The sequence below is a fragment of the Symphodus melops genome (genome assembly GCF_947650265.1).
Source record: "Symphodus melops genome assembly, chromosome: 22".
Classification (NCBI taxonomy): Eukaryota; Metazoa; Chordata; class Actinopteri; order Labriformes; family Labridae; genus Symphodus; species Symphodus melops.
Genome location: NC_136712.1, coordinates 4,997,611 through 5,139,069, shown reverse-complemented (window position 1 = coordinate 5,139,069; position 141,459 = coordinate 4,997,611). Strand labels below are relative to the sequence as shown.

General features: G+C 40.7%; 11 protein-coding genes across 19 annotated transcripts in view; 4 read left to right on the top strand and 7 right to left on the bottom strand.

Moving 5' to 3' along the window:
* The window catches only part of anks1b (ankyrin repeat and sterile alpha motif domain containing 1B), a 183,902-nt gene extending 170,916 nt beyond the window's left edge, over positions 1-12,986 (top strand). For 2 of the 4 annotated variants that reach the window (XM_079335792.1, XM_079335794.1), the window contains 5 exons: positions 1,503-1,589; positions 4,021-4,158; positions 4,248-4,415; positions 10,378-10,469; positions 11,639-12,986. In XM_079335792.1, coding sequence (XP_079191918.1) covers positions 1,503-1,589; positions 4,021-4,158; positions 4,248-4,415; positions 10,378-10,469; positions 11,639-11,687 — 534 coding nt within the window. In that variant the 3' untranslated portion in view covers positions 11,688-12,986. Of the gene's footprint in view, positions 1-1,502; positions 1,590-4,020; positions 4,159-4,247; positions 4,416-7,453; positions 7,577-10,377; positions 10,470-11,638 lie in introns of all 4 variants that reach the window. The other 2 variants (XM_079335795.1, XM_079335793.1) reach the window with 2 other exon arrangements.
* A 25,959-nt stretch (positions 12,987-38,945) lies between these two features.
* On the bottom strand, positions 38,946-76,833 carry apaf1 (apoptotic peptidase activating factor 1). The gene is made up of 27 exons (XM_079335796.1): positions 76,522-76,833; positions 75,442-75,615; positions 75,097-75,286; positions 74,773-74,970; positions 74,467-74,656; positions 73,951-74,063; positions 73,690-73,821; positions 73,356-73,594; positions 73,094-73,261; positions 72,667-72,798; positions 72,373-72,486; positions 72,025-72,209; positions 69,746-69,872; positions 69,312-69,437; positions 69,094-69,234; positions 68,763-68,888; positions 68,393-68,539; positions 67,467-67,595; positions 67,129-67,254; positions 66,656-66,775; positions 66,390-66,515; positions 62,054-62,179; positions 60,759-60,890; positions 60,513-60,638; positions 58,030-58,155; positions 56,499-56,645; positions 38,946-40,302 (listed from the first exon to the last, which is right to left on the bottom strand). Exons 2-27 carry the CDS (start codon positions 75,583-75,585, stop codon positions 40,156-40,158), a joined length of 3,777 nt encoding a protein of 1,258 aa, XP_079191922.1. The 5' UTR covers positions 75,586-75,615; positions 76,522-76,833; the 3' UTR covers positions 38,946-40,155.
* Positions 76,834-77,292: 459 nt separating this feature from the next.
* On the bottom strand, positions 77,293-84,635 carry tcp11l2 (t-complex 11, testis-specific-like 2). Of its 2 annotated transcripts, XM_079335799.1 has the most exons (11): positions 84,589-84,635; positions 84,270-84,397; positions 81,619-81,800; positions 81,333-81,465; positions 81,019-81,139; positions 80,472-80,695; positions 80,225-80,361; positions 79,470-79,645; positions 79,192-79,373; positions 78,909-79,081; positions 77,293-78,672 (listed from the first exon to the last, which is right to left on the bottom strand). In XM_079335799.1, exons 3-11 carry the CDS (start codon positions 81,785-81,787, stop codon positions 78,410-78,412), a joined length of 1,578 nt encoding a protein of 525 aa, XP_079191925.1. In that variant the 5' UTR covers positions 81,788-81,800; positions 84,270-84,397; positions 84,589-84,635; the 3' UTR covers positions 77,293-78,409. The 2 variants fall into 2 exon arrangements, with proteins under 2 accessions (XP_079191925.1, XP_079191924.1); XM_079335798.1 differs by lacking the exon at positions 84,589-84,635 and having other exon boundaries at positions 84,270-84,421.
* Positions 84,636-84,651: 16 nt separating this feature from the next.
* Positions 84,652-89,758, top strand: depdc4 (DEP domain containing 4). The gene is made up of 9 exons (XM_079335797.1): positions 84,652-84,829; positions 85,391-85,814; positions 86,047-86,198; positions 86,302-86,497; positions 86,648-86,898; positions 87,016-87,158; positions 87,344-87,469; positions 87,659-87,737; positions 88,252-89,758. The coding sequence occupies exons 1-9, from the start codon at positions 84,727-84,729 to the stop codon at positions 88,449-88,451; spliced, it is 1,674 nt and encodes a 557-aa protein (XP_079191923.1). The 5' UTR covers positions 84,652-84,726; the 3' UTR covers positions 88,452-89,758.
* Positions 89,759-90,207: 449 nt separating this feature from the next.
* scyl2 (SCY1 like pseudokinase 2) lies at positions 90,208-100,368 on the top strand. 3 transcript variants are annotated; one of them, XM_079335325.1, is made up of 19 exons: positions 90,208-90,395; positions 92,071-92,255; positions 92,364-92,521; positions 92,753-92,897; positions 93,370-93,519; positions 93,640-93,861; positions 94,409-94,525; positions 94,654-94,779; positions 94,983-95,159; positions 95,423-95,434; positions 95,648-95,770; positions 95,908-96,021; positions 96,226-96,358; positions 96,479-96,597; positions 96,686-96,786; positions 96,984-97,044; positions 97,175-97,252; positions 97,343-97,465; positions 97,589-100,368. In XM_079335325.1, exons 2-19 carry the CDS (start codon positions 92,079-92,081, stop codon positions 98,219-98,221), a joined length of 2,769 nt encoding a protein of 922 aa, XP_079191451.1. In that variant the 5' UTR covers positions 90,208-90,395; positions 92,071-92,078; the 3' UTR covers positions 98,222-100,368. The 3 variants fall into 3 exon arrangements, with proteins under 3 accessions (XP_079191451.1, XP_079191449.1, XP_079191450.1); XM_079335323.1 differs by lacking the exon at positions 90,208-90,395 and adding an exon at positions 90,406-90,833; XM_079335324.1 differs by lacking the exons at positions 90,208-90,395; positions 95,423-95,434 and adding an exon at positions 90,407-90,833.
* Positions 100,369-100,525: 157 nt separating this feature from the next.
* Positions 100,526-104,579, bottom strand: LOC306817940 (uncharacterized protein). Its single transcript, XM_079335213.1, has 11 exons — positions 104,429-104,579; positions 103,372-103,501; positions 103,088-103,232; positions 102,887-103,007; positions 102,719-102,797; positions 102,495-102,603; positions 102,189-102,294; positions 102,008-102,089; positions 101,525-101,588; positions 100,990-101,098; positions 100,526-100,887 (listed from the first exon to the last, which is right to left on the bottom strand). The coding sequence occupies exons 1-11, from the start codon at positions 104,466-104,468 to the stop codon at positions 100,826-100,828; spliced, it is 1,047 nt and encodes a 348-aa protein (XP_079191339.1). The 5' UTR covers positions 104,469-104,579; the 3' UTR covers positions 100,526-100,825.
* A 223-nt stretch (positions 104,580-104,802) lies between these two features.
* LOC306818277 (uncharacterized protein) lies at positions 104,803-109,835 on the bottom strand. Its single transcript, XM_079335769.1, has 10 exons — positions 109,786-109,835; positions 108,792-108,922; positions 108,437-108,623; positions 108,071-108,215; positions 107,839-107,971; positions 107,609-107,720; positions 107,425-107,506; positions 106,694-106,787; positions 106,490-106,610; positions 104,803-106,251 (listed from the first exon to the last, which is right to left on the bottom strand). The coding sequence occupies exons 1-10, from the start codon at positions 109,799-109,801 to the stop codon at positions 106,196-106,198; spliced, it is 1,077 nt and encodes a 358-aa protein (XP_079191895.1). The 5' UTR covers positions 109,802-109,835; the 3' UTR covers positions 104,803-106,195.
* A 453-nt stretch (positions 109,836-110,288) lies between these two features.
* On the top strand, positions 110,289-112,976 carry LOC306818294 (uncharacterized protein). Its single transcript, XM_079335803.1, has 4 exons — positions 110,289-110,492; positions 110,781-110,874; positions 111,441-111,528; positions 111,618-112,976. The coding sequence occupies exons 1-4, from the start codon at positions 110,420-110,422 to the stop codon at positions 112,332-112,334; spliced, it is 972 nt and encodes a 323-aa protein (XP_079191929.1). The 5' UTR covers positions 110,289-110,419; the 3' UTR covers positions 112,335-112,976.
* A 115-nt stretch (positions 112,977-113,091) lies between these two features.
* On the bottom strand, positions 113,092-125,327 carry epyc (epiphycan). 2 transcript variants are annotated; one of them, XM_079335800.1, is made up of 9 exons: positions 125,091-125,327; positions 121,810-122,008; positions 117,137-117,299; positions 115,831-116,028; positions 115,038-115,169; positions 114,251-114,409; positions 113,960-114,162; positions 113,694-113,789; positions 113,092-113,583 (listed from the first exon to the last, which is right to left on the bottom strand). In XM_079335800.1, exons 2-9 carry the CDS (start codon positions 121,999-122,001, stop codon positions 113,413-113,415), a joined length of 1,314 nt encoding a protein of 437 aa, XP_079191926.1. In that variant the 5' UTR covers positions 122,002-122,008; positions 125,091-125,327; the 3' UTR covers positions 113,092-113,412. The 2 variants fall into 2 exon arrangements, with proteins under 2 accessions (XP_079191926.1, XP_079191927.1); XM_079335801.1 differs by lacking the exon at positions 115,831-116,028.
* A 1,652-nt stretch (positions 125,328-126,979) lies between these two features.
* On the bottom strand, positions 126,980-132,838 carry kera (keratocan). Of its 2 annotated transcripts, none has more exons than XM_079335675.1 (3): positions 132,666-132,838; positions 128,075-128,947; positions 126,980-127,907 (listed from the first exon to the last, which is right to left on the bottom strand). In XM_079335675.1, exons 2-3 carry the CDS (start codon positions 128,931-128,933, stop codon positions 127,738-127,740), a joined length of 1,029 nt encoding a protein of 342 aa, XP_079191801.1. In that variant the 5' UTR covers positions 128,934-128,947; positions 132,666-132,838; the 3' UTR covers positions 126,980-127,737. The 2 variants fall into 2 exon arrangements, with proteins under 2 accessions (XP_079191801.1, XP_079191800.1); XM_079335674.1 differs by lacking the exon at positions 132,666-132,838 and adding an exon at positions 130,248-130,390.
* Positions 132,839-136,141: 3,303 nt separating this feature from the next.
* lum (lumican) lies at positions 136,142-140,867 on the bottom strand. Its single transcript, XM_079334824.1, has 4 exons — positions 140,519-140,867; positions 140,162-140,241; positions 138,202-139,090; positions 136,142-137,552 (listed from the first exon to the last, which is right to left on the bottom strand). Exons 3-4 carry the CDS (start codon positions 139,073-139,075, stop codon positions 137,398-137,400), a joined length of 1,029 nt encoding a protein of 342 aa, XP_079190950.1. The 5' UTR covers positions 139,076-139,090; positions 140,162-140,241; positions 140,519-140,867; the 3' UTR covers positions 136,142-137,397.
* Positions 140,868-141,459: the final 592 nt, after the last annotated feature.

Genomic DNA, 141,459 nt, shown 5'->3' with positions numbered 1-141,459 from the left:
CTCCATCTTTTCCTCTCTCTCCTTCTCTGTATTTATGTTTTCCATGTTAGAATGTATCATTCTTTTCTCGTCTTTCTCAGTATGAGAGACCTTTGGGGCGCACCAAGGTCATAATTATATCTCTGGTCGTATCAAACTTTTATTACCACGTGAACTGGTCTTCCTCCTTTACCCGCTCGCCCCTGTTCCCAGCATCCCCTCCTTTCATCTGTCCCTCCTTCTCTCCACTGTGGAGGTGGATGAGGATACTTAAATCCTCTCTGCACAGCTTCTAACTGCGTATCAGAGCTGCTTTTGTCAGCTTTTCTACACTACCTGGTCCTGACAAGGCCGAGCTGCAGCAGCAGCAGCACACGGCAACCGGAGAGGAAGGAAGCAGAACAAAGAAAAGAAAGCAGCGAATAGATTCGACAAATTCAACATGAGAGAGGCAGGAGGGATGGAGAGAGAGGTTTTGGATGGCAGGTGATAAAAGCTCAAAAAGTGAAGAAAAAAGAAAGCAGGGAAGGGACTCGTCTCTATTTATCTGAATGTATAAAAATCTTTGGCAGATTGTATGATAGCTCGGGGAGTGATGCCAGATTGGGTGTAAATCACACAGATTTTCGCAGCTCATCTCTGCATAATGACTTCATATATAGGTTATTGAGACACGTAAAGGTGCCTATATATATAATTGAAAGGAAGGAGGAAAAAATAGAAGTCCTCAGCACCAATATCGAGTGATGTCTCGTTGTTAACCAAGAAATGTATGCCAACTTCTGCACACAGTTTGTTTTCAGAAACGTTACAGTATCTGTGAAATCGCTCCTCCTCTGCTCTGCGTTTTGTTAGAGACACGAACATCACTTCTGCGTGTTTATCAGACGCCGACAGGACACGAGAAACATATTTACCAGAGTTTGATTTGAATCGACCACCAGCTGTGTCCTCTCTCTCTCTTTTCCTGCAGCAGCTTTTGATGTAAAGATGATGAAAATGAGAGTGAACATCTGAAGGTTTTTTTCGAGCGTCAGTGCAGATTAGATGCTGTTGCACATTAAAACAATAGAGACCGCATGATTTTAAAACACATGGTAAACAACATTTTGACAGCGTTAGTACCCGACTGAAATTCATTCCTCTGTGACTAGTTTTAGTTTTTCTTTTTTTCAATTATTTTATTTTTATTTTACCTGCGACGATAGTGACATTGCAGACGAGACAAAACCAGCAACAGCAATTTACATCTTTCAACCACACCATACTGACATTCACTGTCCCCCCCATCCCAAACCCAGTGTAAAGCAGCAACTGAATGTCGCAGCGTTCATGTAAAGACAAAATATAGGTACAATAAATATAAGAAACAAATAATGATAATAATAATACATAATACACTCGTTTCAGTTTTCCTACTGTTGGATGATAACGTTTACTGTTCTTCATTTCTTGTGTGCACTATTTCCCCACCTTAAAAGTCATCGCTGCCTCTCTCCTCTTTTCATTTCGTGCGCTCCAAGAAGTCGACGGAACAGATGAAGAAAGTGCCGACCATCGTGCTCTCCGTGTCCTACAAGGGAGTGAAGTTCATCGACGCCACGAATAAGGTAACACTCTCAGCTTCCTGCTGTAAATAACACAACAACGGTCAGCCTTTGGACAGGAGGGACAGTCACAGGTGTCAGGAATGGACGGCACAGCAGTGCTGATGTTTGCCTCTGCTGCAGACCGGTTTCAAACTGAAGAGTGTAAAAATCACTATGGTGTAAAAGAGGGCAAACACAAAGTCAGGCGATAATAATCTGTATGGAAGAGAGGAGCCGAAGTTAAGAAAATCACTAACAGCCTACTCAGTTCAATAGAATATTCATAAGGCTCTGATTGAAAAAACTACAACTTGAGGATTCAGTTTTTTAAACTCAAGTTATTCTGCAGTTTATCAGCTCTGGCCCAGACAGAGTGTGAGAGTTGATTGTGTCCTATTTGGACAGAAAGAAGTGTTTTTTTTTACGAGTGAATTTGTAACAAGTGTGAGAGCTGATCTGTGCCACACTGAGTGTGAAGACTCTTTGAAGGAAATGTTACCAGGGTAACAACTTCACACCAAGGTGTCAATTATTCCTCTCAGGTAGTGACTGACAGAAGTGATTTTAAAAGAAGTACACGATCACTCTACCTTTACCTCCACTTAGTAAGGAGTTACTTCTTTCCCTTCTCTTGGCTCAGCATTGTCACACGACACAAATGGGTGATAAAATGTGTTAGCGATTTTAATGAGTCCACCAGTCAATCCCAACTCGTCTTGCATTATCACTCTGCCTGCTCAGAGACATTTCTCAGTATGTCCAATAGAGGTGGGAAAAATCGATTCTGGGAAAAATCGCGATTCTTCTCTTCTGAGATTTAAAATTGACTCATAACTTTTGTTTGGTTAATCAGTCACTTCCTGCTAAGTGCTAAGCCTACCTCTTTAACTCAGTCGAAGGCCAGTAGAAATTGAGCCAGTCTCACAGATGACTGGAGTACATCTTGAAGTACCGTAAATTCCGGACTATAAACCGCTACTTTTTTCTCACACTTCGAGCACTGCGGCTTCTACTCCGGTGCGGCTAATGCATGGATTTTTTATGGGGGACAATGAGCTTCTGCCGCAAAAACATTTGACTTCGTCACGTCGGATCTTAATATCAGTCATTTTGCGCTTCATGCACGCACCCTCATGATGGAAAACACACGGAGAAATACAGATGATGCAGCTTTCAAGTTAAAGGCGATCGACCTGGCTGTCAAAGAAGCTAACAGAGCTGCTGCACGTTAAGATGACACTGACAGCGACAACAGAGACTGAGGAAGTGAGTAATGAAGTCATTCTGAGGCAGTGAATGGATGGACTTTTTCTTGTGAAATATTACGGTCATCTTTTTCATCAGCCGTGTTACAGACACCGTCGGCTAGGCTTCGTATTGTAACGGTTCATGTTGTAAAGTCAGTAGTTGATAATGTGTTCATAATTCCGATTGTGTGGAGAGTCAGTGAATGCACCAGCGAGAACGTGTTGAGTGGCTGTATGAGAGAACGCTGGGGGAGAGAGTTGGATTGTTACGGCAAGTTATGGTGTTGCTCTCTGCTGTAAACGGCGTGGTCACGGCCGACAGTGATCGGGTTATTAAAAGTTATTATTTGAACGCTCTCGTCGTCCTTTAACGTCCGTACGGACGCTACAGTATTTGCGGATGTTACCGGTAGCCTACGTCTGTGTAAATAGCTCTTGTCATAGCGTGGACACCTGCGGCTTATAATCAAGTGCGGCTTATATATGTACAAATACATTTATTTACTTATTTTTAGCCGGTGCGGCTTATATCCAGGTGCGCTCAATAGTACGGAATTTACGGTAGGTACTATTTCAAAAATAGATCCAGAATCACTTTGAATCAAAAGTAGACTCTGAATTGAATTGTGACATTTTGCCCATCTTTTGTCTTATTTAAGGTTTACCGTATATATAAATAACTTTCAGTTTTTTATGTAATCAGGTAAAATTTGGTGCCCAGGTTGGCTTTTTTTTTTTTTTTTTTTTTTCAGGACTGTTTTTGTAGTTTTCATTTTTGTTTTTGTCTTGTTCTGGTTTGTAAGGATATTTCAGTTGTTTATTTGTGTACACCCGTCTTTTATTTGTTTTCTTCTTGCAAATAACAGAAAATAAATAAATACTTTAGTGACCAAAAAAAAGAAGTTCTCCTGCTTTACAATTCACAGCACTGAGACGTGCTTTCATGAACACAACACAAAGTCTGAGTGCTCTGCAGTGACATTACCAGAGGACAGATTCAGTGCCTCCACAAAACTCTCAAACCAAAGAAGTGCTGCAGTGATTATGGCTTTGGGACATGTTAGAAACGAGATGAATAATAAATCACGTTTGTTTTTCCATGAAATGTCTCACTGGGGAGAATCAACAATCTCTCTCTCTGCCTCTCTTTATCTTTCCGCCTGTTTTTCTCTTTTCTTCCTCCCTTTCCTTTTCTCCTTCTGCAGAACATTATAGCAGAACATGAGATCCGGAACATCTCGTGTGCGGCTCAGGATCCAGAGGATCTGTCTACGTTTGCCTACATCACCAAAGACCTCAAGTCCAGTCACCACTACTGCCACGTCTTCACTGCTTTTGATGTGGTGAGAGCAGATATGTCTGTCTGTTACTAGAACTTCTATTCTGACTTTGTTTTCCAACTTTAATTTGCCTTTCTTCTCAAAAACATCAGAACCTGGCGTATGAGATCATCCTGACGCTGGGCCAGGCCTTCGAGGTCGCTTACCAGCTGGCCCTGCAGGCCAGGAAGAGCGGTCACGGATCGTCCACACTGCCGGAGAGCTTTGACAGCAAGCCCAGCAAACCCGTCCCCAAACCTCGAGTCAACATCCGCAAATCTGTAAGCATCACTGCCACATAGGCGAACTGCTGCTAAAGGGAAGATCCATCCTGAACAGACATTCACATTCAGGAACACCAGTTTGGGAAAATGTAAATTTTTGCCCCATACGTCCAAAATATTCAACAAACGTGAATAAAGTCAGTTCTTTACTTCTTACTGACCTTTTTTGTAATTACCTGAAGATTGAGATGATCACTCCCTTGTTTTCTTAAAAAAAAATAATTGTGTTTTAAGATGGATTCTCACTTTGACTAGTCATAGAAGCTGTTTGTGGTGAAACGGATCACACTTGATCAATGATCTGTTTGGAACATCCCTCCACCGATCGGGCCACACGTGATCCACGGATAAATGGAAAAATCGACATCAACGTGGTGTAAATGTGCTGCTGCTCGGCAGCTTTTCAGGAAGACAGCGTGCTTTTTAAGGATATTTCTACCTGAACATTGGGCACACTAAGTGCACGGCTTTGACTTTTCTTTCGTGCACCTTACCTGTGTACTACATGCAGGTATGAGCTGGAGGCCACATCAGTCAGACCTTTAACTTAGCAGTCTGCTGTATTCTGTAGCTGTAAACGTAGACAAACGGAAGCTGTAAGTCCTGTGTGAGTCATTGTCAGCTGATGAGTTTTGTTAGAAATGTCTTCTTTTTTTTTTTTTCTTTTTTTTTGTTGCCAATCTGAAAACCGATCTGAGTGTTGCGATCCGTTACACCACTAGTCGCCGTTCTGAATCATCTTCAAATCCCACTTAACCAACATCACATCACCTCTGTCCCATATTCACTGGAAGCTGTCCACCATTTTCCATCCCTCTGCTCTGATTCGCTCTGTTCTCGCATCCTCGATCAGTCACATCATTTTTCTGAGTTTGAGTTTGGCTCACTCGGATTATGGTGGGATGTTTGTGTTTAGAGAGTGTGGCAGAGGTGTCAGCGGATATTTGATCTTCTAAGCGTCCATTCGCTCTTGTTGTCCCTGCAGTCTCTTACACAGCCGGCTGATTGATGAGGCCTGTTTGCATTGGGCTCCAGGGAGGTTCGCTGGCTCGCCCCAATCTGTGTGTGTGTGTGCGCATGTGAGAGCGTGTGTGAAAGAAGATGAAGAATCCTCCATGCTGAGAACTCCTACGTTTAGCAGTCGTGCATGCAGAATAAATGTATTGACATTTCTGTCCATGAGACTCTCAATTAAAGTGTTGAAGTGAGCAGGTAACTCCAGCGTTTCTGAGCGGGTGCATCGAGAGTGAGAGAGAAACTCCCTTCACAAGGTTGGATTAGAGGATGAAACCGTATCCCACATTGAAATCAATGTGTTTGTTGTCATCATTAGTCAAATTGGGCACTGTTTATTTTTGTTTTATGAAGAGCTTCTTGCTCTGGAGTGCCTTCGTTCACAATTTTCCGCACAGTGAGTGTTACTGCCTCGTCGCGGTGATCAGCTAAAAACAGCGGGTAAAACTGGGGTAGATTTATCACACGGACAAAACAAGGCCTCACCAACAAGACCCGGCTTTCTGTCTTTAAACAGATTACTGAGTCCGACAAGGTATTGCTATCCACTCCTAGCTCAGTGATATTAGATCGTATTGTCCCACATGCCATTCTGATTTATTTTTTTACGCCTGTGTGTAAAGTCTGCGTCATGCCTCCTGCATCCACAGCGTCAGAAAGTCTGTCTGCAAACCCGTCAACCTCCCGTTAACCCCGACGCGGCTTCAAAATAGTCACGCTTACCCATTCTGCACACATTTCCCTCCTCCACAGCCACGCATCAGCTGGCAGTGCAACACGTGTGTCCGAAGCGTCCAGTGTAGAGTTACTGTAGGGGGGCTATATCAGTGTTCTCGGATCACTTTTAAGTGCGTTTACATGCCGGGGAGTCATTGAAGGAAGAGATGGTGATGGAGGAGAATCAGCAGCTCCAGAGGAATGGCCTCACTTTCTAAAGTTAGAGCGAGATGTGAGACAGTGAGGAAAGCTAGTGTGAGAAAAATATATGTTGTTTAAAGATGGTCCGGTGCCTCGAGAGATGATGGATGCAACATGCTCTCTGCTGAGTTAGTAACCATTGCATTAACCATTAATTGCCTTTTTCATCCGTGTGTGTGTTTGCAGGAGTGTGTGCATGTGTGTGTGTTGAGTTAATGGCTTGTGATGTGCAGCAGGGCAAAGATGCTGCAGGATTCACTTAATATTCCTGCCACCTGCAAGCCATAATCTCCATCCTGCAGCACCTCTCAAGCCCCTGTGCTTTAAAACAAACGGGAAAAAAACTGTTGCTTTGTTTCACTGCCCACTCGCATCTGTTTCTCCACAACCTGCTATTATCATGTTTATGCTGTGTGTGTGTGTGTGTGTGTGTGTGTGTGTGTGTGTGTTATGTGAGCACATCTGCTCCAACATCTCTGAAAAAAACGTAACCTGCCGTCATGAGCGTGAAGGTGTGTGGCGTGCGTCCTGTCTGCAATCAGCATCGACTGGTCACCGTCACCCGAGCGGAGCGTTGAAACGCATGACCACAAGTGTGTTGAATGAACTGATTGGTCCGTATGTTTGTTACAGGGAGGGGAAAAGACTTCCAGTGAAGTTGATGATAGCTTGTTCACAAGCAGCTGGTTCATTAATTTGTCAAGGAGCCTTGACCTCAACCAAAAGTTCTCTCCCCCTCATTTGCAAAAAGTTCATGAATTTGAACTCGCAGTATTTTGCACATTTTGATCTTGCTGGGGATGTTTGTGCCACGCAGGAGCTGCTGTATATAAATGTGGTGTAACACAGCCTTTTCTTGCTGTTCTGATGTTTTGCAGTAATGCTGCTGTCCCAGGCTGTTGCCAGGGCAATCATTTTTGCTGCCTTGTTGTTGCCATGGTTCTGCTTCAGTTTTGGAATGGTGTTGCCTATCCCTGTTGCCATGCAGCTAACTCTGTCGTTGCAGTGGTTTTGCCTTGCTGCTGTCTTGTTTTTTTGTTTTTTTGGTGTTAGTGTTGCTGACCAGGCCTTCTTTGACCTCTATATGACCTTTGCCCCTGTAGGTCATCATGCCCCCTGCCAGCCGCTGGTCACTGGGCCACATTTACACCCCTCACCGGCCTCCTCTCCACCCTCCTCTTCCTCCCCCTCGACTCTTCCATCTTCCTCACAAAGCTCAGTCACAGGTCCTCCCTGCTTTTCCTTCCTTTTTTCCCACATAATTTTCTTTTTGTCAAGAAGAAAGCGCCATTTGTAAGTGCTTCCATTTCTATCCTGTCGTTTTTTAACCTCCTCAGCATCCCGGTGCCGTGTGTTTGCAGTGTGACTGTATGTCTGATATTCACTAACTACCTCTACATCCATATCATCGACTACAAAACAGATGGTGACACTTCAGCTAGTCATAAAAAGCCAACCCAGTTCATGTCTTGGCCGCTAACAGAGACACGAGCTTCCATTCCCTTTTTTTAGTTTTCATGTGCCAGACTACGCTGAGTCCACTTTGGGTAGAGTTCTAGAAAACGAATGCCCTAAGAATTACACAGTTCTGCCTGGGTACTCCAAGAAATAGAAACATGAAGGAGGTGATTGGGTGGTATGACCTGCCTGATGTGAATCTAAAGGTGTTTCGATTTTGGTTATGTGTGCAAATCATAGCAAATGGCTACTCATAAATGCATGTGGGGACAGGATTATAGGATAGAATAAGACACATCACGATACCAAGGCTCAACACTATAAAATGAAGTGCTGGCCCTCGGACTCGGGCCAGTTTAAATAATGAGTTATCTTATTTGAACTTGTAGCCAAAAACCACCAGTTACTGGCCAAAAACTGGGCAAAGATCAGCATTTAATGAGAAGAAAATCACCAGAAGAGTCGAAGGAGAGCGACACAGAACATAAAAACAGAAGGGAGAGAAAGATCCAGCCAAACTGGCGTGACCTCTGAAGCTGGCTGGAACGATGCAGCTACAATTTTGGTCTTTTGCCAAATCCGCTGATCAATTCCAACATTTGCAGAACAGTAAGTTGAGTATGGAAAAGATAGGTAAATTTGCCTACAAATCCAAAGTTATGTCCAGTGGTTAGTGGAAAATGAACCTTTGTGTCAACCCCTGTATACGATACGGTGCAATAGAAAGATGAATGAAAACTTACCTTGACCTTAGAAAGCTGTAGACCGAACACCAATTGGAAATGAGTTGAGGATCAGATGGTATGGAAGTGCTTGTGGACCTGCATTCCTGAAGGAACATTGAGCACTTTGCCATCAGCCACTCGGTCCTCAAGTCACCAGAGAGAGTGCTGTGTGTGTTGCAGACACACTCTTTGTTGGTAGATTCCAAATTGCATCACTCCCCAGATGTGTTTCTGTTAGCTTCTTTTAAACTGGGACTTCCGGCACATACAGTACTTGGGCGGTTTGCGAGTCAAGGTGGGGAAGATGAGTCAGCACTTCTGAGTTTGAGAATAAACTTTTAGCTTGAGTTTGACTGGCAAAGAGTTGTGTCAGCAGTAATCTGGGTAGAGTATGTTGTACCTCACTCTTGTAGCTCAGAGGGAGTGAGCTGATCGTTTGCGTTGCCTTTGGTCGGGGGGTGGGCTGCCGCTATAGAAGCTAGAAAACGGGGGCTGGGGACAGGGATTTCTGCGCTAACTTGCTAAAGCTGTCTGCCAGTTGATCAAGGATAAGCAGAGGAAAATTGAAGGCTGGATGAACACTTGGAATTAGTTTTTACAGTTGGAGTGCTTTTCCCTCCAGTACGTGGTCTTTCCCCCATCCACATCTTCATCTAGTACTCAAGTAATTGATCATTAAAGGGTCATTGCCACTATGCCTCTTGCAACAGACTTCCATTACATAAAGCATGTTTCACATCCCCTGACGTCGCTTTCCTTTGGAGGTTTGCAGAGTCCCATCACACATCAAGGGTCCTTCAGGCGTTACACATGTTCCTCTTGTCCCTCTCTTTTGGAGAACACAAAAACATAGTGTCGTTGGCTTTATTTGGGGCTGATGAGTTTTCAGACTGAGGTGATGCTCTGAACAAGTTCTTGAGCTGTTGTGAGATGGGAAATGTGTTTGCTCCTAATCCCGTAACCTTCTAACAAGATTATAAGGTCTTGGCATGGCTGTGTGAGAGGGAGAGGATGGAGAACTGGATTAATAACTCTGTTTCTGTATTGTTGCTGTGGGAGTGTGTTGAGAGAAGATAAGAGCGGCCTTGCTCTTTCACTGTACTGTGGAACTCTGAGATTAACCCAGCGTACTTCAGAGGGAACATTTATCTTTTATTACAGTAGACAATTATTTTAGTGGTATTTTATACTTATAACTTTAGAGGGAATGTGAGGAAAGAAAGGAGTATTCTGCCATTAAAAATGCAGCCGTCACTGTCGTTCCCCCTTCCCCCAAGTCATCTGAAAATAAACCAATAGAAAGGAGGTAAAACCGCCCTCAGCAACAAACCCAAGCTGTTTGATTGGTTGCCGCCGGGTTATTTTTGAAAGCAATGTAGCTTGTTTGGATTGTTTCTCAGCTTTGATGGCACATTAGCTGCAGCATGAGACCGCAGTCAACAGCTGTGACAGTCGGAACGTACGGGAAAATGCGGGAGAGTTTTACAATTCTGCTCGGATTTTAGATCTTTATTTTGTACTTTCCATCCATGTTTCTCTGTTCCGCTTTCTCGTCTGTAATCTGTAGTAGCTCAGCTCCTTCACACATCTGAGTAATGGTTTAGTAAAACACATAGTAAATAGCTTTTCCTCCATCTCATTAATTCTTCTGTCCTGCTCCGCTGCACTCATCGTCTCACTAACATTGAGCAATACATTGTATCAGAAAAAACCTCCCACAGACTCAGCTGTTGAAGTGAAGACGTCTCACATTAACGTGTATTTTTCTCAAAGTTGAGAATAAAAAAAAAATGTAAAAAAAGTAGCTCCTTTCTCACCGCCCGCTCTGTCTTTTTCCCGTTCAGATGGAGCAGCCGTCCATGGACCAAAAGGGCCATGCCAACGTGCCGTGGATTGTGGAGCCGGGTCAGGAGGCCAAGAGAGGAGTCAACACCAAGTACGAGACCACTATTTTCTAACATACACCCGCCTTGTCCACTCCTGTGTGTGTGTGCCTTTCAGAGGTTGCCCTGTACTGGGGCCCCGCCCCGGAGTTGGGCACGAGTGACGCACGCCGCCGCGTCGCCTCACCGGCTGAAAAAAAAACAAAAAAACATCCCGCCCCGCCCTGTTAGCCGAGCCTGTCCACTGCATGATGACGTTTGGCACTGCGCTGTCTCTACTTTCTCCTTGTCTCTTTTCTTTATTTTGGCTCTCCCCCCTCTTTGGCCTGGGGCCCTTCTCCTGCCTGCAGGGCTGGCGCATGATCTTTAACCCCCGGCCTGTGGTGCACTTCTGTCTCCACCTGTAGGGGAAATGGTCAGCTAGGTTTTTCCAACTCTTTGTCGGTCAGTCAGCAGACAGCCAGGCGGTTGTTCTGCTTCTTGTTTCTTTTCCTTCTTGCTGATGGGTGCATTCGTTAGGCGTCCTTCTTTTTTTTCTCTCCTCCGACTGCCTCCATCCCTCGCTTTTCACCGCATTTCAGCCCCTTTGTACAACTCTCCCTGACAATTTGAATGAAGTTTTTAACCAGAGTACTGCTAGGCGCGGTGACAGTGTTCTAGCTGTCTGATGAGCCCGGTGTGGGAGCTGACAATGAAGGAGGGCTGTTGTCAAAACATGACAACTGGAGACAAGTTCAGACTAAATATACTTTTTTTAACCAAACAGGAGAGCTGAATTACAGGAGAAGCGATGTAGCACAGGCTAACTTTGACTAAACCTGGTTCATCCAGCAGGCTACTAGAATGTATTTCAACTTTTTTGATTCTTTCTATCAGATTATTTTTTTGAATATACTTAAAAAACGTGTGAATTTTTTTGACAAACAACTTTAAACTTGACCTTTAACACAGGAAGAAGTCGGTGTTTTTCTTTCTTTATAGCACCTTCTTCGGCACCTTTTATGTGTTAAGTGTTTAGAATTATTTTATCCACATGGATTTTTATTTTTTTCCCTGGCCGTAAACCGTATTTTATTTCAGGGTAACAAATCTCGTGTGTAAAAGGTTTAGCATGTGGCTTGTGAGACGCATGGTGGCCATTTTGGATTTGCTGAGCAGGGGGGCCGGTGGAGAGGCGGGGTGTGAGGGCTCTCTGGATAAGTGATGTCATCTCATTTTGCAGGGCAATGCCGGACGCTCATGTCTATTACTGTGGAATGCAAAGAATGTAGCCAGCCCTAAACACGGACCTTGTCACACATACAATGCAAAATGGACTACAAAGGACCCTCTTGCTCACTTTGCTAAGGACTACAAACATGGACGCTAATTCCACAGTGTTTAAGGTTGACTACAAAATGATAACATTCATCCACATGATGCTTGACACAGTTAATCACACACACACACACACACACACACACTAACCGGACTGCTTATTGACAGACAACAGTCTGCTCTGAATGTACACTTGTTTGAAAGCAGCCTCAACTTTCTTCAACTACAACAGGATGTGTTCGGTGTGCCCGAGTGGGAGGCGCGACCTGTGAACATTTGGGTGGGCACAGGGTCTCTATAGAGACCGAGTACGCTATCAGGGCGACTATTGGGCTCGCAAAGGCACCACTGGGCATGTGTCAGAGTTGGAATGGGCATGGGCTTGAGGAGTTCTGGCCGGCTTTTTTTTTTTTTTTTTTTTTTTTTTTTTAATTTTCTTTAAAGTCAGAAAATAATCCAGAGATATATGCACAAGCGTTTTAATGTGATTGGACTGCCTGCATCAGCCTCGAGATGCAACAGGTGTGTCTGTCAGGACGGATGATGATGAACCTATGTGAACAAAACTGCATCTGGCGTTAAAAAAAAGTGTTCTATTGGTATTGCCCGACATTTTAATGTTTAATATGAGAGTATTATATTACCATGATGATTATGATTATTCTTGTGCAATTCTTGTCTACTGTTGTCTTAATGTTACATTATTTTTCTATGATATGATGAGATACAAAAAAAAAATGTGGGCTTGAGAATGATGGCCATCCTTTTAAAGAAAAATCGAACTGTCGATGATCATACGTGTACGCGGAGAGAATGTTGAAGGTGGCTCGCTAACTCTCGTCAGGTCAAACCCTCCATCATTTCTCATGGGGCTCTACTCTTATCTAGCAGATGTACTATTTTAAACGCAGTATTACTGTATTATTTGGATGAGACATTATCCGATTATAAATGTACATAGATATTTTGCCAACTCATTGTTCATAGGTGTAATGTAAAAGAGAAGAGAATAAAGGACTTGCAGTACACGGCACTGGAAACAAGGTACCAAAATAAAAGTTGGAGATAAAAGAAGTGGTAGGTTGTATTTGAGAATGTATTTTGGGTGAAGACTGAAACGGATTATTTAGTGACATCACTGCTGACCAACTTATGTACATAGGCTTGGGCTTCCAGCACACTGATTTTTGTAATTTTGGCCATTATTTATATCCTTGTAAAGCACATGGAATAAACTATGACTTGTAAAACCATTATTTATCCAGAGGATACATTTGTCACGAGTCGTCTGTCATTGCTCACAAGCACTACACAAAATGTTTGTCTTTATTCTTTAAGGGAATGCAAGCACATTGGACATGATGATTCAATGATTTCTGTCTTCTTTATGGAGTCTGGGCAATCAGGTGAACAGGACAACCTCAGGGCGAACGGGACAAGAGCCAAACGCTCAGTCAAATATAATATACTTCCTCCGCATAAAGAGAGCTTCAGTTTCCTTTTATGTTGAAGATTTTATTTTTTATTTTTTTACTTTCTGATTCTTCAGTCACAGCTGATATTCAAGATGCTATCCCTCTAATCCACTCATCTGTTAAAGCCAATTTGTTCCAAATCAATAAAAAGGATTTTTGGCTTCTAATGAACTGATTTAAGATGACATTCAGGTTAGTGGTCTCGGTCCAGTCTGTGTCCTCGCCCAAATTCAAATCAGCATTTAGACAGCTGTTGAGTGCATTGACTCAAACACAGAGGTCTGAAGTGGGTTAGCAGTAAGCTGCCTTTTGATTATCTCAATCGGCTACCTCCATCCATCTTCAGAAAGCCCCACTGACACCTTTATTCTCCAGGAGTTAGTGATAAACAAGGTCTGGTGTTGCAGTGATGACCAAATGACAGTTTGACCTGTCAGCCTCTGGGTAATGTAGGAAAAGCACAAACATGCTGTGGTCGACACTGCCATGATAAATCATCAGTGTGCCATCACAGCAGACATTTATTGACCAGAGGGAGTTTGTAGTGCTGCAGCTTGAAGTAGGAAAAAAAACAGAAGAAGCAACAAACCTTCTGCCAATATAATCCATCAACTAAACAGTCTGTTTGCTTTAACATTTTTCTGGACTTCCAAAGAGTTAGGATTGTGACGATGATGCTGAGACCCTGTTTCAGATTGGAGCTATCTGTACGAAATTTCAGCCACCTAGAATCAAGTGTGTTGTTTATCAAGCTGCACTTCCACCATGAGCGCAAACTTAACATGTCATCTTACATTCAGCTGCCACCACATCTATTTCCTTCAAAGCAAGCAACAAGAGATTTCATTAAACAAACATGAAGAGGCGCTCTGACTGCGCTCACGACACGTCCCGCCTGGATTTGACTGACAGAACTCACAGCCAGCGAGTAAACACAACCCCGATTCCAGTCACTGCTTTGAAATCAACTGCTGGAGCAAAGGCGAGTGTTTCTCAGGTAAGCAGACGCAACACCTTTAAGAATGTGTTTTTAAATAGCTCCAGCATGCATTCTTGTCTCGTAATGTTTAGTAGTAAGAGAGTCGGGTCTTTCTAGATCCCGTTGGCAAAAATAAATCACGTTTGTTGAATGTGATCAATGTTCAGGAGGGGCGGAAAGTGATGAGTTAATTAGTCACACAGAAATGGGCTCTAAATCAGTCTGGTCAATCTAAGGACCCACCACCAACCCCTTGATGAAAATTAATTGTGATGCAAATTTTTTATATTTGGGTCACGATTTGGACCTCAAATGATACAAAAAATATGATGAAACATAGAGAAAGACCAAAACTAACATGCTCTATAGATTTTTTTACACTTTTTTTTGACCCACTAAAAACACCCCCCCCCCCGACCCACTTTTGGCCAGCCAGTTGAGAACCAACGCTCTAAATGTTGCTCATGCTTATGATGGATTAGTTGAGTCTTTGTAAGATAAAAGTGAGTAAGCTCTTTTACATGCTCTCTTTAAAGTGTCTTGAGACTGATTGGTTGACAACGTCTTTAAACTTTCAAACAATCCAAAATGTGAAAAGTTCTGTTTTACTGTTTTGTGACACAGACGCCTTCAGAAAAATATCATGTGAAAACAAAATACTAAAAGACAGACATAATTGTACGTTTCAGTCTAAAATGTGTTACATGAATATTTAATTCAGATTTCTAATACTCTCTCTGCCGCTAATGTCATTTTCTAGTCACAGCTACAGCTTGTGAATATGAATTAGTTTGACTGCTCGGCTCTATTGTGTTTCCGTTAAAAGAATCTGACTCTCTGGTTTCCTTTTTCACAGTTTAAGTAAAAATATTAAGTAGATTTTATGCTTAACTTGGTTAACTCTGTGAGGCAATTCATAAGAAAACCTGGACCAATATAAACTGCATAAAGAGGTTACACACTTCACTACAACCCGGGCTTTATAGCGACATTTACACCACTAGTAGCTTTTTTTACCCGCCCTCACCATCCTATAAAAAAGAATCCAGTGCGTGTGGCAGTGTGGATGAGTGCTTATGCTCGAGTGTCTATTAAACTACAGTGGACTGACATTTACAGTGAGCCTCTGAAAGGCTGAACAAGCATTTGTCATGAGCCATAAACCTCAGTATGAAGAGCCTCCAAATCTACAGCTGCAATCTACAGCCAATAGCAGCCACCTCCTGAGATTGGAGGAGGGAGAAAAAAGAAGAAGAAAAAAAACGCAAGGCTGCGGCACATTTTCTCTCTAGATTTACTGCCAAACTGCAATTTGGTGCATTCTGTAGAAAACCGACAAACATGTTATTGTTTATTGAGAGCAGACCACTGCAGGATGAGGTGTAGGAGGTAATTCAAGGCTTCTTTTTTTTGTGTGCAAAATGAGAGCAGAGGTGGATAGCGGTGTTGCAGTGGCTGCTGTATTTCGGTTTCAGAAAGCTCAAACAGCCCGATTTTTCTTTCCTGGCAGACATGGAGGCACAGGACTTAACGGAGCACAACGAGAGACAATGAGTAGGAATAATGAAGGGGGACAGGAACACATGGACGAGAACTGCAGGGGTGTTTTGGACCTTGAAAAGAAAAGATATTGGTTTAGTAAATGGCATACATTTCTGAGCTTACTTCCCTGTCTGCAGCGAAGTGGAAAACAGGAAGAGTACACGCTTTGTTTCAGTGTCTGTGTCAGACTGTGGGAGAGGGCCAGAGATCCAGATGGTAGTCACTGCCCACGGCTACCCGCTAACTATGTAAAAACTGCTCATGTAACAAACACAACAATATCTGGCTTCCTGTCAAATGGGACAGCTTAGATAGATCCAGATCCTCCATGTTTATCCTATGTGTGCACTCAAATCCACATTTACAAGCCTCTAATGCCCACACAGGGCCAGGAAATGGACAATCTGCAACCAGAAACTGTTTGACATTTCAAAGAATGGTTGCATTTGGTAAACTGGCTGAACACAAAGCATTTTTATTTCGCACCTGGCAGATGTGGTGCAACAGCTCTCACATTATTATCACGCTCTGAGCGAGTCCCACATGGAGCTGACTTGCTGGGGGGTGATGGAGGAATAAAGTGTCTCAGTGGAAGACTTTAACAAAAGGTAAGTAAACACACACACTGATACACACCCTGCCGGGCTTGGCTCATGATGTGCAACCTGATAAAGCTGGACACAGTGAGGAGAAGTTGGCCCAATAATAAAAGCTCTCTCTCTCTCTCTCTCTCTCTTTCTCTTGCTCTCTCTCTCTCTCTCTCTCTCTCTCTCTCTCTGAAACAACGGAGAACATTCACAGCAGACTCTGGCTCAGACTTCATCACTGCAGGGAACAAAGAAACTACTTGGCCAAAATAAACCTGCACTTCTCTCCAATAGCAACATTCACAAAAAACAGTGTTGTCATGAATAGTGAGGAAGACACATTTACATACCTGGGTATAAGAGCTGGTAATGATTCAAGCACCTGCTATAGTACTAAGTGAAGTCGTCATTTACGTCAGAAAATGAAGAAAATATTTATTGCAGCAGAACGTAGTTTGTGTTTGGCTCTCTATGCTCTGACCTCATCACTCCTCACAGTTTTCATTGACACGCAGACACTTGAGGAGTGATGGGATGGTATCTTAAATCCAACAGTCGGAGCATGCAGGTGGAAACTGGGGTGCTGGTGGTGTTGGAGGGGCTGAGAAAGAGTGCAGTACCGTTGCAGGTCGGCGAAAGAGAGACATATCAACATCTATTCCAGCTCTACTGTGGAGGACCCTGATTTAAAACCAACAACCTTCAAGAAGTGCCTCAGTCCCCCTTTGCTTCGGCTACAGCTGTGTGTTCAGCAGCATGACTCGAGGCCTTGAATAACAACAACTGGCACTTGTAGCCTGCGATCCAAAAGCCCAGGAGAAGCGTTGAAAAAAGGGAAAATTGGCCTGAGGTTGGTGCAGGGAAAGAAAATGACCTTAGCTGTTTGCATCCACTGAATTTGGGCACTTGTATAGAAAAAGCAAGCATCACACAGAATTTAAATCTGTTTGTGTGCTTGCTTGGAGTGTTGAATGTTCAGAGGATAAGCATGAAGATCTAAGTGCAGCAGCAAAATGAGACTTGACAGCGCAGCAAAGAGAGCTCAGAGGAAGGATTTTACATAACGTCGATTTGCTTCATTTTGTGCTGCTGAATGCAGAGCGGTAACACTTCTTGTAAGGAAGGTGATGTTGGAGCATGTTGGAGGGCTTGATCTACCCTGGGAAAACACATGAAAACTACAACTGGCATGACTGAGATAAGAGCTGACGCGCTCTCGCTAATGTCCTGGCTGCTTTTTTTTTTTTTTTTTTTGGAGCCAGGGTTCGACGTCTGCTCCCAAAACACCTAAAGCAGAGACGCCGCTGCGGGCTCATAGAAAGCTGTCTGCCAGCATGACAGCAGTGAAGCCGAGCAGTCACACAAAGCTGCTTATGTTACCTTTTCAGTAAGCAAGACTCAGCAAAGCAGACATCACAAATGTGTCTTTTATGTAATGCAGAATGAAGAAAAAGATAGTTTCAGGTGTTAAAACCAAGGAAAGAAGACGTTTTATTGTGAAATAATCACAAAGTAGAGCTGCAACACTAGACAGGAGTAGTATCCCTTTATTTGTTTATCAAGTCCATCTTTTCCACTAAAAGATTCAGGGTCTGCAAATTAGATCCAGCATCTGTGTCATTTTTGTCCCATGTAACTTTCTAACTGTAGGGCTTCATTATAGGTTTGATGTCAAACCATTGAACAAACTCGTCTTTTCTGAGTGATTGCTTTGACTATTAACAGAAATCAGTCAGTGTTCAGTAGTTTCTATCTAAAGCTCGGGGAGAACAGTCATATTTTCACAGCCATGCTTACACTATATCAAATTGTTGTGTTTCTTAAAATAAGCATCTTTCTTGAGTGTGCGTGCTTTATCAGGCAGAGAGAGATGCTCCTCACAGCAGGATCATTACGCCATATAAAGCCATCTGCTGTCAAAAATGATTCCATCTCTGAACCACAATTTTCCACACAAAAAAAAATTCACCGACTTTCCTTTCATCTCAATCGTCCAAGTCAAGTCGAGTGTACGCAGAGCTGTGTTTAGCAGTGCTGAATCGAATGAGTGAACAAATGTTTCCAGAAGAAGCACAACAGAGCGATAAGGAGATAAAGTGCACAAACACAGAAGCTTCCGGAGGCGAGACAGACTGCGAGTCCACACAGCCCCGTAGCCGGCTGCAGTCTCAGTGCTCCAGATCTGTCTGCCTGCATCAGCCCTCAGCGGAAGAAGCACTAATTGTCTCAGACAGCCAATGTTTAATGCTAAATGGTGCGAGAGCCCAGGCAAAAGTAAATACAATAATGGCTTCCTAACAGAACAATATTAGAATGCTTGGTTTGTCTGTTGGTCCCAATGGACTGGAGCAGAGACAGGTAGACTGGGAATGATCTTATAAAGGACTGGGGACACATTAAATAGCAGATAATGATTCACATTCTGTCCTAGCATAACTGTTTTCTGACATTATAGTTTTTACTTTACGTTTTGAATCATTTATGGTGTTAGCTGAGACTGAAGTCAGATGTCAGGTTCAGAGTCTGGTTTACTTATTCTTTGATCAGAGTGTCGCTTTCATTACAAGTCAACAATCGCGTGCAGTTGTTTGTCTTAAGAGCATTTTTCTGATTCCTTTATAATGTTACGACAACACTGTCCCCAGTTGTTTTGAATGGCTGTTGAGCTTCCTGTCTGGCTGTAACAAAGAAGTTAGATCTTGTCCCCAAACTTGTCAATTAAACTGAAGTACTGCAGATAATAATTACTATGCACTATGTATTTGCTAGTGTGGATAGAGAATAAAATCTACTTCAGTGGATAAACATGTCATCTTATTAGATTAACCTGTATGTCAAAAGTCTCCACAAGGATAAATAAATGAGAACGTGTGTGTGTGATATGAGTCCCCACATGGATAGATAAGCAACAATGTGTGTGTCTGTGTAATTTCCTTAAACCATAATACACTGGAAATATTTCACATTATTTTTAAAGTGACACTAAATAACATCAGTACTTGTTTATTACTGAATGCTTGATTGGCTTATTATTGGTGCTGTGGTTTACATAGCTAACAATTAAAACTGTACAAGCATATAGCTTATGTAAAAAATGTTTCTGTCAGTGAAAAACATTTTCGATAGTAAAATGATTGTTTGGCTCTCAGTTTAGACACTTAATTATTGTTTCAGCACAAAACTGTGAACACTACCCAGCCTTCGACGTGACTGATTAAAGACAGAAGTGTGATTCTGGAAAAGCTTCCACTCACTGATGTTGGCTCAAATAAATAGTAGAAAAAGTTCACTCAATAAATGAAGTGAGCAGCCTCACTTGAAACCTTCAAAACAAGATGTTTGTCAGTGTTATGAGGTGCGGAGTCTCTTTAGGCCCACAAAGGGATCACTTTGAAGACAACAGTGTAAATCTGCACCTTAACAAAACAAACAGAAGCTTCTTTAACTCTGTCAACTCAACAAACTTTGATCTACCAATCCAACAGGGGGCCAAAACTCAATTGGAAATTTGGAAAGTTTTCTTTGATTGATTCAGTGTTCTACCTTCACAATCCAAGCACAAAAACATATCAGAGTGAAGTTAGACCAGAATGTGTTTTTGCATCCCACAGAATGATCCTGAGAGCTGCCAGTGTGCCCACAGTCAGTGGAGTTACTCCAACACCAGTCTCTCATGGCACCATGAACACAAGCTTGGCTCAATCGAGTCGAGCTTTCTAAACAACAACAAGTATTCAGTGTCCCAAGACAATAAGTGCACTACATGAAAAATGCACCAAAATGAAAAACATCCATCATTTGTCCAAGCCAACTCCTGGTCAGTTTGAGAAGAGAGAACATTTCTTCCTCTTCTTCTTCTTCAACAAACTTGTTTTTTCTTCTGCAGAAAGTGAACGGTTTCAAGAAGAGTTTTGCTATGCAGGTAGAAGCTCTGCACCATGAACCACAATTTTATTTTATTATCGCAATATGATGTATTCAATTAAAGAATTGAGAAGCTTAATTTATTGCAATAAAATAAGAAAATATCCATGCAAACAATCACTGCTGTCAGCATAATACATTTTGTGTACATTTTTACATTTTCTTGCAGCCTGATGAAACTCAAGCTAGCTATCAGCTAACCTCAGAGTAACTGTTGCAAATATACTGATATAAAAAATGTGATTCATGAGAAATGCTGCAAACATATAGAGCTAAACCTAATATGGATTCTAATAAATTAGTTTATGTATCAACTTCAAGGGCAGTTGGTTTTTGCGGCAAGGCAGATCAAGACAGTAAATAGACAAAAGTACATCCAAGAAGCAGGACATGTTGGATATTTTCTCATTTGTCCATCATCATTTTCTCATCTATGATAACAAAACAATTATATAAAGAAAAGAGTATGTGCTTTTGGAGGGGGCAACATGGTAAAAACGTGTTCTTGGAGGTGAACCACACAGCTTTATAGACTTATAATTAAGTTCTTCATATTCCACCAAACATGCATTCAGGAGTTTCTAGATGGATGTTACATCTGATCTTTAACTCGTTGATCCTTTCATATCCTCCACATAGTAACCACAAGATGGAAACTTAAAGATCATCTGCTTTTCGTAAAGTAAGTTCAGCCTTCTCATGAACGCTCTGAACATAAAATAATGAATGATGGAGAAGTTTAAGAGCTCAGATTTGATATCTAAGTGCACTTCCGTTCAGCACTCTCTAAAAAGGCACATGTGCTGTGAAACATTAGGGTGTGCATCCTGGGACCTTTAAATCTGATAAGTACATAATATGCATATCTCAGGAAGTAAGATCAATCCGACTGTCAGTCCTCTCAGTCGTAAGAAGCTTTGAGAACTGCTGCTGAACTTTTGGTAGCCTGCACTTTTCCTCCTGCCATGAAAGCTCGTTCAGGGGTTGAAAACCAGATTAAAACATGAAGCGCTGTCTGGAGAAGCTTATGTGAACGTTGTGTGTGTGTTTACGTGTGTGTATTTAGGGTTTATCTGTTGGGAGCAGCACCTTGCGCTTTCCTGAAAACTGCTGACGAGTGGCTTTGCTTGATTCCTGCCGCGTAATTCTCATCTGAGCTGAAAAACAAGGCTGCGTGGCAGAGTCTGCAGAGGCTGCATGGCTACAAAGAGGACAAATGACTTAGCAAGCAACACTGGTTTGATGTTGTATAATGTGTGATCGCAGGGTGGCCAAGTGGCTCTGCAAGCAGATGCTCTTCTGCACAAACAGGCGGTTAATATGAACACATCATCAGCGGGCTGCTTGAAGTGCCATTGAGCAACACAATGAACCTACTGCTCTGAGTGAGTGGAGGCTGGACGTCTACTCACTCTGCTTTCATAACATCTCATCGAGCACTCACAGCAGACTGCAGGCTGTAATGGGACTGAAAACACCAAACACAATCAAATAAACACAATTATGACACGCAGGTGAGTCATGTTAGCGGCTCATGTTAATGCATACACAAAAAACTAATGATTTTATACTGATAGAAAAGAGAAGCTATTACCACAGAAAGCTGACATCATAATGAACACTGAATACCGCTGAAATGTTTTTCTATGATATAGAAGCAGTTAAGGTCGCCATCCTGAAAATATTTAACGCAACTGATGGATTTTAATTAATTGAGCTCGGCTAGAATGAAGACAAGAGACCCGATTAACTATTTATTAAACATGACCCTAAGAGTCAAGGTGAAGTCGTAAAATATATTCTTCTTCATTCCATCCCGTAAAAAACCTAAAGATTATTCATTTGTCATCCAGTTCAAAACAAAAAAATGCAAATTCTTTCAATTCAGACGTTATGATTCAAGAAAATTGGGCGTCCTGATTAAAAATAGTTAAATCAAAGAAGTTTTTTTATTTTTAAATTGACCCACAGATCTCTCAAAATCAGTCAAGTCAATTTGACTTATATAAAAGTGACTGTGAATAGTAATGAGGTCATCCATCTGTTACAATAGGGGGCTCTGGAGGCTTATCGGCAGCATTCGCCATTCTGGAAATGCTGTCTCAACCAGATGGCTCTTCCCATTATATTATCTATTTCTGATAGTATAAAAAAAAGACAATTTTCTTTTTTTGGTAATATTTAGTTACAACTTTGAAGAACATTTTAATTCCCTGCTGTTTAAAAACCCTGCAGTAACTATGAGCTGACACATTTTTGTACATTGATGCAGACTGTGTCTCTCATTCAGTGTGTCTTCCAGCTAGGCAGATGAAGACGAGGTAGGCCATCTGACCCTCCTGTGTTAGTGCTGCTCTGGCTTGGTGAGCGAGTGGACGAGGTGAGGCACAGGTGACCACAGCATCTGCTCCGCCTGGGCCCCATTCCATTTTTATTTCCACTTTAGTTCTCTATCTCTCATCCTGACTAGTTGGCATAAAGTAGAGTTCACATTTCTGACATTCCTCTGATGTGCTCTGTGTGATGAAGCCATGCCTGTGTCTCCTGAAAAAATAAACCATGTGGCCTGATGGGTAAAGGGCGGGGGAAGCTGCTATAGAGAAATGGGATTCGGCCCAATGGGGAACGAGTTCTGGCTCTCGGCCTTCTGGCTCGACAAGGGGAAGCAATAAAGGTGGAGCGCAGCTGAGCTAACAGCTGACAGGAACAGGAACCAATGTTTGGCCAAGGTCAGGAGAAAAAGACACACAACCCCCGACACACACACACACACATATACACACACACACGTGGGGCGAGGATGTACCAGCAAATCCGGGTCAAAAGACTAAGGGGAATGGTAAGGTGGTGACCCAGTACTCAACAGGGCGTCTGATGGTCACAGAAAGACAGCTTGTGTGTCTGTATATTTGTGTGTGAGACTTTATAATGAGTGTACCTCCTTCGGTTAGCAGGCATCACACACACATACACATACACTTTGACACACACAGATGGCAAATAACATTGTCAGTGTGACCAGTTCATTCATGTTATTATGCTGTCAGTGTTATTCTCATGTGGTAAGATTCCTTTAAATAAACAATCTGTATGACACACACGAGTGCATAAAAAAGATTAACTGAGGATCTTTGACCTTGTGTAGATTTATTGGCAAATATATGTTTATCTCAAATGTGTCTTTATAAGCCACAAGCTCAAGGAATTTAATGGATTTAAAACTAAAAATGATTTTTTTGTTCATAAACTCATCATACGTGACTCACTCAAATCACGTATTAAAAAAGACTCATTTGAAATTAACTAAAACATTCCCACTTTTGTCTAAAGATAAAAAGTGATGAGATTTTGTTGAGGTAAAGATGGGAAATGATAGTAGCCTGATTCTTATCACAGGTATTGGGCATGTATTCAAACTAAACGTGAAATGTGTACTGCATGGTTGCACTGACATGGTCCTGCATTATGATGAATGTAGGCCCACATCTCACTGCTGTATTAAACTGCAGCTGACCTCAACAAATGCACCACAAACTCCTGTTGAAAAGTCAATAAAGCAGAGCACAAACTGACAGACACACACACACACACACACACACACACACACACGCACTGTAGATCAAGAGGAGAGTGGTGTGATGTGTCTGTGTATGTGTATGTAAATGGCATGTTGCATAGCCACGAGCTTGAGACATAGCAAGCAGTGAAAAATTAATGAGATGAAAGAGAGAAAGAAGAGAAAGAAAAAGAGAGAGCAGCAAGAGAATAAAAACAAAATGAAAGTGTTAGACAGCACACGGAGAGCCGGAGGGGAGCTTCGTTCTTTTGAAATGTACAACCTTTTTTATATCTCTTGGGAGTCCATGTGTGACGTTACACCTTTCACTGGGAAACTAGGAACGTTTAAATATCAGCGTTGTATGAAGTTTCACCCCGAACAGATACTGCTGCTAACTCAGGCTAATTAGGCTAGTAGGCCTCTGAACTTTACCTTTTAAATGACTTTTTAAAGAAGATGCTGCTGTCCTCGTTGCCAGTTTAGTTTTTTTCTACTTGAACACTGACTTCAAGACAACACTGACTGAAGTCATACAGACAGAGGCTGAGCATGAACTCAATCACTATGAATAAGAGCCTAAATGACAGACATCAGAGACCCCAGGAAGGAAATCCTGACCCAGCTGCAGCAGAGAGGGAAAAGTGGTGTGTGCAGACACTTAGAGAGCTAGTTCGCTGTAATTACTTTGGCAGCAGACAAAGATTAATTAAGCAGGAGAGAGCTCAATAAACGAGGTTAGCGCACACCTCATGTAGACTTTAAAAAGTTCACACTGTTCCTGTGAAGACTGCAAAGGTGAGGGAGTGCATGCAGTGTCAGAAATGCTTTTGAAAAAGCCACAGGAGCGACGTTACCAGAATATACACTCCGATGAGGAGGAAGGTTTAATTTTTTGAGCTGACAAAGCCGGACAAATTTGCTGGTTCCTACCGAATATCTGATCCTTCCTTCCAAAGCTGAAAGTATCTGATCAGTTTGACTTGCATTTGAAGCTGATTATCTGTAATTTACAAAGTAGTTTGTGCAGGTGTGTTTGCAAAAATGATGACATCAGCAACTTCAAGATGCTGATTATCTCCTCGCGAATAGGTCCATGGCTGAGTGCATGCTAAAATCAGAATGCTAAGCTTTCTTCACTCTCAAGCAAATGTGTCGAATTGTAGCTGAAACCGACGAAAGCCTTTTTTCTATATCGAATCCAACCTAAAGACAACACCCTCAATTTGGCACACGTTTGTGTTTTACATCCTGGAAACGTTGAGCTCAGGTTTCACTGGGAATAAACTCAATAAACAGGCTTGTGTAGCAGAAAATCAGGGGGCCTTTACATCACCTAACGACAGCATATAAATAGAAAGCACGGAAGTCTAACTGACAGCTGGCAACGTTGCACTGGCATGTCATACGTCAGCTCCAAGTCTTGCTCCATGATTGGACCAGTTCCTGAATCTGACTGGCAGCCATGACGCTTCGCAGTGCCCAGAACGTCTAAAGAGCCCAAGACAAACGGTTTCAAGTTCCCTGTCAGGGGATAAGGAGGTGCTGTCGTCCTGGTTTGGCCAGATAACAAGGAGTCTTGTTGTGTGTTGAAGCTCATTGGTATTCTAAATTTAAATGAAGACAAATTTAACACAAGTGCGCAGAGCTGTTGGTTCTGAAGATGAAAAACAGGTGGTGAGGTCATGATAGCAGGAAATGATCTCAATACAAGGTTAGTAAAGGTTTACATTTTGTTAGTCTTATTTGTCAAAATGAATTTTACTTTGCCTTGTTTGCTATAAAATAAAGGTTTTTTTACAAACATGACACCAACATTGAGGCTACATTTAGCTTTCATCACAGCTATTTTCTTACATGCTCAGGAGCCTGCTAATTAGTTAAACTGAGCTAACAGTTGAATCAATAAATCCACCGTCACAAGATTTTAATGTTTAGTTTCTGTCTCCACTGTTTCTACAAGGTGTTGATTTCAATGCATAGGGATTTTAAAGAATGGCATTTTAAAAGCTGTGTTGCTGTAGCCAGATGTTAAAAGGTTAGTCGCTGAGAAAAGTGTGAGTAAAACACAGGAAAGTTCAACAGTGCCAGAAACTGAAAAAGAAAAAGAAAATTGTACCAAGACTTCTCTAAAAAAACAAAAATCAACTAAAGAAACACAGAGGAGTAGGGAATTCGATTGTAGACATTTCAAAAAGCATAAAAAACCGGCACATCCCTCAGTGGAGACTGGATCCTAAAAACACGAACAGGTGAGGAAAGCAAAAAAGATCCGCACACCAAGAAGCTGCCGTTTAAAGTGTTATTTTGAGCTGACCTGCTCTTTGCTCATACTTGAAGACTTGAATACAGAAATGGCATGACCTTAACTTGCAACATTGCAAGCACACCCGTCGCTACCCATGATGAAAAAAAACAGAAAACCAAAATACATACCTACAGTGGGGCAAAAAAGTATTTAGTCAGCTAGCGATTGTACAAGTTCGCCCACTTAAAATGATGATAGAGGTCTGTATTTTTCATCATAGGTACACTTCAACTTTGAGAGACAGAATGTGGGGAAAAAATCCAGGAAATCACATTGTAGGATTTTTTTAGAATATATTTGTAAATTATAGTGGAAAATAAGTATTTGGTCAATAACAAAAGTTCAACTCAATACTTTGTAATATAACCTTTGTTGGCAATGACAGAGGTCAAATGTTTATTGTTGGTCTTCACCAGGCTTGCACACATTGTAGATGGTATTTTGGTCTATTCCTCCATGCAGATCTCCTCTAGAGCAGTGACATTTTGGGGCTGTCGCCAGGCAACACTTTCAACTCCCTCCACTCTATGGGGTTAAGACTGGCTAGGCCACTCCAGGACTTTGAAATGCTTCTTACGGATCCACTCCTTTGTTGCCCGGGCAGTGTGTTTGGGATCATTGTCATGCTGGAAGACCCAGCCACGTTTCATCTTCAATGCTCTGACTGATGGAAGGAGGTTTTGGCTCAAAATGTCACGATACATGGCCCCATTCATTCTTTATTTAACACGGATCAGTCATCCTGTCCCCTTTGCAGAAAAACAGCCCCAAAGCATGATGTTCCCACCCCCATACTTCACAGTAGGTATGGTGTTCTTGGGCTGCAACTCAGCATTCTTCTTCCTCCAAACACGACGAGTTGAGTTTGTACCAAAAAGTTCTATCTTGGTTTCATCTGACCACATGACATTCTCCAAGTCCTCTTCTGGATCATCCATATGCTCTCTGGCAAACGGGCCTTGACATGTACTGGCTTAAGCAGGGGAACACGTCTGGCACTGCAGGATTTGATTCCCTGTCGATGTAGTGTGTTCCTGATGGTAACCTTTGTTACTTTGGTCCCAGCTCTTCGCAGGTCATTCATCAGCTCCCCCTGTGTAGTTCTGGGATTTTTGCTCACTGTTCTCATGATCATTTTGACCCCACAGGATGAGATCTTGCTTGGAGCCCCAGATCGAGGGAGATTATCAGTGGTCTTGTAGGTCTTCCATTTTCTAATAATTGCTCCCACAGTTGATTTTTTTCACACCAAGCTGCTTGCCTATTGTAGATTCACTCTTCCCAGCCTAGTGCAGGTCTACAATTATGTTTCTGATGTCCTTCGACATTTCTTTGGTCTTGGCCATGGTGCTGATTGGAGTCTGACTGTGTGACGACATACATACCCATGTCGAAAAATACAAAAAAACAACATATCTATGTCGAAAAAACTAAAAAAACAACATACATACCTATGTCGCAAAAAGTGAAAAAAATGACATACATACCTATGTCGAAAAATACAAAAAAACGACATACATACCTATGCCGAAAAAAGTTAAAAAACGACATACATACCTATGTGGAAAAATACAAAAAAAATGACATGCATACCTATGTCGAAAAAAATGAAAAAAACGACATACATACCTATGTCGAAAAATACAAAAAAATGACATACATACCTATGTCGAAAAATACAAAAAAACGACATACATACCTATGTCGAAAAATACAAAAAAACGACATACATACCTATGTCGCAAAAAGTGAAAAAAATGACATACATACCTATGTCGAAAAATACAAAAAAACGACATACATACCTATGCCGAAAAAAGTTAAAAAACGACATACATACCTATGTGGAAAAATACAAAAAAAATGACATGCATACCTATGTCGAAAAAAATGAAAAAAACGACATACATACCTATGTCGAAAAATACAAAAAAATGACATACATACCTATGTCGAAAAATACAAAAAAACGACATACATACCTATGTCGAAAAATACAAAAAAACGACATACATACCTATGTCGAAAAAAGTGAAAAAAACGACATTCATACCTGTCGAAAAATACAAAAAAACGACATACATACCTATGTCGAAAAAAGTGAAAAAACGACATACATACCTATGTGGAAAAATACAAAAAAAATGACATGCATACCTATGTCGAAAAAAATGAAAAAAACGACATACATACCTATGTCGAAAAATACAAAAAAATGACATACATACCTATGTCGAAAAATACAAAAAAACGACATACATACCTATGTCGAAAAATACAAAAAAACGACATACATACCTATGTCGAAAAAAGTGAAAAAAACGACATTCATACCTGTCGAAAAATACAAAAAAACGACATACATACCTATGTCGAAAAAAGTGAAAAAACGACATCCATACCTATGCTGAAAAAAGTGAAAAAAATGACATACATACCTATGTCGTAATAACAACATACATACCTATGTCGAAAAAAACGACATACATACCTATGTCGAAAAATACGAAAAAACGACATACATACCTATGTCGAAAAATACGAAAAAACGACATACATACCTATGTCGAAAAATACAAAAAAACGACATACATACCTATGCTGAAAAAAGTTAAAAAACGACATACATACCTATGTCGAAAAATACCAAAAAATGACATACATACCTATGTCGAAAAATACAAAAAAACGACATACATACCTATGTCGAAAAATACAAAAAAACGACATACATACCTATGTCGAAAAATACAAAAAAACAACATACCTACATACCTTTTTTGATGAATGTATGCATCTTTTTTTCAATTAATTTGTTTTTCCTTTTCAGTGGTGAATGCATCCATGTACGTTTCTTAATGCAGGAATGTTTAGTCATTGATCGAATACATGTAGGAACTTTATTGAATAAATGTAAGCAGGAACAACTGTGTTTGTTGCATGCATGCAGGACCTTTAATTGAACGTCTGTACATGTTATTAGATGAATGAATGTATTAATGTTCTTTGTAATGTATCTCTGCAGCAACTGTTTTGATTAATGAAGATGGGTTTGTAATCAATCAATAAATCAATCTTTTTTGTATTGTACTCATTTATGACATTTGTATGTTACTTCAGGAATGTTTATTAAATCAGTAAACAAATTCATAAAATACAAATTCACATAAATGTGTACATATCTTCACGAAAACAAATAAAACATCAGACAACTTTTCCTACATGCATGCATAAATAGTGACGAAAAAACGACAAACATGCATACATTTATAAAACACCTCATATATACGTACATCGAGGCAATAACATTATACATAGTATGCATGTCTGATGGATGATACATAGAATGAAAACACTTCATATACATAAATAATTTCATACTTATACATATTTAATGATAAGAAATCTATGCACGTAAATAAACGGAAAACATTTACACATAAATTAACAAACAGACATCATACATTTATCCAATAATTTTTTATACATCCTTTGAGAAAATTCAAAATGTACTGTACATTCAGAAAGAATTACAAACATACAGTACATAAAAACAAGAAATATTCTCATCCAGACATCGGAGAAAAAAAGATCTAGGCATCGGAGTAAAAGAGTTATCAAATACATTTTATACTTATATTCATAAATAAGTAAATTGTATGTAGCCAGAGATTGAGCTCATTGAGTGTAATGATGTTATGGTGACAGATGCAGCCCTTCACATTCACAGCTCCACGTTGGTCCAAAAAAAGAAAAAACGACATACGTCAAAAAATATTTAAAAAAACGACACACATACCCATGTCGAAAAAAGTGAAAAAAACAACATACATACCTATGTCGAAAAATACAAAAACACGACATACATACCTATGTCGAAAAAAGTGAAAGAAAACGACATACATACCTGTCGAAAAATACAAAAAAACGACAAACATACCTATGTCGAAAAATACAAAAAAACGACATACATACCTACGTCGAAAAATAGAAAAAAACGACATACAAACCTATGTTGAAAAATACAAAAAAACGACATACATACCTATGTCGAAAAATACAAAGACACAACATAAATACCTATGTCGAAAAAAGTGGAAAAAAACGACAAACATACCTTTGTCGAAAAATACAAAAAAACGACTACATACCTATGTCGAAAAATAGAAAAAAAGACATACATACCCCTGTCGAAATATCATAAAAAAACGACATACATACCTATGTCGAAAAATACAAAAAAACGACATACATACCTATGCCGAAAAAAGTGAAAAAAACGACATACATACCTATGTCGAAAAAAACAAAAAAACGACATACATACCTGTCCAAAAAAGTAAAAAAAAGACACACCTACATACCTTTTTTGATGAATGTATGCATCTTTTTTTCAATTAATTTGTTTTTCCTTTTCAGTGGCGAATGCATCCATGTATGTTTCTTAATGCAGGAATGTTTAGTCATTGATCGAATACATGTAGGAACTTTATTGAATAAATGTAAGCAGGAACAACTGTGTTTGTTGCATGCATGCAGGACCTTTAATTGAACGTCTGTACGTTATTAAATGAATGTATTAATGTTCTTTGTAATGTATCTCTGCAGCAACTGTTTTGATTAATGAAGATGGGTTTGTAATCAATCAATAAATCAATCTTTTTTGTATTGTACTCATTTATGACATTTGTATGTTACTTCAGGAATGTTTATTAAATCAGTAAACAAATTCATAAAATACAAATTCACATAAATGTATACATATCTTCACGAAAACAAATAAAACATCAGACAACTTTTCCTACATGCATGCATAAATAGTGACGAAAAAACGACAAACATGCATACATTTATAAAACACCTCATATATACGTACATCGAGGCAATAACATTATACATAGTATGCATGTCTGATGGATGATACATAGAATGAAAACACTTCATATACATAAATAATTTCATACTTATACATATTTAATGATAAGAAATCTATGCACGTAAATAAACGGAAAACATTTACACATAAATTAACAAACAGACATCATACATTTATCCAATAATTTTTTATACATCCTTTGAGAAAATTCAAAATGTACTGTACATTCAGAAAGAATTACAAACATACAGTACATAAAAACAAGAAATATTCTCATCCAGACATCGGAGAAAAAAAGATCTAGGCATCGGAGTAAAAGAGTTATCAAATACATTTTATACTTATATTCATAAATAAGTAAATTGTATGTAGCCAGAGATTGAGCTCATTGAGTGTAATGATGTTATGGTGACAGATGCAGCCCTTCACATTCACAGCTCCACGTTGGTCCAAAAAAAGAAAAAACGACATACGTCAAAAAATATTTAAAAAAACGACACACATACCCATGTCGAAAAAAGTGAAAAAAACAACATACATACCTATGTCGAAAAATACAAAAACACGACATACATACCTATGTCGAAAAAAGTGAAAGAAAACGACATACATACCTGTCGAAAAATACAAAAAAACGACAAACATACCTATGTCGAAAAATACAAAAAAACGACATACATACCTACGTCGAAAAATAGAAAAAAACGACATACAAACCTATGTTGAAAAATACAAAAAAACGACATACATACCTATGTCGAAAAATACAAAGACACAACATAAATACCTATGTCGAAAAAAGTGGAAAAAAACGACAAACATACCTTTGTCGAAAAATACAAAAAAACGACTACATACCTATGTCGAAAAATAGAAAAAAAGACATACATACCCCTGTCGAAATATCATAAAAAAACGACATACATACCTATGTCGAAAAATACAAAAAAACGACATACATACCTATGCCGAAAAAAGTGAAAAAAACGACATACATACCTATGTCGAAAAAAACAAAAAAACGACATACATACCTATGTCGAAAAATACAAAAAAACAACATACATACCTATGTCGAAAAATACAAAAAAACGACATACAAACCTATGTCGAAAAATAGAAAAAAAGACATACATACCCCTGTCGAAATATCATAAAAAAACGACATACATACCTATGTCGAAAAATACAAAAAAACGACATACATACCTATGTCGAAAAAAGTGAAAGAAATCGACATACATACCTATGTCGAAAAATACAAAGAAACGACATACATACCTATGTCGAAAAAAGTGAAAAAAACAACATACCTTTGTCGAAAAATACAAAAAAACGACAAACATACCTATGTCAAAAATACGAAAAAACGACATACATACCTATGTCGAAAAAAGTGAAAAAAACGACATACATAACTATGTCGAAAAAAGTGAAAAAAACGACAAACATACCTATGTCGAAAAATACAAAAAAACGACATACATACCTACGTCGAAAAATAGAAAAAAACGACATACAAACCTATGTTGAAAAATACAAAAAAACGACATACATACCTATGTCGAAAAATACAAAGACACAACATAAATACCTATGTCGAAAAAAGTGGAAAAAAACGACAAACATACCTTTGTCGAAAAATACAAAAAAACGACTACATACCTATGTCGAAAAATAGAAAAAAAGACATACATACCCCTGTCGAAATATCATAAAAAAACGACATACATACCTATGTCGAAAAATACAAAAAAACGACATACATACCTATGCCGAAAAAAGTGAAAAAAACGACATACATACCTATGTCGAAAAAAACAAAAAAACGACATACATACCTATGTCGAAAAATACAAAAAAACAACATACATACCTATGTCGAAAAATACAAAAAAACGACATACAAACCTATGTTGAAAAATACAAAAAAACGACATACATACCTATGTCGAAAAAAGTGAAAAAAACGACATACATACCTATGTCGAAAAAAATTACATACATACCTATGTCGAAAAAAACGACATACATACCTATGTAAAAAAAAATTGAAAGAAATGACATCCATTCCTATGTGGAAAAATACAAAAAAACGACATACATTCCTATGTGGAAAAATACAAAAAAACGACATACATACTTATGTCGAAAAAAATGAAAAAAACGACATACATACCTGTCGAAAAATACAAAAAAACGACATACATACCTATGTCGAAAAATACAAAAAAACGACATACATACCTATGTGGAAAAATACAAAAAAACGACATACATACCTATGTCGAAAAAAGTGAAAAAAACAACATACATACCTATGTCAAAAATACGAAAAAACGACATACATACCTATGTGGAAAAATACAAAAAAACCACATACATACCTATGTCGAAAAATACAAAAAAACGACAAACATACCTGTCAAAAATACGAAAAAACGACATACATGCCTATGTCGAAAAATACAAAAAAACGACATACATACCTATGTCGAAAAAAGTGAAAAAAACGACATACATACCTTTGTCGAAAAATACAAAGAAACGACATACATACCTATGTCGAAAAATGTTAAAAAACGACATACATACCTATGTCGAAAAATGTTAAAAAACGACATACATACCTATGTCAAAAATACGAAAAAACGACATACATACCTATGTCGAAAAATGTTAAAAAACGACATACATACCTATGTCAAAAATACGAAAAAACGACATACATACCTATGTCGAAAAATACAAAAAAACGACATACATACCTATGTCGAAAAATACAAAAAAACGACATACATACCTATGTCGAAAAAAGTGAAAAAAACGACATGCATACCTATGTTGAAAAATACAAAAAAACGACATACATACCTATGTCGAAAAAAACGACATACATACCATTGTCGAAAAAAACGACATACATACCTATGTCGAAAAAAACGACATACATACCTATGTAAAAAAAAAGTGAAAGAAATGACATACATTCCTATGTGGAAAAATACAAAAAAACGACATACATTCCTATGTGGAAAAATACAAAAAAACGACATACATACCTATGTCGAAAAAAATGAAAAAAACGACATACATACCTGTCGAAAAATACAAAGAAACGACATACATACCTATGTCGAAAAATGTTAAAAAACGACATACATACCTATGTCGAAAAATGTTAAAAAACGACATACATACCTATGTCAAAAATACGAAAAAACGACATACATACCTATGTCGAAAAATGTTAAAGAACGACATACATACCTATGTCAAAAATACGAAAAAACGACATACATACCTATGTCGAAAAATACAAAAAAACGACATACATACCTATGTCGAAAAATACAAAAAAACGACATACATACCTATGTCGAAAAAAGTGAAAAAAACGACATGCATACCTATGTTGAAAAATACAAAAAAACGACATACATACCTATGTCGAAAAAAACGACATACATACCATTGTCGAAAAAAACGACATACATACCTATGTCGAAAAATGTTAAAAAACGACATACATACCTATGTCAAAAATACGAAAAAACGACATACATACCTATGTCAAAAATACGAAAAAACGACATACATACCTATGTCGAAAAATACAAAAAAACGACATACATACCTATGTCGAAAAATACAAAAAAACGACATACATACCTATGTCGAAAAAAGTGAAAAAAACGACATGCATACCTATGTTGAAAAATAGAAAAAAACGACATACATACCTATGTCGAAAAAAACGACATACATACCTTTGTCGAAAAAAACGACATGCATACCTATGTCGAAAAAAACGACATACATACCTATGTAAAAAAAAAAGTGAAAGAAATGACATACATTCCTATGTGGAAAAATACAAAAAAACGACATACATACCTGTCGAAAAATACAAAAAAACGACATACATACCTATGTCGAAAAAAGTGAAAAAAACGACATACATACCTTTGTCGAAAAATACAAAGAAACGACATACATACCTATGTCGAAAAATGTTAAAAAACGACATACATACCTATGTCAAAAATACGAAAAAACGACATACATACCTATGTCAAAAATACGAAAAAACGACATACATACCTATGTCGAAAAATACAAAAAAACGACATACATACCTATGTCGAAAAATACAAAAAAACGACATACATACCTATGTCGAAAAAAGTGAAAAAAACGACATGCATACCTATGTTGAAAAATAGAAAAAAACGACATACATACCTATGTCGAAAAAAACGACATACATACCTTTGTCGAAAAAAACGACATACATACCTATGTCGAAAAAAACGACATACATACCTATGTAAAAAAAAAAGTGAAAGAAATGACATACATTCCTATGTGGAAAAATACAAAAAAACGACATACATACCTATGTCGAAAAAAATGAAAAAAACGACATACATACCTGTCGAAAAATACAAAAAAACGACATACATACCTATGTCGAAAAAAGTGAAAAAAACGACATACATACCTATGTAAAAAAAAGTGAAAAAAATGACATACATACCTATGTGGAAAAATACAAAAAAACGACATACATACCTATGTGGAAAAATACAAAGAAACAACATACATACCTATGTGGAAAAAAGTGAAAAAAACGACATACATACCTATGTCGAAAAATACAAAGAAACAACATAAATACCTATGTAAAAAAAAAGTGAAAAAAATGACATACATACCTATGTGGAAAAATACAAAAAAACGACATACATACCTGTCGAAAAAAGTGAAAAAAACGACATACATACCTATGTCGAAAAATACCAAAAAACGACATAAATACCTATGTCGAAAAAAGTGAAAAACGACATACATACCTATGTCGAAAATATAAAAAAACGACATACATACCCATGTCGAAAAAAGTGAAAAAACGACACACTTACCCATGTTAAAAAAAGTGAAAAACAACATACATACCTATGTCGAAAAAAGTAAAAAAAAGACATACCTACCTATGTCGTAAAAAAGTTAAAAAAAACCGACATATCTACCCATGTTGAAAAAAATGTTCTGAGTTAATATTAAGAAATAAAGTTGAGAGATTATAAAACACTGTAAAGAAAACACTGGTCACCCCCGAAACACTGGGTGTTTTTAAAAATATATTGAGTTATCAACTAAAATGTTAGGGTACTGATTGCTGAACTGTATGTTCCATCTCATAAATTGTTAACTCTGAAATCAATCTGATCAGTGTCATGCATTTTAGAAAGAAGATTGCACATTGGTTTTGAAGAATTGTATACATTGAAATGTGTTAAAAATGCATATATTGATTTAGTGAAAACCTTCAATAAAAAAATAATGTTAACACAGGGAAATTAAACATTAACATATTTGTTTCTAATAGTTTAATACTAGGTTTTGGTAGTGACAGATTTGGGGAGAGTCTGAAAATAAAATAACACAATTTGTTTCCATAGTCTGTGTGTCCACTGTGTGTTGAGCTTCCCCCGTACGCCATTCATTCGCGTAACACTGTCGAGACACAGGAGTAAGTTTTATGACAAAAATGGGGGTTTATCTTATCTAATAGTAGAAAACCAAATTTAAAAACCAAATTGCAAGAACTAGGCATATAAAAGATGTCCATTATTTTAATCCATAAAAGAAAAACAAAAATTCATAGATCTCCTACCGCTCTGGTAAGAGAGTTGGAGACGGTTGTTGTGAGCTCGCCACCCGCTCAAAGGGGAAAAAGCTGGCCTGAAGTCAACTGTCACACAATGCAACGTAAACGATATTTCTTCCCACTCTATGTTTAACAGAAGTTTGTAGAAGTTTTCGGTTTGAACTCTCCGCTTCACCCTTCCTCTATCTGTGGGCTTACAGTAAGTCATGCTGCTTCCTGTTTATGGCTCTAATGACGCTAATTGGGTGCTCCGATTGGTCAACAAAATCCCGTGAGATTTGGAACAAAATACCGCGGGATTTTAACTCCGCTGTCACTAAATGTACTTTTAAACTCAAATTATATTTAATTGATCTCACCGTATCACATTTAATTCATTTTCAAACAATAATTTTAACATTAGGCTTTTTTTTAATTTACATGTTCGGTGACCTGGGTTACAGTAGTCATTTAGTTCATGGCAATAAACAAGGCCTTTCAAAGTACATATTCTGCACAAATATAATATTTTGCTGTAGTTTGGAGAATTAATTAGAGATAAGCAATGATAGCTGCTGAATTCAAAAGCGGAGAAAAGGTGCAAAATAACAGGAAGTGCTTGTCATCTAAAAACTGGCTAATTCTATTGAATTGGATTCATTAAAAAAAATCTCTTAATTTAGAATTACATAAACATAAAGATTATATTTAATGCAACCAAAATAGTTTGAAAGTTACTTAAATAATTGCCACAAAATCAAGGACGCGTTTATATTGAATACATTTTATCAGATATATTAAGTTAAATGTACACGACTACAGAATCATTTATTACTGGATCGGGTCATATTGCTGTTGGTTATGTTTAACGTGATGTTTGCGTGCGCGAATACAGTATAGGATTATTAAAATATGCGTACTGACCGATAATAATTGTGCCCCTTATGCATTTCATATGCCCCCCCTAAGACTAAGGTCTGGCGACGGGTCTGATTGCAAGGAGGGTCAGCGGAAAAAGCAGAAATGAAAAATATGTGGAAACACGAGCTTACAAGTCAATGTATGACAATGTATGTCAATGTATGACAATTTAGTTTACAGTAATGTACAGTAATCATTAAAATATTTGGCATTATGTAGGGAGTAGCTCATTCAAGGACACTCTACTTAAAATGTTTTTTATGATTTAAAAAGGATTAATTAAATTTTTTTCAGAAAATATGGCTACAGTAACCTGAACCTCGATAAACACTCCACCAATAACCCCTAACACTTCACTATTCTTCTTCCTAACATAGAGTGACAGCAGTGGTCACCTCCCATGTCAGCCCGCCACACATATCTGTCATCACATGAGAATCTAATTAATTAGGCTCTGATGAATAACTCTACAGCTTTATCAATCACTGCTACAGCACATAATAATTCAGCTGAGAGTTGGAGCCCAGCCTTCACACCGTGCTACAAGTTCAGTCAAAGTCAAGGGATGACTGTGATGACAGGGAGGTGTTTCAAAAACACACATCATTGCCTCAGTGAATGTGAAAACCTTGTGTCCCAGACTCTCCTCCAGACTGGGTGTAAATCAGCTGTGTGATGTCAGTATGTCAGACATATATATATGTGAGATAAAAGCTGCACCTGTTGTGAGTCATTTCAAGAGGGAAGTTGAAGACTCTGCGACTATTAAACACCAGTGGGGCTTGCAGGATATTTTCATTGCTGTCTGTTGCTTAGCTATTCAGTATTTCTATAAGCCTAAACTTAACAATAGTGTACCATTCTACACATACTGTATATTTCTTAACCTTCCAAGGGTCTTCGGGTCAAAACAACCCAGCCAATGACAGTGTAGGATTAAAGGGGTCAGAGGGGAAATTTAGACCATTTCTGTCTTTCAAAAATTTTGATTAATTATACAGATTATGAGCCAATTTTAGTTCTGATCACGTGGGTTATTTAGAAAGAAGGATGGCTAGATTTTTGTACTTGCTGACCCTATCAACGTTCCATTGTAAATGTCTGGACAGGAGTGAGGGGGGTGAGACGAGTAGTCTCCAGGATGCAACCATATACCTGTGTCGTAAAATACACCAAATCATTCAAATAAAGTCAGGTGTTGTTAAATTGGATTCCTGAAAACTTTTTGGTTTTACATGGCACTTCAAAAAACCAATTCCTTTCGATAAAAATCATAATAGGCCTATTATGATTTTTATCAAAAGGAATACATTTATAGATTCTAAAATCAATAAGAGATCATATCATCATCAAATAAAATGATTAAAGAAAGACCCATGGCATTATTATAATTTATTTATTATTTATTTATAAATTACGCTCACATTGCACCACATCATATAAAACAACGTCATTATATCCTGAGCAGACATCAATCTTCTGCATCTTTCTTCAGACACAGACCTCAAAACTGGAAGGAATCAACTGAATTTCATGACGACGTTACAGCACCAATCAGAAAGAGCACGATGTGAAAAGCTTTATGAAAGATTGTAACTCCTGCTTCAAAGTGCTCAGAACAAGTAAAGGCTCAACATTTATGCAATAAGTAGATCAAATATGTGTAAAAAGTTGTAGAGAAAAGCATTTTACACATTTAAAGACATAAAAAAAAATTCACAAGTGGACAATTTTGTCATAAATGATATATCACATACTGCATTTTTTTGTTGTAAAAAAGACATTTACGTTTGATGTACGCTCAAAAGTAGAAAAAGTTCAAACGTACAAACAGACCCCAGGCTTTCAGACTGAAATTTTAAATTCTCAATCACTAAAACTTAATCCCACTATTATTATTTAAAGCTGATCAAAGTGCACCAAAAGTTCTGTCTATGCTGGTGGATTGAGACACAGAACACACAGACTAATAAAGCTTTAAATGAAAAGACACAGCAGATTAAACCTGAAAAACAGACGAAAGGATCACAGCGTTGACGAGTCAGATACTCTCCACGACATCCAGCGGATCATGCATCTTATCTTCCATAGACTATAAACAGTGGAGGGTAAAACCTCTCACATCACATGCAAGAACACTCAGCCCCAAGATATACACTAATGATTCACATTTTTAATGGTGCAAGATTCACATATCTTCAGCCTGATGATATGAGCCTCTTGTAAGGTTTGATTGACTCCAACGTTTGTGCTTTATATTAGCTACAAAACACACATAGTTGAATCAACTCTTCAGGTGTGTAAACAGAGAGATTTTTTTTCAAGGCGTACCAACACTCCCGATAGATTATTGTCACTGAAGTAGTTTCAATTTAAAGCTGGTGTACATTGTTAAAGGCAAGTTGTTTCACCCCACAATAGTGAAAGTAAAGGCTCTATTGTAAAGCTGCTGAGAGGAGTGCAAGGGTAGGGTACTGCAGCTATCAGTTCAGGCTGCTGCAAGAGTCTAACAAAACACATCTCTTTATTAAGTGGTTAACCCTGCTGGTTTTGCAAGAAAATTGTAGTGTTTGATTGTGTTGTGCCATTTTTTTCTCTCAGTCAAACGACCCTCTGCAGGACGTAGAGGATGCCCATGTTGTCGATGGTGACGAAAGTGGAGAAGTCCGCTGAGACGTGGATCCTCTTCAAGGCGGTTCCTGATGGATAGAAGGTCTGCAGGGCTTCACCTTTCTCCACGTCCCACCACTGGACAGAGCAAAACAAAAAAAAACAAACTGAGAGCTGATAGGGTAAAAGGTTCTCAGTGATAAAAAAGACCTGCTATAGGCTTTAGAAAATCAGCACTTGAGACAAACACAGATTGAGACACTGACTCAGAGTTTCAGAGTTGCATTTCATAGGGAACATAAACAGACTCTTGCTAATGCTCACTCTCTCTCACATGCACACACACAAACACTCAAGGCTCCCTCGATCACACACACCAGCTTTCCTGAGTTATTCCATTTAATCTCGGTTTAAAGTTGACATTTTCCAAGATCCATCACGCTGAGATGAATCATCAAAGGAACCTCAAGTCAATCATTCTCAGACTGCCATGTTGTGTTTGTGTGTGCGTGTGTGTGATCATATACAGGCGTGTACGTGTTTACATTTGAGTCTTTTATTCAGACTGTTATCATTGAATCAATAGCTTGAGTCTTTCGTTGGTGTAGTTTAGGTTTTTTAGACGCTCAAGCAGCTCTGCTAGTGTGTGTGTGTGTGTGTTTGTGTGTGTGTTGGGATTGTTCTGTAAACCAGACATCTGTTGCCGCCATCTCTTCTGTTGCAGTCTGTCTGTCTGTCCTTTGAGAGACTGAGGAGTTGGCCTGCTTTCTTTTAACACACACACACACACACACACACACACACACACACACACACACACACACACACACACACACACACACACACACACACACACACACACACACACACACACACACACACACACACACACACACACACACACACACACACACACACACACACACACACACACACACACACACACACACACACACACACACACACACACACACACACACACACACACACACACACACACACACACACACACACACACACACACACACACAGTAAGGTTTGGTTTTAGGGAGATTTAAAGAATGTCCAAGAGGGAGAACTAAAAAATGTCCCGCTTGTTGTCAGTCCCTTGTTGGTGAGTGTGAAACAAAATTGAGGTCCTCTGTTAGATAAAAAAAACAAGAACACAAACACACACGCACACACACAGCACATTAATCATGCAAACCAATCAACTGGTTTAAAGGGAGCTCATTTGCATAATTCCTTACATGTAGATTGCCATGCAACACGCCAAAAATAAACTACGCGTCATGTCTAAATCTGTGTGTGTGTGTGTGTGTGTGTGTGTGTGCGTGTGTGTGTGTGTGTGTGTGCGTGCTCACTGAAAAGTGGCCCAGTATATTTCTGTTGCTGCAGGGAGTTGGATAAAGTTCTGGTGATTGGACGGCAACCATCACAACACACACACACACACACACACACACACACACACACACACACACACACACACACACACACACACACACACACACACACACACACACACACACACACACACACACACACACACACACACACACACACACACACACACACACACACACACACACACACACACACACACACACACACACACACACACACACACACACACACACACACACACACACACACACACACACACACACACACACGCAAACACAGATTCATGTCTGCATGTCTTAAAGTGGAGCGAGTTTAGTGGAACTGGAAACGCCATCTTGTCACAACAAATAATAAGAAAGAAACATGTTACATGGTATTCAAAGGACAGAATAGTAAGTTGTGCTGATATACCGCCATCACACGAGCTGCCAAACCGTCCATCTGTGATGTCAACCCATTTGCTTCCTGTCTCACTATACTTGTTTTCAACACTAAGCTTCCATTGTTTTCCTCTTGTCACCTCAGGTAACTGCCAGACTTCTGCTTATGGCCACCATACTAATAAGAAACATCCGCAAAAAGAAAAACAAAACAGATCCAGTCAGACCCTGCTCAGGATGAAAACCTGAGGTCGTGAGCTGGCTCACATTTGAGTTATTCTATTCATATCTTTGGTCTTGTATAACTCTTAGAGTCAGACGCCTTCTGACCTGCAGGTATTAATAATTCACCGTGTAAAAATAAACCTTGTTTTCTCTCCTCCTACATGAGTCCTTCTCTGACCTTTCTACCTCAAATCACCCAGAGCAGAGTCAGACAGGAAAACATGCAACACATTACCCTAATTAAAGTGCTCATTATAAATCATTACAGGGAAACATGAAATCGGCGATGTTGTATGCTATGGATGTCTAACATAACATCTTAAATGTTAAACACACTGCTTCACTTGTTCTGTTTGTGCGACCATGTTGAATCTGTGTCGATGTAATCTACGTCAGCCCTCCAGGCGACATGTGACCTGAGAGTGAACTCCACCTTTAAACTAACTCATTCATTTCATGTTTCTGCATGTTCATAAATAAAAACGCATAGACTGAATCCCGGTAGGCGTAAACCACATTAATCTGTGTTTAGCATGTTATTTACCATAATCCTCTGCGTGTGACTCGACTGTGTGATGTCTTTGATACACAGGGAGAGAAACTGTACAGTAATCACTTGTGTTTTTTATTTTCCTTAAAGCTTAATAAGCCAACGCATCTAGGACCTACTATGTCGGTTCTTTTTTATTATTAGCAGCCTATTTTTACAAAACTGATCAAGACAAGAAAATGTAAAAAAAAGACTAATTGCCAAACAAAGTCCAAAGTAAAATTTTCAAAATTCAAAAGTCAGATAAAATAAAACATCTTTATTAATTATGATAAATGATAACTGAACTACAATGCTCTTGATTGAATAACTTATTATTGTGGTGATTCACTTTACTACCAAGTCAAACCTGATTACTCTTAAAAAATGTGGAAACCTGATAAAATGCACCATAGTGTTTAAGTACTCAAACTCCATCTTGGTCTCAGAACCGGTCTAGAGACCACTTTCTGAAGGTCTCGGTCTCATCTTGGACCCAAAGCATTTTGATTTGTTTCTGTCTCGGACAGGGCGGACATCCGTTTCGTTTTTTAAACCTACTTTGCCATGTCATTACTTTGATTAGACACGCCCCCGGCACACAAGATGAGGATTTTTGGTGATATTTATGGTCTTGTCTCGACTCTGCTTTGATCCCTAAATGTCTCAGTATTGTCTCAGTCTGTGAGCACTCGACTTGACTACAACACTACCATGAATGAGAGCTAAAATTAAGTACTTAAAAAGACGCAATGGGGACACCAGCAGCCTAGTGGTAAGTGTAAACGCATCCATTTAGTAAGACTACAGTCTTACGAAATGGATCCGACCTGTGGATGTCATTCCCTACTCTCTCCCTCTCCCTGGTTCCTGGCTCCATCCACTCTCATCTCTAAAATAAAAAAAGCCCGAACAATAAACTTTCAAAAAAGAGAAGAGTAACAATGAACTTTTCAAGGTCATTAAATGAACACTAAAGCCTCATTTGAAAGAATATTCCATAAACTGTATTGAAGCCATGACGAAGATAAACGGCTGGATGAAGAAATATAAACAAGATAAAGGTGAGATCGATAGAGAGATGGAGGTTAAATGAGGATTCACAATGTAGGAATCAGAGCAGGGAATGTGACAGCTGGTTAGAGTGCAATTGCATCAGAACGAGAAGGAAAGATGGCTGCCGGCTGCCAAAACACTGACAGCTTAAACAAAGAAATGATACTCAGACGCTTGCACACACACACTCACACGTATAAATACAGAAATAAACAGCTCAACAGACAGACTGAGGCCAAGGAGAGGACTAGTTGAGTCGAAAAACAACAAAACAGAATCCCACGACAGACGAATGATGAAACTCTGTGACGAAACAGAGAACGAGATTTGGGGGGGGGGAACGCTCCACAACTCCAACTGGTTATAAAAAAAGGATTAGCAGAGAGGCGGGATGCGTAGAGAGAGGAGAGCTGTCGCAGAATAAATGTTTAAAAGACAGTTGGCAGCGGGAGATGTGTGGACAGAATGTGTGAAAATGATGTTAGCTTCAGAGTGAGAGTGGATTTACTACGAAGGGGAGAAAAGCGAGAAAAATCACTACGCTGAATTTTTTAAACCTCAGTACAGGGACGAGACTAGACTATATGACATGCATATTTATGCTTTCTTTTTTTAGAGGGGGTTACAAATATGAATAAAGGGAGTTCGCTTTGGTTTCAAGTTAAGAAAAAGGGTGATAATATAAAGGTGCACGTGGGCGGGCAAATAAAAGATAAAAGGCACACAAACAAAGAAAGACGCAGCGAAACAAATTCAGATTAAAGATGAAAAGATACAAACACAAAAACCTATTTATCATGACAACAGTTACGGCTAAGATAAGTCCCCCTCCATGACGGTTTGCTCTCTGGTGGGATCACACAGCACACAGTGTGTTTGTGTGTGACACAGAATATCCCAAGAGCAGATGTGCTGATATGAACACCACCACTGTGGAGCCATTGATTTATAGGCGAGCTAGTGATGTGCTAAGATGCTACATAATGATACAGTGTGTGTGCGTGTGTGTGTGTGTGTGTGTGTGTGTGTGTGTGTTTCTGCACTGTAGTTATTGTTGAGAGGAGAATGCCCCTGGGTGTGTTCACTGTGTGCATCCTTGTACTCCGTCTTGGGTTTTTTTTGTGGATGTATATCTAAACATCCTCGCCTTATTGTGCTGCAGCTGCTGGAATTAAATCAGAAGGTTTATGACGACGTTCAGCTCCATGTTATGTGAATACTAATGCGGGGAAGACGCGCACCAATGGGACTTGGTGGGGGGGGATTATTTGGAGGATATTTGCATGACTATGGCGCACTTTTAATATAAGCATGTAGGTTACAATTTGCAATTTACATCAGGAGTGTAGGTAGAAATATAATGGAGATTTTTTAATGTAATATACAGTCTGTATTTATTGGCTTCTTATATTAAATTAGAAACTATCCCTGATGGGAAATAATGCAGAATAATCACTTATTGAACTTCTCCGTGGTGCAGCGTTATTGATGGAAAATGTAATTATAAAAAAGTCAGAGTCCGTTATTAAAGTTCTTCTCACATGGAGTCATTTTAGTCATATTTGCGTGTGGTTTAAAAACAAGGGGAAAAAAGAAAAATGCCATGATGAGATTCAGGGCACAGTACAACCAAACGTGTGTATACTGTATGACGATGAGAAAAAGAACATTTAAAACAGTCGACAAGGGACGAAGCCAGCAGAGGAAAGTAGAGATACTGAAACAGCAACATGAAGCTTGATGCTAAAATGGCAGATTGCTGAGCAAGTCATCAATCAGTAAGAGGAGAAGGTGACTCGTTAAAAATATCCTCCACGCAGAAATGTCACCATTTGAGCTGTCAAGTTAAACAAGTGTAATATTCATATCAGGTTTTAGTTTCCCAGTGTGCACATGGAAAATGATCTGCTTAGTGCTTTTAAAGCAGCAATAAGATATCTGCTGAATTAAATCCTAAAACCTCATTAAACATTAACACAGCAGCCAGTGTGTCCTCCTATTAAGTTCTGATTTAAATCAGGAATCTGTTTGTAATGTGACCAGAGAACGCCCCTTGGTTTGCCACACAAACATCAAACCAACAGGTGTTGTAGTGATGGTTAATCAGACTCATTCTACTACCCGACCTAAAAAGCCTCTGTATTTTTCTAAAAGCTCCATGAGCAGAAACGTGGTTAAACTCGGATAAATATTGGAGATGCTTTTGAAAAATCGTGGAGAGCCAACGCAGAAAGGTTTCAAGAGCGATGCAGAGCTGGCTAAACACTGAAGCTTCAGGGTCCTTAACTTCCCTTCCCGAGTGGCATCGTCCGTTATTTACAGATCTACGGAAAACAGTCATATACAGAAGTAGAAGCGAGTTCTTTAGTAGACAGGAGAGTCTGCAACCACACAGTTCGCAGGATGGCCTCAGATTGAATCAGATCCCACGAGGTGTCACTTTGAATCTCTATTTAGAAGAATTTAAGAAGTCACACTGAGGTTGGCATGTTGGTGACCACAGTCACATCTAACACTTTAAGTTACTCTAAAATAATAAACATACAGCAAACAGAATGCACCGTCAATGTCTCAGAGCGGAATCTGAACATCTGAGCCTCAATAAAGATAAAGGACCTCTGGAAGACTGAATCAGCTTTAGCCAGGATTAGCTACTAATAAACTAGAAGCTGAGTGCTATTTGATTTTTTTTTTTTAACATTATGATATTGATTTCTGGAACCTCGCTCAGCCATGTGGAGAGCAAATGAGTTCAAAAAGCTTAAAAAGAACGACGGTATTGATTTGGAAAGAAGAGCTGTAACTTGATCAGCGTTGTATAAAAGAGAGTTTATGTCCATCTGCTCGGGTTTCAACATGATGCCAGAAAACAAAACAAAACAAAAAAAAAGAGCCAGTGGACCCTTATCTATAAAGCCACACCACTCTGCACGCGCTGATAAGCCTCCTATCAGTGTCACGCCCTCATGAACGCCGGTCAAAATCACTTGAGGGGAAAGCCGGGAGTGCGAGTAACCCTGGTGCATTTCAGCGAACACAAGATGAGCCCTATTAGCCCTCCTGAAGCTAACTAGGTCTGCTTATTCAGGCTATCAGAGGGATTACATAACAGAAATACCTGTCTGCTGTGTTCTTGCGAGGGCTGTGGTGATGCACAATGACGCCTTTCAAAATGAGTTGAGGGAAGTAATTCATCTTCCTTTTACATAAATAGCTCCAATGCAGAGTCCAGGGGGAATGGGAAGAGTTCATAAGCGTTATAAAGACACGACAAAAGCAGCACACAATAAATGGAGGTAAAGGGAAGGAGAGGACGGTTGTAGAACGAGGTAAGAAAGAAAGGTGCAGGATTTGTGAGTGTGACCAGGCCAAGAGTCTCGCAGAGCGGGAAACAGCGTGACACCGAGGCTGAATTATTCATCCAAGGTTCCAACCGTTAAAATATTTATGCTCCGACAATCCTCGACACATCTCTCAGTCCGCCTCTCTTTCTTTCCTTCTTTCCTCATTTTCTCTTACCTGCATTTTTTTTTTTTTTATGACCAGGGAAAAAACGGGGAGGGCGGAAAGCAAGGAAAAGGAAATGAGAATTGATTTTAGAGAAACACAGAGGTATTATGTGGTTAGACGAGAGTGGTTGTTACTCTTTGAATGTTTTTCTTTATGGATCTTTTACTTACAAAGGATACAGAAACATGATGAGCTGAGAGGAGAAATTAAGCAAGGGAAGTAAGGAACAGAGATAGGTAAAGAAAAAAAGAGGTGAATTTAAGTAGAAACGATGAAGAGAAAAAAGAACACAAAGCACAGATTAGATTGTCAAACTGAGAATAACTTGTCTACAGAGACTGAGATGTATGAAAAAAAGTAGATTTTATGAACGCGTTTCTTTAACCCTGATAAGCAAAAGAAGCCCAAGAACGAGTATGAGTCCGTTTTCAGCAATTTCTTTTTTTTACACGACATTTCAAGAGAAATGTGCGACAGTATTACGTTTCATTTTTCGCAGTGACGGCGTAAAAAAAAACAACAACAAAAAAAACATAGTTCATGTTTAAATGACGTCTGGCGCATTATCACTGGTTGGGAAGGTCACGTTCACAGTGCAGTAGAGTTTTGAGCAAACCATGAAGTGAAACACTTTAAGGTGTTTTTTTTCTCACTTTTTTTGCAGAGAGATTGATAAGAAATTGATACATCCACTGCTGACACGTTTTTAAAGATGGTTGAACTTCTTATTTGTAAAAATGATGACGGTGCAGATCTGTGGACTGTGTGGGTAAAAGGCATTAAACTGTTAAAGAGCTTTGCATTTTCACACTTAGGCTGAAAAAGAGGACAAAATGGTAAAAGCTGATGGAAAAGATCAGCTGAGAAGAATTGAGTAAGAAACTCACTGTGTGCGTGTGTGTGTGTGTTCGCGTATTTAAAACGTGCACTTCACCCATTCCTTCCACCTCCACCTCCACCACCGATTTCCCATCTCCACTCTGCCCCATTTCATCTCGGTGTGTTTTGCGCACACAAAGGCTCTCCTTCTCCAGCCAGAGAGACAATTAACCCCGGCTTAATGAGCAACACTGGGGGAACAACTGCCTCCCAGAGACCGATAAATATTTCACCAGCCTGTGTTTATACCCGGAGCCTGACAACAAGAGCGCAGAAACCAGGCCACGGTCGTTCCAAGCTTCAACTCTTTCAAAGTTCTTTTTTTTTTTTTTTTTTCTTCACTCTGGCTTTGTCTCATGTGGGAGCTATGTGAGAGAAAAGCAGAAAGCTGTGGAGAAGCATAAGGAGCATAGATCTCCTCTGGATGCATTTTGATTACAGAGAAAGCGCGTGTGCTTTCTCAAATATTCTTTTTTAACGGAGACGAGAGAAAGCGATGACAACGACGACGAAAAATAGAACAAAGGCTCATGAGGAAAAGATAAATGCTCTTCCAGGAGCTGTTTTGCATCTTATGAGCGTTTGTAGGTATTTTTAGAGGCAGCGACACTGCAGGGTGCTTTACTTCAGAAACAGCATGACGGAAGGAGAGCGTAGAAAGAAAATCAGAACTGTGAACGCCGCTTGAGCCCGACGCTGTGGCCTGTTACAAGCGTCTCATTTACATACACATCCTGCGGTCATCAAAATGTGTTATTTCTGTCTCCGGGCCAACTTTAAAAAGAGCTATGGATGGAACAAAAAGTACAACGCAAGAGGGGCAAGGAGGCTTTTAGTCAAAATTATGTGAGCGACGTGGGGCTTCTTTTTCTTCATGGTGCAAAAAACAAAGAGATTCAGCTGACTTCCTGTTTCACAAAAAGACTGACAAAGTTTTTAATAAAGGCAAAAAAACTGAATATTAATAGATAAATAGCATTGTGTGTGTAACAGAAAGTGAAGAAGACACTTCCCGAATTTTTTTCCCTGCAAAAGCACCAGACACATGTCAAAACTCTCCTGCAGGCCTGTCCTGTACTGAACACTTAACATTTATACCCAACGACAACAAAAAAACCCAAAACAGAGTGAAGACGCTCCTCAACGTGAACCACGCTGTAAAACTGTGGGCTGAATGTGAGCGTGCTAGAGTAAAGGTTTGTTCCAGTGCTACGTATGGTTTCTTCCAGCTGGAGAGATGAAATATTGACTCTGTTCGTGCGGAGTCTTGAACTTGCTTTTTTTCTTTCCAAAAAAGGGCAACTGAGCTTATAAATTATTAGCCAATAAGATGTTGTATACGTGTAGGTTCTCTTTGCTGCTCGATCCTCTTGTGCATACAGACTTTCATTGCACGAGATTGAGTGGCTGAAAGTGGGGGGTTTTTTTGTTACAGGAAAAGACACCTCTAGTGCTTTTTGGCTGAATGTTCATTCTGTTGAGCTGCCAAACTGACAAATCTATAAGTAAGCACACATTAATGCTCCAACGCATGGCGTTGATTTTAAAGGTTATCAGCATTATTCGGGTATTCGGGTTTTGCAAGCTCCTTCATGTTGTTGGACGTTCTGCATACAACATATATCCAGTATTGTTAAGCTGTATTTCTGTGTATTAGTTTTAGTATATAGCTTTAAGATTCTGGCTGCATGGTGGTGCACTGGTTAGCGCCGTTGCCTCACAGCGCAGCTTCCCCTCACAGGAGCACAGGTAGGATAATTGGTGACTCTACATGTGTGAATGTGAGTGTGGCTCGCCCTGTGATTGGCTGGCGAACAGTCCAGGGTGTAACCCGCCTCTTGCTCAAAAACAGCTGGCATCCCAGAATATCCAAAATATTGAAATACTGATGAATGATTATGAAAAAAAGACAGATTAGTAGACGGATTTTCATCAACTTTATCAACATATTTTTGAGTTTATTTTAAACTGGAACTATCTGTGAAGGAGATTGGGTTCGTTTCCAGGAAGCAATCCTCATTACAAAAAGACAATAAAGACATTTCCTTTCTGTAACCTTTGTTCTGTGTGTTTGCATCAGCAGCCGTTCCCTCAAACTTCTGCTGACACACTCGGCATATTCAGCTAATTAGAACAAACTGCACTGCCTGACGTCTCCTCTGACTGTTCTTTGCTTTGACACATTGGTGATACTTTGTTACTAAAACAACACACATTTCATGTTTGGTTGTCTTTTTTCCCTCCCCAAAAAGAAGCTTGCAAAAAATCAAATGTGTGCAGAATAGTGCTCGGGAGGAGGCAGTTGTGTGGAAGCATAACTCTCGACTGACGGATGTTTGGCCATGAGAGAAATCACTGAGGTCTCTGCCAGCGAGGGGAGAATGGAGACACATTTACTTATGGCTTAGTCAATCTAATTATACGAGAATCTTGACTTGCTTTATACCCCATCAATCCCTCAGAGGGGTGATTGCATTTGCTTTCCGCCCTGTCCTTCTCCCTCGGTCCCTCGATTCTCGCTGCAATGCAACTGTGTTTTTTAATCTTTGACAGATTCTCCGTCCATCAAATGTCTCTGGAGGGAAGGTCAGGACAACCTTCACTCCTTCATCTCATCACATCTCCCTGCCCTCCTTCTCCCTCGCTTCGATTCGAGTCTTGCTTGGAGTGATGGCCCGGCTGTAACAGTTCATTAGCCGCCGAGGTCCTGTTAGGATGTGCTTAACGATGATAGCTGGGGTTGAGAGAGCGGAAAGGGAGGCGGACCGAGACCTGATGGCTGAGCTGCTTAAATCTAACCTACTGTTGAAGTAGGAAAGCCTCCCTTTAAGAGCAGCATCGAGGAGGGGGGAAAATAAGTGTTTAATAAAAATCCCTGGAGGGGAGGGTGGCTTTAGATAAAGGTCATCGTAGTGGACAAAGAAAATGACAGGCGAAAGAAAAACACACGATGAAGGAAGACGTGAAACAGATAGCAATAGAGGGGGACACAGAAAGAGCAGGTCTGAGGTTTGGGGAGGGGGGGGAATCACAGCAGACAGACAAGTGGAGAATAAAAGCGAGGGGAGTCTTGAGAGGTGAGATAAGGTGAAATTGTATTTCTCTCGTTCTCTTCCATCAGTGGCCGGGCTGATAAGTGATGTCTGACAACGCCGGTGGCAGGGGACGACTGTCATCTAAAACACTCCCATCCATCTGGGGGTACACTGTTTGATAACGCGTGTGTGTGTGCTGCAAATGTCAGTGTGTGAAAAACGCCAGTGTGGGATTCGTGTGTGAGGGAGGGGAAACCAAACAGGAAAAGGGACAGTCCAACAAGTCGTCAGGTCTGCAGTGGTTTGAAGCTTAATGACTGATCTACTTCTCAGGTATCAACATGGTACTTTTAATGTTTATAAATGAAATAAAAACATCGGTGTTGAATCATTAAAGTCACTATGGAGCAGAGTTTTCACATTTAGGGTCTTCCATTGTTGTAGTTTTTGCTCTCCAGCGTGCACGGGAGAACACACATGTAACGCTGCAAAGAGTCAAACGTAAGTATCTCTTGCAGTTTTTTTATTTTTTATTTTTTTATTTGTGGGGACATTTTTCCCTTTAATGATCGGACGGCTAAAGAGATACAGATGCATGCTGGGGGAAGACATGGAGCAGAGGTCAGACTCAAACCCACGACCGCTGCAACAAAGACTATGGCCTCTGTGCATGATCTTACTACTGAGCTAAACCATGTTTGTCCCCAATGTAATTTAGTTTTATTGTATCTGACAATACAGAATGTTATATATCAAACTGATACTGATAACGATTTCAAGCAGATTAGGAAAACAAAGTTTTCTTCATTCAGCTCCGAAAGTTTGCAAGTAACGACTTTCTTCTTTGAAACTGGTAGCCGTATGAGGGAACCATCAGAGAGAAAGTCGAAGTGAAATGTGCAGATTAACAGAATAGAACAGATTGGCTATCCCTGCTGGAGAGATGGCATCTCATTCTGGCTCTCTTGACAGGCGGATCAGTGAAAGAGACGAAGCTCCAGAGCCACACAGAGACATTGATTAAGGCTACATAAGGACAAGCCTTTCATGTCTTTGTGCTCTCAGTAAATACACTTCTGAATATGAGTTACTAATGACAACATGAAAAAAGGTTCATTTACTTGGCGACATTTAGAGGAAGAACTTTGCTTTTTTTTTTTTTTTTTTTGTTGCAGTGTGACGCCTCGGTGTGAATTATTCAGGGACGCTGGGCGTGTGTGCACGCTCGTGCAGTCAGGATGAGCCTTTTCACACCTGCCGCCCCCCTCTCGCATCAAGGCACTGTGACAATAGTGTCACTGGCGGGTTGGAGTGTGTGCTTATCCGTCTTTGTGTGGTGCGTGTGTGTGTGTGTGTGTCAAGGCCAGGTGTGAGACAGGTAAAGCACTTCCTGGCAGCACACCGGAGCAGAGAGAGGAAGGACTGATGGGAGTCAGTGTAGGATGTAACAGTCGCTCTCGGAGGTACTGGACTGCATCACTTCATTACACACACGCACACACAGAAACATCTCTGCACCGAGGCATGTTGACTTGACTTTTACAAGCTAATCCAACAATACAAGCCTATATGTTGTGTTTCATCATGTGAAGCGAGAGAAGCATATGAAAGGTTTAATTAAACACTCGACGCAGGTAGCTCCACGCAACAGGGGACTGGACAAGCACACAATAACCCGCTGCTTTTAATTACACTCACGCCATTCAGCTAAGCATACAGAGAGAGGAGGGAGGGGGGGTAAAACCGAACGAGAGCAAGAGGAGCACGGTCAACCATTAAAAAAAAAAAAAAAAAAAAAAAAAGAAAGAAAAAGAAAAACTCAGCAGCCTGACAGGTGATTAAAGCAGGAGTGCTGACAGAGATGAGTGCAAAAAAAAAAACCCACAGCAATAAACAAGACAACAAGACCCCGCACGCTACAGGCCTCACGTTGCATCATATCAACCCGTCAAGTAGACGAGGACAAGAGGAGACGTCACCCGCTGTCACTTCTTCTGCGCTCATTCCAACAACAACAACATCATCATCATCATCATCGTGTTCAGGCAGCCGCAGCAGCACACTGAGGCGTCCTGATAAAAGGCTTCTGATGTTTAGAGCGGCGATTAGAGCCCATCTGATGGCTGAAGAAAAAAAAAAAACCCTCAACTGACTTACTTCAGTAGAAGAAAGAACAAACTCTACTGCTCGCCTTCATCTATTTCCCAAATAATTCTCTTCCAGGAATTCTGTCACGGTGAAGCATAGCTGGCATTTTTGGACGACTTCTTCGAGATTTGGTTTGTAAACGTGTGTTTCAGGCATTACTTTATTACTCGATGTAGTAATACACAAATATATAAAGAAGTAAAACAAACAAAAATGATTAAAATGCTTTTCATGAAAAAAAAAAAAAGCCAGTTTTAAATTCACAAACTCACTTGAGTTTAGAGCGTTAGGATGTTGTTGATATGTGTGATGGGCTAGTCTAAGATCCAATATTAAACATTAACAGACACTAACCTTTAACATACAAACAAATTAAGGCAAAAAGCCCCCCAAAAAAGTGTCATAATAAAGATATATGGTAAATGTGAGTCTAAAAGCACACACACAACAACTGAGCTGGTTCTTAAAATGAGTCAAACAAGACAACAAACGTGTAGCGGTCTTTGTGCACTGGACTCCTGGAAGCTCTGTGCTTCCAATAATAATACTGTTTGTTTAGATCTTTGACATCTAAGACACTTTCATAACCTTTTTTTTTATTTTTTTAAATAATGTAGTTTCATTGTGAAGTCTTTACTTCCCTAATAAAGAAAAGTTTGTACGGCACAGAGGAGCTTTTGTTTTGTGGTATTCAAGTTAATCTTTAATATTAATCAGTTTTCATCTTTGATCCAAAAGCACATTTAACACAATCCCACTGATCCCTCGAAATGAAATCTCCCCCGAACGCCAGCTGAGGATAAATACAAAGCAAACTCCCTTCTGAGGATGGCCAAATGATTTTTCTTTTCTTTCTTTTTTTTTAACAAGACTGACAGAGAAATAATGAAAAGATTCCCTGATTGTATTTTTAGACGTGTGTCAATATTTAATGTGAGCACACTAGTGTCCTTCGCTCACACAGAAACATAATTCTCTTTATCTTTAGATGAGAAAAGGGACATTTAAAGCTTTTTTTAAATAACAATGTACTACAAAATTATTTAAATAGATGGATAGATTTTCTGGATCATACTTGCTCATTGTAAGTGACTGTAAGTGTGTCGTAAGAGACTCTGTCATTGTAATTATAGAGAAGGCCAGGATGGCCTCTCGGAGCTGTCAGAGGCGAACACACAGTACGATTAATCAATCAAAGCTCTTGTCTGAGGAGGGTTCACGAGTTTAATGATCCATCAGTGCTCCTCATAGTCACACACACTGAGCCGTCCAGTCAACACGTCTGGACAAAGACGAGGAAGGAAAGTCGAGAAGTAACGTGATCTGCAGGTCGTTAATGGAATCATCACGAGGGTCTCGATGATTTAACAGGAAACCAAGCTGGATGAACAGCCGGTTCACTGACGGGTTAAACTGATCAGAAGTTGTTTTTTAAGGAAAGAAAATAAAGGAGGTTTTATGATTGTAGCTCCCACAAAATTTTTTTTTGAATGAAGCTCTTCAGTGTAACAAAGGCTGAGTAGCACTGAGCTACAGGCAGCAGCAGTGAAAAAGAGCATGGGTGTTATGGGTCCCTCATGTAGCGAACAGTCTGGTTAGTGCACCTGTCATGAGCATCAGATCATGGATGTAAAGAACACAAGGTGAGTCACTGTTGTTAGATGAAAGCCTTCATTACTTAGAATTGAATTTTTTTGTTCTTCAAAAAAGTGCAGAAATGTAAAACTGAGGGTGCAATGCAACCCTTTTCAACATCGTAGAACCGGGCCAGAGCTCAAGTCCATTTACCGTCATCATTGTGATAATACCTTTCTCTACATAGCCACGTTATAGTTAAAAATACAAAATCTGGAAGTGTTCCCTATTATCTATGTCCTCGGCTCACAGTGATTCAACCTTACGCTCTTTTCTGTCAGAGAGGCCGTTAATTCAATCCTTTGGGTGACGACTCGCACATACGTATGATGTCATGCTACTTCGTCTGCTGCCCTTTTTAGCACCTCATCTGTCTTTTTAATAACCTTCCCGAGGAGCTTTCATTGTCACCTCTAAACTGCATAATGTGCAGTGTGGACATAAATGTGGAAATAATTCTAGGTCTCATAGCTTCAAGGTTTTTTTTTTTTTTTTGGGGGGGGGGGTGGGGAATCGTCGAATTCAAAATGAAAAGAAATGGTATGAACTTTGAGAAAATTAATCTGCGGCTCTCATCGTGTTTGAACTCATTTCCAGGTTTTAATGATCTTGTCAACAAATAAAAAAAACCCCGGCTGTAAACAAGATGATGATGTGTTTTTGGCCATCTGCCTATAAAAAGCCTGAACAGCAGCAACCATCGCGCTCGAGTCGGCCCACACACACACACACACACACACACGCACACACACACACACACCTAGTGTCAGGAGTAATCTGAGATATAAAGCCTCATCGATCAGATCTGCACTCCCTCGAGGATTACATCATTGCCCAGCAAATAGCCAATCAGAGCGCAGCGCAGACTGCCCGCTCTGTGACCCTACCTCTTGTAAAAGTAAAAGCAATAAGAAAGAGCCACACACACACACACACACACACACACACACACACACACACACACACACTATTCTGGTCACGTCACAAGGAGGCCCTGAATCGCTCTCTCAGGTATTGAGTGTTTTTATGTAAACCTGCACCACTGCTGTGCTTCTCTTATGGATGGAACAACAGTGCACGTTGAGTGCTCTTCTGCATTGTGTTCTCATACACATGGATCTGTTGTTGAAGTAAGGGCATTGAGGGGTGAAGGTATCGTGCTTCATAACTCTGCGGAGGTTAATTTATTGGCTTCAATGTATAAACTTAAGTTGAAAACGTGGGTAGAAAGAGGCAGGCGACGCATTCAGGCGCCAACTGCAAGACTGCGTTTCATTTGCTTTATAGAATGTTTAAAAGGTCATGAAAAAACTCAGCTGCAACTATCAAGAAAACTAATATTCAAAGTTTACATATTATGCAAAACGCACTTTATTAAGTTTTTCTCGTCACACCTCATCTATACCTTCGTCTTTTTCTGTTACCTCAATTGTTGACCTTCAGTAAATGTATCAAGATAAACGATTTCAGCTTGAACGCAGCATTTTTTCTTCGCATCAGATCGAACGTATAGAATAAACTCTAACGTACCTTGACGTAGCCTCCGGTAGAGACCAGGAGAGTGTTATCTGGGGAGAAGTGCAGGTCGGTCACCCAGCCTCCGTGCAGTGAGTCCATGGCGTCTTTACCGTCACGGGAACATATTTTCAGCAAAGAGCCGTCCTTGACGCTCCACAGCTGAAACAGAACAAAACCGTAGTTTAGATCACAGGCCATCAGAGGGTGGACGGCCACTGACAAACAAAGACGAGGATGAGTTCACAGATACAGATGGATAAATTCTGTTCAGATCAGAGTATGCACTTCTCATTGCCTTGACTTGTTTTCCTGTACATCTTACCCTCGTTCATGTTCACAAGTGCCACTGTGAGGAGTCAGTTCGTAAATATCTATATATGGCGTCAGGGATTTAATTCTTGTATTGCATTACACAGGATTGCGATATTGCCGGGTCGATATTTTGTCCCAACCTTGCTGATAATATTGCTCGTAGTGGAATCATGTCTTCTTTCAAGGTCGAGAGACACAGAAAGAGTCTGCACTCCTATACAGTGTGTGTGTGAATCTAAATGAGAAATTACCCATAATGCACCTCATATATAATGCAAAGATGCTTTATGGTGCAATCGTCACCAGTGAAGCACATCGTGCCGATTGCAGCTGTTACGCAACTGTTCACATGCCACGTCCATTTGACAATGACACATCACACGTACGGCTATATTTAACACTTGGCATGCTTTTGTGCAGGCTGACTCACATTTGTTTCCATAGAAACAGGCGTCGAGTTTTTCAGTGTGCTTTATGTAATTGGATCTGATGGATTCGCCCGTTTCTGGATAATGGAGCAGAGCAGCTCAGAGGCCACCAGAGGGCATTAACCCCGTGTTGACTGAGGCGACGCCGCGGGCTGAGCGGTGCTGTATGACTTCCTCCTTATTTTGTCCCCTCATAGTCAAACTTTTCATTTACTCTCCGCGTGTATTGGTGATTGTTTTTTTTTTTGTGTACGCTCGGTGCAGATTTCCAAAAGCCTCGGGGATCCAATTTGGCAGCCCGAGTCCTCTCCTTCACCTCCCACTGTCAGACGTCTCCTCCTCTTCCTGCTCTCTTCATCACGTCTCCTCACACATCCTGCAACTCCTACAGCTCCCGCTACACACATCTGAGAGGGAGCCCTGCCCACTTCCTTTCATGTCTCCCCCTCCTCTGTGCGCTGCAGCAATCATGATGTATTAGTAAGCACTTTATCTAAATGAGTGATGAGGCGTAATTAGGGGGTGATCTCTGGAATAAATGTTGACTGCTGCTATAATTGCATTTTTTTATGTTCCATGGCAAAACAGGCAGATTAACAATCACGCTTCTCATATGAGTAACACAATGCAATTTTGTGAACGCACACGCCCTCCAGTCTAGGCAAACAGCAAAACAACCTAAATTCGAATGAATTCCAGTAACTTATCTTACTGTTTGACGAAAGCAAAAAAGCAAAAAAAACCCAAAAAAAACATGGGACAATAAAAAAAAAAACTGATGCTAAAATGTTGCGTCCGCTCACCCTGATCTCGCCGTTGTCGTCTCCCGTTGCGATGCACCGGCTGTCCCAGGAGAACCTGCAGCTGCGGACACAGTCCTGGTGGCCACTCAGCGTGCCGACACACTGCCACGACTCACAGTGCCACAACTGGAAGAAGACAGAAAGTAGAACATTATACCAAGGGCCGAACTAATTTTTGGGACTGAAACTAAAGAAATCCGATACTGATTTAATAGCTAATTAAACGTCTCCCTAGTTGTTGCTTTATAATAAACGGAAAGATATCAAAATAAAGATAAAGATAAAGATCTTACCCCTCTTTTAAAAATTAAATTAGGGCTTTGATCACTTTTTGAGACTTTTGGAACATGCAGCATTATCTTCAAACTGTTTTTTATTTCTGAAAATATTTTAAATTCTTTCTCAAACTGTCTGACTTTATTTTAGCTCATTTTGAAGAAAGTGTTCCTGTAGAGGATAAATGGTGGATTAAATACAATTAGAAGAATCAATCCAGCAGTGTTCACCTGACAATAACATTCAATAATAACTGCAACGTTTTATTTGTCTGTTCACCGCTTGTTAATAGGTCTTATGAGGAGAAATAATCGTCTCAGATTCAGACATTGTTTTGTAATGATGCTGCATCTGAATAATGAAACTTTTAATGAGCTCCTTCCAACTCTCGTTCTCTCGCTGTGTTTGGATTTCCCTTCTTTGCTTTCTGTCTCTTATCCATTGTTCCCTTTTATTTTCCTCCCTCCCCGCGCTCCAGCCTCTCTCCCCGGTCACATCCTGCGCCGCACTGAAAATAACACGACTCATAATTAGACACTTCATTTGGCAGGCGGCTAACGATGTCTGCACACACGGCCCTATTCATGTGAAGGTCACGAGAGAGCAAGAACAAGATATATGTGAAGGGAATATATGAAGAAAAGAAAGTGTGCTTGGTTTGCTCCACAGGTACTCTCATCGTTCATCCTTATGCTTTGACCTTCTGGATGGAGGGAGACTGTGGACTTTGCGTTTGTGTGTGTTTTGAGTGTGTGTTTTCGGTCTGGAGAGCAACGACTACGAGTCTGGCTGCTAACCAGCACCACAACACACACACACACACACACACATCTCAATTATCCTCTCTGCCAAATCCCTAAAACACACATCCTCCCTCGCTAACATCTACCGATGGAAGCCCGGTTTGGCTGCCGACCCAGTCCCGGTTACTCCACTGTAAGTGTCAATCAAATGAGGATTCCTGTGGGAAACTTTGAGGCAGTGGCCGGAGAACAGTAAAAAGGCTGCACACTTTCTCCACACCAGAAAAGGTTGAGCGTTTGGAGCCGGCTCAGATCTTCGTGAGGTTGGAAAAACGGAGACAAATCCCCAAAATAAATCTCTTTGACAAAACCGGGTGTTTTTAAAATAAAAAACTTCTCAAGTTGATTAATATTCAAAATCAATTTATCATACATTATCTTATCAATACGGCAACATTTATTTCTAAACGCTTAACTTCTTCAGAATCATTTCTTTTGACATTATATAGAAATTCATATAGAGAATAACATCTGTTTCATACAGACATTTTTTATTTTTACTTCTTCTGGTTTCTCAGTGTGCTTGTGTTTAAATATTTACAGGGAGAGTCCTTTCTAATATTACTAACAGAATCCTGTTTACTAGAAGATATTTCATCTAAAAGTCTTGGTTAAGAACTGGAGTTGTGAGCGTCTTTGGAGTACACATTTTAAAAAGATATTCATGTCACTCCTTCTGCCCTTCCTTCCAAGAGAAGGTAAAAAAAAAGGACTCTTACCCCAAAGACAAAGGTGGCAGTTTTGGAGCTTAGCATATTGGTGTGCAGAAAGTTTAAACACAGGTGTGACTTCCTACTCAAACTCATGATATCTAAAGACGATCCAAGCAGGGATGAAGTGTTGTGTTTTTTTAAGATTCTTTACTGCCGAAAGTCACAGAGAGAAACCCAGAGTGCAATGTGTATGCAGTTTCCGTGCAGTTCAGGATGAACCGTGCAAGGTAAAGCAATGATTTTAAAGCTGGATGCTGAAAGGTCACAAACCGTGTCTCCAGCAGAGTGAGTCAAAGTCGGACCAAAGTCGAGCTCAGCGGTGTTGGTAAAAGTCGACCTGGCAAAAAAACTAAAACCAGACAGGGTGGAGGGTCGACTGCAGGCCAGTTGGTCAGACTGGACATGACTCAGGGAGGACAGAGTGACCCACAGCTAACTCAGCGGGCCTGGGGCCATCTGTCGCATGCTAATCTCTATAGTATTTAGCCTCCTTAACTAGCTAGCCTCAAACATGACGGTGTGAATGTGTTGGAAAAATATGCGTTCAGTTTATGTGTAATAGGTTGTGTTGTTACTGGCAACACTAACATATGTGTGTCATCTCATGAGTGTGTCTGTGTGTGTGTGTGTGTGTGTGTGTCTGTGTGTGTGTGTGTGTGTGTGTGTGTGTGTGTGTGTCAGTGTGCTGAACCTTAGCAGTCTTGTCAGCAGAGGTGGTGGCGAAGAGGCATCCGTCCGGCGAGACGTGACAGGACAAGATGGCTCCCCGATGAGCCTCGATGTCGCGCAGCTTCTCGCCGCTCTCTGTGTCCCACAACTTGTGGTGAGGGAGTCAAAGAAAGAGGTTATTTTCTATTCCATTTCATGCTGCTGGTGATTGCATATTCTGTGTGTGTGTGTGTGTGTGTGTGTGTGTGTGTGTGTGTGTGTGTGTTACCTTGGCTGTGCCATCATAGGACCAGGACAGCAGCCTGGTGTCAGCAGGTGAGTTAGAGAGCAGGGAGAAACATCGGACTTGTTCCTTGTGACCCTGCAGCACTTTACACTCCGCTGACTGCCACCTCCACACCTACAGGGGGCAGCAGACACACGAACAGGGACAGGAAATCTTTTAGCCATTTTACGTCGGCCAGTTTCCAGTGTGCTCACAGATTATAGCTTCGTCTCAATTTAGGGTAAAGTATTTCCGAAAACAGTTTGACAAAATTCAGTGGCTGTTAAAGAGTATTTTGTTAAAACGTGTTAAAATGTAGTGTTTTTTAAAATCTATGTCTTCCTGATAATATCCCTCCTCAGCCGTGATTCGTACAAGCAAATGCATCTTGACATTGTCTGCAAAGGGCTTCTTTTATGGTTTTGTGTTTGCAGGTAAGTGATCAGCTGCAGGAGTTTAACTGAGCTTAAAGTCGTCCCATCAATCATTCCCTGAGAGCAATTTGAGAAGGTTCTCCTATCTGAATGAAATCTGTCATTTCTTCAGCGGTTACAATCCATCACCCGCGAACACAAGTGCCATTAAATGTATTTTCATTCACTTTGCGTCTGCTTTAACATCTAAATACAAACTGCCGTTTTCCCAGCGAGCACATGTCAAACAGCATGAATCTGAATAGCTTCTGAGTAAGCGACAGACGGTTTGGGAATAGTGATAGCACAGGCAGCAGCCGCGTGAATACGGAACAAGGTACTGCGTCGTTGGAGAGAGGAAGAAGTGCTGCAGCGGACAGTTCTGTCGGCCAGAGGAGGAGATGGAGACGGAGGAGGAGACGGAGAGAGGGGAGGAGAGGAGAAGGGGGAATGGGCAACGGAGCATGAACGGAGGGGGGTTGACGGACCGTGACAATAGGAAATACACACACACACACACACACAAACACAGACAGCAGCATACAAGAGTGGGAGGGAGATGAAGAAGCATCTCAGGTGAAAAAAGAGGAGACGAAAGAGGGGGAAACGGGGGAAGAGGTCGACAGAGAGGCTGCGAGAGTGTAACAGGTAGAGAGAGGTGAAAGAGCAGAGCAGGCAGTTTTACTCGCGGTGAGACACGGGGACGGGGAGGAGGAGTAATCGATAAGAGGAATAGAGAAAAAAAAAAAGGTTGGGGAAGGAGGTGAAAGAGCATGCCATGAATTAGGCAAGAAGGATATAGGAGACAGTGATGAATGGGGAGCAGAACAAAGAGGAAGACTTGGCAGGAATAGAGAAATTTCTACTAAAAGTAGCTTAGTTCACCCTTATTGTGGTGTCCTCAGAGGAGGTGATGAGTGTCTGGCCATTTTGGATGAACTTGCAGTGTAGCACCGTCTTGGTGTGTCCCAGCAGGGTGGCCAGGAGCTTCCCTGAAGGCACCTCCAGCACCTGGATGGATGAGACGAAAAGGTTAGCGAGACGATTATCCGATACACAAAAACAAGCCAAAGAGGCGAGCAGACACTCCAACAACTCTGTGAGACTATCATTTCCAATGCTCACCACCTTGGTGTAGTGCGTTGGCATGCCAACATTTTGTGAATGGCACTAAATAAGAGTACAGCTGAGGATGGAGGGAATGTCAGTTTTGCTTTCGGTTAAGTGTTCGGACATGACAAAAATTGGACGAATTGATTTGCTTTATTGAAATGAAGTCCTGAAGGTAACGTGAAGATCAATTTCAGGCAATAAATCCAATCAATGCTGGAAAGTTTGACTCAAGATCACACATTTCAACTTCCTGCTCACACTGGAGAAAAAGTCAGGGGATCGCCAAACTTTATCACGTGCATGTTCTGAAAATAATGATTTATACTACATTTTGAGCCGATCCGTCTTGAATTAGTGGAAATATTTCAAGTGATCAGTGAAGGCCACCACTTGATCCTGGCACAAGACGAGGAGTCGTTGATAACCCAAGTCACTTTCATCTTGGCATCACGGATGTCTTTACCGAACTCCACCTAAATCGGCCCAATAGCCTTTGAGATCATCTGAAAAACAGCCACTGATTGAACCCTCATGCTGGCAGAAAAGTTTGTGGATCTCTAAAGATTTCACTTCTGGAGAACCATAAAAAAAAAAAATCTCACAAATTTTATACCAAGTAAATCTACATCTGAGGGGTTTATTTCAGTCTTGACCAGGAGTTTCTCCAACCAGATACCTGATGACATACCATAGACTGACCCTGTTAGGTAATGTTATGGGGTATAAGTATACATAACATATAAATATATGGAAATTCTGAAAATCTGTTGTACCAAGAAGTCAACTGAAGTACAAAACCCAGCGTCTAGAATATCTATCCATCCTCAAATGATTGTTCTGTTTGCCGAGGGCCACTCAGGGAGGAAAAGTGTCCCAGAAAGTTTAATAAGGAGCCCTGACGAGAAGTCACATTTTCGAGGGTGTAATTGAGAAGATGAGGTGAAGTGCTGCTGCTGCTGGCTAGATGGTGATAAGCATTTAAAAAAAAAAAGAGAGCGGAGCCTCTGAGCCAACCGCTCAGTCCGGTCAAGGCCGCCGAGGGGCTGCCGGGGGTCTATCAGCGCTGGAGATGTTACTGCAGAAGTCGGAGGACTAAACCGCTTTGATGCTCAAAGTCTCAGAGAGAGAAAAAACCCCCCAAAAAAACCCCCGTCATCATGAATTCTCACTTGGGATATCTGTTTCTGCATAAAAAACCTTTCATTATAAGCTTTTCAACTGGGGATAGTTCATGGAGTTCTCAAAGTTGATTTTCCAGAGACACATGAGATGTTTTGAAAGCCCTCAAAAGGTCAATGGATCATTGGAAATATTACAGCCAATAGAATTCCAGTAGCTCTTACTGAGTTTAAAAACGGCTTTTAGTCTTACTAGTGGGACGGCTAAAACCAGAGCTTCAACAAGTACTTGATGGGTTTCTGTAAAATTTGGTTCCAGATTTTTCTTTTTGTCACACCATCGCTTATCCCTAATCCTTCAATCAACCGGCAATAAGTACAGGATTTGTTGTTTTCTAATACTTTAAGGTAAAATGAGTGAATTTATGACATTCAACATCAATTGGGCACAAATTAGGAACTGTTAAAAATGCAGTGTCAGCTAAAATGCTGACACTGCAACAAACTTTTCAAACAGTAATTTAGTGAAAGTCACACAGTCCGTCGTTCATTAAACTTCCTTTTGAAACCAGGACGTCGAAGCACAGGAATCTCAGGTGACAACGCTTTGTTCACTGGAGGAGTAAAACAATCAAATACAGCACTGCACTGTCTTCAGCCCGACACGGCACCTGCACATTTTAAAGGATAAAAGAAGGGCCCGCGACGAGTGGGATTACAGCAGCCACTAAAATATTTACTTCTCAGCGGAGAGGGTTGAAAAGTCTGTGCAGAACGAGCCTCGGGGCACGCCGACCATGTTTGTCAAGCTCCGACGTACTGAGAGACGCTGAAAGTTTCAAAGCCTGTGAGAGAGTGCTTTGGAGGGGCTTAACACATCCGGATCAAGGATTTCTGTGATGGTGCATTCAGGGAAAAGCCTCGGGGTGTTTGGTAAACAAAATAAACACATTTAAAAGCGGGATAATGTAAAGGGGAGCGATGGGATTACATTCCTTTTGAACACTCTAACCTTGGGAGTAAACATGTAGATGAAGCGTTGCAGAATTTGTTTACAGAAATGACTCCATCCCGACCGTACCTGCACGCTGCATGTGCAAAGCCCTACCGCCGGCATCAGACCCCTGAAGGGGGTTCACAGTCGCCGGATCCTGCAGCCGACCCTCCTCAGCGCCTGACTGGCTGTTAGCCTTGCTGTCTGATACAGAACAAATACAAACACGCTCACTCACACTGATCAGGCTTCTTTAGATCAGCCGTGCAAAGCGGGTTTGTTTGACCAACACTGACGTAAATATATCACTACAAATATTATTCCTGCAGGATTCTGGTGGTCAATAACTTTACAAAAGGGGAGAAAAAAATGTTTTTAATGCAGTGGTTAATGGCATCAGTGATGCCTCAAACTTACACCTGGGCTCCCTCTGGTGTTAAGTTCAGGGAGCACGACAAGAGGTGACGTCTACGTCTGGTTAGATATAAACTGAATAATGTTCAGTTCTTTAGGTGAATGCATCACCATCAGGATAAACGACAAGTTTTAAGAAGTAACAGGACTTCTGATCAGTTGATGCTATCGTTGCTTTTAATGACAGAATCCTACAAAACGATGATGATTGTGTTTGGAGATGTGGGAACATCGTCCCTGTGGTTGCAGTCACAACTATCCAAATCGTATGTGACAAGTTCTGTTCCAAAAAACAAATGTGTCACAAAATCGCGGTCTCAACAAATGAAATGAGATGCTGTATGTAGTGATAATGAACACGTAAAAAAAAAAAAGAGAAAGAAAAGCAACACTCTTCAAAGATCCTGTCAGCCACCACAAACACAAAATAAACACTGCCAAATGAGTCCTCATTTTGCCAAATGTAATTCTCTATTTATTTATTTATTTATTAATTAAAGTCCAAATTAAAAAATCAACTTGGAGGAAACATGGTGACAGTCCTGTCCACTTTCAGAGAGTTATCTGCGTTTCTTTTTCCCCTCCAGCACAACTGGTTCAGGAAAGTTGACGCAGCAGATGGATCGAATCGGAGCAACTCCTGAGGGAACACATCTCATATTCTCCAAACTTTATTTGACACCTTTGCTTAGTTTAAAGACGACTGTGCTTCTTTAACTTCTCTTGTCCACTTATCCTTTCCTCGAGTTTCTCTGGAGTCAAGAGCAGAGCTGCAGTTTAGATCATTAACGTCTATATTCATTACAACTGCAGGAGCTTTCAATCAATGAAGAGATGCTCTCTGCGGTGAGGTGCAGGTCTGCTTCAGTATCAGTGGACTGTCTTTGTGTGTGTTCATATAGGACGGGAACTTTACCATCTTAATATGGATAAACACATACTGTCGATAAAGTGACGTTTTTCACAATGCAGAGGAGGACCACATTCTCAGAGGGGACAGATAGAACAAACAGAGGACGAGAGATAAACACGAGAAAAGCGGGATTAAAAAACGGGATGTGACGGTGACGAGATGGTAACGTACGAACATGTGGGGCTGGAGTGAAGTAGCAAATCACAGGTAAGAGCAGAGAGGAGATGAAAGAGGAGGTCTGAGCTGACAGGAAGGATTAAAGGACACTGCTCGTGTCAGACGTCAGGACTCAACATGGTTTGAAAAACACACACCTGCTACTGAACACACACACACACACACACACACACAATTACCCAAGAAAAAACATCATCAAGCCCCACATGGGCATAGATGAAATATTGTCCACTGATAAAACTTTAAGTTGAAAATGTGAGAATTTGCATGATTGCTTGACATGACTGCATTTGCAAATTGCCTGTAGTTCAAATTGAAAGGACACATTTTGGAAGCTTTCACTGACCCTTACGATGAGATGGGCGTTGAATGATTCACTCGGCTTTACATAAAGACAAACGAGCGAGGAGGAACGAGCTGCGTCCAAACGTCAAGTCGAAAAGCCTCCGGGGGAATGTGACCACATCTTTTCACATGTATTTATGTTCCTACCTGTACAGTTCCATCTTCCTGTCCGAAGACCACAGCAGAGGGCTGCCTGCACATACACGTACAGCGGATCCTGGATGACATCTCCTCAGACTGGAACAGAACTGATCCTGTCCTGCCCTCTCGCACCTGTCACACACACACACACACACACACACACACACACACATTGTATTTCTATGGCATCCTAATCGAGTCGCATCACGCTACAGTAAGACTTGTCAGACTTTGTTTATTCAGTCTTTGCTCTCGTTCTCTCTCCTGCCAACCTGTAGTCTGTTGCAGTTGTCTGCGGCCGACACGACGATTCCTTCATCGTTGAAGAGAACGTCTGAGTCTCTTTTCAGGCACACAGCCGACGAGGTGTGCACCTTCTTAGTCTCCCACAACTGTTTGAAACACGAAGACAGGAAACGAAAAAAACGAAGGATTTGAAAAGTGCCCGAAATGATATATAGCCTAAAACAAAACTCGCAAAGGCAAACTGCAGCCTACAGCTTCCTGCAGTAGCTTTGTGTTCTCTACACATATCATATCATCTGATTTTCTGACTGGAAAGCTGACACAGAATTCCTTTCACGTTTCGGCGTCTGACACATGACAGCTGCCGTGCTGCTTAGTCATCTCGTGACGCTAGGTGTTAGCGTGGCTTTATTTTTTCACCGCCACAGGAGCTCATTTCAACAACAACAGCGGCGGCGTCAGTGTAAGACGGTAACGCGTGCTGAGGAGTCTCTCTCACCCTGACAGTCTGATCGTCGGAGCAGGAGAGCAGCTGAGAGCCGTCGGGAGAGAACTGCACACGCTGGACCCAACTCAGGTGACCACTGCAGTCGGCCATCTTCTTACTGGACTCCAAATCCCACAGCTGGAAGAAACACACACACATGCAGAACTCTACTTTAGCATATTCATTTTAATTCAACAATATTATCGTGACATGGAAATAGTATTCATGGATACACTAACTGCAGCTTTAATTTAAACACGTGTAAACATCTGGATGTATTTTGAGTACATCTTGAATAAACTCCTCTGTACAGGTGAATGTTTTAAAAGAGAAGAGCCCATGTGTCGTACCTCTACAGCGTAGTTGGAGAAAGCGATAGCCAGCAGGTTACTGGTGGGGCAGGCGTGGCAGTACTGCACCGTGCTCAGACGATTGGTTCTGATCTCCAACAACATGTCCGATGTCTCCACGTCGAACACCTGAGGAAGCAGGGACGGGAATAAATGAACAGAAATGTGATGCGTCCACGAAGGCGCGATAGCTGGAAGTCATTTATTTGTAAAAGACAGACGGAGAGCTAATTTATGGCCTCTCCCTTTTTCCTTTATGCCCTTTATTTTTCTTTGGTTCTCCTGATGAAGCCAATTATGAATTCAAATAAAGAAGACGTTTTATAAATGAACATGGTGTTTGCAGTGCGACCAGGGTTTGGGGAAATTTAACAGGCCAACATATAACTCAGCAGTGCTCTCTGCTGGCCGATCATTTGGATGGTTTCACTGCGATTGATCATGACAACGTGAAGGTTGCATTATTTTTAATTTAAAATCAGTGTGTTACTTTGTGCTGTTCCAAACAACCGTTTTCTATAAAAGGCAAAGCACATTTGCAACAACATTTCTTCTCCTTAAAAAAACCAAAGACACCAGCTCAGACATCTCCGCTGCGTTTGGGCTGCTTCCCAGAAGAAGGGATGAAAAGAGACGTAGAGGACACAGAGAGACTGATTACAGGAGCAGACCGACTCAGTTGGGAAGCTCAGGAGAGAAGTGGAGGGAGGGGCGCTCACATATACAAGCAGGACACACACTCAGGAGACTCTCTGAAAGACAAACGGCCTCCCTTTGGTGTCCTCTTCAGTTAAACAAGACACCAACAACAAGGACAGCGAGGACTAAGTGGTGTTGGATCTTTAGCCCAAACATGCACCACACGAGCATTCGGCTCTTCATTGCAGCGAATGATTGCCGAATGCCACGTGATTAAAAACGCTCACCAAAGCCGCGTTCCTGGCCGCACATATGATGCGCTTGCCGTCAGCCGTCCAGGTGCTGCACTTGACGAGGACCTCTTCATCGCTCTCTGCAAACATGTCTCGCACGTTGATCGTCTTCCACTCGTTCGCAGACGACACCTGGAAAAGCTGCGCGTGTGCCCAACAAACAAACAAACAAACAAACAAACAACATCAGTGAACTCTGTGCAACTTCCCACAGATTTATTCCAAATCACAGCTTCCTCTGCACGCTTGCCGCTCACTCGCGATAAAAACCAAAAGAATGACTGATGTGTCACCGTGCATCCGAGTAGAATCCCTCAAGTGCAAAAAGAACAGATTCACAAGTGTCTGCTTTAATGGCGGTCACCTTTAGTGTGCCGTCGTTCGAAGAAGTAGACACAAAGGTGTCATCGGGGGAGAAACAGCAGTGGTTAACTGGCTCGAAGTGGCCAAACATGGTGTTCTGGGAGGACCGCTTGTTGAGGTTCCACAACTGCAGAAACAGAGAAAGGCAGTAAGAAAGAGAGCGATAAAGACAAACAAAGAGAAGGATAAAAGAAAGGGTGTGTTCTCTTTATAGTCTGTTTCTGGATATATCATTCTTTATGGGTAATGTGTGGCAGCATTGCATACGTTGATGGAAGGAGAACATGTTAAAATAACAGGCAATCAAAAATATGCACGTTGGACATCCACACCTTGGCATTCATGAACTTGTCATTGGAGCAGGTGGCCAGCAGGAGGTGTCGTGTTGTGTTTGTAAACTGACAATGGTTGACCTGCTCTTCGTGTTCCTCCTCAAAGACCCTCAACAACATGGCTCGCTCCACGTTCCACACCTGCACAAACACACACACACACACCGTAAAAATGATGACAGAGGAAAGACGGATTTCTGGGTGAGGTCTCGCTTTACTTTGACTTTTCTGTCACTCGAGCAGGTTGCCAGGAGACGGTCGTCGGGGGAGAAGGCGCAGCACAGCACCTCGTCGTCGTGGGCCTGGATCTCCGTGAGCTTCTCACCTGAGCTGCTTTTGAACACCTGAAAGAAGAGAAGCACACAGCGACATGTTCATCAGTTAAAGAAGAGAACATGCTGGAAACTACACGCAAGGAGTAATTAAAACAAAAACACATCATTAGGAGGATCACTTACAGAATATTTGCCGCAAATATTTCATTAAAGAACAAGAAGAACACTTTAAGTAGATTAGGTCAAGCAGACAGTCTCACAATACTAACATTTTCATGTTTTTTTTCTCAGTCAGCAGTAAAGTAGGTTGTCCTGAATATTTTGCAGTATTCATTAAAATGAAACATAAATACACTCAAACATGTTAGCTTAGATACCCGGAGTGTCTTGCTGGCTCCACACGAGGCGATCTTCGCTCCATCATGGGAGAAGCAGGCAGAGTAGATGGAGCCCTGGCGGGGATGGATCACCAGACGGGACAGACCCTCTACACTCTCCTTATTCCTGGATTCAAAAACATTTATAAATAAACAAATTGCACAGGTTAAGGTATGTAAGCAGCCTGTGATCACGATTTAGTGCCGTATTTCTGTACTAATGAATTGACAACGGCTTACATTTTTTTAAAGCTAATTATTGTTTTCTCTATGTGTACTATTTTACACCGGATAGATCAAATCCAAGTAGACCAAGTTTGGTGCATGCACTAAGTTGCTTTAAAAGAGATACTCTCTGGACATCATCTATAAACTACTAAGGAATTGAAGCTATTCGTTATTTTTTTTCCAATACATCAGTAGTGACCAGTCTTGAATTAAAATCTGGAGTCAACCGTGTCTGAGACCGAGACAAGATTGAGTAAAAATACTTTTGATTCCAAGATGAGGATGAGACCTTTAAATATCTGTCTCTGTGTATGGCCAACAGGAAAAGATGCACTGCAAAATAAATGGTCTTGACTTCAAATATATATATATATACACTCAACAAAAATATAAACGCAACACTTTTGTTTTTGCTCCCATTTGTCATGAGATGGACTCAAAGATCTAAAATTCATTCCAGATACACAATATTACCATTTCTCTCAAACATTGTTCACAAATCTGTCTAAATGTGTGATAGTGAGCACTTTTGCTTTGCTGAGATAATCCATCCCACCTCACAGGTGTGCCACATCAAGATGCTCATCAGACACCATGATTAGTGCACAGGTGTACCTTATACTGCCCACAATAAAAGGCCACTCTGAAATGTGCAGTTTTGTCTCACAGCAAAATGCCACAGATGGCGCAAGCATTGAGGGAGCGTGCAATTGGCATGCTGACAGCAGGAATGTCAACCAGATCTGTTGCTCGGGCATTGAATGTTCATTTCTCCACCATAAGCCGTCTCCAAAGGCGTTTCAGAGAATATGGCAGTACATCCAACCGGCCTCACAACCGCAGACCACGTGTAACCACACCAGCCCAGGACCTCCACATCCAGCAGGTTCACCTCCAAGATCGTCTGAGACCAGCTACTCAGACAGCTGCTGAAACAATTGGTTTGCATAACCAAAGAATTTCTGCACAAACTGTCAGAAACCGTCTCAGGGAAGCTCAACTGCATGCTCGTCGTCCTCATCGGGGTCTTAACCTGACTCCAGATCGTCGCCGTAACAGACTTGAGTGGGCAAATGCTCACATTCGATGGCGTCTGGCACGTTGGAGAGGTGTTCTCTTCACGGATGAATCTCGGTTTACATTGTTCAGGGCAGATGGCAGACAGCGTGTGTGGCGTCGTGTGGGTGAGCGCTTTGCTGATGTCAATGTTGTGGATCGAGTGGCCCATGGTGGTGGTGGGGTTATGGTATGGGCAGGCATCTGTTATGGACGAAGAACACAGGTGCATTTTATTGATGGCATTTTGAATGCACAGAGATACCGTGATGAGATCCTGAGGCCCATTGTTGTGCCATACATCCATGAACATCACCTCATGTTTCAGCAAGATAATGCACGGCCCCATGTTGCAAGGATCTGTACACAATTCTTGGAAGCTGAAAATGTCCCAGTTCTTGCATGGCCAGCATACTCACCGGACATGTCACCCATTGAGCATGTTTGGGATGTGCTTGACCGGCGTATACGACAGCGCGTACCAGTTCCCACTAATATCCAGCAACTTCGCACAGCCATTGAAGAGGAGTGGACCAACATTCCACAGGCCACAATTGACAATCTGATAAACTCTATGCGAAGAAGATGTGTTGCACTGCATGAGGCAAATGGTGGTCACACCAGATACTGACTGGTTCTGAGTCCCCAGACCCTCAATAAAGCAAAAACTGCACATTTCAGGGTGGCCTTTTATTGTGGACAGTCTAAGGTACACCTATGCACTAATCATGGTGTCTGATGAGCATCTTGATGTGGCACACCTGTGAGGTGGGATGGATTGTCTCAGCAAAGCAAAAGTGCTCACTATCACACATTTAGACAGATTTATGAACAATGTTTGAGAGAAATGGTAATATTGTGTATCTGGAATGAATTTTAGATCTTTGAGTCCATCTCATGACAAATGGGAGCAAAAACAAAAGTGTTGCGTTTATATTTTTGTTGAGTATATATATATATATATAAATAAGTCAAATCTTAGCTTGATAACGTACAGCCAGTCAATGTAGATTTTCCCCCTGCTGGCTCGACCCTGCGCCTGCAGCAGAGCCTGTCTGTAGACCTCGGAGGTTTGTGGCTGAGAGAGAGCGAGCTGCACCACGTCGGGGAAAGGCCGCTGCTCCAGCTGGTGGCCGCTGAGCGACAGAAACTCCTGGAACTGACTGCGCACTTCACTATTCTGTTTGGAAACAAACAGAAAGTGTGGAAAAAAAGGCCAGATGAACTTTGACTCATATCACCTCGAGGAGAGACTCACATCGGGACACTTTTCACATTTTATAATGGAGCGCTCTATATTCAAACACATGTTCCATACACAGGAAGTTACGCTGCTTGCTCACCTCTTTGTCCAAAATGGGTCCGTACTCTACATAGTCATTGATGAGGTGAGCTGGACCCATGATCCGGGCCTTGATGCTGACCCAGTCCAGAGAAAACATGAGCGAGTAGAGCTCCTGGATACAGAGACGGAGAGAGAGAGAGAGAGATGTTGGGAAAAACCTCAACACTTTCTTGTGAACTCTGTGCCACTTCATACATGCCAATGCAAACTCATTTGATTCCTTTTAAACACAATTATAACTCGTTTTGGATTTAACATGACATCAGTAAAATAAAGTGTTGGTGTGTAACACCTGGGAGAGGTTGGCTTTGGCCATGTGGTGTGTGAGGAATCTGATCCAGTAGAGGCATTCGTCGTCTCCTGATGTTGGAGGACCGTCGCTGTAGTGCTGCTGGTACTGATGCACCACCTTCGAGTGAAGGTTCTGAAAAAAACAGAGGCTGTCACAGTGAATGGAAAGTAACAAAGTGGTGGCTTTCTCCGATTTGTAACGAATAAATGACGAGGTTATAGTGATTTTTGGAGTTCCACGCGTTCCACTAACACATTTATCAACTCTTAACGATGACAACCAGCAACTTCTGAGCCTTATTAACCATCTAATGTAAGTCAACTGACACAACCTTTAAAAGGACGACTGGTTCATTTACAACGCTGCCCACTTAACAAAAATACAAAATTGTTTCAGGTCTCGCGTGTTGTTTGCTTAAAAAACTCACCTCAAGCTGAGTCCGATTCTGCTCCACCAGGAAGTCTAGCTGGAGGTCGTGGAGGTAATACAGACAGGGTTTATTGTGACTGTCTACAAACAGGAGAGACTTGTTGACAAACTCCTCGAGGATGTCTTCCACCTCCTCCGGCTCCAAGTCCCACAGCACAGACAGCACCTGGAAAAAAAAAAAAAAAAAAAGAAAGTTAAGGACAAATAGCTCTAATAAGCCATGCAGTGCAGATGTCGTTGTTTTGTTTGTGTAGCCAAACCTTTGCAGGGACTTTGATGTCCTTCTCCAGCACAGTTAGGTCCTTGTAGAGCTCTCGGTGCTCGTCAGGCAGGACTTCGATGCTGGCAGCCATAGCTTGGTCAAGAGCATCGTAGTCGTACGATGACGACTTCCTTATTCTCTTGAACTGTTTCTTCTGCAGCTGAGTGAGGTAGTAACGCCAACGGTTGGGTTTCTCTTTGAGAAGAGCACCGATCAAGGACACTACAAGAGGGGAACCTGGGGATAATAAGAGGAAACACGTAGACATTCTTTAGAGCTGAACATCCTTTTTAATTAAAGATAATGATTGCAGTGTTTTTCCTTGCACCAACCCTTGCATTCTCTGACGATGCTGCGAGCCTCTTCAGGAAGTCCCTGGAGTTTAGTTTGAGTGTACAGAGCCAGGATCTCCAGTCCTTTATTTTCATCCAGACCACGATCCACTTCAACCTTATGTTTCGCACCTACAACATAAAAAGCACAGCACACAAAACAAACATGTTTGACAGCACAACAGTCTTTTGCGATGTATATAAAATAATGACACTACGCTCATGTATATTGTTAAAAAAAACAAAAAAAAACACACATACCACTAACAGAATCAGCAAGGCTTCTGTTTCTGGTGGTGAAAATGACCCGACAGTGGATATCAAAAGCTTTCAATACGGTACTGTCCCAGATGTCATCGAGAATCAGCAGAGATCTGAGAGGTCAACGAAAACAGACGAGTGTTCAGAGACAAGAAAACAATGAACCAATGTTAACCACATCTTTTGACAAATGATTTTAAAAAAAAATGTGTCGTTCACTACATACATGTAAAAAAATCATTCATGGGCTGTGACTTGTTCTGATTCTTATGAAACATCTTATGAAACGCTGTGACTTCAGTCTTTGTTTCTTTTGTATGACTCATGTAGAACATCATTCAGTTTCATAGCGTTGCCTAACAGAGTACGATCCGTAAAAAGCATCAACAGTAACACCAACAAGCCCATTTGACCTACATAAGTGTGCTTTTGCATTTTAAGTCAACAAAAGACTTTGAACTATTCATACATCCAATGAACACGAAGCACATCATGTGAATATGAATATTGAGTAACCTTGGATATTTGCGCAGCATGAGGAAGCGCAGGCGCTCCTTGGCCTCATCCAGAGAGCTGGAGGAGCGGTGGAGAGACTGTGAATCCAGGCTCTGCTCCAGACGGAAACACAAGGACTGGATCTTCACAAGCAAATCTGGTTTGTCCAGCTGACCGATGGACAACCAGTGGATCCCTCCGGGGAAGCACTCTGCGGGGAAGGCAGGAGGAGAGACGGAGTTCGGGATTACTACAATTCTTAGAAGCGTATTCTTTGGCCTTTAACAGTTTGTATTAGGCAGTGAAAGCTGGTCAAAGATTATTCACCTTCGATGAGTCCTTGGTGTCTGACTGCCTCTGCAGCCAGAACAGATTTACCAGAACCTGCCATGCCATAGACAGTTACCCAGCCGGCCTCTTTCTGGAGCCGGTAGAGTTTCTCTCTGACCTGGTTCACAAGTTCTGGTCTGCTGACAAACACAACAGGCCTCTGTGGTACTCCACCTTCACTCAGAACGGTTTGGACTGTTGGCCAAACGGGAAAAGAAATGATCAGGCAGGACAGGACAGGAGACTGTAAAGCCCCAACATTCCTAAGCAAAACAGACCTACATAATAACCTATACAACCCACAGATTCCCCCTCTCTCACCATACGATGTGAAGCCATCAGAGGAGCCATTATGTACATTAGGTGATGTTTGTGGTAGGTCATTGTGAAGCAGATTAGCCAAATCATCATACGCCTCCTTGACCAGCGCGTTGTAGAATGAGATGTATGCACGGTTGTCCTTCATCAGCAGCAGCTCGAGCAGGGCAGCAGCCTGATCCTTCCTGTTAGGCTGCACATAAAGAGATCTTATAGAGGAGATTTGGTCTAACAATATGCACATCACATGTTCGCACAAGTGCTGGAAAAAAAAACACCTATGATTTGCCACATCGAAGGGAGAGCGCTTTTTAAAATTCTGCACAGATTCCAGCCGCAGACGTTTACCTTGTTCATGATCCTCTCCTCCTCATCCACGGTCAGCGTGTCATCACTGATCATGTGGTCCATCAGGTAGGAGGGCTTGATGTCCTGCTCCAGCCTGGGGCGACAGCGCAGCAAACAGCTCCGAGCCCTTTCCTCCAGCGCCATCTCTGCACAGAGTAGCAACCATGCAGCGTTCTGTTGCACCGCAAATAAAAGGACAAGATTTTAGAGCTCAGCAGGGAACATAAATAAGAGACGGCGGCTCATGCTGTACGGCCTTATAAAGAAAAATGTGCAGGTGCTCCTTTGTTTGGTTGTACAGAGAAGACAAACCCAAAGGAAATGACAAATCACAATGCAGCATGGTACATTTTCAGTGACAATGAAGTAGCACACATACAAAGAATATTAGCATAGTAAATAACTGAGAGAAATCCTGCTAGGTGGGACAATGATGACCTCAGGGTAGAAGGAGTTCAAAGTAGACATTTCTTTTCCCTCTTCACCTGTAATGGGTTTTTTTTTAAAAATGGACAGCTGACTGAATACTTAGATTCTTCTTTATGTCAAGACTATTGTAATTTTACGACATCACCATGAACATTTGAGGAATCTGTGTTGAATTATTTGAGTTACTTCTGTTTTGTTTTTTGCAGGTATGTGCCGTAAAACATGACATTGCAAAATGCAAAGAGGAACAGAAACTCCCCACAAGTGAAACTGTGAGAGTTGAACTTCTGTTCACAGAGGCCTTCGCCGAGTACAAAGTAAACAACATACAGACACAGATTATAACAAAAATCAGCACTTAAAGAAAACAGCTTACTGGCTTACTTATTTTAACAGCTTTTGATTCTTGTCTTCCCTACAGCTGCTGGAGTTATACCTAAAGGTGTGTGAGCACTCTTTGTAGATCACTTCATGTGAAAATGCTCGAAGTCAGAGACAAATTCAACTCTGCTCACATGGTCTACATTATCTAAAACCTCTAAAGTAACGTCTATCTGACACACTTTGCTCTTTTCAATACTTGTCTCGACAAGTTCACTATGTCCTGCTGGGAAATGAAACAAAGAAAACAAACCACACGTAGATACTTACACAAGTCTTCTTATTCTTAAAGGAGGACGGCACTTTATTGAAGAGTTGTAGGTTGGAAAGTGAAGTCCTGTTTTTTTTATAATTCCACTGGGTAAATCGTAAATTGATTGAGTCAACAGTGTTAACGTTACACCACACGCCCAATTTTGACAGTGAGCTTCCTGATACACAACAAAAACAAGCTCCCCGGTGCGAGGCAGCCAATGGCGTCGCGAGTTTTAAACCATGTGACCGGTGAAGTCATCCTTACAGCAAATGTGTAACTGGGCAAACTGATGCTGTTTACATGAGGTACTTATCTACGGTGGCCGGTAGGGTGAAACGCTCGGGTAAAACAACTGATAAATGAAATGAAAAACGTTTAAAAAAACAAAACGCGCAGCATATTCTGAAAAGCTGCAAATTCAAAAAAGCTGCAAATTCAAAAGAAAATGCAAAAGAAGCAAAAACAACTGCATAAGCATCTAATACAGAACAATTAATGTTAATGTAATCTAAGACCAGAAATACTATAGTTGTCATCCATGCTACAAATCTGGGGCTTTCAAGAGGTCAAAATGCTCATCCAGCATCCCATTTTATTAACAATGACAGCAAAGCTTAAAAATGTGTTAATATCTATGCAATTTTTAAATTAATAGTTATTTTGTTTTCAAAAAGTTTGTTCTATTTTTCTAACTTGTGAACTATGGGAAACTCCTGAATTTCACCCAGGAGATGAATAAAGTGTCTTGATGTGTCCATCATATACAAACACAGACTCATACAGTGTAACATTACATTTTCTTTTTAATCCTTTTTTTATATTAACTGTAGTACAGGAAGAAAAAAATAACAATACCTTCCCACATTTTCATGTAAACTTCTGTTTAAGTCCATTAACACTTTTCTTTCAACAGGAATCAGTCCACTGGAAATGTATCAAAATGACTTGTGTTCTGACCCTTTTTTTCCCAACAGGTTCGAACAGCCAACAAAGCAATACTGTAACAATTACAGTACCTCGAGGTGTAACAAACAATAACTTAATGGACACAACGAGTCGTCCACTGGCAGCAAGTAAAGTATAGAACATACATCATATAACATATACTCAAACGAAGCAAATATGAACAAAAATCACCAACACAGCTACTCATGCAGACATCAGTTATTTCTTCTGCAAAATAAAAAATAAAAAACATTTTCTTTGTACTATCGAAACATCAGTAGGTTGTAAAGAAAACAAACTCGGTTCTCTGGCAGGTTAATAAAAAAGGTAAAAGCAGAACAATCGAAAGGACTAATTCAAAGGGGAAAAGTAAAACTATCGTAAGGTTTGCATAAATGTGTCCAAAGTGATCTGTAGTTACGCCATATAGCTACTGTAGATAAACATATTGAATGTAGAGTCTCTGTTATTCTTCTCTGCTACTCGTCTAAATATATATCCATCTTTGTCTCTGCTTTAAAAAGCTTTCGGTGTGTTTTAAAACACAACTAAGGGTTTCTCTTTTATCTTTCCACAAAAGCAGGAGATTACCTGCAGACTCGTTGAACATGTCGGTGTCACTCTTAGGTCCAGCAATGTATTGTCGTTACACTGCTTCATGTATCATATGATGTAACTGTTGATAGGAGAACATATTTAAAAGCCTCTGTCACAAAGAATGCTGGTCATATTAAATGTTGATCTCCTGGTGCCTAAGGTGCAGAGCCTCCACTGCTACATGTAGTGATAGAGACTACATCAATAATACATTAAAGGTAACCCCAATTGTTGGGGCACACTGTTGTACTGTATGTAAAGCAGTAGCACTGACAAGCTGTTGTAGTATCTCGCTAGCTAAAGCTAAGACTACAAGCACAGAGACTCCTTAGGCGGCATGAGCCACAGTTTAGGTTGTTTTTATTTGGAGATGGCAGAGTCTTTTGGGGTATCCTGAGGAGGGTTAGCTGCTGGTGGGCTGCCGTTGAACAACAGCTTCCTGATGACATCTGCGTAGAAAGGACCATAGACACTTTTGTTGTAGTTGACCAGGGAGACGAACTTCCCCCCGATCAACGCCAGCTCCGGTTTGATGGCAGTCAGACCGGCTGGCACCTCTTCAAGTTTGACCTCGGGTTTCGGGGCGATAATGAGCGCCGCGAAGTACTGCTGCACACGATCCTCTGCACAGAGACGGGGAAAACAACAGGTGAGAAATACTGAAGAAAGAAACCTGTGGGCACAGCCGTTTCCACCAGGTTGGGAGAATATCATGAGAAGACTTCTTTCTCAAATGAAAGAAAAACAGAACTCTAAAACTGGATCAGATCACATTACAGAAGAAGAATTCACCCCATTACTGTTTTTTTCCCCACAGGAAAATGATATAGTACAACTTTGCATCGGTTATTTAACTCACCAACTAGAGTGCGGATGGGGTTGTCCTCCTGAGTGATGCTACAGATCTGGCCTTTAAGTGCGTCTTGCAGTGCTGGACTGAGTGCAGGATAGCCTCTCTCTGTTAAAGACTTGTTGAGCTCACAGCTGATCTGAGCGCTGATGCCCTCTAGTGCCTCCTGCAGTTTAAAGCTCCTGAAGAAAGAGAGAGGAGTGTTGGTTTGAGCTACTTCCTGCCCAGCACGATGTAAATAACCTCTCGAGTATGTGCTCGAACAAAGATCAAAAGAAAAGAAAGAACTGACGGGCTGTGCATCCCCTCCAGCAGCACGCTCGTCATCCTCTTCAGGCGCTCGGACAGGGAGGACAGACCCTGGATGGGGCCTCCGATGGTGCTGTAGACAATGAGCAGCACCTCGTTCACCGCCTGGACTCGCTGCAGCTGCCACTGAATCTCTTGCAGTCGTGTCTCATCACTCACCAACGTCTAAAATGGAGAATAAGTGAATAAATATCTTGAAAAGAAAAAAAAAAAAAAAAAAAGAAAGACTCTGTGGTTTACAATAATATCGTCAAATCTCACCTCAGGTAGAGGCCTCTTACTGTAGTCCCATGTGAGGAGGCTGAGGAAGGCGGCGTTGATGATCTGAAAAGGCCCGGGTACAACTCGCTCTCCTTTGGTTTGCTCTGTGGGGACGATAACCGACTGCAGCTCCTCCAGCGCCGACTTCATCCAGGACGTGGTGTGCTGCAAAGCGTCTGCAGGAATGTGTTCTTTAGAACAACAGTGTGCTGGGAAAAGAAACTCACCTGACCAAATATCTGACCACATTTTTCTTTGGCACCATCTTCTGGGTGAACGCTCAAAGTTCAGGTGAAACTGTCTAAATAAATGTGCTGGCTGCGTATCAGCCTGTAATCTAAAATTAGTAATGAGAGCAGCAGGGAGGTCAAAGCCTTCAATTACAACGACACATCTAGTTAGCTAGCCTCTCAAGTTTTTGTTTTCATCGTACTGTCAAATTAATTGTACTTTATGTCAACCACACGCAATGTTGTTGACTTATATTCTTTCAACCAAACTACTGAAAATATTATACTGGCCTCATTAGTAGTCTCATATTATTACTTCTCCAGCAAGCGGCCAAACTACAAGACAGATATTGATATTTTTATTGGTCTATAATGAGGAATGAATGGACTTTATGGAAGCAAATGTCCGTACATTTATACCTCACAATGGATCGTTTGTGTGGCTTCATCACTTGTCACATCACTGTTATGACATCAAATCTCCAAAAATATAAAGAGATGCTTATTTCACCCCGCCCCACTCACTTGGCGTGTTGTCCAGGATCCTCTGAAAACATTCCCTCTGATATTCCACACCGTGCTTGTTCAACACAATCCTCAGATTATTAATGTCAACGTTGACAAGGTCCACCTTTATCAGGTCCAGCACACGGAAGATCTCCCTGGTGTGTAAGAAAGAAAGAGCCACTGTGAGCGCCTTTCTTCTATCGTGGCTTCAGTTGTTTTGTTTTTTTAGTTGAGAAATTGTGTTGAAGTCCTTTCGTGCACCTACCTGAATAGTGGCACGATGTTATCTGTGCTTTCTTGGAGCTTCTTGATTTCCTCATCTCTAATTGGAGCACATAACTTGCCCATGGTGGTGATGATAAAAGAGGCTAGCCCTTGGATGTCTACAGCGTCGTTGTCAGCCTGCTGACGAATCAGGTCCATATCCAGCACGTCTGTAATCTGGGTCCTCATCCGGTTTTTCCCAGGAATAAGTAATGACAGTAAGATCTGGATGAGGTGGAAAATAAATTCCCTTTATAGTGACTAATTAGTTATAAATTAAATGATCAGTGTTTTTTATCTGAAACTAATTTTATATGTAGAAAAGTCACAAAAAGAGAAGCAGAAGAGAAGACATTTTAAGCATGTTTTTTTTTGTTAAAAGAAAAGAAAAACATACACAAAAGAAAAAATAAATAAATAAATAAAAACGTGCACATCAGTAGACATAATTAGTAGCAAATAAGTAAATTAGTAGCAAATAAGTAGGCAAAACAGAAGGCTAATTGATGACAATGATTACATAGAAGCTTCACGTTGCGTTCACTGACCTCTCGGATCTCCTCTAACAATTTGATGGCTTGGCCGTACACGGGTGGGTCGTCGTTCAGCTCAGACTCCAAGATGTCCCAGAATGCTTTGTGGACAGTATCTTTCACTATCTTCCATAAACTACAAAAGGAAATGAAGGATTTGGATTAACAGTGATATTAACTGTCATTTTAAAGTCCTTCATGCCAAGTGTTCAATCTCATGCATCGGTTGAGATTATGTACGAGAGAAATAACACCTACATACCATTTACAAAATGTTTTTGTTTGAGTGAATGTTTATTGTGTTTCTCAGTGTTTTATCAACACTGTACCTGTCCTGAGGTAGGCTTTTGGGGTCCAGGCGGAAGTTAGGGTTCACAGTGATCTCGTGGGCGAGTCTGAGGTTGAACAGATCTTCGGCAGACTCCATGACTTCATCCATGGTTAGGATTTTGGGCGGGCTTGCTGTGGAGGCAAAAGATTGAGAGAAACTTTGTAAATTGACAAATAAGTGTTAAAATAAAAACAATAAATGCAGCATAAAATCATCTGCTGAGTGAAAGTCATTAGAGAGAGAGTAAGCGTGAAAATATGATTTTGTTTGTGACTGAAACTCACAGGAAGGAGAGCAATGTTTGCTGGAGCAGTCGCTGGTGAAGCTTTCCCGGGAACAGTCCACGTCGCTGGCCGACGTCGTGCTGTCGCAACGCTCCGAGGAAGACTCCACGTCACTGCTCTGCTCCTCCCCGCCGGACGTGGACGAAGGTCCCTCGTTTTCTAGAGGCATCGCAGCTCAACGGCTGCAAACAAGGGGACAGACATGAGCTTTTACTTGTTTGCGAGAACTCCAGCAAACTGACTCTTTGTTTTCTAACGTTATGTCTGGTCGGTAAGTCATAGCTAAGGAAGTATTTTACTGACGATACAGACACTTAGAAGGTTTATCGTTCCTTTCTTGTTCGGAGGCTGTTGTCAAAAACAAAAAATCATTCCAGCACCAAAAACTTTTCAAACACATTCATGGACCAGGTACACGCGGTGACATCTCCCAAAACAACAATCATTATAGTCGAATTAAAGCTACTCACAGAGGTACAAGTCTGCAGCAGTAAATTCTCAATCAATAAAAATGGCCACCACAAAATTATTTATTTTTTTACTCCTATTTGAGAAACATCTGCTAAAACTACAAATCCCAGCTTTTTTAGGGGAGTTAGAGCAACAAAGTAAGACAGACCTGACAGGTAGACTTAGCTCGTACTGGCGGTAGGAGAAGCGCAGCGACCAAACGTTTGCTGTTGCCGAGGAGGCAGTTCACAAACACAAGGTCAATAAAACCGTCTGCAGGACTGGTATCCGTGGAAACGCAGTTCTGAGTGTCAACATCACAACCTTATTAACTTCTCTGAAGGTGCATGAAGTCCTGCATGTGACACATCTGATGATTTAACGGGGGGGGGGGGAGATAATCCTTTCAGTATCTAGGTTTAAACAAAAGCTTGATTCTCTTGAGGATATAAAGGGGACACTGTATCCCGGCTGATCACTTGTTTCTCCAGGGCAACAATGGACAACAGAGGTGCTTCCAAGTCGACAAACGATCCAGTTACACCTGTGGATTCTGTCTGACACACAAATACACACAGACCAGTCAACACAAACAAATGGTGTTTGGAGGAAAACCAAAAGGGCTACGCTTATGTTCATGTTTTTTGTGACAAACACAGAAACACAACAACCCCTCTTGGCTAAATACAGCCACAAAAAAGGTATGTAGATTACTGTTACATGATTAACTGAGTAGTAGGCATCTTCCTTTCTAATATTATCTCAGACATACAGTGCTGGCAGGGTCACCCTCGATAGTTCCTGTCCCTGGTCTCAGTTATCTGCAGCCAAAAGTGAATGCACACTCCCTCGCTGCTCTTTGGGTTTAAAGATAGCCCAAGGGCTTCTGTGTGTGTGTGTGTGGGGGGGGGGGGGGGGGACCCCTGCTGTGTCCACTGCTCATTCATTACATCATCTGCTAGACTTGACAGCTAGGCCACGAGCCACCCAGTAGGCCAATTTTCAGAGATTATCCAGAGTGATGGTACAGTCCAGAAACTGATTACGGATTAGACCTACTCTGTCATGTGCTGCTTCATCGTCAGAAATCCTCTTGAAGTTGATTGTGGGGGTTGTTGACAGTCAGGTCACATAAAACACAGAAAACTGCTATAAAAAAGGACCCACTGTCTGCAAATTAAGATTATTAAAAATTATGACTATGAGAGATTTAATCAAATGATAAAGGACTGTTTAAGATGATGAATGTTTATAAAAGACAGCTCTGGAAGGCAATATGCTGATAACAGTATCATCACTTGTCAAGGCTGTTTGATTGAATATCATATTTTAAAAAAACATGTAGAAATGACTTCTCTTGAGTATGGGTACACAGTGGTACAGAGACAAAGGCAGCCTTATGGGATCCAGATTTCGCTGCAGTATATTGTAAACAAAGCAGTGGATCAAGGAGGCAGGACCAATAACACGAGGACTGTCTCTATTGGCTGCAGCTCCACGTCACTCACCCCTACATGGAAAATGTTTGGTTACAGAGCCTTGCACATGGATAAAAAAAAATATCCACAGACGCGTGAGAAGTGGGTACACGTGATCTGAGCAGCAGACCAAAACAAGAACACTGTGCACACTTAAAATAGTGTATTTTATTGATATAATGCCAGATGTCAATCATATAGTGCAGTAATGATGCGTTACGCTTTTGTTGCAGTAGACATTTGTTGTTGACATCTGTAATCTTACTGCTGTTTAGAGTGTGGCAGCATTAAAATGTCAGTCTTTGTTACTTTAACTAACACATTGGTCAAAACAACCGGGCACAGACAGATTATAAACCGAGAAATTGGTGAAGCACACATACACACACATCTCTCATAGAAGAGAACATTTGTTTTAGACTAATGTCAAATCCTCACTAACATTTACAGTCGGCTATGCCAGCGTTTACATAACTCTATTTTTAATCAAATCAAAACGTCCTTAGCAAAACAACCGTGTATAAATAGAGAAATTTGCCCTGTATGTCCTCTATATCACATCCGTGTTTGCAACTAGATGCCTTCGGGAACCTTCGACGATTATACCAAAAGTTTCCGTGTCACAACAACAATGACAACGAAGCCATATTCAAAGGAAAGTTGACAGTTTCTGAAAACAGAGCCAGCCGACTCTTCAAGAAAGGTAAAATAAACTCTTCTTACCTCATTCACGTCTCCGTAATGGGAGACTGACAGCAAACAAATAGTTCAGCTGCAAAGCAGGACTCGTCGTCCGGTTTCTTTTCTCAGTTTAAAGGTCCTTCGTTTGTTTCGCCAGTCTGCTCTGCTCTCTACTCCAGGACAAAACAAGCGAAACCATTTATTAAAATAGGGGTATTCATTTATCTATTTAAGTAAAGGCTAACATAATGCGTAAGTTATGAGATTTAAATGTTAGGTGCAAATATGACTTTTAAAAAGATACATTAAAATCAGACATTAGTTTTCATTCTTGTAAAATGAATTCAAACGCTTGTCCAACCTTCTGGTCTACATGGTACGTTCCGCTCTGACGCACGTGGGATGTGACCTCCGTGCAGCCTTTAGGGGGCACCAGCGTGCTGCCAGCCGCTTACTGTAAAGAAGAACAAGAAGAAGAAGAAGAAGAAGAAGGAAAAGGATGTTGACGTCATTCAAAGGGCTCATGATGGCGGTCGATTTGACTCCTCGATTCAGAAGGTTGAACAGCCAAACAAGAATATTTCGTGAAAATATACAGCATGGTAAGACATGTAGTTGTTTTTTTTGTTTTAAGTATGAATTATGTTGAAATGAGGTAGTCCCGTTTATATAATTAAACAACACTCACACAAACATGATTGCACAAGTGTGTACTTGGCCTATATGTAAATACTATAACACTTCGCTGTCTCGCACCGACGGACTGTTTTAGACAACCATTATTATCATTATTATTATTGTTATTATGCTTTACGTGCACCAGAAAAAATACGTGCTGTAGAATAACTTAAAAATACTTAACTTGGTTAAGATCGAGCCAAAATAACTTCACTATTTCCATTTGAAAATAAAATAAGATATAAAAACTTCAATATAATGTGAAATGTACGAATGTAACTTTTTTTTTTTTTTTAAGTAATGGAGCAAAAATAACTTGCATGAAATATATTTTTGTAAAGTGAACATGCCATTGTCCTGCATAAATCATCATTATCATTACAGCATGGTCTTGTTCACCCATGTTTGTAAAAGTGTACCTTCATTTAGTCCATCACAACATTTAAGTGCTGTTCAACATGACTTGACCCTGTCTACGCTCACAGGTTTTTCTGGACCCTTTGGTGCCACCCAGCTGTGGCACAACATCATCCACGCCCTGCAAACCCAGGTGGAGGTGCGCCGCTGTAGGAGACATCTACGAGTTCATGCTGAGTGTTTCACCGGCTCAGACGCCGTGGACGCCGTCCTCAGTTACTTGATGCAGAATGTGGTGTTTTGCACAAGTGAAGTGTCTCGCCTCAAAGCTGCCCGACTTTGCCAGGCTTTAATGGAGGCTAAGGTGTTCGAACCAGTGGGTTCAAAGCTGTTTCGCAGAGACAAGGAGGGGACCTTTGAGGACAGCAGCTGCAGCCTTTATCGTTTTCTGGAATATAAAGTGTCACCCAATTGTGCCATGAAGGAGTGCAGCAGTGATGCAGAAAACATGGCACCAGACGGGCAGGAGCTAAAGAGGAAAAGGAGCTCCAGGTTGGTTTCTCATAGGTTCTAGTGGTGCTTAAATGACTTATTTAATTCTGTTTCTATTTTTTATTGCAAAACATGTATGTACGTATATATTCCAGGTCTTTAAATGCATCATTACAGCTGCATTTGTTTTTGAGGGAAAATATACCCACAATAAAACATTCCACTCACATTTTTTTATTGTGGTATGCAGCATAAATGTATATCATGATAAAGCTTTCTGTTGTTTCTGGAGGCTGAAGGAAGTGAGGACAATCTCTAATCCACTTGCTGTGGGACCATCAGACCGAAGAGTTGAGAGGCTGCTGAAGACCATCAACCTGCAACCAACCTTGTCTCAATCGCTGAACACGACTCCATCAAATTCTGCCTTTCTGTCCAAAACTGGTGAACTCATCTTTCATTGTCTGCAAGTTTGATTACTGCACTATATACAGGGGAACATGAGTTCACGATGCCCAATATTTCTTGGTCATTTCTCCCTCTGTAGTGGTGGACGAGGTCTGGAAGCAGCAGACGCTGCTGCAGCTGCTGCAGGTTGTAGACCTCCCCATGCTGGACTGCATCCTGACCTCCCCTGCCAGAGTCCAGGTCCAAGCCTGCAGAGCTCCTCTGGCCTCCCAGGACCTGGTTTTCTCTAACACATGCCTCGAGAGAGAACTGCCTGAAACTCTTAATCTGCCCCAGTCAGTACTCTAAATGATACTTTACAGATTTTATGCACAGTAGGCCCTGTTCCACTTTCAAAAGTTAGAAAAATTAACTTGCAGATTTATTGCAACCTTTTTTTCTATAATACAAACGTGATTTTCTGCATCCTCACCCCGTGTTTACAGGTTGGATGGGTGGCTGTCAGCAGCGGCAGACTGCTTGGAGCTCTTTCCTGACCAGCTGATCGTGGTAGCAGGGGAGCAACTCAGCCAACAAGGCAGAAATATCTTCTCAGACGATAACCACTCTGAGCAGCTGGAAAACCAAAAGACACTGCTCTTTGACACCATTGCCAAGTACTACAGTGGACAGGAAAAAGCTCCACTTCTCTCAGGACACCACATGGACATACACGCTGCAATCCTACATTTGCTGGGTGAGGCTTGATGAGGCTTACAGTAATTGTATAGCTTCTGTTTGTTTAAATGATTTCCCAATACTTTCAAGTTTTTCCTTTTTGTGCTTCTCTAACTCCTGCCTTTATTCTTTCTAGAAAATGGGAAGGCTCAGGATGCCATCAAAGCGTCTCAATTGTGTTTTCGACTGCTGGAGACGAGCGTGAGAGATGAACTCAGGAGACTTCTGACCTTCATGGCCACAGCAGCTCACCCCGATGCTTGTCGTCTTCAGAAACAAGTACAACATCCATTTTCTCTTCACCATTTATGAAAATAAAGGAAACGTATGTCCGTGTATGTATTTACAATAAGCAGATTCCAACGAACCAGAATGCAGTGTGAGGCCACGCAGGTTCTTCATAGCAGATAAGTCATCAGTGTGTTTTAATCCATTGTTTTTTTCTCTGCGATGTTTCCTTTCAGATCGATAACAGAGCCTGGGTCTGCCGCACTTTTCAGAGAGCGGTTGTCCAGAATCCTGAACTGACTCGATCCCAAAGTGAAACTCTGATGCTGTTTCTCATGGACAATTATTCTCAGATCTTCAAGGTACGTTTTGAACGGTTCAAGTCATCTGCTCTTAAAAAGAACCTGCTCTTTTAAAAACAATGGAAGATAAAACGTTGCTGATGTGAGTTTTATTCTAAGTCAGAGGGGCCTATAAGTGGTGTCTAATTCTTCTCAAGTTGGGATACAGCTGAAGCTTTTACCTTTTTTTTCTTTCTGTGATGAATTCAGACGCCGACATCCCTGATCGAAGCCGTGAGGGGAACTCTCAGGACAATGCAGCAGGGAAAAGACGCAGACTCGTTTGCAAGTAAATACAGACAAATAAATATACATAGTGTCTAGCAGATAAGATGCACACTACACCATCACCTGAAACAACACTCTGAGGTCATGCAAACTGTGCGTATGTCTGGTTCTTAATTCTTTTAGTTCCCAACTAACTTAAATGGCTTTTTACTCACTACTCATTGGCTAAAAAACTTAATGATGCATCGTTTCATATTTTTACAGTGTACTAAACATTTTAAAGGAACTAATGCATATGAAACTTCATGATGTTGGTTTCCTTTTTCTCAGGCTTCATTAAAAAGGTTAATCTTTGTTACAGCTTTTTATGTGCGATAAGTGACGATTAAGGCCTTACAGTTCCAAAAACATGTATTTGAAATAATCAAAGCTAGTTTGAATCTGTGTTTATATCCAGATGATCAACACATTGCACTCATGTTGATGCATTTTGAACAAAGTGCTTCAAAGGACTGACTCTAAACCTGCATATGAGGGCTTGAGGCTGACACTGTCTCCCACACTGTGTGTTGCAGCGTTCACGTTCTGCCAGCAGGTGACGCCACACGAGTACGAGGACCAACGAGAGGCTACCACCCTGGAGAGCCTCAAACTGCTGCTCCGTGACATCTCCTCCAGCACGGCCATACCTGTGAAGGAGAGGAGGAGGCTGCTCAAAGAGTTTGAAAAGCATCACCCTGTCGTCTTCCTCCAGCATTTCTCTGGAACCTTCTGACCCACATGACTGAAGGCTTGCAGTTCAACTTCCTATAGGAGCACTTTTTTAAGGTCAATGCATAAAGGTACAGCTCTTACAATGAAGGATAATGATAATACTTCTTTGGACATCATGGGTCTAATTAAAGAAGATGCTTTTAATACGTTGCACCGAGCTGACATGGTCACAGTTAATGTTGTTAAAAGTGTTTTCCATTTTAAATACTAAAAAGATTGTGCAGCTACAACCCAGCTGCACGGCTCTAGCACGTTTTGTGTCACTGGATGCATCATCTACCTTATGAACTTTATAATTAGTCATTTTTAGAAACGTTTGTTCTCGTCACAGGCGGAGTTATAACTGCAAATGGTTTTGCACTTTTACTAAGTGATGTAATGTCAGCTCTTTTATGATATAAAGTGCCTAACAGTGAGTCACAGATGCTTCAGATGGGGGCAGCATTAGTTCTATATGAGGACACATTTTTAATATTGAGTGTTTTATTGGGGCAGTAACGCTGTATTGACATACTGCCTCTGTTGCCACCTCGGATAGGGGGAAGAAAAAGGATTGAATGTCGTGGCAAAACTGAAGAGTGTATGTGTCAAAGTCAAAGAAAACTGGAAAAGGATAACCAAAAGAATTCTTGATTTAAAAGCCATTATAAGTTACTAGTTTGGAGGCTGAAATAGGGAACAGCTTGTGGACTGAGTTATTGAATTTGGAAATGGAACTTTGTTTTTCAGAAATAATATTGTGCACTGGATCAGGCATTAAGATTCCTCCATATGAATTAATATAGAAGCAATTTTGTTTCATGTTTTTATTGTAGCTTGTGTGTAATAAAGGAGATTACTGGTAATCAACACTAATGTAGCAGAAAAAGGTTTAACTCTGATTATAACTGTTTTTATTTTTAGAGATGACAGGTTTAAATTCACACTAATATGACATGAAAACAATTATGTAAGAAGCTAACATAGCTCAGGTTAATGTTTGTTTAATATGATTTAGCTTTGCTGTTATAAGTATCTACTGGTGCCAGGTCTTTTTTTGTTTGTTTGTTTGTTTTTAGGATTTGACTTGAAAGTTCAGTTTACAGACTAAACTATAAACAAGGCTACTAATTCCCCTCAGTTGGATTTTATTATTTTAATTCAAAAAGCCATGATCGTATAAAATTAACTTACAGTCTAATGTCTTTTCTGTCAGCATCTTTCGTTCTTTACACTGAAATCATCTAAGAATCAGAATGCACTTTTGGATGCTGAAACATGCTTTATTTTCTACTTGAATAACATCTAATAAAAAATTCTCAAAGTAAACTTTGCTATTTTTTCTATTGTGCACATGGTTCCTGATGGTTTTTTTGTTTTTGTTTTTACAGTCTTATAAAATGAGAACAAGTAGGAATTATAGACCGTTGTTGTTGTTGTTGTGCCTCATAAATAATTGAGTCATGAGGATCTCTCTCAGAATAAATAAATCAAATCAAAAGCCAGAATTGAGTCCATGCCAATGCCACGTAGATGTGTGCAAGAAAGCAGATCATCAGGTGTTTCGTTGCAACTTGCAGCAGTGAAAATGGGGTCAGTATATATTCTGCTATAAACTTACAATGATCTGTTCGTGGTCCTTTTGCCTTCAGTTATTATCTTAACTGGTCTGATCATTGGAGTATGTGCAACATAAACTAAAACTACACACAGTATTGCGTGGGAGTCCAGACACTTCGGTGTTGTTGTATGTGGTTAAAGAAAACGACGATGACGTCGATGCACCTGACTCGTAAACAAACCCGGAAGTAGGGTTTTCCGTTCACTCGCGTCCTCCTTAACCAACTCATTTCGTATGCTATAGGAAGACATGGGGGCTCTGTTTCACAGCCATTACTGACAGCGGGTCCAGCTGAGAGTCTGCCTATAATAAGTAAAGAGTTCGGAAAGCTTAATTCAGATCAAGGTTAGTGGCTGGAGGGTTTCGGGGTGACAGTAACGTCGCTGTGTACGAGACGCATTGTTGGCTAGTTAGCTTGGTTAAGCAGCTACCGTGATGTGCTTGTATAAAAAAAGTCTGTAGATAGCTTGGACGATGTCAGCCTTTTTGGGGCTACAAAGGTAGTTAAGGGGTTTGAGAAAGTAGCTGATAAATGCTAACGGTGTTGTTTCGTCGCTAGTTCTGGGTTTAATAAGAGGACCACCACCTCCTCAGCTAACATCCGACTTGTTTAATCAGTAATGACACCGTTGCTAAGCTACAAAGAACGTGTGTGTGTTAAAGCTCATTTTTCTCCTCACATACATACTGTAGCTTTTCAAACCAGGACTATATTAGTAGATTGGTTTTAAAAACATGCCTGGCTTTTGACGAATGCTAGTCAGCTAATGACTGAGCACACAGGTGAGTTTACCTGATGTTGACAGATGTTAGTGTCGTAGTCGTAATACTGTCATGTGTGTTTATACATGATGAAGACAAAGCTTTGCTTATGATGTTGGAAGACATTTTTAAATGCATTATGAAGGTGTGTCGTGTGGCATGCATGCTTAGCTAAGAGCTCCATGAAGGAGGAAAAAAAAACAACAGTCATGACTGTGATGTTGCAACATCAGTTCTCTCTGCACGGTTGCACCATTTAAAAACGAAGCTGCACACTTTTAGGACAGGCTTAAGTAGATCTCAATGATGCAGAATTGCTCTATACGAGGCAGACAACCTGATTGGTCCTTTCAATACTAATAGAATGCACCCTTATTAGTGCTATTTACTGATTGTTAAAGCAGTTTGCATCGTCTGAGCATACATGATAAATGATTTAGCTGGAGCTGCTCATTTAGATTGGAGATCAGTTGTGATCCATTCAATACAAATGTTGTAAATGTGTCATTGCACTCAAATGTTAGAAATAACTACACAAACTGTACCGTGACACAGTTTGTCTTTGGAAGCCAAAATTCTTCCACTACCATAATAACGTCTGCTTCTTACAAACAACCTCCTTCTCTGCTCTCCAGCTGCTGACAATATTACTCAATACTCAATATTACACAATATTACTGCCATTCAATTTTCAGATTAGCTATTCCAACCTTGATAACTTTGAATAAATTTTTTTTTTGTTACCTCACGATTCATCGTTACATCCCTAGTACCGTGTGCCCTTTGTGAAGGGCGTAAAAATAAACGTCAAAGTAGTTGAAGCCCACTGTAAGCAGATAAAAAAAAAAAAAATGACGATGCTCCTCATGTACAAATAATTGTCCTCTGTCACCAGCAGCCATGTTCCTTTGTGTGACTTCCTACTTTGAGTTATTGTATAAAAAGGAGGAAGGTGGGGAGTGTTCTCTAGATATTTTATTTGTGTGTGTACCGCTTGTTCTTTCATAGGGGGGTATTTATTCTCCCAGGTTGGCTCAGCCGAGGCAGGACGCTGGTCGGCACTTTGATGTGCAATTGTCTCTGTGCGTGTCTGCTGGATTGCCACGCTTTGCTAGAGAGGTTCAGGCTGCAGCTTCCCCCTTTTTCAGTAATTGCAAAAACGCCTTTAGTTTTGACATTTTACTGACTCTCTTAAAAACTGTGGTTTCGCTTGATGTGCTTACCTGCTGTGCATGGTTTTTGTCTTCAATTTTGTCAGACCTGAACATGGAGTCTATGCTTAACAAGCTTAAAAGCACCGTTACCAAGGTGACGGCAGATGTCACCAGCGCTGTCATGGGCAACCCGGTGACGCGGGAGTTTGAAGTTGGCCGACACATAGCCAGCGGGGGTCCCGGATTGTGCTGGAGGATCTACAACGGCACCAAGAAGTCAACAAAACAGGTTAATTCCCTCTGTCACCCGACTAGACCGGCCTCTCATTCCTTAAAGTTAAGATGGAAAAAGAACGGTCGACTGATAATGCTGACGTGTCTTTGAACCCCCTCTTAGGAAGTGGCAGTGTTTGTGTTTGAGAAGAAGGCGGTTGATAAGTACCCAAAATTTGAAAAGGACCAAATAGTTGATTCGCTAAAACGAGGGGTGCAACAGCTGACCAGACTGCGTCACCCGCGTTTACTGACTGTGCAGCATCCTCTCGAAGAGTCCCGGTGAGTAACACACACACACACACACACACACACTTCAAGGACTAATAGAATGAGTCACTGCTCAAAGAGGGGGCCTGACTTTAAAGAGGAAAAAAAATGCTTTACAAATCTGTTTCTCTGTCTCCTTGTGTGTGAATATATTAACAGAAGCTGGATCAACATACTCTGTACATTAGCTACCGATGAATAAAGTCAAGTCACGCTGGTGTTATTTCTCTGTTTGCTCCTCAGGGACTGCTTGGCGTTCTGTACAGAGCCCGTGTTTGCCAGTCTGTCCAACGTGCTGGGCCAGTGGGAAAACCTGCCCAGCCCCGTGCCCACCGACATCAAGGAGTACAAACTGTATGATGTGGAGACCAAGTACGGCCTGCTTCAGGTGAGAGTACACACGTGTATGCATGCATGATAAGGTCGCTTTTTCGCTTCGTCTTGTGATATTCTGAGGTCTACAAAATCGCCTGACAGCACACAAATGCTTGAGTGTGGATGACTCGACCACGAAGCAAAAACTCAATCCAATTCGGTTTTCTCCTCTTTGAAGACGAAGAAAAAACTGGCAAATATTTTCATCTTGAGGCCGAAACCAGTGAACTTTAAAGCTGTTGGAGTTCTCATAGTTTCTAAATCGGCCTTTGAAATAGCTTTCAATGAAATGTAAACTTCAAGATGCAAGTAAGGTCAAAAAGGTTTCAATCGAGAAAAAACCAAAACCAAAGTCAATGTGGATTAATTGAATGATTTCATTTTTCCCTTTGAAAACGGCCCTCAGATTCCAATGACACAGTTGTTGTAAGCACACTTAATCTCAGCTGTCTTTCAGGTTTGACTGATTTTTCTCGTCTCTTCAGATCTCGGAGGGTTTGTCCTTCCTCCACAGTGGGGTAAAAATGGTCCACGGCAACTTGTGTCTCGAGAACATCATCCTGAACAAGAGCGGAGCGTGGAAGATCATGGGCTTCGACTTCAGCATCTCGTCCTCTAACCCCTCAGATGCTGAGGTTTGTTCCCCCCTCAGCGCGCTCTCTCAGGCTGAGCTCACCTTCAAAGTGCTTTTCTAGAACAACACCTTACTTTATGATCACATCTTTATATTTCTGTGTTTTCTCCCCCTTCTCCAGCCTAAATACTCGTGTAAAGAGTGGGAGCCTAACCTCCCTCCTCTCTGCCTCCCTAACCCTGAATACCTGGCACCCGAATACATCCTGTCCGTCAGCTGTGACTCCGCCTCCGACATGTATTCATTGGGTGTGGTCATGCATGCCGTGTTCAACGAGGGCAAGCCTGTTTTCCAAGTCAACAAGCATGACATATTTAAGAGCTTCAGCAGGCAGCTGGACCAGGTGAGAGGAGGCGAACGAACGACTCCAAGAAGCATAAATCTGCCACGAAAGAACAAACGTGCAGCAGCACTTCGAAAGCTTTTATTTAAATGTCGCTAGAACTTATCATGGACATCAGATCTTCTCGGGAAGGGAAGTTTATTTATAAAGCAGCATTCAAACACAGAGCAATATGAGATTAAAATAAAAATGTATTAAACATCTGAAAGAGAGAAGACAAATAAGAGAGAGAGAGAAATGAAGAAACAAAAAAAGAGAGAAGTAAATAAATAGCCATTGAATGGAAATAAGAAAAATTAGACAGGAAGTGTTTGAACTCGTGGAAAGGCAGCAGTTTCTAGAGAAAAAACAACACGCTGCTTTACGTAGGCGAAGTCCTCAAAGCGGGCGCTTAGGGTTTGAGTCCAACCTGCGGCTCATTCCTGCATGTCAGTCCTCACTCTCTCTCTTCATGTTTCTGATCAATGACGGCACAAAAAGCCACACAAACTGTTCAGCTCTGCCTGTTACTAGTTCTGCACTTTGCTCTGCTGTTTCTCACCTGTAGCTCAGCACCATGAGTCCAGCACTGTTGAACAAGATCCCAGAGGAGGTGCGGGAACACGTCAAAATGCTGCTGAGCGTCACACCAAACGTCCGACCGGATGCCGACCAGATGACCAAGGTGGGATTTGAAACAGCATGCAGAAAGATGCAAACACCTAAAGAGGAAGTTGCACAGTTTTAAAAGGTGCATCTGTATTTACAAATAACTTTCTGTTTTTCTAATTGTATTTTTTGTTTAAAACGTAGATACCGTTTTTCGACGACGTGGGTGCTGTGACGCTGCAGTACTTTGATTCCCTTTTCCAAAGGGACAACCTGCAGAAGTCGCAGTTTTACAAAGGCCTCCCCAAAGTCCTGCCCAAACTCCCCAAGGTGCTTCCATGTTGTTTTCATCATGTTGACATTCATTGTATTTACTGTACAGTGTGAGTAAAGTGAGCAAAAAAAAAAAAAAAATGGGTATGACTGCTAATTTCCACGTAGCCGCATTTAGCTTGTTAGGTCCCGTTTCAAGTTTTACTCTTTCACGTTTTTGTTTTTTTCTGATCGCCTGCTTCTTTTTTTCCTCCCCTCAGAGAGTGGTGGTGTATCGAATCTTGCCGGCTCTGAACTCGGAGTTCGTTAACCCGGACATGGTTCCCTTCGTGCTGCCCAACGTGCTGCTGATCGCTGAGGAGTGCACCAAGGACGAGTATGTTCGTCTCATCTTGCCTGACCTCACGCCTGTTTTCAAGCAGCAGGAGCCCGTCCAGGTAAAAACAAGAAACTCAACTTGTACAGCAACCTTCTGTGTGTTCAAGTGTTCAACATACCTTCTGTGCAGTCTGGAAACAGTAAAACGATGAAACTTTTCCAGATTTTACCTTTTTGTGGCGTCAGTTTTTCTCTGACTTTTAAAAGATCTTAATCAGCAGTATGTACAATAACAGACTACAGAGCATGCTCTGTTTCACTTTGGTACATCACTTTATGCAGATTTGTCTTTCTCTGTATTTTTCTTTCCACGCTTCTTCAGGCTAGTAATATGGTGAGTGGTCTCTGCTGTCAATTTAAATTCGATCACATCAGTTAGTCTGTGCCCTGTGTTGTGTTGTTTTATGTTGTGTATGTGTGCATTACTAATTTAAGGCTAACTTAAGTCACAACATGCTAACTCCACTCACTCATCCGTAGCGAACAATCCTGAGCTTTTCTTTGACTGAAGCGTTGTTTTCCTGACTTGGGCCCCTTTGCTGTGCAGATCCTGCTGATCTTCCTGCAGAAGATGGACCTGCTGCTTACAAAGACACCAGCGGAGGACATTAAGAACAGCGTGCTGCCTATGGTCTACCGAGCGCTGGAAGCTCCCTCCGTGCAGATCCAGGTACTTCCTGTTTCCCTCTTTCTTTTCTTCTCAGCGCTGCCTCGGTGGGTCACAGTGAGAGAAAAAAAAAGAGAGAAGAGCCCCCTTGGCGTCGTTAAAATGTCAGGTTTCATAACTTCTTATCTGTGGCTGCGCAGGAGCTGTGCCTGAACATCATCCCGACGTTCGCCAACCTGATTGAATACACGTCCATGAAGAACTCCCTCATCCCTCGAATCAAATCAGCCTGCCTGCAGACCTCGTCGCTGGCCGTAAGTCTCAATCTGTCCCCGTCTCCTCTAAACCCCCTCCAGCTTTCATGTTCTCTTCCCATGCATACGTAACTCACACGCCCTTCCGTGTGCATCTCTTCTGCTTCACGTCCTCCTGTGAAGCCGTTTTGAAGCAAAATGTTGCTTCTTATTTTTTTTTTTTTAAATTTCAAATGTGTCTCTATCTTCTGTGTTTCTGTGTAGGTGCGAGTGAACTCCTTGGTGTGTTTGGGGAAGATTTTGGAGTATTTGGACAAGTGGTTTGTCATCGACGAGATTCTGCCCTTCCTCCAACAGATCCCCTCCAGAGAACCAGCAGTTCTCATGGGCGTTTTAGGTACACACACCGTACTGGAAAACTCCCTCTCTCTTTCCCAGGGCTTCAAGTGTGAACAATGAAGCAACCTCTCAGCAAACTTAATGACATGTTGTTGTTGTTTTTTACTTCTCTTTGAAGGAATCTACAAGTGCACCTTCAGCCACAAGAAGTTAGGCATTCCCAAAGAGAACCTCGCCAGCAAGAGCCTGCCCCACCTGGTCTCTCTTAGTATAGACAACAACCTCAACCTGAACCAGGTACTGTACGCTCTAAGTACTTTTACTTCATGCTAAATGTCTTTTTTCAAATGTCTCTTTTATTAAATCGTCTTATTCCTTGTCTCAGTTTAACTCCTTCATGGTGGTCATACGGGAAATGCTGAGTCGCATGGAGGCTGAACACAAAACCAAGCTGGAGCAGCTGCATGTCATGCAGGAGCAGCAGAGGTAACGATGTCATCACCCTGGTGTGATTATAAATATTAAGCGGGATCTGCATCAACTGAACATCTACGATAACTGGATCTGTTTTTGGAAAGCAGTTAGCTTTTGAACTGAACAGCGTGAGTAAGATGAGGGTATGAATAGCCTGGTCTGATAAGTTCTGACTGTGTTTTTTTTTTCTTTTTTTCGCCCTTTTACAGGAGTATGAACCCAGGAACACAATCAGAGGAGACAAGGAGCCCACCTAACACAGGGAACCAGGTGAGAAGCCAACACAGACACCAGCTAACAAAGTTGTACCTGTTTGTTTTGACCGGGAGCTTTTTGAAAGGAAAAAAAAAAAACCCTCTTTGTCCCGCTGTCATCACATCACGTCGTCTCCTGATTTCAGATCGACGACATCTTCGGCAGCACTGGGGTTAATGGGAAAGAGAACGGAGCCGCAGCATCAGCCCCGCAGCCTAATAGAGTACGGAAACACGTGTCCCGCCTTTTTTATGCGATATCCTTCGCCTTCGGTCCCATTTAAAACGCTCACTGTGTCTCATCTGTCTTTTAGATGTCTCTGACTCTGGAGGAGAAACAGCGACTGGCGAAGGAGCAGGAGCAGGCGGCCAAACTGAGGAACCAGCAGCCTTTAGCACCACAGACCATGAAGCCAGCCAACACGAACAACTCGCAGGTAACGTCGAAAGACATTACCAATCTCATACGCAGATATGGCTTGTTAGGATGATTTTTTTTTCTTTCTCAGTACTTTGTTTTACGCTCTGTCATTCACATACCTGGATGTTTCATTTCGCAGACTAAGGATCTGACAAGCAGCCTTCTCAACAGCATGACGTCTCTAAACAGCCTGTCCTTGGCCAACCAAGCACGACCAGCCCCAGTTCAAGGGACCACCATCGCTGCCTTCCCCTCTCCCAGCCCCATGATGGCCACCGTCGGGGCTCCAGTCTCTAATGGCTTCAACCCCACCATGGGCTTCCAAACAGGAGGAATGGGGATGGGCATGCGGCCCGCGGGCCCTGGCCTCTACGGCGGCATGGCCACCACCACCAGCACCCCAAACTTTGGAGCCCTCGCCCAGAATCAAGGACAATTTGGGCAGGCAAACAAAGCCCCCGACATGTCAGCCCTGGACAGTCTTTTTACACCCAGCCAGCCCAAAGTCACTCTCAACCAGATGGGTCCAAAGCCCACGCCTGGCACCAATACCCCTTGGTTAAATCAGTTTGGTTCAGCCCAGAACGCTCAGACTCAGATGCAGGGGGCGTCGGTAGGAATGGGAGGGATGCCCAGTGGGTTTGGGATGCAGGCAAACCCTTTTTTCAGCCCTCAGAACTTTGCTCAGCCTGCTGCTGCCCCTAGCCTCAACCAAAGTGGAATTAAACAAAGTGCATCTGTCAACAATGATCTGAAAGACTTATTTGGCTAAATGTGAATCCTAAAAAGATCTGGGTCGAGTATATTCCTTTGAAATCTTTGGACGACCTCGAATTCTCACAGAACAAGACACTGATTGAATGTGAAGATTTAAAATCCTTCCACGTGTGTTACCTTCTGTCTTTCTAATCGGACCTGGTTTAAATTCTCACTTTCGCGCACATTCAGCTGGAAAATTCTGGTACTTCTGAATTCTGTTTCTACTTGATAAGATGAACAAAATGTTTGAGGTTGACGCTTCCTCCTCCATGCCGTGTTCTTAACAGGCTGGGGGGTTTCCTACTGTTTTGTACTTGACATTCTTGAACGTTCAAATTCCAAGGTTGGGATGAATTGAACGGCTTATCATAGCTAAGGTTTTGTGATCATACCATGATTGACTGAGTCATAGGAGTGGATACCACCTTTAAAATTGGCAGAAAAAAATGCAAAACAATTGCTTCACGTCTGTTCAATTTCAGGCTTTGTACCTTTCATTGCTTCTCCAGATTTATTTTGGTGCGTGTCTAAAGTGATAATGCTGAAGAACAAACAGCACATGCGCTGGAAATATGAGCCCAGTGGGAGTGTAGCACTGACAGGCCTGCAGTGACTGATCTGCATCCATGAGGCTCCTCAGTGGAGAACACATGAAAGTGGATGTAAGAAACTGACTGGCTCAGGGTTGCACTTCAAAGAGGGATAACCGAGTAGCCCCACTGCAGCCTGTTTCCATGGTAACTGTTTCTCCGCAGCCCCAGAAACCTCCATTTTAGAGGACACACAAAATCAGGACTGATGCTGAAGTCTTTCCCCTCTTTTGGGCTCCTTCTTTTCATCTGCATCGATGGCTTCAAAGCTTTCCACGTTTGTTACTTAAAGCAGGCTTTTTGAAGAGAAGGGGTCTTTTTGTCTGGTCCAAGTTTGCAGGCAACCATTTCACCTCCTTTTGGCAACGTAAACAACTTCTGTAAAAGGCAACACTTGTGCAGAGTCGAGCGCCCTGTTAACAAGATGCTAACGCTAAGTAAAAGAATGAACGAGGACACTCGTTCATTCTCGTTCAACACTGCACTGCTGAGGCTGAATGTGCCTTACACTCGTCTGTTACTCAAGTATTAATAGTGTCCCTTTGAATCAGCTGTCTGGCTTCATTACTTCGTCGCGTGTTACTGAAATTGACCACAAAAGATCTAAAGTTTAAAGTTAGCATCTTTTCCAATAAAGATTCCTCATAATTTAAGTGACCAATCCCAACATTTACTTCGCACGCTCTCAGATCAGATGAGTCTTTACTGAGGTTCCTTCTGCGCCCCGCTTCTGTTCATCACTTTGTACAATGAAGATGTTCTCTATATATTTTGATTTCAGCACGTCGCAGCTGTCAGAAGACCTGTGCTGGAACATGTTATTATGAAGTGTAAATACATAGTATTTAAAAAATGGATTACTCAGTGAGGGCCGTGAGATTTTTGATGTCCTTGTGATAACGGAAAAGAGGCCTTAGATGAGTCGTGTGCAATAATCCTTATCGGTTGTTTAAGGGTGCACGTCAGTTGTGTCCTTACTTTCATCTCCACTGACCTGCAGTTTAACCTTCGGTCCGTCAGAGTTTCTAAACAGCTTAACATCGATGTGTTCTCATTCTAAATCTTACATTTTTTTCAGGTGAAATGCATCATTTTAGGGTTTTTAGATTGCACCTTGGTCGCACCGTTTCTGCTGACTATGATTGTTGTTAACATGCTGAAGTGTTTTTTTGTCATGTTTTTGGGTTGAACTTCCTTTTTTGTACCACCTAAACAAAAGTGAGTTCCTTTCAGCCGCATGGGGTTGTTGCTCGCTGACCAAACGGACTCGTCAGGTTCTGGTTTTTATTTCCAAATTTTGTCGTGAAAAGAATCCATTTGTTTGCTTGACCGACTTACACTTTGTGGGAACTTCAGCGTAATCCCCATTGAAACTGATTTGTTGGACGTGTTTCACATATCAAGGCCGAACCCCAAAGCAGAAAACGAAAAGCTTATTCTTCTACCAGATTGTTTGTATACCACTGATGTCCTGTATGTGTAGTGTTGCCCTCGTTTTATGTGTGACGGTGCTGGTCTCTGAGGTGGAGCAATGAAAATCTGTACATATAAAAGAAAGTACACAATCAAATACCTTCAGAGTGTTTTTTTATTTATTTTATTTTTTATTTAAAGCTCCTGTGAGGAGTTTTGAATACACACAAATTAAGTGCAAGTGACTGGAAAAAATTGTCCTCGTCTCAAGCTGCCACAGGGGGCGCTAAAATCAACACAATATAAGTTCCGCAGTCACTTTAACATTTAATCTGGGCTTCAATTCATGGCAGTAGGTGGTATTGTGTGGCAAATCAAGGTAGACATATCTTTTGATTAACGTTAGAGGTATCTTGTCTATATAATAATTTCCAGTCTTGACCAAAAATCCAAGACAGTTGTGCAAGTTTGTCCAATAAGCAAGGCAACATGTGAAAACAGTACAGATGATTCCATATAAGAGACGACCTGCTGCAGGCAGTGATGTCATCCTTAGGATGAACAATATGTAAACCCCGAAGCCCTGAATCTGCCGAATCTGTGGTTGTCCACAATCACTGGTTGAGTCTTTGTACTGTTCTGGTGGTGTTTGTGGACAGGTTTCTCTGAGTCATAGCTGCAAACAAATAGATATAAAATTAATCTAGATTTATAAAAGACAAAATCATGGAAAATATTTCAACTTAAATGAGCATAGATATAACTTTGAGCAGCTGACCTGAGAAGTTCAGCTCATAGCGAAACCGATTGGCGGTAAAGTTCATGACGCCTGTCGGGTTTTGTTGGTACACAAGCTCGATGTCCTGACTTGAAGTGCTGCTCCGCCCCTTCATCACAGAGAACAACAACAGAAACTATACCACAGGATCCTGAGTCGCAAGACTGTCTGGGACTTCAACAGAATTTTTGGGGAAAATCTAGACCCCCTGGCTTTATGCTACAATTGTTTTCTGTTTTCCAGGTTAAGATCCTCTGAATATGAAACATTAAGGAGAACTTTCAAATGATGTTACATGTCCCTCAGTGGTTTTTTTACCCCCAAAATGTTCAATGTGTTTCCCTTGGTCAATATGTTGGATTCAATCACATAGCATATAGCTTTAAAATGATTTCCATCCTCAAATTTGCAGGCTTGGCAGTTTTCTTCCACACTCGTAAAACATACCATTTAAAAGACATTTAGAATCCTCTATCTGTAAATAATAAACAACATATTGATATTTAGACTTCTCTTACAAAAAGGTGTGCCTTACTTGAATGTAATCTGTCCATATTCCACTGATGTCGAGGAACTGCCATCGGGGCAGTGTGCCTGAACTGAAAGACAAAGAAAACATTTGCATTAGCAAACAAATAAAGGGCGCTAGTGTTGCTGCAGGAATGATGTATCATGTAGGCTAATCTCAGGGATCTTAACATTGAGATGTTTTAAGAACCCATCATTCTTTTATTTTTGGGGTCTGTTTATGCCTTGTTTGTAGAGACAGGACCATTGGACAGAGTCGGAAAATGGGGACAGAGAATGACTTGTTGTAAAGGAGCCACAGGCCTGAGTTGAACCTGGGCTGCACAGCCTCTACATGAGGTGAGTGAACTAACCGCTCCCCTGACAGCGCCTCAAAAAAATTCAATTTAAGGTGTTAATCAAGGTTCAAAATCCTGACATTTTAAATCATTTCATAAAGGTTGTTCGATTTACATAAATGGTCAGTTTGTGCTGAAATGATTCTCCTGACCTGATGTTTTGAAAACTCCCATCGTCGACGGTCCTCCTCACCACTCTTCTAGTCCCAATTTGGTCATTAACTTGATGCATGCCTATGAAAGAAACAGTGCACAGAGAAGCAGTTTAAACAGCTGTCCTCAACGAAAGCAGAAAGATCCATTGTCTCGTGCATATGATAAGCTGTGTTATACTTCTAAAGTCCAGAGTATATGAGTATCTCTTGATACTGAATTTTAGCGGGGCCTGTGGATTCAGCTGGTATTGTGCCTCGATCGCAGAGCTGTCAAAACCACACACCTGAAAACAAATCCCAAAAAATTCACTGAAAAGAGAAATGCAAATAATGGAGGCCAGTGCTAACTCTCTGACGTGTAACAGGAAAATATTAAAGATTTCATTTATACAACTCTCATAAGCCAAGCACTATTTTTTTATAAGGTATTACATTTTCTACACTTTCATCTAAAATTGCCTGAAACACTTCATGCACAACTTACATGTGCTTTGTATTCAGTCCACTCCCCTTCTTCTCCCATAAACTCCCACTTGTAGCGTCCAGTGGTTTGCTTTGAGGAGGCCGTTGGGAAGACAGAGGTTGAGCTGATGCTGTATGAAAAAGACAAACATCCCTGTGGATCAAGCTTTTGCATGGGGTTTGTTGTAGGAGTTGGGACACAAGTACTCCCATGAGTGCAGGAAAGTAAACTCCACTGATATTTACCTTCCTATGTTGTTGGTGAATTTTGGACGCCTGCGGACATTCCTGAGCATTCCTGTTGTGCAGTTTTTTTGTTTCATGGCTATCGAAAAAACACACAGTAGGATAAGCTCAATAAAGACATCTGAAATATACAAGCTCTCACAAGAAAATGATTGAAGAATTCCCTACTGGGAAAGTCGAGTGTGTAGCTGGTTGATCCCACGGTGAAGCTGAATGAACCCTGACGATTCAGAGTGAACTGGTGTTCAATGTCTCTGCTGCTGATGGAAGAGGCTAACATGCTGGAGCTCTGAGGAAGAGGAGAAAAGAACCCTGAGCCTGCTGAAAACATTCAAGTTAAACGTGATCGATGCTCGAGATTTTGCTCACCTGTGATCCATATTCACGCCACAGCTGGTCATCTCTAAAGTACCAGCCAACGTCCTCTGTCTCACCCTGGGATAAGAAGCTCAGTCTCTGCACCTTCAGAGCCGCATTTGTAGTGTTTAACTTATCAAAGTCGATGAACACCTTCCTGCGGAGACACATAAAAAACTGATTCATCGAAATGATGACAACTTTAAATTAATAATCTTAATGAGGATGAACTGAAAGAAAATTCAGATCGGGAAAAAAATGCAACTAGATGAAGAGCAGACAAATCCTACACTGACCCATGGGTGGTGTTGATGGTGATTCCTTTCGCCCCAGGGTGGCAGTAGTGTGTCTCGATCACATGATCATTATCAATTTGCAGCCACTGATGACCAACTAACAGCTGCCACTCAAATGGTTTTTCTCTGGCTGTAAAATAGAAAAATGTAAATAAGTTATACAAGAAAAGGTCCAGGTGGAGCAAATTTAGGATTTAAAAAAGCTTACATGGACTTAAACACACATTTCAACAGATTTTCATTTGACACCATTTTTAGTTTCTGCTTCACAACATTTAAGGGTATAATATTGTACCCTTTGAGTTCATTGGCAGGACAACACTGTTGTAAACCAAGTGATGTTTTGTTATGAATCAAAATATCTAAACAACACAATCTTTCTTTTATAAAAAAAAAGCCCAGCGTATAAATAAAGTGTATAAGAACAAAACACTATGTTCTCAAAATGTTCTCATTACGTTTAGTTTAACTCAAATAAATATTACAATTCAGAAACGATATCTAAACTGTATCACCGATTACATCATTTACTTGAATCAAGGATCTGAGTACTTCCTCCACCATCTTCATTCCTGGCAAGAGGTCATCTGACACCTAACCAGGCTTAATGTCAAACCTCTTATTAAAGTTACAAGTAGAAACAGTCAATATTGTCACTGAAGGTGTCACCTGCTTTTGAGAGTTATGTTTAATAACTATTTAAAAACTTCTCTTAAAACTTGACAAAAGGAAAACACAGGAAGTGCAAAGATGATTAAAGCCAAAGTCTGACTTTGTATTGTCTCCTATTGAATGTGGTATAGGACATATCTGTCAGCTGAACCCTCTTCAATAATAGTAATAATAGGCTTGCATTTTTAGCGAATAGCTGCTTAAAGAAGAAACAATTCAAAATAAAACTACGACAGTCACAAAGTTACTGAATAACTCAATCCCTGCCCGAAGTATTAGTTGTACAGACCCCGAATACTCCAAAACCCAAAACCCTGGCCTGCAGCTGTTCATTCTCCTGTCAACAAACATAGTCAAACATGGAGAAGGTACGTAGGCTCCTTACAGTCTGAAGTCAATCCGTGATAGGAAGAGAAACTCGCCATGCTGTGGTGGAAATACGCTGCAGCTCTTCAAGGGGAAAAAAAGAATAAATAAAACAGACCCTAATCGAGCGAATATCGACTTATCATATCAGTAAACATGTCGGTTTCATTAAATCGAAGCGAAGCTTTCCGTCACTTCACTGACAGACTTTCACTTTCGTTTCTCTGTAAGAGCTGTCACCTCCCAACTACTTTATAGTTACATTCATTTATATAGTAATGGGTAAGGATATTAATGTTAACTGCAATCAGCTGAATAGTGTACATGTGTTTGTTAGAAGTTGACAGATAAAAGCACATTTTTCTTTCTTTTTGTAATAACCCAGCAATGAAACATTTTTCCTTCAGTTTATTTATTGGAGACATAGCACCGATATTTCCAGAGGATGTCTTGGGTAACTGTTTTGATACCAAATGTAATTTTCAAAAATGATGGCAATGATTAAATTGTTTGATTTCCACAAATTCCACAATTCCACAAAAAAAGCAAAGTTCACATGCAACACAAATGCCTCAATTTGAAGCTTCAGCTCAATACAGGTCACTTTGGTTAATAATAATTAAGTATATTTAAAAGTAAGAGCAGAGTAAACCTTAAGACCTGGAGATCTAACAATAATAGATTAGATAGAATAAATAGACTGCAGACCTGATATCACAGTCAACAATTCAACTTTTTTTGTTGTAGAATCATATAACGGACTGACATGAAAACTGAAAATATTCAAAGGCAACATAATGGTGTTCAGAAAGGGCTCGGGGGCCACATGTGGTCCCCATCAACCCTCAACGTGGCCCTCAGGTCAATTTCTACAAAATTAGAAACATTCACAAAACATGACATCTGCCATGAAATCATAAAAAACAGAAAATGTCTATAATATATTTCTATAATATAATATTTTATCACTGGTAAACGTTGAGTTAAATTTGAGACATAATTATCATTTTTGCATCCTACAATTTGGCCCCTGGCAGTGAGAATTAAATGTATGTGGCCATTGCTGTGACCAAAGTAGCCCATCCCTGGCATACTGTAGATCAAACATCACATTTGTTGTATAATGTACAGGAATGGCTATTGTTTCATCTAGCAGCCCAACTGTAAGTGATCTCTTTGGTAAGGCAGAGCAGGAAGAACACAGTTTTGTACAGTATACAACAGTTTGTAAGGCAGCATTGAGTTACGAGTGTGTAAACTTTAAAGCCTTTTACAACAATTGGCAGATAAATAAAAGTCATAAATGTAACAATGTCAGTGTTCCTCATCCCTGTGCTACATTACCTCCTAATGTAAACAGGTTAACATGGAGTAAAAACAACATGCCCTAAACCAGTTGTTCTCGAATGGTGGGTTGGGACACAAAAGTGGTTCGTGGAGATGTTTTCAATGGGTTGGAAAGGTGTGCCTGGAAGACATTTTTTTGTAAATAAAATCTATGACTCACTTTTGTAAAAAGATTTCTTAATTCAATTTCTTTGTTATATCACCCTTTTTACAGTATTGCGTTCTAAACTGCACAATTTTTCATTACATAAAATCGGATTAATTGGAAAATATCAGAAATTTGGGTCTCAATTTTTTAGGAAGGAGTTGGTGGTGGGTCCTGAGGCTCCGTCAGTTAAACAACCAAGATAGATTCTTTGGACTTTCTAGTGATAGTTTAAAATCTTGATTTTTTAAAAATGGACTTTCTCCCTCAGGTCCACGACATCTTCTTTCATGCTCATACACGCCTGACAGAGCGGGAACGTCTGGTATTGAGCTGGGTTTGGGTCATTGCTGAGGGGGAGAAAAAAGAAATAGACAAATACGTAAATATAAATTTTTTCAGAAAGTGCATATATATAACGGCTAGCTTTGATTCTTTGATATAATAGCTTTATTGTTTCTAATTCTATATCATTTTGCAGAATAGGTTAAAGTCAGGACAGAATTTATGTGGTGCACCTCACATTTATCAATGTATAAATGTTGAACATATAAAGCAGTATTAGCAGTATTTAAAACATGAATTAACCTCCAAAGTCCAGCTTGTAGGAGTGCCCCCCCACTTTGAAGAGCATGCTGCCGGTCGGGTCCTGCTGGTACTTCCTCTCAATGTCATCGCTGGATACTGAGCACTCAGTTGATGTGCCCCTCTGATGACACAAGGCAATCCAAATCATCATTGTTTTCCTTTACTTTATCATTCAAAGAAAAGCAAAATGTTACCGCCGCTTACCCTGTTTTTGAAAGTGTACCATTTTCCGTGGCTTCCCTCAAACTGCCATTGTGGATTGGTGCTCACAGTGAGCTCTGAGATAGCTCCAGATACTCTGTAAAAACAACGTCAAATTCATGTAAAATTGCAACTTTTAAAGGAACATTTAGTCTACTAACCATCTTGCCGTGAGACCAATGAGAAGTTTGACACACCTACGTCAAAGGCTAAATATGTAGCTCTGTACATTTTATTAAACAAAGCCCTTATACGTTGTTTGTTTAATCTGTACAAGTAGGGGTTAGTCTCATGGGTAAAGTCTGTCGCCTCCATAAATAGTCTTTCCTCCAAAACAATCTGTTATCAAATGTTACTTTGCCCTCTGTGGTAAGGGCTAGCACTAATGCTAAGTTATTGTTCTTGGAAAATTGTATGGTTAGGTTGAGATAAATCTTCACAGAAAACAACTATAATCAGTTTGAGCTCAGGTTAAGATCAGGGGAAACAAGAGGCTGGGCATTCCTGTCTGTTGCACGGCAGGAGGTATTAACCCTCATTTAAGACTCAGTAAGAAAACTGTTAATTGAATTTAATCCTTTAAAAATATTCATCCCAACAGGGAAACTTTTTTTTTCTGACACTGGCTGGAATACAGCTTATTAACCTTTTTCTTTTTGTTATATCTATGATGAAAGAAACACTGACAGAATTGTCCTTCTTTTGTACAAGCAGAAAACAAAAACTGAACTCACCCTGCTGCTGCCGCTTGCTCATGTCGATACAGCGGCCGACGAGTAACTTTCCTCTTTCTTTTTTGACTGACCTGTTGCATGTCTAGCAAACATGATAAAGAAAGTTATCAATAAGTTATAAATAACTGGCAGTGTTGTTCAGGTGGGATGCGGCAGTGTGAGATTTGTTGAGTGTGTACTTCACCTCTAAATCTAATCTCAAAAGTGTCAGAACCGATGTTGAATGTGTACGAGCTGGTTGGGTTGCTCTGGAACTTATTCTCGATGTCAGCGCTCTTCACATCACCAAGTTTTCCCTTCTAATCATGAAAACACGTTTGTCATTTTAGTTGTGACAGTGAATGTTTTTAAAAGACTTATATTTTATACATTATATTTTTTTACACAAGCGATACCTAAGTCTATTCACTGTACCTTGTCTCCATACTTCATCCACTTACGACGCAAGGTGCAGAACCAGATCCACTCAGTGTTTCCATCATCCAGACGTCTCACTCTCAGAGTCTTTCCATTCACTCTCAGCCTTCTAAAATCTATATTTACTGCCCTATAGAGGAAAGCAGAAAAATGAAAGATAAGCTGTCAACTATTTATATCCATCGACACTCAAAACATTTAAGCACCATTATTTTGTTCAAGCTTTTACCCGTATTGTGAGTTGTAGATTTTAATGCTTTTGGTGTGGGGTAGAGAATACTGTGCCTCAATAACATGATCATTTACAATGTCCATCCACCCATTTCCATCATTCAGCTGCCATTTGTAAAACCGGCCGTCCTTAAGCAAGGGCCCTGGTGAAAAACAACCACAACAACAGGAAAAAAGAAAAATCCGCTTTTTAGTTTGCATCAAGAAAGCTTAGGCACCAAACAACACAAATGTATGAAGAGAAATGAACCTTTAAGCTCCTTTTTCAGTTTTGTATGTCACTCTCAACAACTCCAGCATTAAAGCACTGATGGAGAACAAAGTGAACACTGTAGGAGTATGGCTGAACCTCTCTATTCCTCACCTGTAGATGTTGAGCAGCTTCTTGCTTCGGAGGACGCCCTCCTCTCTCTTGGGTGTTTCAGTAAACATTTGGACCTGTAGCGACAGTTTCCTTTTAGGGCGTATTTGCAGATGTGCAAGTAACGGCACTTTTTACCATCCCGACAGCCCCCACTGTTGTAGAACTTGCATGGTTCACGCCTATTGACCTTAGGAGTGAAATATATAGTGAATATAAATAGTTAAGCATGAGACCAATTTGAAAATAAATGCCAATTACGTCATCAACAGTTGCAAATTAAAAAAAAAATCCAACAACTAGGTTTCAGGAGTTAAATGATCACTTCTGAGAGTAGCTCCTGAATCAAGAAACAAACCTGAGAATCAGAGTCTTCATCTGTGTTAGCAACACTGTCCGACTCCTCACTGGAATCAGACTCCTCTCTGGAATCAGACTCCTCACTGGAATCAGACTGACTGTCAGAAATGATGGGATCTTCTCGGAAAGCTAATAAGATAAGATAAGCCTTTATTCACCTCACAAATGGAGAAAAATACAATATAAGGGTAATATACATTATAATAAGGGTACAAAAACAAGAACAATAAAACAATAAAATACCTGCATACAATCGGAATATCCCCTACAGGGGCTAAAGTACTGTTGCAGTTATTTGTTTTACTCTTTTTTTTTTTTGCTGCTCTTAAAGCCAATATAGAATAGTGTCTCTAACTATGTGTCATAACAAGAAAATAACGCTGTTTTATACAAAATTCCCCCCAATGAGGGATCAATAAAGTTTATCTTTATCATCATTAAACTGAGAAAAGACCCATTTATGACAGTGTTTATCTACTGCCCCCTGCTGGTTAATTGAATAGTATGCAATATGTTGCCGTTAACCCTGGCTGCACGTTAGAAAACAATTGATTTAGTAAAAATCAATTTAATTTAACCCCGTAAAAAAACAAGACACTATGCAGTGATAAATGTAGGCTACAGGTTTGGTCAGTGTCCAAATTTAAAGTAGGAAATCTGTAAGGTTTTCACAGAAATGAAACTGAAACCAGAACATGGCAAAAGAAGAAAACTGCTCTCAGCACTTTTAAAACCCTAAATATGCATCCTCAAGTCATTTTCTTTTACTAAAAACTCAAATCTGAGACGATTTATTCTGTTGTGGTGGTATTTGATATCAAAATCTATTCAAACTTAAATGTCTTTTATAGGCTATACACTGACATACAGACAACAGTCGTCACATAAAGCTTTTATAGGGCAGAAGTACTATGTTTAAAACAAAAACAAACAAACACTGCAATAAGATGATATAGCTGACATGAATAAATAATTTGATTGGGTATACTCACCACTTGCTGACGCCATTCTGTTGTTTGCAGCGCTTTCGTTTTGCTTTTTTTTTTTATACAGGTCAACCACTCCTACATAGGAGTGGAGAGGAGAGTCTAATGAAGTGCAAGTCATTTTATGAAGCAGGACTACAGGCTTCATATAATGGTCCTGCAAAATTAAAGGCTGATAACTAAGATACTTTGTAAGTGGGGATCTGTCATGGGTTACAGGATCAGTTAATTGTCCAAAGGATCCCTTTTTATTCACACCAAATTAATAAAACAGGATACCTTGAGTGTTTTGGTCAAGTTATTAACTGTAAACATAAACACAACTAATGATGCCATAACATCATAGTATATAGATAAATACAGGTTTGCGAGTACTGGTGGGGTAGCCTACTTTTAAAAAAAAAAGGGGAAATAATTGAATTAATAAATATAACTCTTTTTTTGTATTCATTTATTCATTCTGCAGAGCTTTTGCCCCGCACTCCTGTCCGGTAGGTGGCGGTAATGCATCCTCTGGCGGGTTTTCCAACCGCTAATCAAGTCGAGGAAGAAGAGGAATAGGATCCGTCTGAAGTAGGGAAGCACTACGAAGGGCACTTCATAAAAAGCCTTAAACGAGGAGCAGGAAAAAGCTGGGAAAATGGAATTTCATGATCATGCTTACACGAATACCACTTATGGCCAAGTCAGTGCCTCCGATTTCACATATAAAAGTGAGTAAAGTTAAAAAGGAAAAAAAGAAAAAAGAAACGTCATACTTACGTCAAGCTAGCTAACGCACACAGTTGAATTAGCTTGGCTATGACGCCTAACAAGTGGTCTTCACTGCTCAAGTAGGATACTAAACAAGCACGCCTTCATTCAACGATAAAAACTGAATAATAACACTGAAAATCTAGCTGTTTTTTTTTTATAGTACACTGTTTATGATTTCCAATGATTTATTTAAGTGTTCTTGTTTCATCAGTTTAGTCATTTAACTTGTTCTTTCTCCCTCGTAGTGAATTCAAAAGAAACTGAAGACTTTGTGAAGCTGAGGGTTTCAAATAAAGACCTCTTCTCTGGAAAAAGAAATACTTCCATGTGGGCCTGGAGGTAGGTAGGCTGCACAAGCATGAGAGACATTAGTGTGTGAATATACAAAAAAACAAAACTTCCTGAAATAGAGTCTGTAGATTTGGATTGTAAACCAAGGCATACCTTTAATTTTCATAACTCCTCTAACTTTCTAGTGTTTAATTGCTAAAATGTGTTTCTTGTTTAATTCTTCATAATATAAATACTGGACTAATATACAAGTTCTGCATGACACTTTTTTTAAAATGTCCCCGGGACAGTTTCTGGTTTCAAATTTTAACAATGAAGACCTATTCCAAAAGCTCCAACACACATCATGGATCATACTTAACGCTGCAAGATGTAATTTTAATTATTTTTTAATGTTCTTATCTATCTATCATTCTGTCAATTTAAAGACAAGTAAAGTTTAAAAGACCAACTAAAGCCCAATCGATACAACCAGCTTATTTTATTATTTTCACTGGATGAAGCTGACATTAACCAGCGTGTTAAATATTTTTACAATATCAGAAAAATATGTGACTATAAATGTCAGGTATTTGATTGATCAAACCTTTATTTTGACATGTTTATATCTTCAGGGCCATCCTCAAACACATGAACTTGCAACACAAGATGACTCACAGCCAGGCATCCAAAAAATGGGAAAACCTGAAAAAGAAATACAAGGTACAGTTCTTCTGAAATATTTCCTTGACATGATTCAACACTGTTAAAGATCTCCTTATTGAGTTGTTGCATTGTCTCTGGTTCTGCAGCTCCTAAAGAACCCTCCGGATGGGGTCAAATTGTTTCCTCAATGTTGGCCTCATTTCAAACTGATGGACGACGCCATGGAGGGTCGATTGGAGGGCAACGCCCCCATCCTCAACGCCTTACCCATGGAGAAAAACAACAGTGAATTTTTGACAACACTACCCAAAAAGAGGAAGGTTTCAACAGATTTGAACTCCTCTATTGCTCCTTTGGTGGGCGGGCCAGAGATTGAGGTTTCCCTGAATGGAGACGAGGAGGACGACGACATGGCGCATGAGGGAAACCAGGAAATAGACCGCATCATCCAAGAGGTGGACAATGAGAGGGACATGATGGACAGCGAGAGGCTGGTGATGGAAAGGGAGAAACAGGTGATGGAGAGGGAACGGATGGTGCTGCAGAGGGAGAGGGCCGTGTTGGATCGGGAGATTGCTGCTGTGGACCGAGAAAGAGCCTCGCTGGAGAGAGAGAGGGCGACAATTGAGAGAGAAAAGGCAGTGTTGGAAAGGGAGAAGGCGTTGGTGCAGAGGGACAGAGACACGCTGAGCAGGGACCGGCAAGCTCTTGAGCAAGAGAAAGCCCGACTGAACAGACTCTTTGTACCCAAAGAGCAGATTGGTGACGTCGCAGAGGACAGCAGCAAAACAAATGACGCGGACAACATCGAGAGGAGGGAGAGGTTCCTCAACTCGTTTGAAAAGCTGATTGAAAACTTTTGATTTGTGTTTTAATTTCTGCAAATGTTCTTTTCCACAAAGTCTCTGTGAAGAATCAATCTCCACCCTGACCTATTAGGTTGTGAATGAAAACGTTGAGCCACTCCTTGTTCAGAGAGGTCTTCAAAACAACTTTATTCACTTGTGGTTTTTCCATACAGAGCACACAATGGCAAGCTATTAGCATTAATCTTTACCCCATTGACAAAATCAACAACCCCCCCTCCCAAAGTAAACAATAGTCTCACCTGATTGCTTCTAAACATGAAGAGTCTTTGGTTTGGGCTTTTGCACACCTTTCAAAAAGTTACTTTTTGAACCCTTCTCGACCAAATATTGCAATTAATGTAAAAAAAAAAAAAAAAAAAAGTATATTTTTTATATTACAGTACAGACTTTACAACAAGTGAATGTGTTTAAATGCGTCTTTTATTGCATTAGATACTCAATCTGCCTCTCATTAAGCTCCAGCTTCAAGAAGTTTGCTAGTATACAGTTTCAAAAATGTTAGATTTGTTATTAATATTAATATTATTTTTTACAAAACAAAAATATTTAAACAAATGACTTTTTTTTGTACCAGTCATGAACAGACACTCAAAAAGACACATACATGTGAGGTTTCTAATAAACTGATGAATTCTCCCCATGCTTCGAGTCGATTTCCTCTTTATCAAGTCACGGAAAAGTTTGGCGTTTTAGAAAGTTCTTGTTTGTAGGTGTGTGTTCATGAATTTTGATAAGTGAGGGAACAAGATGGACAGTTTCATTTTGTGCTTGTCTCATACCTGGCATAAAAATTACAGGAGTTACAGGAAGTCGGTGCATGTGTGTGTGTGTGTGTGTCTGCGTGTGTGTGCTTGATCGCCAGAAACACACACATCATTTCTGTGTTGACGTTTAAGCAACATGGATTCCACGTGATTTTAAAGATCTTTCTCCGTCAGTGGCACATGTAACAGTTTTGAATAAGCCTTAATTTTTTTATCGATGGATTGAGGAGTGACGGACGGTCTTGCGTGTGTGGTTTTGTGTGTGCATATGTACAAAAATGTGTGCAAGAGGGAAGGTATTTGTGTGGTTAGATTAGGTCCCCGATGGGAATGCGTGGCAGACAGACATAAGCCTGCGGGGTCCTGCTGAGGTTGATGGGGTTGCCGTCCAGACGGATGTCCTCCAGTGCGTTTCTGATGTAGTTGAAGTCTTTCAGGTTGCAGAACGTGTCCTCGTGCATCATTTGAATATTGTTTCGCTGCAGTGGAGGAGAGAGGAGGACGCAATATGAGAGCTCAGCACCATGAGATATCACATCCATTTCTATGAGACTGGCCTGGGACCAAAGTCAAAGAGAAGCAAAAATACCTGTAGGTGTAGAGATCGCAGACTGTCTGGTAGAGGCAGTGGGATGTAGTCGATGATGTTGTCTGTTAGGTACAGGTACAGCAAGCTCGTCATATCCTGAATAAAATGAAAAGACAGAAGTTAAAGGGCCATTAAATGTTATATGTTACACTTTATGAACATAAATGTTTTGGATATGAATATGTTTTTTTTGTTATCTACAGAACTAACTTCATACGGCGAAGTGATGAGTAAGTGATTTTGGACACACTGTGAGTTGTACGTACTTTGAAGGCCTCTTTGTGAATACCCTTGGTACCAATGTCGTTATGGCTGGCATCAATCAAGCTCATGGTCTCTGGGAGGGCGGGCAGCTGTGAGATATGATTTTCTCGAATCACCAGCTCCTCCAGCTGAGGCATACCCATGAAGGCTCTGTCATCGATGGACTTTATCTCATTGGCGGTTAAGTCGATCCTCTTCAGCTTGTCTGGAAGAAAGCGGAAGTTTCCACTCTGAAAAATCTGTGCCAACTCCTCGTTCAAAATTCGTGAATTGTGTTCAAACGGAATACGTACTCATGTTGGCAAAGTCTGACTTGTTGATCTTGGTGATTCTGTTGTAGCGGGCGTAGAAGTGAGTGGTGTCTTTGGGAAGAGGTGGTACACTATCTAGCTTCAAGTCATCACAGTAGACCGAACCACCGAGGCATGTGCACAACAAGCAAGTAGGCATATCTGGAGTAACAGATAGGAGGATGATTAAGAAGAGAGGAGAAAATAAGACATTTATTTCATTGTATTTGTAAAAGTAAAGTTGGCTACAATTAGCCTCTTACTCTCAAAATACCCGAAAGGCCATTATTCATGGGAAAGTTTCCAGCAGACACTACTATTTATAATCCTTGGAAGCAGATGAATTGGCAAACTCATCATTAGTTTGCCCTTGTATGAGTGCTGGTCGCCGAGTGGTTTGATTACACGCCCCATATAGGCCTACAGTTGCCTGTCGTTCGTTTCCTGCATGTCATTCCCCTCTCTCTCTCTCCCAGAAATAAAAGAGTGTACGCAGCTCAAACATATTTCATTAACAACCAAATTCTCTAGTCATTACTTTATCAAGTAAACACTAACTGTGGGGTACACATTTAAAATATGCTTAATCACGCTAATCACACATTTTCTTGTTCTTGTTAGTTTCATATCAATTTGAACCCACCCATGAGACATTTTCTGCGCCAGTTGAATCAGCAACCATGGTGGAAAAATAAAATAAATTTGAAGTTCTAAACTAAACGCAAATATCAGATGAGCTGTTTGTCATCATGCGTCTTTGAGACAAATTCCTCTGTTGTTCAATACTGACCTGTCCTGTCAACCACAGGCTCATCTGGTTCGTCAGGCTCACCGGGCTCTGGCATCCCAGAGCTCACTGACCCTTCTACACTACCAGCACCCTCCTGAGGGGTTTCTGGTGTGGTTGGAAGAAGCCCCTCCTCTTGTTAGAGACAAAATTAGGTGTTAAAGAAACAGGTTAGATCAGCATGGACATAGAAAAGGACATTTGGCAAACAGAAGCTGACTGTTTGCCTCTGTTGTAAGTAACATAAAGCTCATTAGCATTGTTAACAAACTGATGGTTTTGGTGTTAACATGAAAATGTGATCTGCTGAGTGGTCACAAACATTTGATTGTTAGATAAGCACACCAAACTTGTTTATGAGGAAGAAGGCTCAAATGAGTTTTGTTTTGGAGAATCACTTGCCTCAACAGAGGAATGAGATACAACTTGCTTCACCCTCATGTTAAGCTAGCAGTCCATTCCAGCGTAAAACAAGTTTGTTTATTTATTCTTAGACATAAGTGTGCGTGATAGAACTGAACAGAAACAATACCCTACTGTAAGTTAACAACTTGGCGGGGTATCTTTACTGGTGCTCCAACCAAATGAGCTGTGAGGTTGAAGGCAAGAAATCCAAATCTGACAAATAACAGCTTGCTAATAACCAAATGTAATGGGTTCCTGCTCCAGCATCAGCTCTGCCACCTTTTTCAAAGTCTTCCCTTTTTGGTATGCTTCTTGACTTGTAAGGTATGAACTTGAGTTATTTTAGCCCTGCCAATGACATATCTCACGCTAGTCTAGATCAGATACTGACCTTTATCAATGTCAGGGATCAGGGTGACTTCAGGGACCTCTGCGTCTCCAGAGCCAGAGACACCAGAAGCTCCAGAGACACCTGAGTCTCCAGAGAAATCCCCAGAGGCCCCTGAGGTTCCTGAAGCTCCTGAGAAGTCCCCAGAAGCACCCGATGCCTCACTGGGGATAGTATCAGGAATGAGGGGCAGCTCCTCCTCTTGTTAGAGCCAACGGTTGGTGTTAGGAGGCATGAAATCAGGGACGATGAGGGGTGAAATAGACAATCAATCAACCCATCAATCAATCAATCACACTCGCATTTTAGGTGAGACATCAGGTTAGGGTTATGATAATCAGTAACACAAAAACAAAAGCAAAACGCTGAACAAAAAAGTAAAATGACAAGCAAAACAATCAACATTTAACACAGTTAAATGGAATTTCAGACAATAGATTAACATGAATCACATAGATTAGACAGGTTGTTTTTGCCTTACTATCTTTCCTTTGAAAGTACTAACCTCCAGATATAAATGTTATTCCTGAGTCCCCAGACTCACCAGACCCAGAAACCCCAGAGCTTCCGGAAGCCCCTGAGATCAAGAGATCTCCAGAAAACCCAGAACCAGACTGGTCCCCAGATCCTCCAGAGCCCAGGGGGAGTTCAATGGGAACCCCTCCAGAACCTGAGGTTCCAGAAGTCGCCCCTGATCCTGAGAGATCCCCAGATATCAGGATATCCCCACCTACCAAGGATTCCCCAGATCCCCCTGAGCTGAAGAGTTCCTCTGAGGCTCTAGATATCAGAACAATATCACCAGAACCCCCAGAGGCGCCGGAGACCAGGAGGTCCCCTGAGCCTCCAGACCCAGAGACCCCAGAAGCTCCTGAGGTTCCAGACCCTACAGAGCCTCCAAAGTCCCCGGAGACATGAAGGATGTCAATGGGCGGCAGACGCAGCTCCACCTCTTGTTAGAGACAAGATTAGGTATTATTGAACACAGACAGATGAGACAGAACTGGATCATTGATCAGGTTTGGAGCTTATAATGATGATTAGGTTAAACAGTTGGAAACAAATTGACACCAAATGGTTGAAAAGAACACATTTAACCATTAGCAGCTAGTTAAATGGAAGACATGCACATGAAAAGATGATTGTCGCAGATGGGACTATGAGTAATCGATTGGTGTATCTTTGTTTTAGATCCTTGGTTCTGCTTTTATAGCTTGAGCAGGGTGCACTTTTCCACCACGTTGATTTCAGATATTGAGAAACCTTTTTTTATGTTTGAGAAATTCTAAAGCTGAGTGCTTTTTCAGACCTTTCTGTGTGTCTGGGCCCATAAGAACCCCCGAGCCCCCTGAGCCCTGAGGGACCAGCTGTGGTTTTAAGGGCATTTCTTCCTCCTCTTCTTCTTGTTCTTCCATCGAGGCCTCAGGAACAGGGTAGTTATAATCAGGTGGGGCCAGCGTTCCAATCTCTATCTGAGGGAAAGACAGCAGCAGTGAGTCAAAAATGGATGGGAATTTGAAATCTGACTCTACAGGAGTAAGGACGAGATTCAAAGAATGTATTTTTTCAGGTAACTGTCAACATGGAAGACACCACTATCGGTATTACGAGCACTTTACGTTCTTTATATCTAAATGCATTTTCAAAAGTACAATTGGTGATCATCATAGGACAAATATGGCAACATCTACCTGATTGATAAGATCTTGAAAAAAAATGAATACTTGATGTTTGGCTTGAGGAGAACTTGTGTATACAAAAATAGAAACACTGGTATTACCCCCCATGTCTGGGACATTAAACAAACTATATTCAGTCAAAATACTGGTGTCATATTAAATTAATTAAGCTATGTTAAATTCAGCCAACTTTCAAAAGGTACACAAAAATCTGATAACATGAGAACAAGAACTGAGACACTATTATTTGAGATGTCACTTTCTTTTCATGTTGTGTTTGTATGCAGATGTTGAGCAGTTCATTTTCAGTGTATATTTATTGTGTGCTTCTCTGATTACATGTGCATAGCTGTTTGTTTCTGTTGTTTTACTGATTAAACAATGGAGGCAGCTAAATGTGTGTAGCACTGGAGTCTAACACATGTTGTGACTATTGTGGGTATTACTTTGTCAAGGACTGATGCGAGAACCCCCACTAGATCAGGTTCTACATCATCTCCACCACCAGATGGCAGCGATGTATTTGGGTGAAATAGCTTTATAGTTTTATCCGCAATGACCACATTTGGCTGCAAACTATGAATGGCCACAGAGGACATTTCTGTTGTAGCATACATGCACTTTCTGATTCTTATTCTAAAATGTTTTTTTTTTTACAAAGTAGCAGGTGAGCAATATCAATCTTGCAAGTCGTCCTTTATATGGATTCAGATTAGAACTCTGTTCTCTTTGTTGTTATGAACCACACAATCAAGGAGTGCTTGCACGTTACTGTCCTAAAAGGACAGGAAGGTGTGTTTTCAATCCGACCCCAATTTATGATATCTGATCATGTAGTCTCTAGTTAAAGGTTTTCCATTATTTCCCAATTCCAAAAATTGGACCAAATGCAGATTTAAGTCAGTTAAGGGTGTGTTTTGTCGAACCAAGAGGCTTGACAAACTCAAACCAGGTAAATTTGTCTCATTTTAAAATATCAAATCACCTCACATTCTTATCAAATAGGCCAAAAATTTAATCCATTCTGGGAAGTAAATACAAAGACAATTCTGTGGTACCAGCCAAGCTTTAAAATTTACAGTGCCTTTTGGTTCATCCATTAACATCTTCAGCTATATCAATCAAGTGTTATAGTTGTATAACACTCACTGCAGTTGCTCTCTGATGCTTTAGTGTTTGATTAAACCTGCAGTTCTATCATTCTCCAGACGGGGGCAATGAACCCCCACACACTGCCACAGGTATACCTGACACTCTGACGGCCAACAAGGAAGACTCTACCCTGCAGAAAGGGAATGGTCCTTGTGGAACCAAGACACACATGGTAGCCGCAAGAATCCATATTTCAGTCTTTTAGCTACTTTAAACCACATTTCATAGGACATTCAGCCAATATGTTTTAAATATGAAAGTATATCAATACAACCATCAAGCCAAACTAAATAAAGCCTTAATGTGATGGCTAGCAAGACATAAAACTAAATTAAAGTCTTGCAAAGAGATTAAAAGCAGCAAAGAAGATGTATCCAACACTGAAAGTCACATTTTAATGCTTGGCAGAGACACAGTTTGAGTTACAACAAGGTAAGCCATTGAAAAGTCTTGCACAGAGTTAGCTTGCTGCAGCACTCCCCTTCATTTCCCCCTTACCCCAAAACAAACACATACACCCAAGGGAGAGAAGCGGGGAAAGGCTGGAAACCAAAAATACTAAAAAAAAAAAAAAAAGGTCTGGATACAGCATGGGAATACAGAATGCACAGGGAGACACGCTGAATGTGAGCACCACCATAACATGCAACTGAAGTGTAGGCCTACAGCAAATAAATCAGTAAATGCATTCATCAGGGCTTGGGAAGCAACAAGAGCAAAACTAGTTTGGTAGCATTAGGACATCACCTATCTCGTGATTTATCCACAAAAACTGTCAAGGTTAATAATATCGAGTTACATTCATAAAGTTGAATCAAATTTAAGTCATGAGTTAGAGTTTCAGTCATCTTAGTAAATACGCCTCAGTTAGTTCCCAAAGTCTGCACCAGAGTGGCCTGACAACCTTGATGTGATGACAAGGCCCAGGAAGCCTACGACATGCATGGCTAGGTGTCCTCTGTTTTGCAATGCCTGGCTAACGATCTGTGTGTAATAGCTATTCATTTTCTGATCGAAACTATGTCGTTGAAATAGACCCCTTTCCCAACATTACAAGCTCAAACTAACAATTTGGTCTAATCTATTAATCATAGAAATCAGACAGTTAAAGAAGGTTGAGGTAAAACGTGTCCACAGGTTTGCATGCAATGTTGTTGTGCAAAGTCAAGCTAAATGGCGGTTGGATGTAGCTTCATATTTAATAACAGACATAAAAGTTCTATCAATCTTCTCATCTGACTCTTGGGAAGACAAATGCAGAGATAAAATGTGTCTGGATTTTTAAACGAAACTATCTGATATGAATGGACAAGATTATGATAATAATTATTGGATAAATTAGTGTTGTTTGGAGGCTACTTTGTTTTTATTTAGATGTTTCAGGTGGACCACAAATAGAAATGTGGGTAACAGACAAAATAACTACTTGCTTGGCTATATAAAGTCAAACAATCGATGACAACAGAATCACAGGCAAACTCTTCAGAAACCCAGTTACTCACAAAGTCTTGACAACTGGATCAATAAATACATGCATTTCGAGACTTTTGAATGCAGCAGACTGAGGCTGATTTGCTTGGAAAACGAGCCTTTACTTAGCTAACAAAGAGAAAAGCCATGAGAACGAAAAGAGGAGAAATACCAACAGATGGCTCTGGAAAGGAAAGAGTCAGCATTCCAGAGGCCTGGCGCTCATCACGCTTAACTTTTCCCCTGACATCTGATGCGTGCGTGAATAAAATCCATATAATCCTAAGCAACCGCTCTATCTGACACCTTCAAGTGTGCTGTTAGCGCACTTTGTTAGCGTGTTGTTGTTGTTGTTTCTCAATGCAAAATGCATTTACGAGTCGAAAGTTTGGGTTTAACAAGGGTGAGAAAGATTTTAGTGAGTCTTATTGTGCTTGTTTCACTCTGGCTGCTCCCACAAGCTCTTATGCAATGTGCTGCGTCATATCCAGGCATGTTAACAGAGAGACATTATCAAAGCCATTCTCCTGCAACGCATTACAATCTTCCCACACTGAGCAATGCCATGTGTCACACACTTCTGTAAAGCTTTGCACACCAGATGCCAATTTTTCAAACTTAGGCAAAAGGCTTTACTTTTACCTTTTTTGCCACTGTTGATGAGAAAATAAATTCACTTTTTCCACTGGTCCAATCTTCTCATTTTGCATTTGATTCAGATTCATGTTAGATAACAGCAGTGGTGTGTGTTCAGTCCACATCAGGTTTAACTTCAGTTCCTGGCTCAGGAGAGGCCTGTTGAAAATGTGATGTGGAGCACTCGTGCCATCTTTCTTGACATAGCTTGGCCTAATTTCCTCATAACAAAGCGGTATGAACAGGAACCCTGAAATGTGGCTAAAGCTTGCAAGCCCAGCAGGCGTTGCAGGCTTGCCACATCACACTCAACTTGAGCAGATTTAAACAAAACTTCTGGAACCCATCAACCAGTTTGAAACTCTACTCTGTTCACATTTTAAAAGCTGTTGCCTGTAGAAGAAACTGATTTGAATTAAAAAAGAATGTGAGTGTTACTCTTTTTAGAACAGGATTTAATTGCTTTCACAGAACGGGACATAACACTGTTGGAAAATAATACAAGTTATTCCCTACTCAACCTTTCCAATAGAAATGTCTCCTAATCATAGTGCATAAATATTGCTCAATTACATGCAGAAGAACAACTCCAGATGCAGAAAAAATCCGTCTGATTCGATTCTACTGCATGAAACAGAGATGGCAGCTTGCAAAGGTATAAAACTTGAAATATTTTGGCTTTCAATTGAACATAAAGTTGAAAACTGTTTGTCTACTTTCCAAATGGCTCCAGTCAGTATCAGTGGGAAGCCTGTCTGCTCCATGAACTTGTTGACCTCGGTTCAAAACCAACCATTATGGCTATGAGCAAATGTGTAAGCCCATCAAGAGATCCAACATATTCCTTTACTTACACTGCTAAATACAAACTCTGAATCCCTGTGAATGCAGATCTCTAAGAAAGTGGACAACTAAAAAAATAAATGCATAACAAAAACCTCAAATAGCCAACGTACATGCCAAGTTTTTTTTTTTTGCATGTTAATTGCATTTTTGGCCCAAGATTTTCTTCTGCCTTTACTTATGGGCAGATACAGTTTCTTACCTGAGGATCGTCAATTGTCAGCCCCTCTTCGTAGTCATACATATCCTGGTTCTCCAAATTTAAGTTATCTAGATCCACATCATAGTTGGCACTGTCGTATGAGTCCAAGTCCGCTTGTCGGGAAAATCTGGGGCTGGCCACCACCGCTTTGAGGACCAAGAGTCCCAAGATCAGCCGCACGAGCATCCTCATAGTCCACCTTGACACAGACAGAGATGAAAAGTAAGGGAATTTGCATTCAAAGAGTCCTCATTTCAGACACAGTTAAGGATAATACATGCAAGTTTAAAATAGAAGCTAAATGAGATCTCTGTAGTGTAAGCTATGGTACTATATTGATACAAAGCAAACTCCCACTGCTGTCAATAAATAACAAACACTGTAAATTTAACTAGACAACTGCGACATGTACTCAAAACTAAAAAGGTTTTAATCACATTTGGATGTCAATATTTGATAGTGGCTTCAGCTATTTGGCTACTTTAGCATCTTAGCAATTAGTTATTAGGTTCACATAACCCCAAATAAGATTTATTTTAGCAACTTTTTCTTATAAGCTACATAACCTACACCTATGTCAAAAAACATCGGCCAATAGAGTTTGCCATTAAGATATAGGCTGCATAATCAGTCTTGTCTACAAAATGAAATAAAAAAAAAAAAAATCTTCACTATGGGTTCCTTGGCTTCAGCCACTAAATTCATTACTCAGGCGTAGACAGCTCATTGGATCGAGACATGAGGGCTCCATGAAAGCAAGAGGGTTATTGCTTCAGGGAGAAGCCATTTTGGGTCAAATAAGTGCTCGGATGTGACGTCCCAGAGGTCAAAAGTCAGAGTTGATCTGATAAGGAGCCATGGGAACATTTTCATCACAGATTAAGAACTCTAAGAAATCTATTTTCATCCAGTAGGATTTGTGGGCAATGGTTTAAAAGTTGAAGTGGGTTTGCCCATATAAAACATCTGGGCTTCAATTTATCTTTTCCCTTATCAAGCCAAAAAACAAGAAGCAAAATTGTTGGCTTTAAGGTTGAAATGAGGGTGCAAGACAAGAGGGCCATTGTCCACCTGAATCTAAAATGAGTTTGTATCATATTCAGTGAGTGCAGATCTAGTATTCACCGCCATGACCCAGATAGCTGCTGCAAATCTTTTCCATTTCCTAAGAGGAACTCATGAAGCTTAGCAAGGTTGATAAAGTCCATGTATGAGAATCCCTGCTTGGATGTGCTAATAAGATAAGTATATGTTTACAACTGCTTATTTAGCACGCACAGGAGACAGCAGGGTTAGGAAACAGTCATATGTCTGAGAGGAATTTCAAACACTAACAGCAGGTGCATTTATATCTGAGCAGGCCTCGGATAAATGATGTTGAATTTAAAAAAAAAAAAAAAGGTTTTAAGAAAGTCCTCCAGGCTGGGGCAGAGAAACGGAGAGCGAGGGAAGAGAAGAAGAGAAGTAAAGAGTGAGATGGCAAGAGATGTGGACAAGATGTTGGCCCTCAGGGTTAGATGGAGTGAGTGAGGAAAAGACTCAGTGGGAGAGTGCAGGACAGAGAGAGAGTGAGAGAGAGAGACAGGTTTCTGAGCTAACTCTACCCCTCGACCTTTTACAGAGGGCCTTTATGAGGCCCGGTCGCTGCCTGTCTCAGCACTCAAACTCCAAATTCCTCCGAGGTTTGTGGACAGGATGGCAGTGAGTTACGACTGCAAGGAAAAGCTTCATTCAGCAGTGAGGGTGCTCAAACACACACACACACACACACACATACACACACACACACACACACACACACACACACACACACACACACACACACACACACACACACACACACACACACACACACACACACACACACACACACACACACACACACACACACACACACACACACACACTCACAGGTACACTCACACACAGGCAGGCACACACACACACACACACACACACACACACACACACACACGAGCATCTGTGAGACACATCCTCTCACAGATGCTCACTCTGTCTTAACACACCTATCTTTCAGAGAGAGAAAGTTGAGAAACCTCTGCTGCTATTTTTGGGATGAGGACAGATATAAAACAACAAAAAAAACAAGTCATGAATCAAATCTTTGTTGATATCAGAGGACTAGATTATTCCTGCAAATCAACACCGACACTTGTCTAGAATATGTCCAACATAAATTGAGTGCACTATTTTCAAAAGCTGCTTAGCATCCACATAGAAATACATTTTCAGTCATGCAGTTCTGAAATCCAGCAAAGTTACACTGAAATTCAATTCAATTGAAATCTATTGATAAGGGACCATGTGCAGTGAAAACATAAATGTAACCATTTGCTGCATTGCACCAGAGTTAGCCTTAGGCTAATTTACGTCTGCAGTCCCTTGGAAAGAAGGACTATATTAAAGACAGAGATGTGCTTATATGCAGGCCATCACAGTGTGCAGTGTGCGAAAACTGTGCATGAGTGTAGCCTCCAGACTACCTCTGTGTTATGCTTGGCCCCGTGTTTAGCATTCCTGATATCCAGTCATTCTACCTTTTTTTTTTCTCCCTCTAAAGCCATTAAACAAACCTGACAGATGTCCCTTTGCTAACTGGTATTTTTTTTATAACAGTTAAAAGGAAACTTTAGATCATTGCTTGTGTTGCACTCTCAAGTGTACATCACCTTAGACATAAAGCATCTGCTAGATAATGTCAACACTGTAACTTGAAATTCTCACTGAGGCAGGTGACAAAATGTTTAATATGCCAAACACTTAAAATATGCAAATCGTTCTGTTTGGGAAAAATAAAACAAACTAATTGGAGCCTTATAATATTTTCTGAAATTGAAGGGATATTATATTGCAGTTTTGACAAATCAGAAAGTAAAGTTTTGCCTGATTACTCATGCATAAAATCCAACAGTCCTGTAGATATGAAATCCTCACAAAGTCCTTGTCACCTATCCAAACAACACCTGTTGACACTCACACCTGGATCACAGCAACTTTGGCTTAAAAACTACCAGCTGACTTATCACAACTGCTAACCTTGCTGAGCGACAACATAGACAACCACTTATCAGTCAACTGTGAAGCTTCCAAATCCAAAACCAAGAAAGGAAAATAAAGCAGCTGCACCACCAACTAATTAGCCAAGTGGCCCCTGTGAAAACCCTGGATAGCAATGTTTTTTGATGGGCAAGTCTTGCCACTCTGTCTGCCTTATCCCCCCCACACCAGAGAGCATGAAAGATAGCAACAAGAACGCTTACCTCTGTCTCCTGCCTTCCCGAATGGTCCCTTCAGCCGTGATGGAGATGCTGAGGGCTCCGGGACTTGGCCAATGGTGAGAGGTCGTGCAGGGTGCCTTGAAGAGGGAGGGTGTGTGTGCGTGTGTATTTATGTGTGTTCAGTGTGCAAAAATGTGTGTGTATGTGACAAGTGTAAAGGTGTGTGTGTGTGTGTAGGTCTGTGTGCACTAGCAGACCTGAGTGCCCTGCCGCTTATGTGCGAAGCTCGGCACTGAGACTGATTGGACCAGAGTAGATTGCTTTTGGTCACTCGGAGTGCACCCACCCCGCACCCACATGAACAACCATCTCAAACATTACACACACATACACAGACATCAGACACAGAGAGAAAAAGAGAGGAAAGGCCCCCAATGGCAAAATACCTTTTTATCCCTGACAAGAGTATCCTTTATTTTTCTAAGCGTGTGGCTCAATCAGACTGAAATATTTGTCCGCCTTTTCCTGAGGTGAAACTCTGGCATGTGTTGCTTTCATGTATGGGGGGGATTCACAGGGCCCATGTACACAATGGGAGCTCTGTGAGCAGCCCCTGTTAGCATGGTGCTGAGAGGAAGTCCCTGCTTGGAGGAAGGCCTTTGCCCTTACTTTGAGTTGAAGCTGCGTTTTCTTTGCACTGTCACTCGCTAAATGTTCTGCCCTACCTGCCTTTCTTAGCTCACGTGTGGAATACCAAAACAGTCTGAGTAAAGAGCATTAGCTGATCTGGAGTAAGAGCTAACGACTCTGAGGGCAAATCTGTCCCTTTTCATGAGATGCTTTATATACTCAAAGGTTGACTTCTTAGTCCATTAAAACAGAACATAAACATTAAAACAAAATATAGACACACAGGATGCTGCTAGCTAGCCTCACTCTGTCAGCCTAAAGGCCGTGATTTACTTTCAACCACCCACCTCTCTCACTCTCACTCTCATGGTAACTCTAGACCTTTTGATGAGTGAGGGGAAAAGTACGTTTTTGGAAATGCCAGACGTCCTTCTGCACCTGCTATATAAACTAGGATTTATATTCAGGGCTCTTCTTCTGCCAAAAATTCTCAATAGGCAAAGAAATTAATGAACATTTTTCCCGAAATATCCTGCCATCAAATTGATCCACATAACATGACAGTGTGCACTGCAAGTTAGAAACAAGTCCTTCAGAGTCGGTTCACTCTGTTTGAAGCACAATTGGACGCGATAGGGGATTTTTATGCTGGTTGTTAGTCGGGTTTCTTTTTGAGCGATTATTCTGGAGCTTTGACTTGGTAAAAGGAAAATTACTTTATTGATAAATAATTCGTTTTTATGTTTTTTTTTTAGAGTGAAAACTCTCTATATATTCTAACTAATACGTTAGCTGTGTAACGTTACAACAAATCTATCAAGTCCGTAAGATGCATGTGAAGTCAATTACTACGTGATGGTTTGTCTTTCTGTCTGTCTTTATTTGTACTGGTTTATGTAGTGGTAGCATCTACAAGAGACACTGAACCTCACAAACGAGAAATGCATATTAATCTGTTTTCATGTTGTCGTTTTTAAGGAAGTGCCCGCAGGCTTAAAGAAAATCTAGTGTTAGCAAAGTATTGACCTGCTTGATTAGAAAAAGTGTTACATGGAGGATAATCTACTATGTGTTGACTTTTTTATCGTTTCCTTAACCCTAAATGCCATACAACAATGTATAATGAATATAACTTGTTTGAAAATGTTACTTATTTTGACGGTTTCAAAAGAAAATCCCATGCCACCACAATTATAAATAAAGCTTTACTTACTTACTAATTAGCAAAAATAAAATAAAAAAATACACCCTAGCAGATACTGACTTTTCAGAAGTTTTATTAAAATTGGAGACATTAAAAATGAAATCTCGTGCTCAGTTTATTCAGAAAAGTCATCTTCAGAATTACAAAGTGTGTTGGCATTGTAAAAGAAAACAGTTATTGTATTATACACAAAAGTTTAAGTCATATTGGCCATGAGGTTTCACAGAACTCCCAAGTTTCTTCTTAATTTTCTCAAGATATTAAATAAAAATAAATTACCTACAGTTAGTATCAATGTTTTTAGAAGATAGTAATCGAAGAAAAGTATGAAAAACTTCAATCCTAGAACACAAAACTATTGATTTGGCTTCAAGTCTACAAAAAACCACAACTTTTTTTCAAACAAATGAAAATAAAATAGAAAAACATGAAAGATATTTTACCTACATTCAGAAGCTTTCCCTCCTCTTTGAATAATTTGATAATGACCATGAGTGCTGAAAGATGTTTGATGACCTCCTTTTTTATCTAAATCAAATCACAATTTCATGGTCAACTGTACATGCAGATGCTTATATCATCATAAGGCACAACTAGTAGTCAACAGATTGCAGCCTAAATAGACTTTAAAACCAATGAATTTCAAATCCTATACTTTCTTTAAGATTTGAATTAAATTCCATTGAAAATAATTTTCTGAATCTAAAATGCACCTCCCTTTGGTCAGAACAAAAAACAACTTGATGAGAACACGCTTCAAACGTTGACCAAACATGCAAATATTACTTGTAACCCATTTCTTTTGCATAAATTCTCAAGTGTAACAGATGTGGCAGAAATATGCTTATGAAGTTTCTAGATGACAATGGACCTCAGGAGACGGAAGCACAGAATGACATCCCGGGGAATTGGTGGTTTGATTGCATTGCCATCCAGCCTGAGGTAACGCAGCCGAGGAACACTTTCATTGACGGAGTCATCCAAAGTCTTCAGGTCTACAGGACAGACATTTGAGCCACTAACGTCTGTAAACACAAAGAAAACTGACGTTGTAAAACTAACAATGACATGACAGAATCCCTCTCTGATCTATTCAATGAATGCATGAAATGCCATCTGGATACATCTGCAGCCTAAATCAATCACTATATTTCTGAAAAGTAGAAGATTTGGGAAAATGCCACAGACTTACTTCCGATCCTGTTGTGGTCCAGGTGAAGGTGCTCAAGGCCTGAAGGAATGAGGGGAACCTCAGTCAGCTGGTTGTGTGATAGCTGTAAGTCCAAAATGCTAGAAGCATTAAATACATTCTTTGGAACCCCACTGCTGCCAAGCTTGTTGTGGTTGAGCCTCAGAAATGCCACTTTCGGCAAACCTTTGAAGTAGCCAGATGGGATCTTCTCAATGTTGTTGCCATCAAGAAAAAGCTGGGTTGTGCTGGGTGGTAAGCCAAGTGGCATGCGACTCAGCTGATTCTTGGCAAGGTTTATCTGTACCAGGCTGTTTAGACCTTTCAAGCTCACCTCAGTTACATCATCATCCAATAGCTTGTTCCCCTGAAGGTCCAAGAGGTTCAGCTTTTCCAGCCCATTGAAGACACCAGCAGGGATCTTGGAGATACGGTTGCGAGAGAGACGTAGATGTTCAAGGCTGGCTGGCAGGGGAGATGGCACAGAAGACAAGAGGTTGTCATCCATGTAGAGGTGCGCCAGGTGAGACATTGCATTTAGGACACCTTCTTTTACTCCCTCGGTTGTGATTTTGTTGCGATTGATGTTCAGCCAGCGCAGCTCTGTGGCATTTTGTAGTGAATCTGCTGACATCACTTCAATAAGATTGTTCTGCAGGTAGAGATACCAAGTATAAGGGGGGATATTAGGGATGCTCTTCAAGCCTTTATTGTCACAGTAGACAGCACGAGGAAAGTTTGGGGGGCAGCGACACTCTTTGGGGCAGGCCTGGATCTGGGCCATATATTCCTCATAAGGCATGTCCTGGCCTAGAACGGGGACAACTAGGCACAAGCAGAGAAGGCTCAGTAGAAGTACCATTTTTGCTGATCAACCTATGACGGAAAGGGAGACAAACAATATTATAGACAACTGTGTCATGTAATGTCAAAGTGTTACACCATGTAAGATGAGGGAAGGGCAAACGGACGTCCAAATGCCCCAGACATCCAAAGTAAAGAGGATCAGTGAAGATGTTATAATTTGCAAAGGATTGGGGACTATTGGGAATTAGGACAACAGTAATGACCCATTTAATTGTTCACACTGAAGAACCTGTCTCTCTCTCTCTCTCTTGCTGTAGATGTAAAACATACCTGGTAAGGCCCAACATATACATATAATACTACAAATCACATAGTTGGAATAAAGATGAGACTACCTACCACCAGCATGAGTTACACAGTACTAATGACATTATCATTAAATTCCAATGGCAGCTGCTAAAAGAACAGCTAGCCCACAATCTCTGGGTCATTACTTGTCTGCCCATAACAAGTCCTGCTCCGACAACAAAATGCAGAGCTGGGGTTAACTTTAATAGCATCAGGGTAAACATCAAGCTTAGACTTTAAGACTTTGCATGTCTATCAGGTTTTGATTGCAACATAATGGCTAAGCTTGCTACAGCTCTACTGTATATCAGATTGTTTTGGTTTGTAGCACCCAAAAAAGCCAAGCATGCATTATGTTGCCAGTTGCTGTAGATTGTTAAGTACGAACAACTGACAAGGACAAAGGAAAAGGTCTGATATGCAACAGGTTGGACACAATCCTCTCCATATGCTCCAGTGTTCTTAAACCTTCAGAGTACATTTCCCCCGAAAGACATGCAATTGTGTTGCATGGCAGCTCTGTTGCCATCATTGTATAAGTGTCCATTTGTTTAGGTGAATATAAAAATAAACACAGCTGTAGTCCTTTTACAGCTGATACATTTCAAGTACAAAAAAGAGGCAAAAACTTCAAGTCTGTTCTATCCACCCATCTATTAAGTTTTACTTGATGCCTTTCAGCTGCCATCTGGTGCTTGTTTAAATTCTTGATGTACTTCAAGTTTGTCTGGAACTCATTTTGTGTAAGCTAAGCTTTTCCATGGATTGGATGCTTCAAAGACAAAGCCGGCACACCTGTTTTGAAGGATGTGCTTCTGCTTTTTTTTATTGTAAAAGGGTCAACGCTTCTTGACCCAGCCTTGAAGTACAGTATGTGGCACAAATATAATACATATACAGTTTAATAAAATGTAACCCATGCTTACATTAGGATTGAATTCCCGATCGCTAAAGTTCCGAAACAATTATCTCCTTTACTACCAACCCTGTCATCCAGACTTAACAGTGTTTTCCAGCTTACCTTTAACTCCACAGGTCCCCTCTTGTCTATGTCCGTCTTCAGCTAGTTATCAAGTGTATAGTCCCAACTTATGAAGCTCTACCTCCGACTTCTCCGTATTTGTACTGCCAGAATTTTCATTCACTGCGTGCCAACTTGTCACACATGATGACACCAAAGCTTCTCTTGGCCAATCAAATTCTCCTAGGATCTCCCAAGGGTCATTGCCCCATGGTTTTTAGTGTGCTAAGCCTTTTCAGCACTTCAGACATGGCCCACTTAGAAACAGGCTAATGCAAGACTACCTGTCCACTGTCTACTGAGTTTTAAATGTACAACCTGCCCTCCTTTGGTCTGCATGCCCTTAATAATTCCACTTACAAATCCCTAGGATTCTGACCTCTGTACTCTTTTTAGATAGTAGATGGAGCTTTGTCATAATAAATCTGGAGTCCAGTTTGGTACTGATCGGACCATCCTGCATCCATCAATTGAACATATTTTTGAAAAGGAACTGTAGGATGGCTACAAAGCCAGTATATTATTACTGCCAGTCAGTAAGAGCACTGTGGATTTTGTTGCCCACTGGTATGCCATTTGTTTTTGTAGAAGACTGCTAATGACACTCCTGTTGACCCTTTCAACATGCCAGCATGGGATTTGGCTAACTTGTAGTGATGACCTCAAAGGTTTGAATGCGGTGGGATAATCTCTGCTGAGTTGGATGACGATAGGGACGACCCTGATCCATGATCAGCCTTGCAATCCCATTAGAGCTCCTCCTGTGTTTGTCATGTTGCCTTAACAGTGATGATTCCTCTACACATGTCTGTAATCTTGACCAATCAATTACACATCTGAACGTTAGTCCTGAGCACATTTATTGGACTGTTTTAAAAAGCATGTTGGGTTAGCCCATTAGCCTAAACGTCTTTGCATATAGCAGTAGCTCAGTCCATAGGGACTTGGGTTGAGAACCAGAGGGTCGCCGGAGCGCCTGCTGAAAGCATCACTCCGACATCTCTCTGTTAGTGCATGTCCATGTTCATCAGAGTGTAAACACCTAATTTCCCCTTGCAGGGATAAATAAAGCAAATCTTAATCTTACAAAGTTACATATCTTGTATTTCATTAATATACCTAGTGCTTGTTATTAGAGTATACTTTGGAACATGCCATTAGTATTGTTTTCTTATGCACCAGTCTTTTGTTGGTTTGCTTGATTTTGGTCTTGGAAAAAAATGACATTTTTAAGATAAAGATTTCAATCAATCCATCAATCAAGCAATCAACAGTATAGTATATTATGGGTAGAATGTATTTGTACTATTTAAGTTAAAAATATTCAGGGCCTATGTCGGAGAGTGATGCAGTTAACAGGAAGAAAACCAAGATTTCTAACCCTGCAGCACTTCATGTGCAACTATCTCTCCAGATATAAAATATTCAGCTTGTAATCTCTAAACTTTACTTCCACTCAGCTCTTCCATTACTATGGTCAACTAGCAGCTGTATTAACTTGTTTTTGGATAAAATCCTCAATATTTAAATCCATCCATCTGATAAGTTTGTTGAAGGGTATAAGCCCATGTGCCCCCTCCTACCGGCACCTTCAGAGTGAAAAAGCAACACTTATTCAAAGTGCCAGGAATGTCAATGCAATTTGGCAACACAATTTATGATGCGTGTAAAACTGAACCAAACTAGCACTCTTCCATTCTCATTAAAACACAATAATCATTGATAATAAATTGTTGGTAATAAAAACAATGACTCAGGGTTTCACAGATCTCTGCAAACTCGACCATATCTGACAAAAACTAATTTATTTCTGACAGACTGGGCAGAAACAAATGGAGAGAAATATGATAATGCTAATTTCCTGCCAGAGGCTTTGAGTGGGAGCCAGTTATGTTAATTACACAACGGGATGTATTTGCACTGCAGCGGTTTTAGCGGCATGTGTCCCAGTTGATGGCTTTGCTGAAATCCTCCCTGTGACTTTGAAGCATCGTAAGGAGTTTGCTTGCATGAGAAAGTAAGTGACTACGACGTATGACTACGATGTATGTCACTTGCAGACTTTGGATAGACACAATTGTTTTGGCATAGTTCATACATTTCCAGACTTATGCTCGCTTGATTGTTATTAGTATTAATTACAACATTTAGCATCCCTAATAATAGAAAAAATGTTTTTAACAGAAAACTAGACAAAACTGCATGTCACACCTGAAACACATTAACAAATTGTAAAGCCATCCTTAATTTGAACGTTTCTCCACCACTTTTAGCTATATTTTCTAAACATACAAGGTGACACTGCACCAAAGTTAAAGATAAAGATTTTAACCATTTGATTGATGTACAACACATTTGCCTCTTACTCCTCCTCCTTTCTATCAGATTTATTACCAAAGAAAGTCAAGATCATTTTACCTGCTTCACCAGATGTTGCAAGTGCTCTGCTTGAAGCCAGATGAGGTTTGGTTCCTCTGCCTCTTCAGTGTTTTGATCTGATAAGCAGCAGTCCACCCTATCTATTGGCTCTGACGTGGTCAGCCCTGTGAACTGTCCGAGTTATAATTGTATTGTTGTTGGTTCACTTCCACCAAGGCTGCACCTTGGACATGCACCGGCTGCCCCAAGAGGATGGAGCATGTGTTGTAGGAGGGAGGAGGGATTGTTTGTGAATTGGGTTGTCCTTTGAGAGTTTGTGTTGCCTACTTTTCTACCAGCCCATTAGTTTTTTTCCCGCCTCTTTTATTTTGTCTCCTTTTTTTAAGTTATCTTTCTTGAGGCTTTAACTGCTGTCACTCCACCCAAGTGAACCATTTGGTTTGCGATGGAAGATTTGCTCTTCACCCATTGCTCTGGGGGATGGGTGCACAACCACCACTACATGTCTCACAGGCCTTGAGATGTGTTTACTAGGTTGTCTGGTGAGGTAAGTTCCGAGCTTAAGGGGGTTTGCACTCAGACATTCACACCCAACTTTTTATGGGAAAATTCCCTATTTACAACCTAAATCTTCTTTTTTTTGCAGCTTTTCCATCTATCACTGATAATTTGTCACTCACTTAAGTCATTGCCAGAAACAGCCTTGTTTTACAATGTGCTCTATTGCATTAGGGCAGGAGCTCCAGACTGCTGTTGAGTTCAGGCACTTGTTTTACTTGTAAAAGTTCAAACTTCAACAAAATGTTTAGTGGTACACTGGTGAGATATCATTGAAAAACAAATTAAGTAAACCCAGTTCATTAGATATCCATTTATCCAACAAGCAGAGTCATTCATGTTAAGTGTGAGGATTTTTCAAAATCTTAAATCTCAAACTTGTTATCATGCTGCTGCTAGCAGTTAGCTAAGAGGCTTCATGTACCTGCAGTCTAGTAGTGTCCCAGTATAACTACCATGGATCTAAACTCAACATCCTATCTAAATTACATACAATATATCACAGCCCTGCATACACAGGGACATTGTATGTAGAGGCAAAATTACCAAGTTTATTCATGACAGTAAAATTCATGGAAAACCAACACTTATCAAACTGCAGAAAATACTTCAGTTTGGAAAGTCTTTGGAACCAAATCAACTTTGAGCTTCATATCTGAATGGGGATCAATTGTAAAAATGGCTGCACTCGGTCTAAACATTGACGGAGGGGTTGTGGAGGAGAGGATGTTTATGCCCCTGTGACGTCTCGCTTCCACTACGAATGTCATGGTGGCATAAATGGGGTGTAAACTGACCCCACCTCTGCACTACCATAAGAGGTATGAGGTAGTAACAGAGGCATTGGACTATGGGTAGAACAAGTGCCAAGCTGCTTTTCAGCCGATCTTGTTAAAATGAATTATGGAAATCATTTTTTTCTTCCTTTCCGTCATCCCTCCCCATCATCCTGCATCATATCTCAGCTGTGCATGTCTGTGCTATGGCCAGCTGGAGCCCATGTCTTTACTTTTAGGGAGTTGGGTGAGAAAGGAGAAATGATGGGGAGTTAGCATTATGTAAAAGGAAATAACAACTATGACAAATTTGCAGAGTGGGCTTTGAGTTTTTTAAGACAAGATTAGAGCGACATTGGACGGATAAAGAAGACGACAAACAACAGAGATAAAACAGCTGGAGACAGTCTGGAAAGAAGGATGATCTTTGGAAGTTGGGCCAGGCTGCTACACCTGATTATACTTTCACTTAACGTCTTGAGCAGGAGGATGTGAGGCTTAAGGCTTTATAAAAGACTTTATTGTCTAGACACGGGCAGCAGGAGCTCTACTCAGGATTTAAATCAGGGCAACACCGGAGGAAGTGGAGGAAATTGTCTTAGATTGGGAATCAGTAAAAATGAGTGTATAAAAACACGTGAAATGTCAAGGCTGTTTTGAAAAAGCATGTCATTCAGTAGAACATTTTGCCACCTGAATGGTATTTGATAGCATAGGGAAGTGTTTAATGTATTCAAATTACCTCTCAGCACCTACTGGTAGAACTTTCAGACTTTTGCTCATACAGTAGATGGGGTCATATCAAAGCATAACTTGACTTAACAGCTGGCTTGAATTACAAACACTAGCAGGAATCAGTGGGCCATCTGAAAGTCATTCACATAACAACTCCAAGTGCCACGTTTCCAATGAACTTACAACCTAATGTCTTTAAATTGTGTTTACTCTGATTATGAACTCTGGACTAATACTCTTTCAAGAAACTAGTGATTCCAGCACACGTGGTTCACATCAGTCAGACATAGTGGTGTTGTTACAGTTCATGCACATCTCTGATACTGTATAAGGAAAGTGACGAGTATATGCCATGCAAACACCCAAGGACAATGTCTATAACAAGTTCATTTATGTATCACCAGGAATATTTAAAGGATGTAACTGGGGTTGTAGCCAAATTTGTTTTTAAAAAATTATGTTTTGTTGGTCATGGAGTTAGATTATATCAAAAGTTATGACTCCCCCAAACAGTTAAAACAGTGAAATGTGTACATTTTGAGGATTCCAAATTTTATTGTTGACGACTCTCCATGGAAAGAATTAGAAGGGAATGAAAAGCAGACTTTAAAAATATCCAGAGTCTTTTTCTGGTGATAAAGGCAAAATCTGGATCCATTTAGGGTTTTGTTTTTAGCATGGATTGTGTCAATGACAGATTTAGCTACCATATAATGACTTAATGGTTTGTTGGATGCCATTTTGAAGCCTTTTAGGGAAACTCCATGCTGTTGTTTTGTAGCCCAAAATTAGCAACAGGTGCCAGTGGCTAAATCATTATCTTGCAAGGTAAACATGTTTTTTGAAACTGAGTTCTGCATTTATCAGACTAAAGACATGAAACCTCGGAAACTTGCCATGAGATCTTCTTTATCTCTTGGTAAGTGGCCAACTTGTGGGTCAAACTTATGTTAACATAGAATAAACTAAGGTCTGCTGTGCTCTCTGCAGGGAAAGCATACTATCATCTCAACTCAAACTGATTTCTTCTACTCAGTGTCATTTCATTCAAGAAGTTTATTAATTGAAAAAAGAACAGGCGTGTATATTTCGTCCATCCAAGATTGACTCTATTTTGGATCAAGTCACGAGTGACCACTTGAGAAACTGCAGATTTTGCACTTTTTCAATCCCCTTTGCTGACAATTGGTTTTGAGCTGCCATTAATATTGTGAAGTTATTAGTTTTAATGTACCAGCCAAATACAGTTATAGAGACTAAATATGCATTTGTAGTTTTATACTGACTTGTTAAACTATTGGAGAACATTCAATAAACCATGTGCTTCCAATGATAATCCCTCCATAAAGGATGTTTAGGTTAGGACTGGAGTTACAGGAGTACCTGAGTTCATGCCATGGCTTTATCAATTTGTTACAAAACACCCGAAAAATTAACTACAGCAGGCTGTTGGAAACATTGTTTATTCAACTGTGTTTGATTTCCTCACAGCAAACCCAGGAGCAGTTACTGAGTCAAAGGCCACAAAAGAAATCACGATAAAATTAAAAATTACCTGAACAGAACGTAATATTCTAATCTAATCTGACACTGCTGCCAAGTAGACTTGTATTTCGGTAGGAAGCATGTATCAAACATGTTAAACAACAACGTAACAATAAAAGCGCCTTAACTGCAAAAGCTGTAGTTTATTATTAAAGAATGGTACCATTGGTTGCATGCAAGTAAGTAATGTAGATGTTGAATACAAATCAAAAAAGAGCTTGACAGTGGACAGCCCAGAATTAGGTAACGTAAAAAGACAAAACTTCATGAGCTCAAGCTTACTGAGCAAAAGTCATTCTAATGATAATACCAATGCTATTTAACCATGTGTCACTTATCTTTCATGTTACCAACAAGAACCTTGGAAATGCTCAAGTACTAGTTTGACTCAAGAAACGTGTCTTTAATTGGTTTATATTTTTATGGATCAAGGAAGTCAATCAAATGGGGCTGTAAAATTGCACACATGAATAAATAACTTTGGTATTTTCTTTAAAACCTTTTTGATTGAGTCAAAAAATATCAATTCTCTGTAACTGCTTTTTTTCTTACATTTGTTCAAAATGTCTCACATAATACAAAGAAATCTGAGTATGCAGTCATTTGCTGGTCCCTTGCACAGCAATGGATTAATAATTGTACTCACATAATTAGCAAAACACGCAAGACAGACAACAAAAGAACACTACAATTGAATTGAGACCTTGGAGCCTTTGTTTACTCCATTGTGTCTGTATTCATTGTAATTTAATGAGAGTTTGGAATGTGTACGTGTGTGTTTTCAATGTTATATGGATTCATTTTCTCCATATAACATTAGTCTTTTTTTATTATTATTTTATTAATTTTTCAGCCTTCATGTTTCTTGCAACACTGATAATATTCATTCATACTTGATGAACTGTGTCTAATTTCATGTTGTGCAAAATGTGTTACAATTTTGTATCCGGTGTATCTTACATTTGCACAGCTCTGCCTGTATTTTGTAATTGATGAAGGTGCCATTATAGTACCCCAGACTTGTTTATGTGCGAGGAAGTTTGAGTACTTTGTAAGGAGTGGTACTATGATATTCAAATCCAGAAGGCAGTGTGATGAGTTGCCATGGTAATAAACCATTGAGGGGCCAGGAAAGGTCGTTGAATTAAGGGAGTTCCTTATTCAAACATGATATCTGAAGCTTGGCGCAGGCAGTTAGGGGATTCAGGAGGCATGCTGCGTTGTGTGACGTTGTTGCCGTCCAACCGCAGATGTTTCAGGCGGGAATAGTTGAGGGGTCCAACGTACTTGCAGATACTTTCCAGGTCAAACTCTGCAACAAATCAAAAATAGAGAAATGCTGAATAGTTGCTGAAGATGAAACCTGTTTTTTTACACTTTAAACTATTTCACCAGGAGGAGTCCGAAGGAGAACGTTTTTTTAAGAGTAAACAATCCACACTGTGGTTTTATTCCATTCTGCTGAACAATAGCTGGGGACAATAATGTTCCAGTGTGACCAGGAGTAGCCAGTAGTAAGATGGTGACCATAAGCTAGCGAGCATAAACAAGTCCTTAATTATGATATTTCAAAACATGAAGACACATTTTCTATGATAAATTAAATGCAGTGTTACTAACTGAAAGATACCTAAATTGGGTTTAAGTATGACATACTAAATCCAAGACATATGGGACCCATCCAATTGAGGCCTTGTTTAGAGTTCCTACAAAGGCCTATATGTGGGTAAACATTGTTAGGTATTGAAGGGCCCTTATAGGGCTCCATACAGAATCCATATGATCAGATTTTAACCTACTTGGGCTTTTACTGGTACCAGTGTTTCCTGATTAAATGGTATCTGGGTCCAAACAGCAGCCCATATCCATTTTAAGCCCAATTTACCAGGTAAAGAACACATTAAACCCACTTTGATGAAAATACATTTTCTAGGAAGAATTGAGAATCAGTTGTCACTCACTGTTGATTTCGTTGGCCTGGAGGTAGAGTTGCTCCAGCTGCTCGTTGATCTCAGGGATGGACTGCAATTTGTTGAAAGACAGGTCCAGCTCCACCAGTGACGTTACATTAAATACTCCAGCAGGGAGTCCTGAGTCAACAAGCTTGTTGTTGGAGATTCTTAGGTACTGCAGAGAGGGCAGCTTGTTCAAGTATCCTGCTCCGACCGAATCAATATCATTGAAGTCAGCATAAAGGATTTCCAGAGAACTCGGGACACCAGCTGGAAGCTTCTTCAGCTTGTTGTGGCTCACATCCAGGGACAGCATCTTCTTTGGCCCCTTGAATGCCCCAGCGATGGCATCGGATGTCAGCTGATTGAACTGAACATTGACAGAGGTCAGATTCTCCTTGTCACTCAGGAGTCCAGAGGGGAACTTGGACAACTTGTTGTGCATAATCTTCAACTCATCCAGGGACTTTGAGGGGGGTACGATTGGTTCTGTCAGGTTGTTGTAGCTGAAGAAGAGCTTCTCTAAGGCTGTGAGTTTGTCAATTGTACCCTTTTCTACCTTGCCATTGGTAATCTGGTTATGGTCAAGAACCAGCCAGCGAAGTGTGTCAGTCACATTATCAAACACACCTGCTTTGATCTCCTGTATTTGGTTGTTCTGGAGGTACAAGTATTTGATCCCTGTTGGGACAAAGGGGACAAACTTGAGCTTGCGGCTGTCACAATACATAGCAGTGGGGAAGGTTATTGGGCAGTCGCATTCCTGATTACAGTTAGGCCCAGAGGGTCCTAACACTGAAGAGGGCTGGTAGTCGTAGTCATCATACTGACATAGCACCACACTGACTAATATGGCCAGCAGGGGTACACGGAGAGGGAACATGGTTTTTGGGGGATCCTAAAAACAGAAGACAAAGGGAGTGATAATTAGAGTGGTTTGAGGGGTTAAGAGCAACAAACCATTTGCCTGGAAAAGAAAACAGATGTGAATGGATTTGTTTTGTTCAAGTGATTGTCCTTTAAACAATAGCATGAGAAATAAAAAAGAAAACTAGCCCCCTCTCCAGTTACATACAGAGGTGTTGCATGGTGGGGGACTATTCCCTTCCATTCTAATATTCTTTTCTATTCTATTCTAAGGGCCCATGAGTAACTGGGGCCCTTCAAAATGCATTCATGCATGTAACAAAGTGTTATATAGTCGGTCAAAAGTTCATGTTAACCGATTGGAAGCCAGTGTGTCCTGGATTCTTTGATTCAAGTATCCCTTGCAAGCCACATCATTACAGCTGCAGCTTAAACCAAAATGCTTTATTCTTAGCACCACTTCTTAAAACTTCAATAATCTATAAACTTGATACGTTGTGCATTAGGTAGCACTGTGAGCTATAATGCAACACAGATGTTCTGAAAGTGCATTCTATATAAATTAATATTTCACGAGCCATCGTCTATATGTGTGCATAAAAGTACAGACAAAACACTAGTGAAGTCATTTTTGCAACATGTGTTCCTTAGTTGACACGAATAAAAGTGATCTGAAAGCAGATATATAATCTCTTAGGATCATGACTGTACCAAATCAACCCTTCACACAATGCAAAACCAGAATGATTGATTCCAGAGCCATGAAAAATGCAGACAGAAACTGGATCCAAGTGCAACAGATTGGCTTCCAGAGTCTAAAGTCAAAGGAATCTCTAAAACAGTTCTAAAAAGGCTCTGTTGATCTGTGTAAGATTAAAGTTAATACAGTTGTTGGTTTTCCTACAACAATATGCAAATCAGCAAACTTCTAACACTGGTTTTTTTTGCTCCATGCATTGGTCTTCCTGCCTTCTCTCTTGCAGCTCTAGCAGCTGCCAAAAAGCCTTGCAGTGTCAGCTGTTAGTCCCACCCGGAAAACCGAGATAAAGTCAAAATAATCAAACAGGAAATCACAACTCCATGCTTCCATATGCAAGCTTACCTGCAGCTCTCTCTCTTTGTGTGTGCGTGGGGTGGAGGGCCAGAAGGTAAGAACAGTGGTGTTCAAAAACTGGGAAGTCTCTGGAGGAAAACACAGAAGGGAAGAAGGAGAGAGGGGGAGGAGAGAGAGAATGGTAGATGGAGATACAGTGAGGGAAAAAAGGAAGGCGGAGGAGGGGAGATTTCTTTAGCAAACTAGAATCAGGTTGTCATGTAAATTTGAGGTGTCTTCAATATATTGTCTGGTGAGTATGTTCCAAAAACTTCTTTTTACTGTGCAAGAACAGGCACAGAACATACATGAAAGTTAGAACATGATCGAGCCAAAAAAATTGATGATGCAATTAATATTACCTACCGAAATATCGCCTTTACAAAGGAGCCACTTCTGGTGCTTTCTGATATTTGTCCTCTATAAACCGCTGCAGAGTGTGTCTTAGCAAGACCTCAAGTTCAAGTTAAGTAGGCTGTTGGTGGAAAACTTTGTGTGGAAAACTGTGAAAATTATCTCTGGCATGGTTTCAACAGACGCCGGTCATGAAGAAGAATTCATCTGTACCTCTGGAGTTGTGAATAAGGCTTTGGAAAATCTGACAAAAAGTAATGAGACGGCCAGAAAAGACTTGCATAACAGTTGAGGAAAACATTTCTTCTTGTCTGTTTTTGACCAAAGGAATGGTGCTGTAACTGTATAGGTAAAGGCAGATCCAATTAATCCCATATGTCTACATTGAATTATATGTCCTCACTGTCTTGTAAGCTTGTGTTTTTCTCCTTCTAGATCCCCTAATGTATATATTTGTTGGCTCAAATGGGGTATTAAAGATAAATAGCCAAATGTTTCTCCCATTTGTTGGGGGACTTGTATCACAGCATGCCGAGGATTGACGCCTGGATTCAATTGGTCGCAGTGTGGTCTGTTACACTACTCACATACCTTTCTAAAAGATGCATCCCCCATACAAGGAAAATGGTAATACCTTAAACTACCCCTTATTTCAAAATATCTGATTCCCAAGATTTCAAACTAATTTCTACCAGAATAAACATGTCAATTAAAACAAAACATTTCGACTGCGTCATTACAATAGCTGGGTTCATTCTTGTGTTTGCATTTGAACCACTATGCAGTTTCCTCTGTATTTGTAAGAAATAATATATAATATAACAATATTTTCTTTATCTAAAAACACAAGCTTTAGATTGGGCTTTTTTTTTTCAAAGTTTGCATTTTATATTTTCAACATGAATTCAACAAACCTGTTGGCTTTTTTTTTTTTTTTTTTTAACTTTACCTGC

What these genes read in the sequence shown, in the direction of transcription:
- apaf1 (XM_079335796.1), bottom strand. Translation starts at nt 75,585, where the DNA reads ATGGCGCTGGAGGAAAGGGCTCGGAGCTGTTTGCTGCGCTGTCGCCCC. An exon ending in ACAAGTTCATGAATGCCAAG is followed by an intron (nt 68,889 to 69,093) that starts GTGTGGATGTCC and finishes CTGTTTCTGCAG; the next exon opens with TTGTGGAACCTCAACAAGCG. An exon ending in CTACCGGAGGCTACGTCAAG is followed by an intron (nt 40,303 to 56,498) that starts GTACGTTAGAGT and finishes TGCTCTGTCCAG; the next exon opens with TGGTGGGACGTGGAGAAAGG.
- tcp11l2 (XM_079335799.1), bottom strand. Translation starts at nt 81,787, where the DNA reads ATGCCTCTAGAAAACGAGGGACCTTCGTCCACGTCCGGCGGGGAGGAG. An exon ending in AACATCGTGCCACTATTCAG is followed by an intron (nt 80,362 to 80,471) that starts GTAGGTGCACGA and finishes CTTACACACCAG; the next exon opens with GGAGATCTTCCGTGTGCTGG. An exon ending in GATCCTGGACAACACGCCAA is followed by an intron (nt 79,646 to 80,224) that starts GTGAGTGGGGCG and finishes ACATTCCTGCAG; the next exon opens with ACGCTTTGCAGCACACCACG.
- depdc4 (XM_079335797.1), top strand. Translation starts at nt 84,727, where the DNA reads ATGTTGACGTCATTCAAAGGGCTCATGATGGCGGTCGATTTGACTCCT. An exon ending in AAGAGGAAAAGGAGCTCCAG is followed by an intron (nt 85,815 to 86,046) that starts GTTGGTTTCTCA and finishes TTGTTTCTGGAG; the next exon opens with GCTGAAGGAAGTGAGGACAA. An exon ending in CTTGTCGTCTTCAGAAACAA is followed by an intron (nt 87,159 to 87,343) that starts GTACAACATCCA and finishes GTTTCCTTTCAG; the next exon opens with ATCGATAACAGAGCCTGGGT.
- scyl2 (XM_079335323.1), top strand. An exon ending in TGCAGACCTCGTCGCTGGCC is followed by an intron (nt 96,022 to 96,225) that starts GTAAGTCTCAAT and finishes GTTTCTGTGTAG; the next exon opens with GTGCGAGTGAACTCCTTGGT. An exon ending in GTCATGCAGGAGCAGCAGAG is followed by an intron (nt 96,787 to 96,983) that starts GTAACGATGTCA and finishes GCCCTTTTACAG; the next exon opens with GAGTATGAACCCAGGAACAC.
- LOC306817940 (XM_079335213.1), bottom strand. Translation starts at nt 104,468, where the DNA reads ATGGCGAGTTTCTCTTCCTATCACGGATTGACTTCAGACT. An exon ending in ACCATCAACACCACCCATGG is followed by an intron (nt 103,233 to 103,371) that starts GTCAGTGTAGGA and finishes GTGTCTCCGCAG; the next exon opens with GAAGGTGTTCATCGACTTTG. An exon ending in TATGGACAGATTACATTCAA is followed by an intron (nt 101,099 to 101,524) that starts GTAAGGCACACC and finishes TCTGTGATGAAG; the next exon opens with GGGCGGAGCAGCACTTCAAG.
- LOC306818277 (XM_079335769.1), bottom strand. An exon ending in AAGCTGCTCAACATCTACAG is followed by an intron (nt 108,216 to 108,436) that starts GTGAGGAATAGA and finishes GTTTTTCACCAG; the next exon opens with GGCCCTTGCTTAAGGACGGC. An exon ending in GGATGAAGTATGGAGACAAG is followed by an intron (nt 107,721 to 107,838) that starts GTACAGTGAATA and finishes CATGATTAGAAG; the next exon opens with GGAAAACTTGGTGATGTGAA.
- LOC306818294 (XM_079335803.1), top strand. Translation starts at nt 110,420, where the DNA reads ATGGAATTTCATGATCATGCTTACACGAATACCACTTATGGCCAAGTC. An exon ending in ACTTCCATGTGGGCCTGGAG is followed by an intron (nt 110,875 to 111,440) that starts GTAGGTAGGCTG and finishes TTATATCTTCAG; the next exon opens with GGCCATCCTCAAACACATGA. An exon ending in ACCTGAAAAAGAAATACAAG is followed by an intron (nt 111,529 to 111,617) that starts GTACAGTTCTTC and finishes CTGGTTCTGCAG; the next exon opens with CTCCTAAAGAACCCTCCGGA.
- epyc (XM_079335800.1), bottom strand. Translation starts at nt 122,001, where the DNA reads ATGAGGATGCTCGTGCGGCTGATCTTGGGACTCTTGGTCCTCAAAGCG. An exon ending in TGACAATTGACGATCCTCAG is followed by an intron (nt 117,300 to 121,809) that starts GTAAGAAACTGT and finishes TCTTTCCCTCAG; the next exon opens with ATAGAGATTGGAACGCTGGC. An exon ending in GCCTGTGGTTGACAGGACAG is followed by an intron (nt 114,410 to 115,037) that starts GTCAGTATTGAA and finishes CTGTTACTCCAG; the next exon opens with ATATGCCTACTTGCTTGTTG.
- kera (XM_079335675.1), bottom strand. Translation starts at nt 128,933, where the DNA reads ATGGTACTTCTACTGAGCCTTCTCTGCTTGTGCCTAGTTGTCCCCGTT. An exon ending in GGACCACAACAGGATCGGAA is followed by an intron (nt 127,908 to 128,074) that starts GTAAGTCTGTGG and finishes TTGTGTTTACAG; the next exon opens with ACGTTAGTGGCTCAAATGTC.
- lum (XM_079334824.1), bottom strand. Translation starts at nt 139,075, where the DNA reads ATGTTCCCTCTCCGTGTACCCCTGCTGGCCATATTAGTCAGTGTGGTG. An exon ending in CCAGGCCAACGAAATCAACA is followed by an intron (nt 137,553 to 138,201) that starts GTGAGTGACAAC and finishes GATTTGTTGCAG; the next exon opens with AGTTTGACCTGGAAAGTATC.